This window comes from Acipenser ruthenus, chromosome 18 (genome assembly GCF_902713425.1).
Source record: "Acipenser ruthenus chromosome 18, fAciRut3.2 maternal haplotype, whole genome shotgun sequence".
Taxonomy (NCBI): Eukaryota; Metazoa; Chordata; class Actinopteri; order Acipenseriformes; family Acipenseridae; genus Acipenser; species Acipenser ruthenus.
Window position 1 is genome coordinate 1,314,892 of NC_081206.1, and position 143,214 is coordinate 1,458,105.

General features: G+C 44.3%; 9 protein-coding genes across 16 annotated transcripts in view; 4 read left to right on the forward strand and 5 right to left on the reverse strand.

Annotated features, from left to right (window-relative positions):
* The first annotated feature begins 718 nt into the window (after positions 1-718).
* On the forward strand, positions 719-8,930 carry LOC131698706 (protein-glutamine gamma-glutamyltransferase 2-like). The gene is made up of 13 exons (XM_058992156.1): positions 719-728; positions 3,191-3,430; positions 3,787-4,026; positions 4,249-4,367; positions 4,627-4,755; positions 5,074-5,251; positions 5,536-5,671; positions 5,903-6,006; positions 6,110-6,352; positions 6,710-7,015; positions 7,261-7,421; positions 7,956-8,089; positions 8,727-8,930. Exons 1-13 carry the CDS (start codon positions 719-721, stop codon positions 8,878-8,880), a joined length of 2,154 nt encoding a protein of 717 aa, XP_058848139.1. The 3' UTR covers positions 8,881-8,930.
* Positions 8,931-10,063: 1,133 nt separating this feature from the next.
* On the reverse strand, positions 10,064-17,785 carry LOC131698560 (cyclin-D1-binding protein 1 homolog). Its single transcript, XM_058990690.1, has 11 exons — positions 17,580-17,785; positions 16,392-16,451; positions 16,184-16,263; positions 15,974-16,055; positions 15,309-15,405; positions 14,999-15,072; positions 14,029-14,105; positions 12,502-12,755; positions 11,380-11,440; positions 11,148-11,194; positions 10,064-10,465 (listed from the first exon to the last, which is right to left on the reverse strand). Exons 1-11 carry the CDS (start codon positions 17,716-17,718, stop codon positions 10,357-10,359), a joined length of 1,080 nt encoding a protein of 359 aa, XP_058846673.1. The 5' UTR covers positions 17,719-17,785; the 3' UTR covers positions 10,064-10,356.
* A 2,945-nt stretch (positions 17,786-20,730) lies between these two features.
* Positions 20,731-26,510, forward strand: LOC131698561 (phosphoenolpyruvate carboxykinase, cytosolic [GTP]-like). The gene is made up of 10 exons (XM_058990691.1): positions 20,731-20,906; positions 21,119-21,394; positions 22,052-22,233; positions 22,816-23,019; positions 23,282-23,469; positions 23,726-23,888; positions 24,044-24,268; positions 24,387-24,518; positions 25,196-25,291; positions 25,506-26,510. Exons 2-10 carry the CDS (start codon positions 21,171-21,173, stop codon positions 25,958-25,960), a joined length of 1,869 nt encoding a protein of 622 aa, XP_058846674.1. The 5' UTR covers positions 20,731-20,906; positions 21,119-21,170; the 3' UTR covers positions 25,961-26,510.
* A 14,828-nt stretch (positions 26,511-41,338) lies between these two features.
* LOC117422411 (iroquois-class homeodomain protein IRX-1-like) lies at positions 41,339-42,908 on the forward strand. Its single transcript, XM_034037410.3, has 2 exons — positions 41,339-41,592; positions 41,839-42,908. Exons 1-2 carry the CDS (start codon positions 41,380-41,382, stop codon positions 42,652-42,654), a joined length of 1,029 nt encoding a protein of 342 aa, XP_033893301.3. The 5' UTR covers positions 41,339-41,379; the 3' UTR covers positions 42,655-42,908.
* A 1,210-nt stretch (positions 42,909-44,118) lies between these two features.
* Positions 44,119-46,385, reverse strand: LOC117422404 (iroquois-class homeodomain protein IRX-1-like). The gene is made up of 2 exons (XM_034037397.3): positions 45,442-46,385; positions 44,119-45,195 (listed from the first exon to the last, which is right to left on the reverse strand). The coding sequence occupies exons 1-2, from the start codon at positions 45,712-45,714 to the stop codon at positions 44,374-44,376; spliced, it is 1,095 nt and encodes a 364-aa protein (XP_033893288.3). The 5' UTR covers positions 45,715-46,385; the 3' UTR covers positions 44,119-44,373.
* An 8,615-nt stretch (positions 46,386-55,000) lies between these two features.
* LOC117962619 (ankyrin repeat domain-containing protein SOWAHC) lies at positions 55,001-73,032 on the reverse strand. Its single transcript, XM_058992157.1, has 13 exons — positions 72,743-73,032; positions 69,201-69,262; positions 68,539-68,871; positions 67,624-67,794; positions 65,273-65,329; positions 64,723-64,905; positions 64,188-64,199; positions 63,486-63,488; positions 61,530-61,592; positions 59,107-59,193; positions 58,118-58,187; positions 56,905-56,994; positions 55,001-56,309 (listed from the first exon to the last, which is right to left on the reverse strand). The coding sequence occupies exons 1-13, from the start codon at positions 72,864-72,866 to the stop codon at positions 56,134-56,136; spliced, it is 1,431 nt and encodes a 476-aa protein (XP_058848140.1). The 5' UTR covers positions 72,867-73,032; the 3' UTR covers positions 55,001-56,133.
* A 2,629-nt stretch (positions 73,033-75,661) lies between these two features.
* On the reverse strand, positions 75,662-93,118 carry LOC117432981 (zinc finger protein 335-like). 7 transcript variants are annotated; one of them, XM_058990694.1, is made up of 28 exons: positions 92,740-93,118; positions 90,058-90,253; positions 89,478-89,754; positions 89,261-89,338; positions 87,780-89,048; positions 87,427-87,567; positions 87,015-87,164; positions 86,332-86,605; positions 85,715-85,892; positions 84,886-84,998; positions 84,552-84,570; positions 83,773-83,889; positions 83,482-83,558; positions 83,230-83,390; positions 82,705-82,934; positions 82,471-82,570; positions 82,290-82,381; positions 81,808-82,076; positions 81,313-81,448; positions 80,814-81,014; positions 80,295-80,437; positions 79,657-79,796; positions 79,246-79,349; positions 79,014-79,100; positions 78,597-78,680; positions 78,080-78,145; positions 77,766-77,871; positions 75,662-77,196 (listed from the first exon to the last, which is right to left on the reverse strand). In XM_058990694.1, the coding sequence occupies exons 2-28, from the start codon at positions 90,247-90,249 to the stop codon at positions 77,072-77,074; spliced, it is 4,929 nt and encodes a 1,642-aa protein (XP_058846677.1). In that variant the 5' UTR covers positions 90,250-90,253; positions 92,740-93,118; the 3' UTR covers positions 75,662-77,071. The 7 variants fall into 7 exon arrangements, with proteins under 7 accessions (XP_058846677.1, XP_058846675.1, XP_058846679.1 ...); XM_058990692.1 differs by having other exon boundaries at positions 82,290-82,384; positions 90,058-90,250; positions 92,740-93,117; XM_058990696.1 differs by having other exon boundaries at positions 82,308-82,381; positions 92,740-93,117.
* A 1,500-nt stretch (positions 93,119-94,618) lies between these two features.
* LOC117394324 (matrix metalloproteinase-9-like) lies at positions 94,619-102,747 on the reverse strand. The gene is made up of 13 exons (XM_034906014.2): positions 102,535-102,747; positions 101,544-101,776; positions 100,708-100,856; positions 100,326-100,454; positions 99,907-100,080; positions 99,334-99,507; positions 98,449-98,622; positions 98,019-98,174; positions 97,479-97,701; positions 97,227-97,366; positions 96,617-96,767; positions 95,853-95,956; positions 94,619-95,373 (listed from the first exon to the last, which is right to left on the reverse strand). The coding sequence occupies exons 1-13, from the start codon at positions 102,667-102,669 to the stop codon at positions 95,252-95,254; spliced, it is 2,064 nt and encodes a 687-aa protein (XP_034761905.2). The 5' UTR covers positions 102,670-102,747; the 3' UTR covers positions 94,619-95,251.
* A 19,487-nt stretch (positions 102,748-122,234) lies between these two features.
* Positions 122,235-143,214, forward strand: part of LOC117423729 (solute carrier family 12 member 5-like) — a 99,719-nt gene continuing 78,739 nt past the window's right edge. The window contains exon 1 of one of the 2 annotated variants that reach the window (XM_058990697.1): positions 122,235-122,733. In XM_058990697.1, the coding sequence (XP_058846680.1) occupies positions 122,571-122,733 (163 nt within the window). In that variant the 5' untranslated portion in view covers positions 122,235-122,570. The remainder of the gene's footprint in view (positions 122,734-143,214) is intronic. The other variant, XM_058990698.1, reaches the window with a different exon arrangement.

Below are 143,214 nucleotides of genomic sequence, written 5' to 3' on the forward strand. Positions count from 1 at the left end.
TGTTATTCTTCTGTGCGTGACAAGCTGAAGATGGAAGCATTCAGAAGCAGACCTGTTTGTAATGTGGCAGAAATAAACTCAACAGACATAATGCACACGCTTCCATTAGGACCAGGCTGTGACACTAGTGTAGTGTACAGTAGTACTGTACAGCCAGATCCATTTTGCTTATTTCAGGGAAGTCGAACAGATCTGGATGAATGTTAGTGGATACTGGTGGAAAATTCAGCGGAGTCTCAGAATGCCTAGCTCCATGTTAAAAGTAAATTGTAGCAGAATGAACTTGTTTAAGATCAGAGTGTCACCCCTGTTCAGTAACCTCTGCTGCTGCCTGGACAGGGGCTTGTTTAATGGCTCCTACATGCCTGGGTCTTTCTTCCTCTGTTAATATAAACAGACTCCTTCTTGATCATTCAAAGAAATGAAATGACAAGTGCAAGAGATAAACGACACGCCTAAAAAAAAAAAAGACGGCATGAAAACGCATGTGCAAAATCCAGGGTTTTTTTTCTGACAGTTGCGAAAGCCCGAGATTCTTGGAATGACAGATTTTTTTTTTTCTTTTCCTTGATTAAAATTGATTTCACACCTAAAAGAGGACGGTCCTGTTCTGTATGGAATTCAATAAAAGGAGAGGGAGGCAGGCAGCAGAGCAGAACAGCTCTCAAGCACAAAACAGAAGCATCTCTGAGACAAACAACAGTTCAACAGATCAAAAATGACTTTTGGTGAGTAAAACAAAAATAACTACAACTCTAACAACCAAACTGCTCGTTTCAATACAGATGCAGAATGAATTACTGATCAACAGCTGAATCTACAAAAAAAAAAAAAAAATCCAATGGATACTTACATTTTATTTCATGGGTGCTTTGCCATATTTATAATATTAACAGATCTAATATTTATACAGATTATATAGTGTATTATACTGTATATATATATATATATATATATATATATATATATATATATATATATATATATATATATACACACACACACATACTGTGTATAATATACTAAATATTGTATATATTATCTAGCACTATATTATATATATATATATTGGACAGCACTATATATTATATAGTGCTGTCCAACAACACTACACTGTCCTATAATACATTCTACTGCAGTTTACAATATGAACATGTTTTTAAAGTACTACAGATGTGGGGTTATACGCGCTCTGCTGTCTTTTCAGCTCAGTCTCAGTGTTTGCATTGCAGATGTGGGGTTATACGCGCTCTGCTGTCTTTTCAGCTCAGTCTCAGTGTTTGCATTGCAGATGTGGGGTTATACGCGCTCTGCTGTCTTTTCAGCTCAGTCTCAGTGTTTGCATTGCAGATGTGGGGTTATACGCGCTCTGCTGTCTTTTCAGCTCAGTCTCAGTGTTTGCATTGCAGATGTGGGGTTATACGCGCTCTGCTGTCTTTTCAGCTCAGTCTCAGTGTTTGCATTGCAGATGTGGGGTTATACGCGCTCTGCTGTCTTTTCAGCTCAGTCTCAGTGTTTGCATTGCAGATGTGGGGTTATACGCGCTCTGCTGTCTTTTCAGCTCAGTCTCAGTGTTTGCATTGCAGATGTGGGGTTATACGCGCTCTGCTGTCTTTTCAGCTCAGTCTCAGTGTTTGCATTGCAGTTGCAGCATGGCAGGATTTAGATCAGAGCTCAGCATTCAAGCCCACGGCTCTGCTTTTGGCACAGAGTCATACTGTTGCACTCATGCCTGTCTTCCGCTGAGGATCCTCAGGTTCAAATGGAATAGAAACTGTTTCAGACTTCTTACACAAGCCTAGTAATTATAACACATTAAAGCAAATTGCTCAACTTCTTTGTAAAGTGCGCCTTGTGGGTTATTTGGAGAATTTACGGTATATAATATTTCAGAACTGTTGCAAGCCGTTTCGTATTTATACCTAATGTGTGACTAGTATCAGAGTGTCAGAAAAGGTACTTCTAAAAGATTATTATTGTTATTGTTGATTTTTTTGTGTTGTTCATGTTTTAACCTGCTGGGTGTAATCATTAAGGAAAGTGCTGGGATGTCCTGGGGCGCTGCCTGGAGCAGATGCAGTTTTTTTCTGAATATTTCTTGTGGCTAATCAGAGAGTTAGAAGGCAGCATACTTTCATGACATCAATCTGTTTAATTAATACAACCCTAATTAAAGTGAAAATAAAACAAACTTCCACTATACCTGCATCATGAGAACAGGTGAATACGCTGACATCTAGAAAACTTCCATAGCCAAAGAAACCCTCTATACTGTGTACTTCTTCTGGATCCTGAATAACAATATATACAATCTTTAAATGTATCAAGTGACCTGCAATGACAAGGCGAAGTTAGTCCAAGTAAATTAAAACATATACAAATGTAAATTGTAAAGTAGATTCATCTAGATTAATGTGTAAAACTGCAGTATGTTCCTGCACATATTAATATATGATTTCACATTTCAAATACAAATTTATTTAGAAAATCCTAATTGTGAAACGGTTCAATCACTCTTTTATTATTACTATTTATTTCCTTATCCAGGGTGACTTACAATTGTTACAAGATATCACGTTATAGATTATTTTACATTATACAGATATCACATTATTTTACATACAATTACCCATTTATACAGTTGGGTTTTTACTGGAGCAATCTAGGTAAAGTATCTTGCTCAAGGGTACAACAGCAGTGTCTCCCACTGGGGATTGAACCCACAACCCTCCGGTCACGAGTCCAGAGCCCTAACCAGTACTCCACACTGCTGCCCTACCCTTACCTTTCTATTTAAAAAAAAATGTTTTAATGCACTCCCAAAAACTTGACAGAATTCTAATTAATAATCATTTTGCGTCTTTCTATCAATTGACCTCTCTCCTTATTTCCACCTCCACACTGTTGCAGTCTGACCAGTGTAATCTGTGGCCCCTGCAACTCAAGCATGGTTTACTTAGCTTTTGAGATCAATCAGCTGTTATGAACCGGATGACCACAGACGGGCCGAATGGCCTCCTGTCGTTTGGGAATGTTGTTCTGTTCATTGTTCAGAGCTTCCAGTCCTTACTGACTCTGGAATAGTTGCCATTCTTTAATTAACTTTGAGTTTTCTCACGAGTATGTCAGGTTTTTTTTCCCCCACAATAATTGTGCAAATTGAACACTGCTCCTGTAACATGCTTCCAAGCCACGTTGACAATTTTGAGACCTGCAGCATCACAATGTTTTTTAAAACATTTTGTATTTATTACTCCAGCTGTGAGTAGCACTGATTTCCATTATGAGGCGAACAACAAGGCTCACCACACCAGCGAGATTACCGGACAGCGCCTGATACTGAGGAGAGGGCAGGCCTTTACCATCACTCTGAATTTACACAGGGGGTCCCAACCGGAAGTGGACAAGGTGCAGCTGATTGCAGAAACAGGTAGCTACTGAACTAATGAAACGTTGCTCTGCCTCTGATGACGACACTTTCTTTAGATCCCTAAGGGGCCAGATTGAGAAAGCAGCAGCAGCATGATGTACTGAGTATGTGCATTTTCAAAAGAAGCTTGTGTTGTTTTAATCAGAATCTGTTACCACAGTATGTTTACATGACTTTCTTTCAGGTAGTCTGTTCCGGTTTCACTTCCTTGAGTTTCAGCTCAGCAGAATCTAGAGTCCAAGCTTGTCACTGCTCTACCTTCTCATCCTGCCATGCTTTCTGAATCTACAGAGTCCAAGCTTGTCACTGCTCTACCTTCTCATCCTGCCATGCTTTCTTGTGTCTCCTTCGTTTAGGACCATCCCCGTCCGAGGCCTCTGGAACTAGAGCAGTGTTCAGAGTGTCCGGTCCTCCAGTCAAGAGCTCATGGAGCGCAGCTGTGCAGAACAGTTCCTCCTCCTCAGTGACACTGTCTGTCACCTCCCCTGCCAACGCCAGCATCGGCAAATACTCCTTAAAGATACAGACCGCCAAAGGAACTCCCCAGACCTCAGCGCTAGGAGAGTTCATCCTGCTCTTTAATCCGTGGTGTGCAGGTAAAACAAACTGTTTGTCTGTATATCACACAATCACAATCAATCTGTGTACTGGGTGGTGTTGCCTTCATTCTTAACTGCTGTGAATTGGGATTGTAGATGTTTTCAATTCCTTGCCAAGAGATACTATATGCTGTGTTTAAGGCACCTGCAAGTGCAGTTTTACACCCATTGCAAACAACTGTGTTTCCAGTCTGAAGGTAATCTGTGTCTGTATTGCAGATGACTCCGTGCACATGCAGAAAGACAATGAAAAGCAGGAGTACGTCATGAACGAACAGGGGCTTCTGTATAGAGGATGTGCAGAAAGTTTCTCACCCAGCGGATGGAATTTTGGACAGGTGTTGTGTGAACCAAACGAATGCTTCTGCTAACCTTCCTGGCATTAGTTTCAGTATTATCATCCCCTCTCCCTATATCCTTGCTCAGGGGAGGTCACATTTTACAAAATTATTTTGGGGACCTTGATGCTTTTATATTAATGACTTCCACAATTAATGATGCATGACTAAATGCAATGACAGTCCAAAATCACAATTTAAACAGTGGAAGTTACTGATTCATTTATTTTATTCAATTGTATTTATTTATTTACTTTAGTTTGAAGAAGACATTGTGGATATATGTCTGAAGCTATTAGACGTTAGCCCCAACTACAGCAAAAACCCAGGCCTGGACTGTTCAAGAAGGAGCGACCCGACCTACGTGGGCAGGGTAGTGAGTGCAATGGTAAGGATTGATAAGGAACGAGACATGAACGATGAATTATAGTTGGGTGGGGTTCGGGGCAGTTGGAGTTTGTTTACCTATGGTCATTTTTTATTTGGAAGGTCAACATACATTTGCAGGCCTGCTTTTGCACAGGCTTGTATTACAGAACTAGGCAGCTCTATGTATTTGTACTCTACTGCTTTTTTAAAATTATTCACAGCAGTGTCATTGCTCAGTGCACTAAAGGTTCATGCATTAAGTCTCAATAGATCATTGTCAAGAGACCAAATCAACTAAATAGAAATAAGAGTTTGACAAGTCTGTCCTCCCTGGCAGGTTAATTGCAATGATGATCGGGGGATTCTCCTGGGACGCTGGGCGAATGATTTCCCTGACGGGACTCCTCCATCCCGATGGACTGGGAGTGTTGAAATCCTCCGACAGTGGTCCCTAAACGGCTGCCGACCGGTCAAGTACGGGCAGTGCTGGGTCTACGCTGCAGTGATGTGCACAGGTAAGCACTACAACAGCACAGAGAACCCCACGCCTGCACAGGAAGCCCACACAAGCACTCAGTGCTGGATCTCTGTGACCGTGGCACACAGGAGTTCTAACGGGTCACCTGTCCTTCCCCCACCCCATCCCATTGTTTAACTCAATTGACATTCCAGTACAGTGATACATGCACTAAATGCATTACTTTCCTTAAACAGTATTGAATTGGATTATAGCACATTATATATGATTAACTTGTCTTTACTGCGCAGTGTTATTGAACTTTCCTTTCTTTCGTTTCAGTTATGAGGTGCCTGGGGATTCCGACACGCGTGATCACAAATTTTGACTCTGCTCATGACACAGATGGGAATTTGACTATTGATGAATACTATTCCGTCTCTGGCCAGGAGTTGAAATTATCCAGTGATAGCGTATGGTGAGCTGCTGCTTCTTCTCCTCCTTCAATTCAGTCAATAGTGCAATTCACCCAGACGGTATCTTGGGTTTTTATGAATGTAATGTAGATTCCCTCTGCAAAGTTGAACACAAAGAATTTCATCAACGATAGCACTCAACCCGTTGTATGACGTAGTAATATACCCACTCATTCTTTAGTTACCCACACTGTGCAAATGTTCCAATCCCAAACTCTGCCGTGTCTCTCCAGGAACTTCCATGTGTGGGTGGAGTCCTGGATGGCCCGTCCAGATTTACCTACCGGATACGACGGCTGGCAAGTACTGGACCCCACTCCCCAGGAGAAGAGTGAAGGTACCGTACCAACTGGAGTTTGAACAACACTCCCGACACAGAATCGGTTAGCACATCATGGACAGTTCTTCGGTTTCCATTAACGTGCTGTCTGCTTCTCCAGGTGTGTATTGTTGTGGTCCTGCCCCAGTCAAAGCCATCCTGGAGGGAGACACAGATATAAAGCACGACGTCCCCTTCGTGTTTGCGGAGGTCAATGCCGACAAGGTGAGATGGGTAGTCGGTTCCGATGGGTCAAAGCAAAAATCTTTGAGCAGCACCAGGCAGGTGGGGTCTAATATCAGCACCAAGGCTGTGGGCGCTAACGCACGCGAGGACGTCACACACCTCTACAAATACCCTGAAGGTACGTCACAGAGATAGCGGTTTACAGTCTTCATATGAAAGTTTGTCACTTGTTAAATACATGAGCTTTTACAGGACATTTCTGCTGATTCAGAATGGAATTTCCTGATCAGATTACCCAAACGTTCAGTTTGTTGATCAAAGATTGCATAACTGGTTTACCTTTATAAAAAAATAAATAAAAAAAAAACCCACACATGCAAGAAATAACGACTGGCCATCGATTATTAAGCAAGTAGTTAAGATGCAATGTTATTACTATCCTCTTTCCAAGAATGGAGAGGACAGGGGGTTGACTACAACATTTTGACTTTTCAGAATGTTTATTGGATGGTAAAAGCTATGATTTCTAATTAAGGTTCTAAAACAGAAAGAGATGCATTTGCCAGAGCGGTCCATAAAAGGAATGGGATTTCAGACATTACTCCTAATGGTCCTGATGCACCTAAACCACCAGCCTCTGGGGTCATTGAGCTGTCTATCAAGCTGCAAAAGACACCGGTGAATGGGGAAGACATCACCTTTTACCTGCACATCGTCAATAAGAATCAAAGCTCCAAGAACCTATCGATCACCACCATTGCCCAGGCCTTGCGACACAACGGACGTCCCGAAGATCCATGCTGGAAAAACACCCAGACCATAAAGATCGGAGCAAACGGAGGTAAAGCCAGAATGCTTTTCACTTTTCTTTTTTAATACAAAGAGTGCAGCAGCTATCCCCATGGTTGCAATCAGAACCAAAAACTCCCCTGTGCCTACCTTCAATTCTGTTCTGCATGGTTGTATTAAGTTGATTTTCTTTAGGAACCATAAACATTTGGTTATGGTCATTTCCATGGAAAGAGATACTTGCAGAAGACCAAGTGAATGTTATGTCAATTTTTCTGGAACCCTTTTTATTTACAGAGACAAAGGTCACTCTTCTGGTACCCTATTCGAAATATGGAGCGTCCATGCTCGAGAACGATATAGTCAAACTGACAGCCGTTGCGAACGAGGAGGGCAGCAATGAAATGCACATGACAGAGAAGGACGTCCTGGTTACAAACCCAACGCTCAGCATTGAGGTTAGTTTACATGCTTGCTGCTTTCCTGAAAGAGGAGCATTCAGTGTAGGGTATAATTCGTCTTGGTATTCATAATGATGACAGTGGCCATCATGACAAGTAACATAAACCAAAGAAACTGTTGAGATAATAGCGGGTTGTCCATCTCTATGGAGCAGGAGACACCCGATATTAGAGAACACCAGAGTGTGCAGATAACTGGGTTTGGCTTCATTGTTAGAACAAAGGAATCACAGTTCCTGATGCACAGCTTTCTCTTAATGAACAATCATTTAAATCCTAGCAAACTGACAATCCCTTCATGCTATTTCAGTCCAGCTGAAAATGCAGAGCTGGCCTTAAGTGTTTACTTCGTGGTTGAATCTGTAAGTTACATCAGCACTTAAAGTAGCATGTAGATCAATGTTTTTAACATCATTTAAAAACTGTTCAGTGACAGACATTAAGTGTTTTGTTTTTGTAAGCAATTTAATAAGTAGTGCCACAGGAAATATAAACTTGCTCGTGAATTCATTTTATTTTTTCTTCCATCAGGTAAAGGGAACGGCAGTACTGCATCAGGAGATTAAGGCTGAAATAACATTCACTAACACTTTATCCGAGACCTTGAGAAACTGCCTTTTGACACTGTCTGGGATTGGTCTGATCCGGACAAAATATGAAATTCCGTAAGTATACGACAGTAAAACTTATAATATCCAATCTGATTGAGACCAGGGGGTGTTCAGATGAAAAGAAACATTCGGGTATCAAATTCCATGACTTTCACAACCAAGAACTCTCTAAAGGACATAATTCAACCCCCTTTACCTGTAAATATATAACATGCAGTATTGAACTGCTCTTTAAATACCAGAGACTGCAAGCTGAATAGCACATTTTCTATGGCATCAAGGCTTTGCTTTAGTTACTAGGTAGCAACTTAAAATGCAACTCTGTATTAATGGTGGCTCTATCCTGACCCTCAGTCCTCTCGGCAGGTCGTTGTGTTGTCTCTGTATATGTAACACTCACACTGCTTTGCTCTGTATTAATGGTGGCTCTATCCTGACCCTCAGTCCTCTCGGCTGGTCGTTGTGTTGTCTCTGTATATGTAACACTCGCATTGCTTTGCTCTGTATTAATGGTGGCTCTATCCTGACCCTCAGTCCTCTCGGCTGGTCGTTGTGTTGTCTCTGTATATGTAACACTCGCATTGCTTTGCTCTGTATTAATGGTGGCTCTATCCTGACCCTCAGTCCTCTCGGCTGGTCGTTGTGTTGTCTCTGTATATGTAACACTCACACTGCTTTGCTCTGTTTTCAGTATCCGTACAGTGGGTCCGAATAACTTGGTGAGAGTGACCATCCCCCTCACACCCACCAAGCCTGGCTCGAGGATGCTAACCGCAGATTTCGACTGCAACCTCTTCAGGGACGTGAAAGCCTTCAAGACTGTGGAAGTGAAGCGTGCCTATTAACTTCACTCTGGAAACACGCTTAAGAAAAAATGAAAAAAATGTCCAAAACACTGAGAAAAAGAAAAAAAAAAAGTAGTGGGTAATATATAAACATTGGAAATAAATTAATGCAGCACTTGAGTTGCATAAAATATTTGTTATATGTTAATATTATGTTATACATTTTTGCTACTGCATTATGTTTTGTTTTTTTTAAGTTTAAAATATAATATATATTACATAAATATAATAATAATAATAATTTATGCATTCACTGTTTTCCTTAAAGTAAATATACTGCCATGTGAGCTTATTAGGAGGTATGGAACTGTATGTGTATAATGCAACATGGCTTCATAAACTTGTAAAAACTATACAAGATGTAAAAACTACTGACTATATATGTTAATATTGATGCAAATAAATACTGTGCTTGCAGAAACTATAAACTATCTGTTATCCTGCTTGCAGAAATGTCTGTGACACTAGACTATTTAACTTTGGTTAATTATACCTTTTGTTTTCATTACAACTAAACAATAAATAATTTTAACTTAAGTTTTTTGTTTTTGTTCAATACTTTGCATTTGGTCTTTGATAAGACCCGATCGGGGGATTGATCTTGAAACCATGTGGGCCAATTTGTTTTCAATATTGAAAAAGCACTGCACCCTTAAAAAGAGCTGTCCTAAATGATTCTGGTTTTGTTTGCGTTTGTTTTAAATCGTACTTTCTCAGCTGCCGTCAGGATGGCAGTCCCTGTGAACAAAGTCCTTACATCTCAGTGGAACAATCCTGAGTAAACAGCTGAGAAAACAATATCTTTCATCAGTGCTCTCACAGGTTAAACTGGTTTAGTTAACTTGATGGGCTTGTCAGACATGTTCATACACTGTAGGGCATTCACAGTGTTTATTCCTGGAAAGGATCTATCTGCTAAAAAATGGGCTCCAGTCTAGACAGTGTGGCTCTACCTTTGACCCGCAGGAAAGCAAAGCTTTCGCTCCTCCGCAGCACTAGAGGATTGTAGAGCACAGCTGTGGTCTTATGTGTTTTACTGCAAGCGATGCATCGGGCTAATTCACAAAACTGTCATGCCTCTCACCTCTGCTAAAACTGAAAACGCACACAAAAACAAATCACCAGCCCTTGAGGTTTGGGAACTCCTGCGGTCTCGTCTCCAGTATTACATTATTTCATCATCTTGGGTTTTTTTGTGTTTTATTTTCTATTATCCAACAGTAGATTATGAATCCGAACGGCACAAACACCTGCCGGTACACAGCAAGAACACTTTTGTTAACATTATATCAAAAAGGCAAAGTATGCTGTATAATATATATATATACATATTATCTTACTTATCTTAATAAACTGGTTGAGCGGTTTGGTAGTGGTGGCGAAGTCTATTTCCCATCTTGACTTGATTTTTTTTTTTTTTTTTAAACAAAGTCTCCTCTCTCTCATTTTTTTAGAGTAGTTCCACATATAATTTGTCTAAATAGAGTTCTGGGTTAAGTTCTTCACTTTCTGCATATTGTGTTGAACTGCCCCATCCAAAAACTGCACCCAGGCAAGCTCAGCCTCTGGACACACATGGCTTGACCTGTCAGGGAGATCAAACAGCTGCAGTTAAAGCACATCTCTCACACGTTTCTAGCTCCAGTACCTCTAATGGAACTCATTTCCTTTTACTAATTAAAAAAAATAACATGTATCTGAATTTGGTTTTGTATTAGCCAAGAAAAAATAAGACAGGATTCAAACAGGGATTGGAATAAAAAAAAAAAATATTGAGCAGGATATTTCCAAATAAAAAGCAAGTAAACAGCTGAGAAAACAATATCTTTCATCAGTGCTCTGACAGGTTCAAGAACAACAGAAAAAGGACATTTGCATGACTTCTTGTTTACATTTACAAGCAACATGTTTTTGAAAGGAAATAAAGAATGCTGCAGATCTAGTTAAACACTTGAGAGCATCTGACAGTTGTGATCAGTCAAAAGTGTTAAAGCACTTGAGGTATGTGCCCTGTTCTACATACACACCCAAGACAGCCAGACAAGCTGTTTATTTTCATTGTGAATAACTGAGCATTTAGCTGTTAATGTAAAACTATCAGTAGCAACTGAAGTTCCAGAGAAGTCAGTAAATTCCCAATTCTTATCACACGCAAAGGTGCAACGACACTGATACAGTAATCACACATTAACTTCGTGACACTATGCCAGCACACAGTATGCTCCCTAAAGTGACATCAAGCCGTGGTGCAATTCTACTACACTTACTTTGTTATTTCCAGGACTTTCTTTACAACAGATGCAAGTCTGGCAGCCTGTCAAGAAAAATCAGATGTAAGTTAATCCACTCAATCACCCTCACCTGTCCACTTTTCTTTTCTTCACATTATAACAAAAAGTAAATAAAGAGACATAATAAAATAGCAATAAACACATTATCGGATGCAAACCCTGGAATAATAATAATAATTGTTAAATAGGGACTTGTAAATAATCTTACATTTAGTCGGACTCCTGCATAGTTCATTGGTGGATACAGGCTCAGTGCAAGGTCATCCACACTGTGGAACAAGAAAACAAAACGGGTATTATCAGTAAAAATCTGTGTTTCTGTATACAGGTGCTTATTGAAGATGATCAGCATTTTAATGTACATCAGTGACTTTCATGCAAGCTTCTTTTTGAACGGGCAAAAATATTATAGCCAGTTTTTGCTACGTAAAACCAACATGCAAATCTGACTTCACTGCAGGGAACAGCAAAGCCATGTCTCATGTCAGCGCTTTCACATCCGGGTCATAACCTTTGACCTGATCAATCTAAAAACATACATTGGAGCTATCTTGCTTTAAACAACCCTAAGAACCGAGTTTGGTGTAAATCGGAGATGGTAGGGTGTGACCTGTTGGGTGATTTGTCACGGAATGACCCATCCTCCTACCTTTCTGGGAAGCACATAAGGAAATGTTGAAACGTATTGCCACGGTTTAATTCTTAAGTTACAGGTCAAGAAAATAAAAAAAGACTATTTTGAGAAGGTCAATGACTGAACTGCTTTTTAATACATAAAACCAACATACAAATCTAGTTCTGACTGCTGCGGGGGCACAGCGTAGCTTTTTGAAAAGGTCAAATGACTGAACTGCTTTTACCTTGCAAGTTCTTGGTTAAGAGACACAATTTATTTAACAGAAAAACAAAAGAGGATCATTCCTGCTCAAGCGCGGTGAGTTTCCTCTACTCCTGGTTAATGAGACATTTACCATGTGACGGAGAAAAGGGTTTCAGGGTGGGTGTTGTGTTATAAAAAAAACAGGCATGGAAATAAAACTCATTTCATAGCAGTTTGATCCATTCCTAGTTTTACTAGGAGTATAATAACACTCACCTGAGCTTGTGGCCCATACTGTGGCTAATCAAGCATGTATTAAAAGCTGGAATGGATGAAACTGCTATGCAACAGGTGTCTTATTTCTCTCCCTGTATTCTGTCGTATTACCTTCTCGTCGATTACCAGTTTCGGTTTATCGATTCGTTTTGCAGTTCAGTTTGCAGGTTAATTGTAACATGTGTAAGTATTATCAATATTATTATTTAATATTCTTGACTAGCCTGAACTCACTTGGGACTGATTTCCTTGGTGATGTCTGCTAGATCGTCCAGCTGAGCAATGCACTCCGGCGAGTCCACTTTCCCGTGAGCCTTCACAGCTCCGGAGAGCTTCTTCAAGCAGGCTTTTCCTGCCTTCATGAGGCCCTGGCATGGAGCCATCAGCTGCTTGTCTTCCTCAGACCAGTAAGTGTCCTGGTTTCCCCTAGAGTCCAGATCGTCGTCATCCAGGACATCGCTGAAGGGGTCCTGGCTGTCAGCCTGAGCCTTCAGGGAGACCCAGAAGACACTGTTAGTTACCTGGGCAACAGGTGTGTGTGTGTGGTGTCTAATTCTCACTCAGCTCACACTAAAAGCTGCAATGACTCAGCCTGCTATGCAAAGGGAGTTTTAGATGTCAAATTGCATTAGCAGAGCTAAACTTACAATAAATAAGAACTATGATGACAGAATACTTTTCTAAGGCGTCTGGATCAATTTCCAAATACAGTAATCAAATCATTTAACACACGTTTGCACGTGTATGGTGGCAGGGAGGACTTTAATCTTTCCCCTGCCAACCAAACAGCCATTCCCCTGTGCAGGGCTCCCTGCCCTGTTCCTATAATATATAAAATATAAAAAAAAGTTTATCTACGAAGTTAGGTGCTAGCCAAAAGGTTCTTAAATGTTTAAACAAGTGTCTCTGCATTTGCGTTAATTGTTCATCAGTGGTATAATTATCAAAAAGCTTACTATAGCAACTGCAAAGAACATGTTTGGCCGCACACCCAAAGCATTCTTCTTTATCCTTTTATCTCTTTAAATGTGAGCAGTTCATTAGCAGAAAGGTGAAACTCTCCATATTCCAAAACAAGAGTAGTTTTATTGTTTAAAAATCACCAGCATCACAACGCTTTTCGTACGGAATGTGTCTTCATTAGATTCAACAGCACATTACGTGTCGAAGCACGCAGTTACGCTGGTGGTTTTTTAACAATAAAACTGCTCTTGTTTTGGAATATGGTGTGTTTCACCTTTCTACACATATACACATGCTTCGACACGGAATGTGCTGTCGAATCTAATGAAGACACATGCTTTGCAAGGGCGTGAGCTGTTCTGAAAAGCTCTTTTAGCTTTAAAATCACAAAGGTTTATGGTGCATAGTAATTGTTCACGCTTTTGATATGCCTTGTTTGGCAGTCTTTGCCTTCATCAGTTTCATACAGTTATAATGATTACTTGATTTTTCACGAGCTTTAAAATCGACTCTATCTTAAAGGTAGATGACCCAGATCACAAATGTGCCACTATGGCTTTTGTCATACTGGACAAACCTTGTAGTACATCTTAAGCCCCTTTCACACTGGCACTTCTACCCGGGTCCAGACCCGGGTTCTGGCTACCTGGGTCACAATCCCGCGTAGCGTGAAACCATGTTTAATTTGCCTTGGGCAAGCGTTAGGTTCTAACCTTGATAGACAGATATAATATATTATATTATATTATAGATGTGTGTGTGTGTGTGTGTGTGTAAAATAATATTAATATGGGGTACCTGTTCCATCTCTTCGATTGCATCTTTTACAACTGCAGAATAGGAGGCCATCACAGACAGAACTGCAGCTTGGTTATCTGGGGAGACATTATGCCAAAAAATTAATTAATTAATTAATTACAAAAACTTTTGTGAACACTTGTGATTGGTTTTCACAGACCCTGATTATCACTGATCTTGGATAACCTTACCAAAGGTAATATTAGGTAGTCCAAAACTAGTGCTACTCTGTGAATTCCAAGTCTTAGATCTTTGGGGCTGCATTTTAAGTGTTCCTCAAGGCAGAGCAGTGTTGATGGTAAGAAGATCCTTAATAAGATGATCATCATCAGAGAATTATTATTATGGATGTGATTCTGTCACAGTGGTCACGGAACCTGTGAATTCTGACACTTGTTTCCAATAGGAAAGGAGCAGTTCATGTCTTTTGAACTGGTTTCAGTTCAAAATTAAAGTGGTTAGCAAACATCAAATAAAGGAGACTAGCAGAGCAATATCCCAAACAATTTCACGAAAGCAGAGGAAGCGGATTTAATGAGAAACAATCTTCAAATTAACCGAAGCCTTTTGTGCAGAAAATGTACCTCTGCACACACTTGATAATGCAAAGCCTAAAGGGAGGACGGTTTACAGTTCTGAAGAAGCATGAACCCTGATTTGCAGCTCTTGCAGTCAATCCCCTGCAGTGATTAACAGTACAGTACCTGTCAACAGTGTAAATGCACAAATACTAAACCATGACAGTATATTACATGAATAAATATATTTAAGTTCAAATCTTTGTCGTTGTAACCATTCTGTGAAATTGTCTATTTTTACAGTGAAATATAATACTGGGAAAAAAAAAAAATTCACCAGTATTTCTCAGCAATACCAGTGCCAGCATTGCAATTTTTTTTTTGTATAACATATTGCATGGGGGGGGGGGGGGGGCAACCAACCAAAATACAGAAACCGCTTTCATCCTTACCTTGAGGCAGTCTGTGAATATAATCACACGATGACCACACGCCACCTGTAGAAGTCAGCTGTTCTTGGGATAAACTAGGAAAACCAAAGAACTGATGAATTAGAGGGACACCTAAACACTTAAACATTCACAAGCCCCAAAACCCAGAGGAGCTTAGAAAACTATGGTGAATAATAAAGTGAGGGAACACAAACCGAACTGTAACTGCAACCGTAACTGAACAAAACAGCATTGTAACTGTAACTGTAATTGCAATTTGAGCAGTAATGGTAAGAGTACTTGTAATGGAGCCCCCAGGTGTGACGCATACCTCTGCAGAGGGGTGTTCAGGATCACTTCAATCAGCTGTGAAATTCCCTCCAGCACCTCTACGGTGGCATCCCGAGCTATTCTCCGCAGTGTTATCCCTGAAGCAAAGGAGACACAAGACAAGGGCTGAGAACACGAGGCACCCAGGTTCCAAACAGATTTACTCTTAACGCCTCTCATGCCACGGCACCCCAGCCCACTTCGCAACTAACATTTAAAAGATCTCTAATGAGCTTGTGGTTAAATCTGTTCCAGCTACGGAAAAGCAACTCAAACAGATGGGTCTTCAGTCTAGGTCTGAAAGATTTGATTGGGATGGCTTTTCTGACATCGATTGGGATTGAATCCCATAGCATCGAGAAGCCCTGGTCCCTATAGAAAGACCAGAACGCAAAATGTTTACTTCAGTATTATAGGATCGGACCAAACTCAACTCAGTTTGAAGGGAAAATCTAAATATCTGTAAAAATGTGTCAATTGTCAGAAACACATTTTCACAGAAACACACAAAAAAAAGTTTGAGGTCAACCAAGACATGTTATCTATTTTATAAGCAATTATGTAAATACTATACACAGTTTGTTACATAGCATTCTGAAATTAACTTGTAGAACATTTAGCCTATATAAACTCCAAGCTTTTACCATTTCATTCAGAAAGTCTTACCCTGACTTTTAGGCAGCCAGTAGTAAACTGTAGCCAGTGTCAGGACATTCTTCTCAATGCTGTCAGCTAACCTTTCACAATCCTAGAGAAAAAACAACCAAACACATGCATCTAATTAGTAAAGTCACCGGTCTGAAGCTGAGATATGTTATTATTTTTATATGCACTGTACCAGCTGCTGCGTTTCTTTTAAATAATAGAGGAACCTACTTGTGCTGAAGGCAAGGGTGGTTTGGAAAACACAAGACTCAGTTTAGTGGCTCCTTGTGAGGCTGCTTTAAATGCCTGGCCTGTAAATGATAAAGAGAATAATCAGACTGTATAGAGAGACAACTCATATTTGAAACAAAATTGAAAACGCTAAATAAATATCCCTGAGCAGACAATCTATACAAGTTAATATCACCAAGTACATTACCTAAAGTGTCCCAAAACTGCTGCAAGTTAAAATCTTCATTGCACTCCTTGGACTCTCCATCTGTAATTATAAGAACAAGGAAGATACAGACTTCACATGGGGCCAACTTTTACATTTTGTTATTATCATTTTTTTTTTAATCTTAAAAGGCTTTTTTAAACAAGTACTGTGATGTAAATTCCTTGAATTTGGCACAAAATACACACAGAACCAATGGATAATACTGTATACGCAGATTAAGATTATATATATATATATATATATATATTAATTTAACTAATAAAGTTTAAGGAAGACAAATCTGGCAGAATTTGGCTTTTGATGTTAAATGTAAGGTAACTGCCACTTTTTACTACATGAACTGTCATTGGTCTATTTTTTATGTATTTATTAATTCATTTTTTTAAGAATAAAAAAATCAGTAAATTACTGATTTTTTTATACTTTTATTCCTAAAAAAATAGAAAAAAAAAAAAAAAACCAATGACAGTTCATCCGGTAAAAAGCGGCGGTTACCTTACACTTAACTCCAAAAGCCAAATTCTGCCAGATTTGTTTTCCTTAAATTTTATTATATATATATATATCTCGCAAATCGTATTGATGATATCGACATGAAGGTTTAGGATGACAGAATGTTGTGTTTTTAAATATGTGCGTTTAAGTGTAACGTACCTGCTAGACAACATCAAAAAATGTGTCCTCTCTCTAGCCAGGCTGTTTCTTGAAAACGTACGACAGTTGCCATGAGGCACATTTTTTTATCTCCATGGAGTTCTTTATTTCGGACACCCTTATTACTTTTTTCGGTTTGTATGTTAACCTGCCAAATAAATACAATTTGCCACGGCTAACATTTAACTGTGACCACGCCATAACCAAAACAATGTGTTCTGTTCGTGCTAATATAACACAGACATGTCCCGTGAGTCCCAGCAGGTCTGCGAGGATGCATAAGACGCCAGCAGCACGGCTCGCAAATTAAAATTACATTTACATTCGCCCAGCATTCATTAAATACTACATGGCGACTAACCAATTGCCAATGCATTTACGGTGCTGTATTTTACTTAGCATGATGTGCAACCAGCCAGCGGCCTAATATAATAACACTTGCTTCTCCAGTTCACAAAACGACTTACACTTCCACTCGGCTGGCGACTGAAATAATTAATGATGGTGTCGTACCTCTCACCCGGTCCCGAACACACTGCACTGAGTTCCGCAGATTCCGCAGAGGGACGGTCACGTCCCCGGGATCCAGACTCGAATTGTCGGCACTCATGTTACCCGCTATCCCCAAACCGCTCAGCAGAACCGAATCCATCGCCCGGAACTCACGTCAGAGATAGGTTGCATGACGGAATTAATGCGGCACGGACACATTTACGCTGATTGACATCGGACGGTATTAAAGAGGACACTTTGAAGCTGCTAAGACGCCATGTTGGTGAAGGGAAGTAAAAATTCTCAATGTGATTCCGGGTGCTGTGAAAATCTCTAGTGGCCGGTTTCACAGAGCGAGATTAGCACGAATCCTGACTACCTACTGTTATTTTATGTAAATTCATCTCAGAGATTAGTACTAATCGGGATCTATGAAACCTGTCGTTGATGTTATCATGCACGTTTTTAAGGTCTGGTTAAGGCTACTTCAAGGTAGTTTTTAAACATGGAACTGTGTGCAAGACCGCTGCTGGATTCTGGAATTCTTGGATTGCAGAATTCCACCAGGAATTGAGAGCAGCACTTAATTTATTTATTTTTATTGAGATGCAGTACCTTTGAGTAAGCACTAGGTGGAGCCCAATGGAAGCGCGTCCATTGTACATGATGTAAACCCCAGTAGGTATTCAATTTATCAAAAACATCACAGCTGTGTAGCATCATTTATACCATGCATCCTAGAGACAAACTAATGTACTGATTAGTCGATTATTGATCAGCGTGGCTTTTATTTGCCAACATTGATTGCTCAAGGACTATATTTTCTATTACCAGCACATGGATGTTTTGTTGTACTTGAAGGCTTTCTGGCAATAAAGTTTGCATAATGCATACATGATATAGGTCAAGTGACTTGCTCAGGGTCACACACGGTGAGTCAGTGGTTGAGCTGGGATTGAACCTGGAACCTCCTGGTAACAAGCCCCTTTCTTTAACCACTGGATTAGCGATCCTCCTGTTCACTGTTAAAAAACACAGAGATTCTATAGAAACTATAGGCTGAACCAACACCAGAACCCAAATGACATGGACCAACAGCGTGTTAAATACAGGTCTATACCGAAACAAAAAGGTGAACATACATTGCTGTGGATCTCATCGAGCCGGTTTCCAATTACCGCAGCCAGCACATGAGATTCGTTTAGTTTCTGTGAGGGGTACTGTAGTAGATTATCAGTTATACGGTGCATGCAGTTTACTGCAGTAAACGCAATGCGTGTTTTTAAAGGTCGTTTTTTCTATCATAGTCTGGTCTTGTACTTTAGCGGCTGTTATATGTTGACTTCTATCAGCACCTCTGTTTCAATTGTTTACAACAGGTACATGAGCAATGAAACGTCAGTGCGTGCATACGTGCATCGAATGACACCTGCACTCCAGAACGCACGATGTTCCCGAGCCAAGGTCTAATTCTTTCACGAGACGTGCTTGGCCACATCCATTTGAACGTCACAGATAATTGACAATAACATGTGTATTTGGAATGCCTCGTTGAACCCATTAGACATTCTAAAACTGTCCGTCATCTATTTTTTATTTATTTTGTGAATAGAAGATACCTCCTGCAATAACATATTTGCTAAAATTGCAGACAGTGTGTTCTAGCACAGGGTTTAATTATCAGTTTACTGGAGGGCGGTTTAATCTGCAACAAAAGAGAACACTAGACGAAAGAAGTTATGCAACAATGTACAACCGCACCTGTACGTGTATTAATAACTAAGCTATTTAAAAACATGTCCAGTTTTAAACTAGAATGCATCTGCTGTGTGTTTTATTCGTACACAATTCACGCTTATGTCCACTTGTTTGTTCTAGGATTTGAAAGATAGGATTCGTGATTCTAAACATATTATCTGCATATTTAAGAGAGATCTCTTGCTTTTACTTCGATTTCAGCTTGCTTTACTACACTTTCCTATGCTTTAAACTTGAAAAGCTCACATCGTGGTATGTGAGACAATGTTAAATGTACGACTCAAGCACTGCATTGCTTGGAGGCATCGCTTCAATTGAAAGTTAACAGCGGCTCGAAGCATAATTCAGATTTGTAAACTTCTATTTAGAATATTGTATTGATGCATTGAGAGTTCTTTATCGAAGAATGGTTACTTGCGGCTTTCTCTGCCTTTCTACTGATCGTCTGAGTGAAAATACAAGCACGATATTGCCAAACCTTTCATTTTTATTTCAAGCGTCTAGGCTGCTTGTTCTCTATATGTTTTTTTTTTTGTCTGGTAGATTATACGTTGTGTCGAAGTTACTTTGCAGATATATTATTATTTATTTCTTAGCAGACGCCCTTATCCAAAGCGACTTACAATTGTTACAAGATATCATTTTTTTTTTTTTTTTTTTTTTTTTACATACAATTATATTATTTTTTACACATTATTTTTTACGTACAATTCCCCATTTATACAGTTGGGTTTTTACTGGAGCAATCGAGGTAAAGTACCTTGCTCAAGGGTACAGCAGCAGTGTCCCCCACCAGGGATTGAACCCACGACACTCCGGTCAAGAGTCCAGAGCCCCTAACCACTACTCCACACTGCTGCCCCGTATATTCAATCTCCTATTAGATACAGTAATTATGCAAAAAAAAACAACCCAATTAGATAAATTAGAATAAATATAATCATAACGTGAAAGAAAGAAAGAATATCGATGTCAAAGAGGGTGCAAGGACAGATTTCAAATTGCTGAAGATCGCAGAATCCAGAATCTTTGCTCACAACGCCTCCGCCAAACCCCCAACGCCACAAACCAATCAGAAAAGAGCAAGCTGATACTGACTCTTGGCAAGAGTTCGATTGTCAGGTGCGTAACGGACCGGCAACCTTTCGTCATGTCTTTGGAAAGCAAGTAACAGAGCAAATGTATTGCATCAGAAGAGTAAACTGGGCCAAAGTGCTGATAGATACGAGCGGCGCAACTGCTTCATACTGGGGTTTTCATTGTAAGTTAATGGACAGGCGTCATAAACAAGTTGTTGGTTGAGTAATTTTCGCGCAGAGGTTAATTATTAAGTGATGTTTTTTTGGTGGGGGCTGAGTTCATGTACAGCACACTGAACGACCCCCACACACCCCCTTTAGTTACAGCTGACATAGGACGGACATACCGGCTTCTCAGTATTTATAGAGGGACCTGACTTATTGGTAATCACACCAAGAACAGCCCAGTGAACTATTCAAAAGCCAGCAACATTTATCACAGAAAAAGTGCTGCTCCAGGAATAAGCCGAGGCTTCAGGATCAACTTAGAAAACAGGACAGAAAACGCAAAGTAAGTCTATATGAGTAAGCGAGAGAATGTGTATTATACGTGTGTTTACAGCACAGCTGTAACTGTTTTGCAACTGTCCGCTATGGTGCTGTATTTGTGTTGGGAGTTTTATTTAAAATGTCTCCTGCATTTTGCCAAGGAATGCACATGTATGCTGCTACAAAATAATTAGCAACGTGTGTTAAGACCGTGTCTCCCCTCTCTAATTGCAGGACGCTGAACTGTTTTACACAGAAGTCCGGCAGATCCTCGCATCCCCACATCATGGCTCCTCAGCTGCAACCCAATCCACTGTCCAGCATGCGAGTCCTGCAGGGAGACCTGGGCGCGCTGAGCCCCGCTCTGAGGGACTTCATCGAGCAGAGCGCCCGCCTGTGCCAGCCCGACAGCCTGCACATCTGCGATGGATCCGAGGAGGAGAGCAGGAGGGTACTAGCGCTGCTGGAGGAGCAAGGCATGATCAAGAAACTCACCCAGTACGAGAACTGGTAGGTGAACTGGTTTCCTCCAGGCTGTAGTATCTCAACAAGATCTCCGACCCAGCCGGGTGTGAAGCGTTAATCCAGTGGATAGTTTGCGCTTGTTTTCAGAAAGCCAGTCACTTTGCTAATGTTAGCGCTCCTCCTTACAACTCTTTTCAAAGACAGTTTTTTTGTTCTGGAAGGGCTCTATGCATGCTGTGTAGCTAACATCTAATTCATTAAACATATATTAAGAGTGCAGGTCACTGTAGAGTGTATTTTGCCATGATGTCCATTTTCAGTCAGGTTTGTTTGATTTTTTCTTCTAAAATCTTGCTCAGTACAATGCTGTTTCTTGTAAATATTGCTTGGTTGCAGTTATTAGGAATCTGTTGATGCATGCTGTACAGTATGTAACTATTTGCCAGAATCACAAAGTTTCGGCTCACGCTTTATTTAAAGGCTGATTTTTGAGGTGTTGAGAGTGTTTGTAAGCATTCTGTAAGGCAGGGCTATCCAACAGATTGAACTCCACTATATATATATATATATATATATATATATTCAAAAGATGCTTTAAAAGCAGTCTTTAAACAGAGCCCGGTCTGGTGACTAGGACCTAACATTGCAAATCCCTTCCACGTGCATCTCTCCTGATAGTAATGCTCTGCGTTCTGCTTTCAGCTGGCTGGCCCGCACAGACCCCCGGGATGTGGCTCGAGTGGAAAGCAAGACGGTGATCGTGACGGAGGAGCAGAGGGACACCGTGCCCACGCCCACCAGCGGCACCAGCCAGCTCGGACGCTGGATGTCGGAGGAGGAGTTCGAGAAAGCCAAGAATCTCCGATTCCCCGGCTGCATGAAAGGTATGGGAAGTGTGCATGGCTGTTTCCACCCTTGTAACAGTTTACCACGGTATTTCTGCACGGCATTTCTGCAGTATTACCATGCTTTAAGTTATATGCTTTCCCATACCTACCCATAGCTGTTCCTTACAGTGCTTGCCTATGCTTTACCACGCTTTCACTGTGCTTTATTACACTTTGCTATACTTTTACTATGAGACACTTTTATAAGGCAAAGCCATGGTATGCCAATGTGCAACTCAAGGAAGAAAGAAACACCAGTTCACTTTGCAAAGTTTACAGCAAACATCTTAAGATCGCTCAGGAGTATCTGAATTATAGAGCCCTATTCACAAAAATGTTAAAGTGTTTTTACACAAATATACCGCTATCCAGGATAAGAAAAACAATGAGCAGTGAGCAATGCCCTAGCAGCAGCCAGCCTACGAGCTAACAAACAGTGACCACTGAACAGGTTCCAACACAGGCGCTTGTAGAGGAATTCATCTTTACAATATGAACAGCCTTTAAGAGCGTCGCTCAGATGAAGTCAAACACGTTCTTCTGGTGGTCTGATGTGGTTTGTCTGCTGCATGTCCGCAGGGCGCACCATGTACGTCATCCCCTACAGCATGGGCCCCGTGGGGTCCCCCCTGTCGAAGATCGGGGTGCAGCTGACGGACTCCCCCTACGTGGTGGCCAGCATGCGCGTGATGACCAGGATGGGATCGGCTGTGCTGGAGACCCTAGGAAGCGAAGACTTCGTCAGGTGCCTCCACTCAGTGGGGTGCCCCCTGCCTCTCAAGAGTGAGTCAACCTCCAAGCGCTTGGCTGGGTTATACTGTGATGATAATTAAAATCCCCGATGACACAACTGTTCAGACGCAAGAAAAGTACCCTGCCATGTGCATCGTGAGCAGATGCATTACAATGCTATATCAATTCACATGGAACTACAGTACAATTCCCAACGCTGATTGTAAAGCGCTATCAGATATCATTTAATGCACACAAACAACAACTTTTTCATCTAACAGTTTTCATCTAATGATTTCTTCCCCTCCTGTAGAGTCGCTGGTGAATAACTGGCCCTGTAACCCCGAGCTCACCCTGGTGGCTCACATCCCAGACAAGCGGCAGATCATCTCCTTCGGCAGCGGCTACGGAGGCAACTCCCTGCTGGGCAAGAAGTGCTTTGCTCTGAGGATCGCCTCCCGCATCGCCAAGGAGGAGGGCTGGCTGGCCGAGCACATGCTGGTGAGGGTCACTGCCTGGCTTACTGTCTCAAACAGAAGCTGTGGGAGAACAGCAGGAGCTCAAATAGAAACGCGAGGGTTGTTGTTGCATGCATCAAAACTGCATCCTACTGTAAGTTTCAGGAGGGGCTTTGGAGATTTAACAGAAACCCCCACTACAGTTAAGGGGAGCTAGTTGACCATCTGGAAGCCTAGTGTGTAATGACGGAGCCACATCTTTAGAGATCATTAACAAGGGCTTTATCTCCCCTGACCAGATCCTGGGCATCACCAATCCTGAGGGCCGGAAGAAGTACATCGCTGCTGCGTTCCCGAGCGCCTGTGGAAAGACCAACCTGGCCATGATGAACCCCTCTCTGCCGGGCTGGAAAGTGGAATGCGTGGGAGATGACATTGCGTGGATGAAGTTCGATGAAGAAGGTAAGAGACCCATCTTGGGCTTTCATTTCAAAGCCTGGACATATATACACAGAGGCTTGTTCCGCAAATAAAGAATTCAACTGCTTTGCTTTAATAGAACCCTTGTTTTAAGCAGAGACAAGGGCTGGTTTTCACAGCAGGAACTGTTCCCATAGGTAACCTGAGAGCCATCAATCCAGAGAACGGCTTTTTCGGAGTGGCCCCTGGAACCTCAGTGAAGACCAACCCCAATGCCATGAAGACCATCATGAAGAATACCATCTTCACCAACGTGGCGGAGACCAGCGACGGCGGCGTGTGCTGGGAGGGCATCGACGAGCCTCTGCCCGAGGGAGTCTCTGTGACCTCCTGGAAGAACCAGCCCTGGAGCCCGGAGAGCGGTAAGGGAGAGCTGCTCGCTGCTTTAAGCACCCCAGATACTTTCACTGGACCTGTTTCTTCACTGCGTACCGTCCTGTTTATTAACTGCATTCCACCCTCCCTCTCTGAATGTTACAGAGGAGCCCTGTGCCCACCCCAACTCCCGCTTCTGCACCCCGGCCAGCCAGTGCCCGATTATCGACCCCGAGTGGGAATCTCCCGAGGGGGTACCCATCGAGGCCATCATCTTCGGAGGGCGCAGACCTCAAGGTAAAAAGCAATTGCAGTCCATTTATTTATTAACGTAGGTTTCAGGTTTCGACACCCAGTGTTATGTGGTTCTGGTTGTGCTGAAGGGGAAAGCTAGCCCCTTGTGCTGATTTTAAAACACACAGAGACAGTGATTGAATTGCACCAGCGTGTAGAGTCAGTACATTAAGAGGACCCTCGTGTGAATTGCACCAGCGTGTAGAGTCAGTACATTAAGAGGACCCTCGTGTGAATTGCACCAGCGTGTAGAGTCAGTACATTAAGAGGACCCTCGTGTGAATTGCACCAGCGTGTAGAGTCAGTACATTAAGAGGACCCTCGTGTGAATTGCAGCGTGTAGAGTCAGTACATTAAGAGGACCCTCGTGTGAATTGCACCAGCGTGTAGAGTCAGTACATTAAGAGGACCCTCGTGTGAATTGCACCAGCGTGTAGAGTCAGTACATTAAGAGGACCCTCGTGTGAATTGCACCAGCGTGTAGAGTCAGTACATTAAGAGGACCCTCGTGTGAATTGCACCAGCGTGTAGAGTCAGTACATTAAGAGGACCCTCGTGTGAATTGCACCAGCGTGTAGAGTCAGTACATTAAGAGGACCCTCGTGTGAATTGCACCAGCGTGTAGAGTCAGTACATTAAGAGGACCCTCGTGTGAATTGCACCTCTTCTCTGGGTTGCAGGCGTGCCTCTGGTTTACGAAGCCTTCGACTGGCAGCACGGCGTGTTCGTTGGCGCAGCGATGAGGTCAGAGGCCACGGCAGCAGCAGAGCACAAAGGTGAGACAAGGGAATGAACGGGACTAAAAGTGTAAGAGAAGCACTGGACCGCTTGAAAGAGCTTGAGCAGATCAACATTTATGGCTTGTCAACCCTTTTGATAAATATATCAATCTAAAATGTTTGGGGCAGCACTGAAACACAACGGTTTCAGATTTTCTCGAGTCCACGTTTCTAAGACTTTAAGACTCACCCAGTTATTGTTTGTTCGCAGGCAAGGCCATCATGCACGACCCCTTCGCCATGAGGCCATTCTTCGGCTACAACTTCGGCAAGTACCTGGCGCACTGGCTGAGCATGGAGCACCGGCCCCAGGCCAGGCTGCCCAAGGTCTTCCACATCAACTGGTTCCGTAAGGACGAGCAAGGCCGCTTCCTGTGGCCAGGCTTCGGGGAGAACGTGCGCGTCCTGGAGTGGATGTTCAAGCGCGTTGACGGCGAGGCCGGGGTCTTCCCCTCCGCCATCGGCTACCTGCCCACCGAGGGAGCCCTCAACGTCCAGGGGCTGGGCTCCATCAACCTTAAGGAGCTCTTCAGCATCTCCAGGGACTTCTGGGAGCAGGAGGCTCGCGAGATCCGGAGGTACTTCGAGGAGCAGGTCAACGACGACCTCCCCTTCGAAATCGAGGTCCAGCTTCGACACCTGGAACAGAGGATACAGCAGCTCTGAGGAGCCGTCAAACACAACAACTACCAAACCTCAGCCAACAAACAGGGCATGGCATAACCAGCAGAGCAAAAAGCAGCTGACAAAGGCATGCTGCACAACAGCCTGCGCAAGGCAGTGGAAACCAGTGTAGGCACTGATTGTATGCTTTGATGTGCTCTACAGTGTTTAGCGTATAGTGATTACGTATGCCCTGACCTTAATCAGTCTAGATTGCACAGTCAAGTGCATGCACAGTCAGGGATGTACTGAATCCATGTTTTGTTAGCCATTGTTGATTGTGTCTCAAGTTATTGTCGTACACGTTTTTAGGTGACAGCATAAAACGTTTCTATGTGTTCCAGGGGAACCATTTTTAAAGTAACATGTCAATGCAATCTTCGAATATGAATGTTACTGGAAGATTTTCTGTCTACTGATCTTTTTTGTGTTAACTGTCCTAGAAATGTGAATTTATTTTTTATATACTATTGTGTAATGCTTGTTTAAACTCTTTATATTTAAAAAAAAGCATCTAGAGGAAACTAAATAAAATATTTGTTTTATTTATAAATATTTGTGTTTGCATTTTTTTCTTTAAAAACTACAACAATTTATGACATACATGACCAGAAATAAGATTTAAGATATGTGCTGATGTTTAGCATTGCATTATTCTTGGACAGATTGGAAACTGTTTAAACTGAAATCCATATTGAGATGCATCCTCTCCAGTGCTTTATCATACACTGAAATACCACAAAGAACTATACAGAGAACAACACTGAACAATATACATCCGCACAGCAGCTTTCATGCAGACCGACTTCAGAACACAAGAAATGTTACGAACGAGAGGAGGCCGTTCGGCCCATCTACGCGTGTCCGGCTGATCTCAAAACTTGTCAAGTTGGATCTTAAAGGATCCCAGTGATTCTGCCTCAGTAACATGGCCAGGTGACCCATTCATTCCATCCCCTCACCACTCTCTGTGTGAAGAAGAGTCTCCTTCAGCAACATGACTATGTAACCCATTCCATCCCCTCACCACTCTCTGTGTGAAGAAGAGTCTCATTCAGCAACATGACTAGGTAACCCATTCCATCCCCTCACCACTCTCTGTGTGAAGAAGAGTCTCCTTCAACAACATGACTAGGTAACCCATTCCATCCCCTCACCACTCTCTGTGTGAAGAAGAGTCTCCTTCAGCAACATGACTATGTAACCCATTCCATCCCCTCACCACTCTCTGTGTGAAGAAGAGTCTCATTCAGCAACATGACTAGGTAACCCATTCCATCCCCTCACCACTCTCTGTGTGAAGAAGAGTCTCCTTCAACAACATGACTAGGTAACCCATTCCATCCCCTCACCACTCTCTGTGTGAAGAAGAGTCTCCTTCAACAACATGACTAGGTAACCCATTCCATCCCCTCACCACTCTCTGTGTGAAGAAGAGTCTCCTTCAACAACATGACTAGGTAACCCATTCCATCCCCTCACCACATTGGGGCTCCTACCCTCTATCCTAAGTCTATTCTCACTTCATTTCTAACTGTGTGTCCTCTGGTCCTGGTTTCTGTGCTGCACTTTGTCAATTTCTTTTAAGATTTGAAAGTCTTCAGTCTTTCAAATTCAGATCTATCAACCTATCTTCATAGGTCATTCCTTTGAAGCTTGGGGTTAGTCTGGTGCTTTAAATAATATAAAATTAGAAAATAATTGAACGTGCAATAAAACTACCATACAGAATACTATAGTATTATTAGTCACCAGGGATAAAACTAACCACTATTTAAAACAAGCGACGAATTGTGCTCCTCTGACATGTTGTGGAGCTCTGCTCTGCGAATGAAGCAGAACCTGAGGTTCGATATGGAAACACAACAGATTACTCTGGGGCAGGGACACATATCACCTTTAAAGCAATGCTCAGCTGTGCAGCATCAAGGGTTTGCGCTTGTGTGGGGAGCTCCTGCCACTGCATTAGATGCCTGAGCCTCAGTCCTCTGGTCTGTGTCCCGGGGCAAGCTGAATCGATAGGGGAGCCTTAAGGGTAATCTCGTGCCTGAAAAAAAAGCATCCTTCTGTCGAGTTCTTTTTAATAGGATGATTTCATAAATGCATATTTACAGAATAATTCAGCTGGTGCATTGAAGTCCGCTTGTCCACACAAAGTTCTCACTAGAAGCAGAATCAACGGCAACTACGTTATAAACAATGAAAGCAAAGCTTAGAGTTGCACAGGTCTGTGCTTCAGCTTGCACTTGTGTGTGATGCTGCCTGGCGAGATACAGCACAGGGTAATCCCATAGATAAGAGCCGGCTAGCAGTCGGTCAGGTCAGCGTGTGCAGATATCCATGTCATTTAAGGACAATGACTATTCGATGTGGGTGCCCAGGGAATAGCACTTCCAATGCAGCCGCACTGGTGTCACTTTGTTTTTCAAATTTTCAATCTCATAAATGTTAAAGCAAGCGTGTGCATGTCCCTGACAGTTAACCTTATCCGATAACACCACTGATACAACTGTGTTCCATGCTCAGCCGGGGCGGCCGGTACAGTATTTGCTACAGTTGTAAAGTCTAGCGCTGCACAACCATTCGTGAATTGCCTCACTTTAAGTGCTTTTAAACTCCAGGCACTTACCTTAACCTTGGCTATTGTCAGCACTATGAGGCATGAGGGCCAGTACTCGAGGTTATCACTGCAAGCATGTTGTGTAAGAGTCTGCGCAGTCTTTTGGAATGGTAGCTGCATAATCCAGTACTAACTGGATAGCTGTGCTAATTCAGGGACACGTTGATAAACCACTGCAAATTGTGTAAGAGACATATACCTGTATGCATCTTAAAAAACAAGTGCTATATATACATCAATGATGTTTCCCAGCCACTGCATCGCTCACATTTCTCTTAAAGTAGTGTTATGTTGTGAGGCTCTCATTATTGTAGGCAGAATAGATTAGTTCTGTTTTCCGCTTGGGTTTTTCCATTTGATTTCTTGTTTACTGCGGGTTACCTGCTGTGGTCGGTCATGGAACAACCCACAGGGCTTCTTGTTCGTGATAGACACGCGTGTCCTGGATCAGAAGATCAGGTGATGAAGTTAACGATGGGTTAAACTGCTTTATTAAGACTGACTGCAAAGTCCAGCTGGGATTGCTGGTTTAGGCTGAAACAGTAAGAGGTTACAGGGTAAAGAGGTGCAGTACACCCTGCAGTCACCCCCCTGCTTGTGTGTGCCAGTCTGCCCTGTGCAGACAGACAGTCAGCGTGGCAGAGAGAGTGTGACATCACTGCTGAGGAGCTGGGCAGACAAGAGCTCGCTGGTGAGAGGGACTACATAATAAACCATTATTAATACCATCTAGAAATAAAACATGAAATCCCAAACTAATTCCTATGTGGGAAACATATATGTGAGCTACAGGCTCTTTTCCCACAATTCTTTACAGATCGGACCAATACAAGTCCAGCTCTGTAGTCTAGCTTTTGTACAGTATTTGCAGGACTGGTTTGTTCTTTTACCAATACCAGTGAGATGTTACTGTCACTGGATCCCCTGCAGTATTTCTCAGCTCTTGTTTTCCTCTGGTCAGGGTGCTCCCTGATTCATTCTATCAGACTCAAATCTGTGGACAGCTCCTGGCAGCCGCTGGTCCTATCTATCTACATGCCCGCGTGTGTTTTAACATTACCTCACGGCGTTTTAACGTCACCTCAGACCTTCGCAATGTTCTCACACAGAACTGGACAGGAGCCAGGACAAGATAAATCAATAGCTTTTCAAACTGATAAAATACATTGAGAAAATAGTGCTGTGCGTCATGACTAATCCACCCCCTCCCTCCTCCTGTTCTGTTACAGATTACATAACCCAGCCCCCTCATAGCGGCCAGCGTCAGTTCTGTTATTGCTGCATGTGCTGCTGACTCCTGCACAGAGCCTGTTGAGGGAGCACACTGTCCAGGGGTCCTTCCCCTGTGCTGCCCAGGTCGTACAGTTCAGACTGGCACCCTGCTGGAGTACAATGCACAAGGCTTTTTAATAATTGAACTTGCATGGTTCACAAAAGGACAAGATCAACATTCATGTCTAATTGTTATTATAAAAGGTATCGGTGTTACACACACACTAGTTATGTTTGACCCAGCAGCCTCATAAGCAGTGAATCTTCATCATTAAGTCAAGAGTCAAGTATCTAAAACAGGAGAAGAGCTATTATTTCCATAACCCATAGCTCATCTGATTCAATTGATGTCATAACCCTTATAAAAGCACAGCAAAGTGAAGTGTAATAAAGCATAGTTAAGCATGGTAAAGACCAGAGAGGTATGGTAAAGCATATTAATAAACTACGGGAAACTTTTACTATGGGAAACTTTTACAAGGGACTGATGCCACTGATAACCGTGGAAGCATTGGCGACTGTAGATACGCTGAAATGGCCTCCGTCACATTGTTTTCATGTTTCAGAAATAAATGGTGGAGCATTCTCTATGTGAGACTTATTTCTGAGTCACTGAGACTTGAACTTTGGATGACAATGAAGCCCAAACCCCAGTGAGAGTGAGGGAATGATTAATGGGTAAAACCACAGGCAGGACGTGCTAGTGATGAGGCTCTGCCCCTCCACACTGCAACACAGGCATGTTTGTGTGTTCAGTGACCACCTGGCTGCACTCTCTTATCCTGGGGAAACAGTCTAGTTTTGCAGACTGCAACAGCGAACTCTGTGGGAAGAAAAAACAAGGTGTTTATGAACAGAGCTGGGTTGAATGTGAATGTAGAATAATATTGTATTAATCATTATGTGCAAATGCTGGACTGGAACAACAACACGTAATAAAGGGTTTTGTACGCAAGATTCCTGGAATAGGCAATATGAGCAGAGCTTTTACTCATGAGATCAAACCTGTGCTAATAAATGTGATATTCATTCGACTGTTCAGGGCTGCTGCTGTGATTTTCTTTCAGCTTCATCAATATCAATCTGTATTCAATCCATCAAAACACACTTTGAAAAAAACATGCTTTAAACAACTCCTGACTTCGGGGTCTTCAAAGTGAACAACAATACGTTTTCTTCATCAGATCAACACAATGGCATGGTCTGACCTTTACACTTAACCTATTGCTTCAGCTGTCCAAACCAGGCTCACTGCCGTCCACACTTCACTGCCGTCCACTCTGCTTTGGCTGTCCAAACCAGGCTCACTGCCGTCCACGCTGCTTCGGCTGTCAGTGGAAGTAAGCTCCTGTCTCTTTGTTTCATTGCTATTTCAGTAGTTTTGCATTGTGACAAAGAAAACACCATACGTCTCTTACACAGATGACTGCAATACTTTCATTTGAATATGAGTCATGTCCCATTTAAATGAGACACTGGATTTGCTTTGAGAGTGAATGTGGTTCACTGGAGAGTCCAAAGCAAGTGAAAAAAGAAACAGAGTCTAAAGTGAGGATTGGGATCTCTACACGCTGAGCTGCACTGACTCACTCCCTTCCACAGTGAAGCCTTGTGCCCCTGCCTGTTACCCCAGCATTGTAACACCCACACTGACTCACTCCCTTCCACGTGAAGCCTTGTGCCCCTGCCTGTTACCCCAGCATTGTAACACCCACACTGACTCACTCCCTTCCACAGTGAAGCCTTGTGCCCAAGCCTGTTACCCCAGCATTGTAACACCCACACTGACTCACTCCCTTCCACAGTGAAGCCTTGTGCCCCTGCCTGTTACCCCAGCATTGTAACACCCACACTGACTCACTCCCTTCCACAGTGAAGCCTTGTGCCCCTGCCTGTTACCCCAGCATTGTAACACCCACACTGACTCACTCCCTTCCACAGTGAAGCCTTGTGCCCCTGCCTGTTACCCCAGCATTGTAACACCCACACTGACTCACTCCCTTCCACAGTGAAGCCTTGTGCCCCTGCCTGTTACCCCAGCATTGTAACACCCACACTGACTCACTCCCTTCCACAGTGAAGCCTTGTGCCCCTGCCTGTTACCCCAGCATTGTAACACCCACACTGACTCACTCCCTTCCACAGTGAAGCCTTGTGCCCCTGCCTGTTACCCCAGCATTGTAACACCCACACTGACTCACTCCCTTCCACAGTGAAGCCTTGTGCCCCTGCCTGTTACCCCAACATTGTAACACCCACACTGACTCACTCCCTTCCACAGTGAAGCCTTGTGCCCCAGCATTGTAACACCCAGGCAATGCAAACCAGCGCTGCGCCGGTCTATTACCCCCCTCCTCTAAGGCACAGTGCTGGCTGTTTCTTTGTTATTTCAGTGGTTTGCCTGTGTGACTGGCCCTGCAGGTATTAACTCAACGCTGTTCCTCTTGCACAGGGTTGGCTGCTGCATGACGCTGCCATTTGCATGCCCCTCATGTTCCATTTAAACAAGGCTCTGGATTTGCCTGTCTGTCATTTTCACAAGCTGAGGAAACAGAAGAGCGTGGATTCATCAGGATCTGAACTTGAAACAGGTGAGAATTACATCTTAAATATCTCCACAGTTCACTTTTAAATGCATTCTTTGAAAAAAAGAAATGTCCCAGTGGAATTACCTCCCAAACAAACTTAGAATCTAATATCGGATCTATTGATAGATGGTTGTCAAAGAATTTGTAGCAATCAATCGTTTGTACAGTATTTGCTTGCTGTCTCTTTCAATAACTAAAAAGCAATATTTCTTTTAGAAAGTACAAAGTATACTACCATATATATATAATATAGTGTGCTGTATGGTCTTTGATAGTCCAGGTTTGTGTTTGGTGTATTGTGGTGTGGCATTATGTCACCTTTATATTTCATTTGCATGTTTTTTTTATTGTTCTTTAAACATCAGTATTCACGCATGCTGTATAAAAGCATCCTTGAAATTGTCTTTAAAAAGGACATTACCTAATGCACAGCGCAAAACGTTCAGATTTCATCTGACCCACAATCTCATGAACTTCCTTTCCGATGATCCAGATATTGAACCTGTATCTATCAGCTGGACAGTATTAGAAAAGCACAGATAAGGCAGAAGTATGGAAGAATGTAACACAGATACCAACGATCTTAGATTACAGCCACAGAATATTCACACACTTTAAACAAGTGTTTATCTTGTAAGCTTGGAGCCAGGTGTATTCATGCTTCGTCCATGACTAGAATGTGCCCTTAGCGTGCCTGGAACAGGTTTGTAAATGCTTTCAAACATGTTTAAAGTTTTTAAAGTTTTATAAAGAAACATAGTCATTTAACATCTAGTTTGGTTTCTAGAGTGGATGTTAGAAATAGGTTTCGATTTCTTTAGAGATAAAAGTACTGCAAACTTTGCATAGGGGCAAGTAACCCAATCCTTAGCTCTGACCACTTAGCCAGACCGGTTTCCAAATCACAAGTCCGAACTGCCTCCCTGTCCCTCAGCCCTAACCACTGAGACACACTGGGTCATGTTTTCAAATTGTGTATTCCAGTCTTGAATTAACTCCTGTTTGTTGAAAGAGGTAAAACGCATATTCATTTTCTACAATAACTAAAACCAAACAACAAAGTGATATTTTTCAAACTCTCTTAAACAATCTCAGTATTTTGTGTCTCATTTTGTAATGTTAACATGATTCATGCAAAAAAAAAAAAAAAAAAGGGAGTTAAATAAGACCCACTGCCGCCATCTGTCCCAGTCACTTATGTTAAATGATTAGGCCACACTGCCCCCTAGTGCCCAAGCTCTAGCAATTACTGCAACGCTGCATTTCCAGTATAAACCACAGGGGCGGCGCTGCTGGTCTGCCCTCAGTCACAGCTCACTCACTGCTCTCTGTGTTTCTGCTTGACAGCGAGAGATGGGGGCGATGGTCAGCAGGAAGAAAAAGGGAAAGAAGAAAAGCAGCAAAGTTTGGGGAATCATCACCCCTTCCAGAAAGACCAAGAAGATGGATAATGATAAAGACCGCGAGTGCAGCTCTGCTTCCTCCTCCTCCTCCTCCTCCTCCGATGATGATGATGATGATGATGACGCTTGCGATTGTGACTGTGTGACCAATGACTCCCAGCTGGGCTCCACCATTACAGGCTCCGGGTTCCCCTCGTGGGAGCCAGCTGACAAAGAGCCCTCGGACGTGGGAGGGACCCACGGCCAGCTCTCCTTCACACAGCAAGCTGGGTATTACGGACAGGGTTCATATGACACTGTGACCAGTTACTATGGAGGGGGGGAAAGCTGGGGAAGAGAGTCTAGCTATGAAGGGGGATCACATGACTGTGGAGGAGGGGGTTATGATGATTCGGGAGGGGGTGGGGAGTAGCCCCCACTCCCAGGTGCTACTGTGTACGAAGCCCTTCCCACCCACACTCACTGGATGATAGCAACAAAGCACAGCAGCTGAATGCTGGTCATTTCCATATATTTGCTTTTCAAATGATCTGAGTCATGAAGATAAATAGAATTATGCAAACACCTTGTTATATAATCACACCCAGACAGTCTTAACAGCTGTTGTTTTATACAGTACAGAATATTAAAGCTGAATGAGTGAAAAAAAGCTTCATCTTTTAAGTCTTCTGCATTAAGGGGTTGCTAAACTTTGCTTCAGAATACTAGATTTACTGGCTATTATCAATATATCATGACTATTCAATAACCACCAATTAGTGTAAACAGAGCAAAAATGAAGGTATGCCATTGAAAAGGTCTAAATGTGTTAAATAATTGCATTTCTGCAAGTCTACTTCAACATTGGTCAAAGTTCATTTTAGGAATTGCATTTAGGTACTTAATTGGATCCATTTACTTATTTAATTATTTACAAAATTGAATCATAGTATAAAGCATATGAATTATATAAATTAAGGTAAGTGAATAATTCTGTGCACTTCATATGAGGCTGTGGTCTCTGGAGAAAAGGGTAACACTTTCCACAATGGAACATTCTGTTGGTTTCATGATGCAACACTAGGTGGCAGTGTTGCACTGAGAGGGGCCGACATGCCCGCGCTACAAGCCCTTGATGCCTCAGCCTGAGGAGGTGTAATAGGTGCTGTAGACGCGGGTCTGGAGGTGTCATTGCATTCAGCACCACAAGGTGGAGCAGTGGAGCATTGCATCACTGCCAGTAACCGCTCTGGGTTTTTGGAAGTAAACTGAACAATAATTTAAACATTCTTCTTAAAGTTCTTTTTCCGACAGATGAACAGGAGATTTGATTTTCGTGGTTTGTTTTTAAATGCGATTTCTGAAATATTAAATGTAAGTGAGTTTAATAGCATAGTATTAACACATAACGTATTATTATTACTATCACTCCATTATTGCAGCATTCTCTTCTGGCCATTTCAATGTGATGTATTTGTAAATCTTTTTGCATGATATATATAAGTGCACAATTGTTTTAGAAAAGGGTTAGGGTTCAGTTTATATATTAAGTGTATTGTAAGTCTGCATAATAACATTGTAATTTACTAAATAACTACTACGATTAGAGACACCATGCAACGTGTTAACAGATATGTTTAGTTTAATATGACATTTAGAAATAGTAAAAGAGAAATCAATTCAATAAGACATGTCTCAACTAGAAGTATTTTTTCTGACTTCAGTTTAAGAAGACTTCTCGTCGAAAGGGGTGTCACTAAATTTCCTTGCAGTATTTCTAAATCCTACCCTACTGAGTGTTTAAAGAGAAGATGAACCTCCCATTTTAAACAACGCAGCGCTCCTCAGCTGACAGGCTTTTTCAGGGAGCATTTATTCCCAAATCAATATTTGCTTTCTCTGGTACCTCTAATTATACGAGTTAGTGAGGTGTGAAGAGATTGTCCCCAGTGTCATGTTTAAGTGGAGACACAGTGTTAGCAGCTATTTGCATGGAAGAAGGTTGATTTGGCACCAGGTGTTAATGAACATTTTTGGGGCGGGCGATGCATTCTGCAGGCTGGAAACATGCCTCACTCCTGCCCAGGCCTCCAGTCAGAATGAGGATTTTGTACACAGGAGTTTCTCAGGATCAGGGTCCTATGGTTGGGACTGGCACAGTGGGTGTTGTTTGGACACGGTGCATGCAGGAGTTTCTCAGGATCAGGGTTCTGTGGTTGGGACTGGCACAGTGGGTGTTGTTTGGACACGGTGCATGCAGGAGTTTCTCAGGATCAGGGTTCTGTGGTTGGGACTGGCACAGTGGGTGTTGTTTGGACACGGTGCATGCAGGAGTTTCTCAGGATCAGGGTTCTGTGGTTGGGACTGGCACAGTGGGTGTTGTTTGGACACGGTGCATGCAGGAGTTTCTCAGGATCAGGGTTCTGTGGTTGGGACTGGCACAGTGGGTGTTGTTTGGACACGGTGCATGCAGGAGTTTCTCAGGATCAGGGTTCTGTGGTTGGGACTGGCACAGTGGGTGTTGTTTGGACACGGTGCATGCAGGAGTTTCTCAGGATCAGGGTTCTGTGGTTGGGACTGGCACAGTGGGTGTTGTTTGGACACGGTGCATGCAGGAGTTTCTCAGGATCAGGGTTCTGTGGTTGGGACTGGCACAGTGGGTGTTGTTTGGACACGGTGCATGCAGGAGTTTCTCAGGATCAGGGTTCTGTGGTTGGGACTGGCACAGTGGGTGTTGTTTGGACACGGTGCATGCAGGAGTTTCTCAGGATCAGGGTTCTGTGGTTGGGACTGGCACAGTGGGTATTGTTTGGACACGGTGCATGCAGGAGTTTCTCAGGATCAGGGTCCTATGGTTGGGACTGGCACAGTGGGTGTTGTTTGGACACGGTGCATGCAGGAGTTTCTCAGGATCAGGGTTCTGTGGTTGGGACTGGCACAGTGGGTGTTGTTCGGACACGGTGCATGCAGGAGTTTCTCAGGATCAGGGTTCTGTGGTTGGGACTGGCATAGTGGGTGTTGTTTGGACACGGTGCATGTAGGAGTTTCTCAGGATCAGGGTTCTGTGGTTGGGACTGGCACAGTGGGTGTTGTTTGGACACGGTGCATGCAGGAGTTTCTCAGGATCAGGGTTCTGTGGTTGGGACTGGCACAGTGGGTGTTGTTTGGACACGGTGCATGCAGGAGTTTCTCAGGATCAGGGTTCTGTGGTTGGGACTGGCACAGTGGGTGTTGTTTGGACATGGTGCATGCAGGAGTTTCTCAGGATCAGGGTCCTGTGGTTGGGACTGGCACAGTGGGTATTGTTTGGACACGGCGCGTGCGGGAGGTTCTCAGGATCAGCTGGCCTGGCTCTCAGTTTTCTCAGCTGCTCTCCCCTCTGTGTTTGAAGCTCTCTGCTCTCCGTGTTTGCAGAGGGATTACACCTCATCTGTACCACCTGTACACCGCTGCCTAATCTCTCCCCTCTGTGTTTGAAGAATAGCCAGGCTGGGGAGCCCTGTGATTCAGGCTTCAGCCCTCAGATGGGATTTCTCATTATCCCAGGATTAAAAGGGGCAGGGCTTTCAATGTACATGGAAACCCGAGTGATTTGCAAGGGAGAGGCCCTTTTCATGTGCTGTGTGTTGAAATATCCACCCTGAGGAGCCCAAGCCTAATCCCCACTGCCTATATGTCGATGAAAGGACCCAGCAGGGCCAGGTTACCGTCACTTCAAAGTCAGCAGTCATACTGTATTAACAGGGGCGTGTGTAGGGTCATCCTGGGGAAGGGGGTTGGCATTTTCATAAACCTGATTTCAAACCGAGATATGCATCTAGAACGCGCAGGGTTCTGTGAACACGGCCCACAGCTATATGACTCGTGATGGTGCCATTTGTTCATTCGTTACTCTGTGATTTGGGTTTATAATTGCTACCCAAACATCCCTTGTTTTTGTAATGTACATTAAAATCAAGATGCATGGCAATGTTGGCAAAGTGATGTTTTTGATGCACCGCCTTGAATCAGGTCAAATAAACATGCGTGCAGAAAGGTGTGCCGGGTGACATTTCAACACAGGGCTAGATTCTCAAAGCCATCTACTCTGAATCGTCATTAGCGCAATGGTTTTTCTGATTTCAAATTCTAAAACAAGTTAAAAATGTTAACAAAACTAAGACTGTTAACAAACCCCTTGTTTAAAAGTGTCAGTTTGTTTATTACGGGCTTGGTGAACAAGCAGCCCATGTCAGTCAGACGAGCAGGATTTCAATCCCTCTAGCGGCACAAACAACTAATACCAGAGACTTCAAACTGAACTTGATAAGAGATACCTTCCTCTCCCCACAATCACACCCAGGAAAAAACTGACCCTCCACAAGACCATTAGCTGGGGTGAAAGGATGCATTACTGGTTACCCACGAGGGACAATGTGCAGTTTATCCCTGCTAATTTGAGAAGACTTCGCAGCTCCCCTTCAAGATATGCAAATCCCCTAATGGCTCTTATCATTGATAGAGCTGCTGCAGATAAGGTGAGAAACAAGAAGAACCATCCTCATGGTTTCTAAAAAAGCCCCCCCCTGCTCCCTGGTGCTGGGACAGGGCTAATCTCTTCAAAGCATCTTCTGCTGATAAACCATGCAAATGCAAAGCCACTGGATGTTAAAGATCTACCGCGTGACAATAGATCTAAATAAAGAGCGCTGGGATACAGAGCCCCCCTCTCCTCTGTATACAGTTTCCAGTCTCCCAGGCTAAAGAGGGCTAATCCCGTTGATCTCTCCAAATCTCTGATCTGTACTGTGCATCGTTCCCCACAGTGGACACATCAAGGCATGCTTATAGGGTTCAGGTAAAACATAAAGAATAATCAGCTAGAAACCCTTACACTAGTGCCTGCAAAAGCCCTAACATACAGAAAACAGTTAGTAGACCTAGTTTACTATATTAGGTCTATTACACTGGCTGCAATAGACCCAACAAAAAAAAGACAGTTCCTGCAATAGAGCTAACAGTTTGAAAGAATTGGCCGAACCAGATATATATTGAAAAAAGGGGTGACTGTAATAAAACTGCATAGTTAGATATAATACAATACTAAACTAAATGAAATAAGTGTAGTAAGGCATTGAGTTTCAGTTTCATTCTGTGGACACGATACCTCAAAGGTCCTACAGTTAAACCGTCTGTGTTTTTGTAATAACTTATTTCCATACATGTTGATGGCATAGCCCTCTTTGAATTCAAACATGTAGTATTACATCATTGGATTATTATTATTATTATTATTATTATTATTATTATTATTATTGATAGTAGTAGTATTAGTCGTAGTATCATGAGTGGTTCAATGCTCAGATTGTATATATTGCATCTACATAATTCTACACAATTATTGGTATTGCCTTTTTTCCTGTATCTTGATCAATAGCATGAGTCTGTGTAGAAATAAGCCGGTCGTCTTGTAGTACTTACTCTCTCCCCCTTCGTTTAATATGACTGGAGAGTGAGAGCACAGCGAATGATGATTTGGTTGTTAATCAGCGGTCTATTCGAGGACGAACCTGTAATGATTCTCGCTTTGAGAAGGAATGGGTCGTGCATCCCGCGTTTCCAGCACGTCGCTTCATTGAAGTCGCGCTACATTTTGGTTTTTAAGCAGCAGCACCGAAGCCGTGTGCAGGTTGGAGAGTTCGAGCACTCATTGAAATGAGCAGTGCCAGCTGACACTCAAGAGGCGCTTTGTTTTAGTCGCACTAATCAAATCAATTTGCTCGCACTGTATTAACTATGTAGAAGCACGAGAATCAACTCACAAACTGAATGGCAAGGCTGTCGCGGTCAATGCCGTTGTATAGACAGCGTTATGCATTTCAATAGACCGTCATCGATGCAAAACGATTGCCTTTAGATGCGGCGGGTGCGTTTGATTTACATGGGAAATGTGTCGGTCAATGGAAGCGATCATTACGCACACTGCGACTCAGAGTCACGCTATTTTAAACGATGTAGATGTGCTTTACATGTAACTTCAGGCCTGAATGTGTTTGATCACAATAAAACTGTATGGAAGATTCTGCCAGCCAGACTAATGATCTAGGATGCAGTTTAATGTCACGGTTTGCCACCCAAGGCATTAAGAGTAAGAAAGGCACCATAGCTTCTGTAGAGCGTTTCTAAACACAGAGGGGCACCGGGTACCAGGAAAAAAAAAATAAAAAACGATATTTAAAATTGGAATTAACATTTTAACAAGATCCGACAAACACAAATCAAACTGTCCCTCAGAGCTGCACGGCAGGGTATTGTATATCAGAAATCTGTGCAAAATACATTGAAATTAGACGGAGTTGTTTTTTAAAACCTCGTTTAAGAGCTGCCTAGACACCGTGAAAACAACGCGCCCCTTTTAAAAGGGACGGTAACCATTTACTCCTGACTATTCAAGCCCTGTTAGATGCCGTTGCCACGGGCCTCTCAGATGACAAACTGATCCAAGTGTTACTCAATCGTTTGCCAGGAGATTGCATAGCCTAATTACTGCATTTCCACGACTGTATATTTCACCACATTGCGCTGGCTCAAACATGCTTTCAGATGGAAATTGCTCGACAATGAACTGTATTGGCCACTCTAACGCGCTCAATTGCAATGACCATCGTATGCTATTATTCATTAAATAGAGGCAATGCGTTAGCAAAAAGGTGATTCACCCCACCCATGTCAAAAACAATTGCGCTGTAGCCTCTATACGAATGAACAGTTTCAAACGCAGCCTGTGTGCTCTTGCGGGACTACATGCTCAGAATGCAGATATGTAAAGGGAAGCGTCACTGCTGTGGACTATACAATAGTATACAAGTTGGACTTTTATGAAACCCTTAGTCATGTTCGATTTGAAACCCTGTAACATTGCATTCTGCATTAGCGGTGTCTCTCGCTGTAGCACTGATAGGAGCATTGCATTCTGCATTAGCGGTGTCTCTCGCTGTAGCACTGATAGGAGCATTGCATTCTGCATTAGCGGTGTCTCTCGCTGTAGCACTGATAGGAGCATTGCATTCTGCATTAGCGGTGTCTCTCGCTGTAGCACTGATAGGAGCATTGCATTCTGCATTAGCGGTGTCTCTCGCTGTAGCACTGATAGGCCTATTATAGATTTGTAATTACTACAAGGAATAATAATAATAATAATAATAATAATAATAATAATAATAATAATAATAATAATAATAATAATGTATTTATTTATTTGGCAGACGCCTTTATCCATAATATTTATTTAACTTATACATTTGCATATCAGATTAATACTATGTTAATTAAAAAATGGGTTGATTTGCAAAACTTTTAGCAATGTCTTGCCAATCACATTGTAAATGAATTTGCCTTAAGAAGTACAACTTACAAAAGTACAGTGTCTCTTTGAAGGTCTATCACTTTACAGGTAGCGCCTTTGGTCATGACGTGTCAATCTCAGTGGATAAACGCGCCTCTTCTGTCACAGCTCGCTATATGAAGGACGGCCCCGGCTCAGGCAGCGTCACTGGAATTTCGAGTCTCGAGTGTTCCAAGATGCCTGCGTCACAGATGGGATTTGGAGATTTCTTTATTGGGAAAAACATCAACATGCCGCATGGATATCAGACTATGGTTTTGGAGTGCCCACCTGGGGTCCCCCCTGTTCCTGGTCACCCTGCAGTAGCTGGAGCACCCCTGTCCTATCCTGGGATGCAGGGCTACAGTTTCATCCCCTATCTGCATCTGGGACACAACATGAGACAAATGGTACGTATGGTTTAATGCTTATAGTCTTTATCTGTATCCATATGCTTTAAAGTGTTTTGTGATATTTTATATTAGAGATGGAGGCTAGGTTTGTGTCATGCAGTTTTAAATTAAATTCTGGAGTTTAGTCGTTGCCCAATTACGCACTACCAACATTCCATATTTGCTTAATCAACTCCCTTTATCCATCCTCTTTCTGGAGTTATAATTGTTAAATAGTTAATTCAATATAAATGTTCCTTGCAGAGTCCCTATCAGCTGAAGTCAGCGTCTCCCTACCACCAGGCTCTCCTCGGCCAAGGTGCACCCTTCTACTCGCCCTACCGAGCCGTGGCAGCTGACGACCCGGGTAGGGCAGGCAAAGGGGCCGCCCGAGAGAGCACCGGAGCGCTCAAGGCCTGGCTCAGCGAGCACCTGAAGAACCCCTACCCGACCAAGGGCGAGAAGGTCATGCTGGCCATTGTCACCAAGATGAGCCTCACCCAGGTCTCCACCTGGTTCGCCAACGCCAGGAGGAGACTGAAGAAGGAAAACAAAGTGAGCTGGATGTGCAAGAACAAATCCGACGAGGAGAGCGAGAGCGAGGAAGAGGCTGGAGAGAAAAGCGAGCGTGCGGAGGAGGAGGAGGAGGAGGAGGAAGACATTGATTTACAGACTGTGGATGACAATGAGAAAGAAGGATCTGCGTCTGACGGTTCCGACCAGGAGTCCACCAGGACTCCAGACAGGCTCAGTCCAGTGACTCCAGGGGACGCGCTAAAGGAATCGGAAAGAAAGACTGAAAATAAGGGGGTCACACGCTTGGGTGATTATACTAAACCCCAACTAGGAGCTAAAGAGAACACACAGCCTCAGAAACCCCAAATATGGTCCTTGGTCGAGACAGCAACCTCGGGCACGGGGCACAGTGCAGTGCAGAAAAGACCCGTTCATCATATCAAGAGCCAGGACACTGGCGGCTTGTGGGCGGATTTGGCTGTCAGGAACGGACAGTATTTTCCTGTGTATTTGCCAGCACGTTACACCCAGAGACACGGTTTGTCTTGTGGTATACGAAAGTAAACTGCAACCATTCAAGGAAATGCGTTTTCTTGTAAAGTGCACTTCATTTTGGTATTTATAAAGCTTCTCCTAGGGTAATGTTATTTCATTGTAATTAGCAAGTATTTAAACCTCACAATGTGAATGCTTTGTTATATAAAAATGAAGTAAAGTTATCCTATTTCCATTCTGGCAGATACTTTTGCACATCCTGTAAATATCCACTGGGTTACAAATGTTAAAATTGTTTATTGTGTGCAATAAAATCCTATAAATGTAAACAAATTTAAATAAATGGCTGTGTCGTGTTGTATAACCTATACCATGAATTACAGAATTGTGGAGAAGCAGCGGGTTTTAAAAACTCTACAGTGTGGTGACACAGCGGTTTTGTCCAGGGATGCTCCTGCGGTTTTGTTAATGATACCCGATTATATGCAGAGTAATGCATTAGTTATAGTAGCTATAGCTATTCTGTTTTTAATAAACACACACACGCACACACACACGCAAAATACAAATCACTATCGGAAATGTATGGTAGGCTACTTACTGATATGATTATTATCGTACAGTTCAGCATACATCGTACGATATAAATCTGAGACACACAGGCTACACTAGAGAACATTTCTATTTATTTGTATTGCTACCGAATAGTTTCAACATCGATGTCATATTTCTAAAATGTCTTGAATCTCAATTCAGTTCATTACTGCATGTACCATTGTGAAGATCATTAGCGTGTAAGACTTGATTATTATTATTATTATTATTATTATTATTATTATTATTATGCAGAGTTTTTTGAATATGTCTTTTGATTTTGCAATATTTGCTGGTAAAATAAACTCGCTGCTGGCTGTGGTACTCTGTGCATGCGTAATGTAATATTTTAGAGCGATAGTCAGGTACGGCTTAGTCATTACTAAGGACTCATTAGTAATATGACGTGTAAATAACTTCTAAAACTCTTAACTTAAAGAAGACAAAGACAAGACGACAGTATGTGGGCTCTTTACTGTTCAATATTTTTATTTTAATGACAACAGTCGTAAAATACTAAAACATTCTCCGCGGCGTTTCCTGAAGACTGCTTATCGGAATATGCCGGCGTTTTGTATTGGTTTTTAAATCTGAATTACTTGTTATAAAGTTAAAAACATGTTCGCATTGTTTTTGCACATATCTGCAATGCACAGGAACGCTGTTTATTCAAACATTGTTATCAGTCACACAAGTAATTGCATACATAACTTCTAATGCTAACTTTTGATAAATTGTGCAGTTAGTAATAATTAACTAAACGGCATTTTATTATAGCACACTATTGTAAAAATGAAAAAAAAGATTATTTAGCTGTATTTATCTTAATTTGACCACTTTAATTCTTAATAAAACTAAACGAAAATTGTATATTGTATATTTTAAAAGTAAAAAAATAAAAAGTAACAGTTTGTGAATTGGTTCAGAATGCTGCACTACCGGCTGCTAACTGATACAGACAAAATCCACAAAACATTTTCTGTTTAGATTTCAAAGCATTTATTGCATAAATATTATACAATTAAGGTATTAAAAAAAAGATTTATTATTTACATCATGTACAAAAATACATAGTATATTTAAAAAAAGAAATGAGAAGCGAATGCAATGGCTTTTACAATGAGAATAGTCACTTTGAAACTGTAAATGAAGTGCACTTAGAGACGGATGCGGTCGTGTCCGACAGCTTCCATACTAACAGTTCATACCGCCGGGAAGGGTTTGTCTCTGGGTGTAATGTGCTGGCAAATACACAGGAAAATACTGTCCGTTCCTGACAGCCAAATCCGCCCACAAGCCGCCAGTGTCCTGGCTCTTGATATGATGAACGGGTCTTTTCTGCACTGCACTGTGCCCCGTGCCCGAGGTTGCTGTCTCGACCAAGGACCATATTTGGGGTTTCTGAGGCTGTGTGTTCTCTTTAGCTCCTAGTTGGGGTTTAGTATAATCACCCAAGCGTGTGACCCCCTTATTTTCAGTCTTTCTTTCCGATTCCTTTAGCGCGTCCCCTGGAGTCGCTGGACTGAGCCTGTCTGGAGTCCTGGTGGACTCCTGGTCGGAACCGTCAGACCCAGATCGTTCTTTCTCATTGTCATCCACAGTCTGTAAATCAATGTCTTCCTCCTCCTCCTCCTCCTCCTCCTCCGCACGCTCGCTTTTCTCTCCAGCCTCCTCTTCCTCGCTCTCGCTCTCCTCGTCGGATTTGTTCTTGCACACCCAGCTCACTTTGTTTTCCTTCTTCAGTCTCCTCCTGGCGTTGGCGAACCAGGTGGAGACCTGGGTGAGGCTCATCTTGGTGACAATGGCCAGCATGACCTTCTCGCCCTTGGTCGGGTAGGGGTTCTTCAGGTGCTCGCTGAGCCAGGCCTTGAGCGCTCCGGTGCTCTCTCGGGCGGCCGCTTTGCCTGCCCTACCCGGGTCGTCAGCTGCCACGGCTCGGTAGGGCGAGTAGAAGGGTGCACCTTGGCCGAGGAGAGCCTGGTGGTAGGGAGACGCTGACTTCAGCTGATAGGGACTCTGCAAGGAACATTTATATTGAATTAACTATTTAACAATTATAACTCCAGAAAGAGGATGGATAAAGGGAGTTGATTAAGCAAATATGGAATGTTGGTAGTGCGTAATTGGGCAACGATTAAACTCCAGAATTTAATTTAAAACTGCATGACACAAACCTAGCCTCCATCTCTAATATAAAATATCACAAAACACTTTAAAGTATATGGATACAGATAAAGACTATAAGCATTAAACCATACGTACCATTTGTCTCATGTTGTGTCCCAGATGCAGATAGGGGATGAAACTGTAGCCCTGCATCCCAGGATAGGACAGGGGTGCTCCAGCTACTGCAGGGTGACCAGGAACAGGGGGGACCCCAGGTGGGCACTCCAAAACCATAGTCTGATATCCATGCGGCATGTTGATGTTTTTCCCAATAAAGAAATCTCCAAATCCCATCTGTGACGCAGGCATCTTGGAACACTCGAGACTCGAAATTCCAGTGACGCTGCCTGAGCCGGGGCCGCCCTTCATATAGCGAGCTGTGGCGGGGGGCGTGCTTATCCACAGAGATTGACAGCTCGTTACTAAAGGCGCTGTAGCTCGTTAATCCATTCAAAGAGACACATAGGTCTACTTTTGTTTTAATCGAATCCATTACAGTACAATAAGATTTCATCTTTATATAAATTAATACGCCGGAATTTACAGGAGTTGTATCAAAGGGTTAAAAAAAACACTATTTGCATCTACAATAGACCTTGTTTTATGTGGCATTTGAAAAGTGTTTTGTCCTTTTTTTTGTTCACTAAAAAGTGAGTATTTGGCGTGTGTGAAGTCCATTCAAAGCAAGAGTTAAAATCCTGTGTGCTGGAGTGTCATTAAAGGCTAAATCAGATTCAAAGAAATTGTGTAAATTACTGTGCGTGGCTTTACAATACATACCTGCCCACTGTTAAGAGTTTCGATGGGACGTGTGTGTGTGTGTGTGTGTGTGTGTGTGTGTGTGTGTGTGTTTCATAGGTTTTACTAATTGTAGCCGTTGCTTGTTAAGCCATCTGAAATGTTTTATCATAAATCTGGCTCCAGTCCATATATGTGAAAGGCTAATGCGCATTTTTACCACAGAACACTCATACCCAATCGTTTTTTCTTCCCCGAATGGTTGTTTATTGTGTATAATATTAGGCTCCATACTTTTCATAGGCATTCTGATGATCTGCCATAACATATCACATTTTATACTGTAAAACCAAATATTGCTAATAAGCCCAAACATAAGTCATGTCTTTATTTGTAATTGTTTGGAAAAATGTTTCGGTCTTCCCAAAATGAATATTATAACATGCAAAGTATATAAATACTAAAACGCATTTAAAATTCATATTGTATCACACTCCTATCAAATTTCTGCGCCAAAATGAATTTTCACGAATTTTCAAGAGGTTATAGTAAACTGACAAACTGATTGGGTTTGCTTTTCACAAAGAAGGTCTGAAGCCGAAAACAGAGCTATGAAATGAGAGAGGACTGTTCTCGGTGGAGGAATGACTGGACCCCGGTATCACAGATGCGTTTATCAAGCTGGACAATTCCATCGAGGTGATCTGATCAATTCAGATACATGAAGAACGCCAGTCAAGGTAATCAGGAACAGTACAAACCATTTCAAATGAAGGGGTTATTTACAGACGCGGGTGCTAATCAAATTCAATTCATTATAATCCCCACTGATCCGTTTGTTCGTTGTTAAGATACTCTGTATTAATATCATGAGCGATTGTAATTGATGAGGTATTAGCCGAAACCTGTTCTGATCTGGGACTAAAGGTTTGAAGTTAAGGGTGAATGTTTGTAATAATACAGGAACACGCTGGGTCGCGCTATTAAATATAATACAGGAACACGCTGGGTCGCGCTATTAAATATAATACAGGAACACGCTGGATTGCGCTATTAAATATAATACAGGAACACGCTGGGTCGCGCTATTAAATATAATACAGGAACACGCTGGGTCGCGCTATTAAATATAATACAGGAACACGCTGGGTCGCGCTATTAAATATAATACAGGAACACGCTGGGTCGCGCTATTAAATATAATACAGGAACACGCTGGGTCGCGCTATTAAATATAATACAGGAACACGCTGGGTCGCGCTATTAAATATAATACAGGAACACGCTGGGCTGCACTGTTAAAACTGAACTTGGTGGTTTCAACACTTCTCTAAACAATGTGATGGATTGCACTTGTTTGAAACGAATCCTTCTTGAGCACACATTTCTTTTTGTAGACGTGCATTTAGCCTGACTGGCATGCTTCTTTTGTTGTGTTTTAATGAGTTGAGTTGTGTTATAACCCAATAGTATAAACTACGATGCTGTTCATTTCACCTGGTAGGGTTAAATATAACGTACTCTCCCAGTAAACCCGTGAACCGACCGGCTTCAGAGCAGCAATGCTGGCTGAGCGTTTTAAAGACCTGTCGCTTAAGCGTCCGCCTTCAGGTCAAGATTGTAATCATTTAATTACGAGCATGACTGTGACTTCAATTAACATTTTCAATTAACCAAACCGCAACCAAGCCCGCCCTGTAATCTCACTTTAAACGCTTGTATTGTGTTTCGTTTGAGTCTGTCACAGATCTCTCAATGCCTTGTGTATAATCATCAGAGAGACAGGAAAGTATTCCTGGGATCATCCACCACGAACACCGACTAGCGATTGTCTTTTTAAGTACATTCCAAGCAAAAAAACAACTTTGTTTAACGCCTTCGTTTCAAAGGTCTTTCTGCACAATACCGGTTTGCAAAAGTATATTTCGAGAAACGCGTCGTGCTATTTTCATCGAGATTAGAATTTCGCCATTAATAAATGTATACATTTTTTCTTGGTGTAAAAAAAAAAAAAAAATCTGGCTATTTTAACCGTTCTTAATATATATATATATATATATATATATATATATATATATATATATATATATATATTAGATTTATAACTCAATATATAAAGTTTGATAACTATAAAGTTTGATAACTCTATATATAAAATTTGGTAACTCTTTATATAAAGTTTGATAACTCTATATATAAAATTTGGTAACTCTTTATATAAAGTTTGATAACTCTATATATAAAATTTGGTAACTCTTTATATAAAGTTTGAGAATTCTATATATATAAAGTTGTTAATATTGATAACTCTCTATATACAGTTTGATAACTCTCTATATAGTTTGATAACTCTCTCTCTATATAAAGTTGTTTATATTGATAAGTCAATCTATAAAGTTTCCTGCAGCATTGGTTTGTTTAATTTTTAGACATGTCTCACAAAATACATGTTTGCTAAATATTGAAACGCTGTAATGCCAGCAGCTTGCTTGTATTGTTTATTTTAAGGATACGTTAATTTTAAAAAGTCGATGAATAACAAGTATTTGCCACTCACAAAAGAAAAAAAACATACATTTAGCATTAGCCGATAAAAAAAAATAACAGATGGACGGGGTGTATATGCTATTATTTACTATATTATTATACAAATACTGAATACCAAGCTAATATAGACAACACTGAATAACTCTCCCAATGTTTTATATAAACTTCACATAATGTAAGTTTGGGCAGGCTAATGGCGCGAGGCTGGATAAGGGAACCAGTCATCTTGTTCTCAGAAAACGCGACTTCATGTGTTTGTTATCAGTTCATTAAAGAGCTTACACCTTTTAATAAAGAATATGTGATCAATCACTTCGATTAGGTATTCACACAATTGAATTACCAGCGGCTTACTGTTAATGACTCATATAAATAAATACATTAATAATAATAATAATAATAATAATAATAATAATAATAATAATAATAATAATAATAATAATTGTACGGTTGAATTCCAGCGCACAGTATAATTTTCGGTGGAAAATATACAAATTAAGGACCCTGTATTTGCTTGTGATCATTTTATACTTTTGTTCACAATGTTAAAAAAAAGAAAAAAATACTGAACTGTAATACTGAGCAATTATATTAGGAGAACGCGTTTCTTTTCAGAATCTCATCAGGTTAACTGCTGCAATGTTGCATTTAAAAAGCTATGCTGTTGATTAGGGGTTTGAAGGTGTTAGAATGCGTTCCGTCTTATCCTGATAAGGCCATGTCTCTGCAGGCCCTGCTACAGCTATTGGTGAAACGGGCTTAGGCCAATGTGAATGATAATGTGTCAGTCGTTAATGACTTGATAATGGGCGCATTTGCGGTTTGCAAACCAATCCCATTATAAAATGTAACCCCCCCCCCCCCCCCCCCCCCCCCCCCCAGTATTTAAAAGTCACGAGTTCATGAATAGGAATACCGCGTGCTCTGTTTACACGCTGTAGCAGATGCGCGTCAACAGATTTGATCTTGTAGGTAAAACAAAGTTCACAATAGGTACCGATAACTTTATCAGCAAATTCATTCTTTAAACAGGATTAACCACACAGAGGCGGGGGTCTTCATTGCAAGGGTGTCCGAAGATCATTGAAAAATAACTTAAAGACACGCAACACAATAACGCGATTCTTTCTGATTTTTCCATGACATATTTGAGCTCAGAACAGGAGCTCTTTGAAGCTGCTCTATTGGAAATAATGTCATAATCCAGCTGCCTGCATTCAAATAATATTGAATAATAAACGGATTGTAGCACATTCATGAAGAGAATCAGTGGCAATGCTCTTCCAAATGATCTTATTATTATTATTATTATTATTTATCCTCTGTTTGTATCCTGGGACACTATCACCCTTCATGTAAATGTGCTTTATTTTGCCCTTATCTGCCCCCTATTTTACTGCATTTAATCCTGTACTTCAGAATACTGTAATCTGCCAAGTTTTTAACCTGTAGTACTGTGTATTTAATCACATCCTGATGTAACTATCACTATTTAATCATATCCTGATGTAACTATCACTATTATCTGCTGTATTATTGAATTGTGGTTTGTCAAACTTGTACTTTGCTTGAACAAAAGTTATTGTATTTCTTGCTCTTACTTGTATTGTAACGCTTGAAATGTTTTTGCTTACGATTGTAAGTCGCCCTGGATAAGGGCGTCTGCTAAGAAATAAATAATAATAATAATAATAATATTTCTTAGCAGACGCCCTTATCCAGGGCGACTTACAATTGTTACAAGATATCACATTATTTCACATTATACAGATATCACATTATTTTATATACAATTACCCATTTATATAGTTGGGTTTTTACTGGAGCAATCTAGGTAAAGTACCTTGCTCAAGGGTACAGCAGCAGTGTCCCCCACTGGGGATTGAACCCACAACCCTCCGGTCAAGAGTCCAGAGCCCTAACCACTACTCCACACTGCTGCCCTGATCTTAACACACACATTATAATACGTCCTGGCTTTAATCATGCTGTCTTACTTAGCAATCAGCAGACAGTGTTGCCAGTCGGTCTGTTGTCACGGTGCACAGGGGAACGCAGAGGGCCAGCCCCAGTGCTCCCAGTTTACTAACTAGGCAGGGCCGATTTGCTCAACTTGCGCGAAGGAGCTGACCCGAGGGGCTGGAGAGGTGTGCAGAGGGGAAGCGGGCGGTTGCAGAATGTTAATGATGAAACAAACAAGCCGAGATACCATCTGTACTGTGTTTAGATGGTTCGCTTTTGAGTCTTCCCTCGCCTTTAGCAAAACAGGGAACAATACAGGTGTGCGTCACCTGTCGCCCGCGGCATGTCGGAGCAGCGCGTTTGCGCTCACCATCACGCTGCTGGCTGCGGAGATACCTTGGTCTGGAATCACATGTTGTCTCAGCAGTTTACTCACACCAGCTGCACAGAGGTTTTGAAAACACTAGAAGCAGCACACACTGGTTGATTAAACCCGAAATATCTACCTACATTTGAGCCGTTTGCCACGTGTCCTGCTTACGTGTCAGTGATACGCAGACTGCCTGTCTGTATGCGCTATTTCTGGGGTACCTGGGGGAGTCAATTCATGCAGTGAGGGATTGAGCTGAGAACGATGACACGATAAAATGACACGAGGCCAATTCAATTGATTTGAAGTGGCGTCAAATCTAACATCACAACCACCTGAATAATTAAAAGAGGGTATGCAAACAACGCACATGTTCTAGAGCTGTCTGTATTAACACCACACCACACCATCAGTTTAGTGGTCTTGTTATCTCATGTTAGTTAGATGTAATAAACCTGCAGCTCTATCTGTGCCTTATCCTCAGAAGGATAGGCGGGGTAAGTTCCTGATTGCTGAGTTATCCTTTTAGGCAATTGCGAATGGTCTTAAGGAATCCACTGCTACTCCTCAATCACTAAGAAACGTGCTTGTCTGTGTACGGGTCGCTAGTAAACTGCTATGCCACACAATGAGGGTAGGAAACACACTGCTACTGATTATATAGATTATATATATATAATGTATGTAAAAGTCTGCCCTTATTTTGTGAGTGCATTTCTGCTGTGTATTTTCTTATACCCTGTGATTAATGTGACTCCAGGATTTCATTGATGCGAAGCCTCTGAAGGTGTTACTAAGGCTGGCCTCATCAATGTGGTTTCAAGAACAGCTTACAAACACAAATCCAATGTGGTGAATTGGAAAGATGCATTTGATTATGCAACACCTCCCCCCTGCTCTCAGCAGGGTGTGAAGATCCACAAGTTACAAACTCTAATCAAATGATGCAGGAAAACAGGATCTCACATGCCATCATGCAACCCCCATCCATCCATCCATCCACCCCTGTCATTGCCTTTATCAGCCTCACTCTATCACTCTGGAATCTCTTACAGATTAAAGCATGTCTTTGTTAATGGCTTCATAATTGTAACCTTTTAAAACAGCCCTGACAGGCAGTCCACTGCTGGGTGAGTGACAGGCCTCGTTCGTTACCTACCGACAAGCTGCCTGACAGCTGGAGCTAGCGAATGTGTCCCCCCCCCCCCCCCCCCCTTCCAAATGATGGGATGCGCTCCTTTGGGCTGGAGCCCCTCGTTAGGTGAGACAAAGCAGCCAGCGCCACTCCCATGTGAATGGGGCTGATTGATGGGGTTTGTACCGGGTGGCCTCTTTGAGTATGCAATTCATATTGGCAAAGCGCGTCCCCATGCATCTCCATGCCTAGTGATGTAGGCAGTTCCAGGGGGCTGGAAAATGGGCCGGTTGGAACTTTAAAAAAGCAAATTCTTTTCCCACTGCTTGCTGTTACTGTGTTCTCTGCTTTGTATTCTATTGTGTCCACTGTAACCAGGGCTGATGTCTCATCTGTAGCTGCCTGATTAGCTTGATTGCATAGAGATGCACTGAGGGAAAGGGCTTGGATAGGGTTACTTCATTATAAAAGGGTCTTTTTATGAGCATGATGGACTGCAAAGCGGTAACTGGAATTGAAGCCTCTAAGCCAGTGCTTCTCAACCCTGGTGCTGGGGACCCACTGGGTCTGCTGGTTTTCATTCCAACTGAACTCTCGATTACTGAACGAGACCCTTCACTGAACTGATCGTTTGCTTAATTAGACCTTTTAAATTGTTTTCAGTTTTTAAACACTTGCATGTTTCAAGTTAGCTATAACATTTTACAAGTAACTTGAACTCTGAAAAATAGTTCACTGTGGTCTTAGTTGCCAAGTTCTGAAATAAGTTTCAAACTCAATATCTGATTAATCAATCCCTGAGATTAAGCAATCGTAGAATTTGGTGTGATACACCATCCTTGTACATGCTGTTAGAGATCTAACGGTTCAACACTATCTTAATAAACTCTGCAAATCTCCAGCACTATCTTGTAATGTCCTGTAATAATCTTTCCACTCTATGATACTGCCCCTAATACAGATCACAATCCTTGTGTGGCAGGATGAACGCTTTCTGTAAAGAAAAGGTTTGTAAACTGTCATTTCAACTTAAAACACCCAAACTATGACTAGAGGTGGAATTTATTTCCAAAATTAAAATACAAAACAAATCAAAAGAGAAGTTTCTGCTCAACCAGCAATAATGTTCAAAAAAGGAAATCTTGGTCACAATCTGTACTGTTGCCATAGCTAATAATAATAATAAAAAACCACTGCCTCTAAAAGACAAGAGACGGATTTAAAGCCTCGACTGTCCCTCCCAGGGCTGGAAAGAAGAAAGACTATTGTGGGCTTATCCTGTCTATCAATCTAGAAAGGCTTTTTTAATTGTGTAAAAATGTTAAAAAGAAATCCTAAACATTTGTATTTCAATGAAATGCTTATTTGAAAATGTGCTGCGTGATAAGAGCTAGCATTTCAATGCTGTTGCTATCATGTTCCTCTGTTCAACACAGATGCATACTTTGCTTTTCAGTCTGTTTCCTGCTGCTGTAAATGAAATAACTTGCTGTACACTACCTGCAACACACTGTGAACTGTGACTTGTTCATGGCTGGGGTACTTCTCTGAGAAACAGAAACACAGAACCTGTGTTACAGTTTGCAAGGGGCCCTGCTCTGCTTTTCCTGGGAAACAAAGCAAAGCAGCTTCTAAAACAAGTTGGTGCAACCGTTTGTTCTTGTAAACAGAGCTCCGCGGTGAATACTTAATGCACTTGTAGAAATCTGCAACATGACATCTACATTTCAGATCATTGGGAAGACAAAAGGTAGAAGGAAGCCAGGGGCTGCCCTTACACAATGCAACACAGGAGTTGCGGAGCGGTGGGAGGTGCGGGCTTAATGGAAATGAGCAGCCACAGCAACAATGCAGACACTAATCTCTTCAAAAGGGAGAGAAGCTGTTACACAGCGGTTTGTGCTTTTCAAGCCCCCTTTTCATAGTGTGCTGCCATAGGCTCGCGCTCTCTACAGCAGGACCAGCCTGACCCGGTATCCTGCACCCCGCGCAACAGAAGGGAAAAGGGGGGCTGCAGGCCTCAAAGGCTGGGATTACAGTTAATGTGCCTCCCTGGGTTTATAATCTCTTCACAGGGGGCTTTGTTTGAGAGCTGGAGGGTGGTGAGATAAATATCTATTACAGAGCCTCCCTCTTACCCCGACCCCACCTTCCGATATCCAAACCCAAAACAAGTGCAACCCTTCTCAGCTAATCTGGAATTAGGAGCTAAAGCCGTACGGACAGCCACCGGCTCCCATATTTGCTCCATCTGTGCCCCTCAAAGTAAATTAGAGCGGACTTTGTAGATCAAAGGCACTTTGTAAAAATGAGATTACTGTAGTGAAAAGGAAAGAGGAGGAGAGGGTCGGGGTGATGCAGGTTTGATGGAGCAGAAGCCAGAAGAGCTGATCTCATTAGATCACCCCCCCCCCCCCGGTGTAAAAAAGTCCCGTTTTATGAATTAAAGTCTCCAGGGCTTCAGTTACAAGGCAGCGCTCCGGAAGCTTGTATGGATTCTTTCTGCCTTCCAATCAAGAAAGGAAAAGCTGACAAATCGAACCTTCATTTGGAAAGAATTTGTTCGCGTGAAACTAATAATTCTTTTTTCAAAAACTATGTAAAAATAGCAAACCATACATTACTAATAAATCATGATTCCCTGTCTTCAGTCCTTTTTAATCACATTCACAAACTACCTCCCAGTCCCTCAGCTCTAACCACTAGACCACACCACCTCCCAGTCCCTCAGCTCTAACCACTAGACCACACTGCCTCACAGTCTCTCAGCTCTAACCACCAGACCACACTGTTTGTGAACTGACCTGGCCCAGTAGAAAATTATTTCTGACAATTAAAGATGCTGAATATAATACATGTTCAATCAACTAGAATTAAAAAAATAAATAAAAAAAATCAATAAATATGTTTGCAAGTCTCCTCATTTATTTTTTTACCAATTGCAAAAATAGAGTAAACAGCAAATATATATTTTTGCATATACGGTATATATATATATATATAATTAAGACCATGAATTAAGAACATGTGATCTCTAAGCTTGATATTTGTTACTTTCTGAAAACTTCTGTACAACAAAGAACAAAAAAAACACACACACAGCACAATCAAATGACAAACAATTCTTTTGTAACATTGTAAGACTTGCAGTCCCAGCTCAACACTTCTGCAGTGCTGTTTACATGACACAATGCAGTTAGAACATCAAAACACTCTCGTGGAACGTTAAGAGTCCGGATTCCATTCTGGAATTCTTTCAGGCGGGCGGGTTTAACACCTCACTGCAGCCTCAAACACCATGGAAGAACGGGCTTGCCTTTAAACCCTTCATGAATGTCATACCCTTCGAGGAGGCTCCTGGAGGTACTCTGCAGAAGTGACATCGGCACTCAACCCAAACGAAACACCGAACGCTCTCTTGCAGTCTGAAGGGAGGGAGTCGGTCGCCCTGCATTCGCTCCAGCGTTTCAAACAGCATCAGCCAATTAATACAACTGTAAAAAATACAAATCTATACATACAGCTACACAAAAATGCAGGACCCCTACATCAACAAAATACTAGCCTTCAAATCTAGTCCTATGTGACACTACATTGAAATTAGCCCCAGTGCTCATATGGCAGTATTGCCGTACTTCATCTATTTACCTAGTTTTTAGTGCAGAAAATACACACTGCTGTGTGTGATTCCTCTAGAACTGTGGTAGCATTGATATGAAACATCTAAGACAATATGCACAGCAACTTGGTTTTTGGAGACAGCAAAATAAAAGCAAAAAAAGAAATAGAAGCGACACATTCACAGCCCCTTATCCAAATACAGGAAGAACTGCATATTTAAAAGGACTGTAGCGTCAGATACTTGAATCCCTTATGGAAAACGCTGTGCTATACTTTTGCAGAACAGATCCCAGCTTTTCATTTTAAAAGCAGCGGTTTCAAGGCTGGAGTAGCCATTCCTTCCATGGCACCCTTGGTCTTGTGCAGCTGCAGGGACTTGGGGAGGATCGGGAGGAGCCGGCTCTGCCTCCAGCTGTTACCGGGAGAACTTCCTGGGCCTGAACGCTGGTGGCATGAGCAGCTGGGACCCGCCCCCCTTCTCCTCCCCGCTCGCAAGGTCCTCTGCCGAGCCCCACCTCTTCTTCGAGCTCCCAGAGAAAAGCGTCGCCAGCTTCCTGTTCCTGCGCTCGTTCCCGTGACAGACCGGGAATTCTGGGACCGAAAGCAGAATGAAACCAGATGGCAGCGTTTATCTGAACGTGGGCTCACTGCAATGCTAATGTTACTGCAGAATACATCTCTCTAGAGGGAGCTGTATTGAAAAGATCAAGGGGAGGGTGTCAATACTACTCAATACTACTGGGCAAGAAACCACAGAAAACTAAATCGGTAGTGACTGGTGACGCATTCTACTGCACAGGAGTCAGCTTGCTGGAAATCATGTGACAGAGAGTATTAATGATATGGGTGGGATAAGGATCTCAAAAGGGCCCCCTCTACTGGCTGGAGTGCGAATGAAAAGCAAGGACAGCTCCACCCCTACCACCTCTTTGCCAGATCAAAGCCAGGTTTAACCTCAAGGTCTAATTACCCTGAGCTGTTGATACAGAATCTCATCGTGAGGGGCCTGCAGTGAGTTGCACCCGTTAAACCTGAAGCCTCCACTAAGGAAATGTGTAAAAGAAGTTTGTAAAGATTGACCCCATCACAAGTAAAATGACACGGTCAATTGAATGGCAGTGTTACATGGAGCTTCATACAGCGTTCTGTATTAAAACAATAGATAAAGATATGAAACTAAACTTACGTGGATCACTCCTGCCATCACTGGAATGCTGCATTTTGAGATACTGCAGAGCTAAGTGGCCACTGTAATCCCTCACATTCTGATTTGCACCTAGAATACGTGAACAGAAACAATAAATAAATCAGTGGAACTAACACTGGAGAGCAATACTGGAACGCAAGAGAAAGCAGGAACACCAGTGTGTTTCCACTCCACTGGATGTTGTGTGAAGCTCCCTGGATGTGGTCTATGGGGAAGCTCCCTGGATGTTGTGTGAAGCTCCTGGATGTTGTGTGAAGCTCCCTGGATGTTGTGTGAAGCTCCCTGGATGTTGTGTGAAGCTCCCTGGATGTTGTGTGAAGCTCCCTGGATGTTGTGTGAAGCTCCCTGGATGTGGTCTATGGGGAAGCTCCCTGGATGTTGTGTGAAGCTCCCTGGATGTTGTGTGAAGCTCCCTGGATGTGGTCTATGGGGAAGCTCCCTGGATGTTGTGTGAAGCTCCCTGGATGTTGTGTGAAGCTCCCTGGATGTTGTGTGAAGCTCCCTGGATGTTGTGTGAAGCTCCTGGATGTTGTGTGAAGCTCCCTGGATGTTGTGTGAAGCTCCCTGGATGTTGTGTGAAGCTCCCTGGATGTGGTCTATGGGGAAGCTCCCTGGATGTTGTGTGAAGCTCCTGGATGTTGTGTGAAGCTCCCTGGATGTTGTGTGAAGCTCCTGGATGTTGTGTGAAGCTCCCTGGATGTTGTGTGAAGCTCCCTGGATGTTGTGTGAAGCTCCCTGGATGTGGTCTATGGGGAAGCTCCCTGGATGTTGTGTGAAGCTCCTGGATGTTGTGTGAAGCTCCCTGGATGTTGTGTGAAGCTCCTGGATGTTGTGTGAAGCTCCCTGGATGTTGTGTGAAGCTCCCTGGATGTTGTGTGAAGCTCCCTGGATGTTGTGTGAAGCTCCCTGGATGTTGTGTGAAGCTCCCTGGATGTGGTCTATGGGGAAGCTCCCTGGATGTTGTGTGAAGCTCCCTGGATGTTGTGTGAAGCTCCTGGATGTTGTGTGAAGCTCCCTGGATGTTGTGTGAAGCTCCCTGGATGTTGTGTGAAGCTCCCTGGATGTTGTGTGAAGCTCCCTGGATGTTGTGTGAAGCTCCCTGGATGTTGTGTGAAGCTCCCTGGATGTTGTGTGAAGCTCCCTGGATGTTGTGTGAAGCTCCCTGGATGTGGTCTATGGGGAGGCTCCTCACCGTAGTTGATTAGAAGATCGATGATGTGCCTGTGGTCGTGCAGAGCTGCAATGTGCAGCGGGGTGTAACCCTAGGGGAGAACAGAAATGAAATGTGATGTCATCACACAGTGTACAGGAACACAGCCAGTGACCTTCTTTAATGACAGGGGCTGTAGGGTCATGTATAAAGCACTTCATTTCTCACTGTCTCTCACTACATATCAAGCCCTCGTCATTCAATATCAGGTGAGCCATGAGCACACGAGGGAGGTGTTAAGAGTAACATGCAATGACGCAGTGTGGACGTAGCTATTGACACTAGAATCATTTCTCATCAAACGAGAAACCAAACGGTGACTCTTCAAGGGATATTCTTAGCGCTAAGGACAATACCTGTTATCTGCATCCTATTTCAAAACAGGACTGAAGTAGAAATACATAACCACAGGAAACTTACATGCTGTTGGAATCCACCACGAGACACACATGCAAAAAAACACAAAAGAAGAAGAACATATTGTTATGCTTGTGTATGACAGTCATGTCATCTCTGCATGTGTTACTGAAGCACGGACCCCTAGAAACGCACTGGACAGGTTTGAGTAGACGACAGGCTGGTTCAGTTTGATGTTCTGATAAGCCGCCCCCCCCATTCATCTACTGCTTCTATACTGGGGGTTTCTATATGTATACAGATTCATAGACTCATGATAAACGTCACACATTATGATGTAATGATTCAACCCTTCATAAGAAACAACACTCTGAACATTCAGCACCAAACGCTAAAGTGACCCCTCTCTGAGCTGGTATTAGCACCCTGATACTCACTGCCCTGGTATTAACACCTTCACCCCTCTCTGAGCTGGTATTAGCACCCTGATACTCACTGCCCTGGTATTAACACCCTCACCCCTCTCTGAGCTGGTATTAGCACCTTGATACTCACTACCCTGGTATTAACACCCTCACCCCTCTCTGAGCTGGTATTAGAACCCTGATACTCACTGCCCTGGTATTGACATCCAGCCCTGCATCCACCAGCATGGTTGCCATGTCTTCTTTACCATGCTTGGCTGCCCAGTGCAACGCTGTCTTTTTAAAAAGGGGAAAGAAAAGGAAAAAAAAAGTGATTTCAGACTCCTAACTGCAACCAGATCAGCACATGTACGTTTCCCACCAATCAACACCATAAAGCATGACCACTTCCTTTTGCGCTTCCTACACAACCCAGACAGACCCAACTTTGCAACACTCTGCGCGGCCCCTCCAATACGTTCCGTTTGAAACCTTTCCCCTGGAAGCCTCAGTAACTGGATTCTCCTGTGCACCTGTACTGGCACAGAAAGGAATCTTTAAGCTGATGAAAAGCCCCCCCAGCTCCCTCGCCCTTTCCAATGCTGCAGCCTGTGCGCAGTGCGGTTCACCAGATGCTCTTTGTTGTTGCTGCAGTCAATCTAACCGCAGCGCTGCTCTGCGATTGGCTCACTGACAGCACTGGCCAGCTGTGCAAAAGGCTGAGTGACGTTTCCTGTGATTTAACGGGGCTAATTACAAAACAACAAACCGAGCGTGCCCACAGCAGGGCAGGGTGTGAACGGCTGTCAGAGGCCGCGTGATTGATGATGTTGGTGTGACCCTCAGATGCCTAACCCACCCAACTCATCAGCCCCAAAACCATCACTCCTGTCTCCCCGCCCAACGCTCAGAACACCCAGCGCAATTACCAAGCCTCATATTTACAACAAAAATGATGTCCAAAATTATACTAAGTGTTCCCTGTATAATTGCATGCGTGATTAGCGAGTTTCACCAATGTCTCTCTTTCTGTTTACAGACTTGTTGCAATTACTCTAGATTTGCTATCTAAGCAATGCTGAATGGCCCCCTCTGACTTTCTCCTTTGAAATCATTACTCGACATGGCTTTTCATGCACAGCTCTGACAGCACTGAACATGTGTCAGGATTAACAAGAAGATCAAGAAGATACAGTTAGGAGACTGTGTGTGTGTGTGTGTGTGTGTGTGTGTGTGTGTGTGTGTGTCTGTGTGTGTACGTGCATGTCTGTGTTCGTTTATCCTTTTAGGTAAATACATTACAAATTTGCCCTTCTCAAACAAAGTAACTGCTGAAAACATTCCCCAGAGTTTTACTGAATGACTTTTGTTCAGAAAAGCGTCTTTTTAAAAAGCTTCCCTTCTACTCTCACTCCACGGCAGGTTTCTTGGGCTAGCTGTGGGGACTTTCTAATGAAACATTCCTTTAGACGCTGCAATTGGATTTCAAGCAACAATGATATGTAGTAGTAAAAGATTTCCTTCGCTTGTTTAAAGATTTGAAAATAGTATTTTTGAATGGAGGGTCGTTCGTCTACTGTACACTTCTCTTTTCAACCGTTACACTGATAAACTGCGGGACCAGCTGTGCTGATAAAGCAACTGAGAGCGTAGCGTTTCCTTACTGATTGTAATAATGGAGAATCCCTGTGCCAAGCTCTCACAGCAAGGAGCCTGTGTGTCCGAGTGTCTCTGGAGGTATAGTCACAGGTTTGTATTTGTCATGCGTCTGTCTCGCAATACTGAATGATTGATTAACTGAATGATTGACTGATTGATTGATTGAATGATTGATTGATTGGAGTGACTGATCAGTACAATCAGGATGCTGCTCACTCAGACAAGTGCTGCTCAGACATTCTGTGAAAAACACTCCGCGTGCAACTAGAACAAAAAAGCACAAAGCCCCTATCGCATGGTTGTTTAAGTGGAAGTGCTCATCATTGAGTGATAGGATTCAGAACGAATGAGCTCAGGCATCAAAGCACACAGCTTTTAAGTTGCTCATGGTTCATCAATCAATCACGTGCAATGCACCAACGGGCCTCAAGAGTGCCCACTAGAGGCCATTGTGTTCCATCCCTGCGTTCCACATGGTTTACTCAGCACTCAATACTGGGTAGATAAGACACAGCACATGTAGACACATCCCAAGCCAAGCGACTTTAATGGGCATGTTCATTACAATGCTCAATAACTGTCGCGATACCTCACTAAATCTGTACCCCGAGACATAATAAAACAACCAAGTAAACAGTAACCCTACCCCCCTGGGAGCGCCCCAAGAGAAGGGCTCATCCTGACATCCCTAAACTGCAGCTGAATTACTAAGCGGACCGATTGTCTGATTGTTTAAGCACTTGTTACTGATATACCTGTGTGTGCTTTCTGGGTTATCTAACACAGTGCAGGTAGTAACACAATACCCTGGAAATAAACCCTGTTGAATATCCTGCTGCTTTATCACCTGCAACCTTGATGTGGAAAACACGTGCTGACAAAAAGCAGCACAGATAGGAGGAGTGCGAATCACGCTGGCCTCATCCTGATGTGTTAAGATGCTCAGTGTAAAGATTAAGAAGCAGCATACTTACAAACTGCAGCAGGGCCGGCAACACGTTTGAAGGGGGAAGTGGAACATGTAAAAAAAAACAGAAAGAAAGAAAATACAAAAGGAGTTAATTAACACACATTATACACACACACACACACACACACACACACACTGACACACACACACACACACACACACACCGACACAGACACATAGACACACACACACACACACACTGACACACACACACACCGACACACACACACTGACACACACACACACACACACTGACACACACACACACACACAGACACTGACACACACACTGACACACACACTGACACACACACACACACACACACACCGACACCGACACAGACACACACACAGTGTTACGAGAAACCTTTACAAATAAGACAACTGATTAAGACTTCTTATGAAAAGTATTACACGCCATGTCTACTGGACCCACAAGACAACATTACTGGAAGTACCATTTTGAATGCTAGAAGTGTTGTAAAAACACCAGGACTGGTGGCATACGTGCATTCTGTGTCACTTAACCTCCTACTTTCACAGGGACAGGCTATCAATAAGCCCCATCTGGTTGCCATTGGGTAGTCTCATTTTAACCCTTGAACTGTAATTTTAGCAGAAATTGTGTTGTTTTTCTCTGTAGAATAAAACACATGTAAAATATATATATATATATATATATATATATCTCATCATAGAAACGAGTGCAGCTCGTTTTGCTGCAATCTGCCTGCACTTAACACTGCCATCGTGGCAGTAAGCCTTGATCCCAACATAACCACAGAAGAGAGTTAGGGAATGAGAAGAGGCTGTCAAGGCGTGTCCCTTCCCAGCCACTCGTCTCTACAAAGTGGATCTAGTTTAATAAGACACGACTGGTTTTTAACACTCATGAGATTGCCCCTCACTTGAGCTGCCAATGCAAACAATCCAGTGTGCTGACAATGGCAACGTTAACCCCTGTGAACCCAGGCCATGGAAGAAACGCTGGCTTTACTTCAGCAGTAACAGGCACACAATATTGCAACGTACAGCAGCACAGGATTCCAGTGCATCACATCAAAGAGTGTGAAGCGCATTAAAACACCTTCAATCAATCCTGCCTCCTCCATTACTTTCAGATTATTTTAATGAGCCATTCGGGACTTTGTCGCGCTCCAGGAATCCTATAATCCCTTCCCCTTGAATGAAGGCCATGTATCTTGTCAGAGTGGAGACAGTGGGGTTTCTGGTGGTCCTCGGAAGGTGGTCTGAAGCATGGCTCAGTGGGGATTTAGGTTTGGGTCGACCAGCAGAATTAAAATCAGCCTCCGCTAAATCATTCAAAAGCAAGAAAGCATGTGGGCATCAGCTCAGTGTCAATCTCCCCCTTCGAAGAAGTCTTCTTCTGGACTTCAGTCTTCACGCAGGCAGCACGATCACTGGTTCATCTGCACTTTTGAATTTGCTTCCTGGACATGCTTTTTATTTGACTGATTTGGCCTCCCTTGGAGTCTCGTGATCGGAACTGCATTTGCAAGCTTTGGTTGCATCAGGTGATGAAAATGTACAGGCCAAGCTGTAGTGGTGATGAGAATAAGGCAGGCGAGCTATGCAACAATGCTAAAAGAAACTAGTAACAAACTTTGACAAAGTTTTTAATTACAAGTCCTGATCAATGTTCTACTCTTGGGAAAGACAACAAAAATGGTATCTATCTATCTATATAGGGCCTTATTATTGATATCAAACAACTGGAGGGTGCATATTTAAATTGTGGTTCTCAGTGGATTCTTGACAGGTTTTTGCAATCTTAATGTAAAAATCATCAGGAGATGTGCCACTTGGCATACAATCATCCAATAAACGCAGAAGCCAAAAATGTCATGATGTGTAATTGATGCACATGTAATTATCTAAAAAAGTCAAAATCCTGAGGCAATTAAAAGCACAGGCTCTTAATAACATTGAAGTAACTTACCCCCTGGGAGAGAAGATAGACGCACAGGCAGGAATAACAGCAGAGACCCCCAAAGAAAACAAAAGGAAGAATTAGACTGGTTATGTTACTGGCTCTGATCTGCAGAGCAGCGCACAGCCAAACCAGCTGCAGCTGATTGGACAGGTACGCTGTCCGGGACCAGCACGTCTCCCACATCTCGGGGCTCTGTCTGTACTGAGAGAGGAGCTCACCGCATGGACACCATCTGTAGCTCACACAAGGGGCTCGCTTACCATAGTAAAAGCATGGCAAAGCGTGGGAAAGCAGGGGCCTCTATGGGAAATGCATAGTATAGCCATGGGAAGAGAACGTCAAAATTACTGCGGGACATTTTTATAAGGGGGCTTTTTATTTTGTTTTTTTTGGCAGGATATAGAGCATAAGTACACAACACTATACAGAACAGAATACTAGAGGATGTTTAATTCACTGAGGTTTTCACATGAAGAAAGGAGTTGATGAAGTCACCACAACGCCCAAGCTTGGGTTATTACACACTGTCTGTTATTTACAATACCTGTACATGGATAGACTGAACACGCCATCCATGATCTAATGTGATGGGATTGGATACATAATAATAATAAACACCATACAATTAAACGATCCAATCACTAATCAGCCTGGCGAGCATCCATTCTATATGGAAAAAAGCATTACAAAGAAAAGTAATATACTTACAGATGTGAAGTCCTGAAGAGATAAAACAAAACAGAACAAAAAGAATTATTCCACCAACAGTCATTAACACAAAGTATAACTTCACTGAAAAACCATCATGCAAGCAGTGTGTGCATCAGGTAAAGACTGACACTCAGGGGCCCAATCTGGTGCGATGAGCCAGATGCACAGAACTAACTGTCTATTAGCGTTTCAGTTCTGTACTTTGTACTCTTCCCATTTTGTGCGATAGTTGTCCGCACCAAGTTTGATCACAATTTCATCACAAGGGTGATTCTCAAGAACCATCGCTGGTGATATTATTCCACCACTGTGGATAATAATTCATGCGTGAAGTGTTCTACGGGTTGATCTGCGACTCTTTAAAAAGGCAAACGGGAAACTAAAAAACGACCACCTGTCTCGTCTCCACCTTGTTTTACAGATTTATTTTCTCTATTTTGAAGTCAAGTCAACCCCCTCTTCAATGGGTTTTACCAAGCCTCTGGGAAATCTCTGCCACCAGACAGCATTTCTTATGTAGGAAGGCTTTTCATTTGTAACCCTCACCGATCACCTCGTCCTTCTTCCCCGAACCTTTGTTTACAGTCATGACAACAGTCTTTATTTGTGCTACCTTCTTATATACCAGGGTGGGGTCTTGCTGGAGGAGATGGTTGAGAACCGGGAGTCTCGCACAGGCTGCAGAGTGAATCCACTCCTTCTCCAGCGGGTCCAGCTAGGGAGAGAGAGAGAGAGAGAGAGAGAGAACAAGGTGTGCCTCTCCTCTGAGAAGAACGCACTGCTGCAGGCAGAGCACCTTACGAGTCTGTCAGATCAGAGCCACATTCAGCACAAACCACACTCCCGCCAGAACAGTTCAATACCCCGAACTCTACTTACAAGTGCATTCATTACTAATAAAGTTTATATTGTGAGACTTTCAGATGCCTTGTGAGTTTACGTGTGTGTGTGTGTATTCTGAGGGCGTGTGTGTGTGTGTGTGCATACTGAGGGCATGTGTGTGTGTATGGAAGTGAAAGTCTCTATATCATTGCACTGCATGCATGTGCACCCCTAATACAGAAAAGACAAGGAGTGCTTACAGCAATCGCAGAGGATCCCACACTCCCAGTGCCATCTTCATCCTGTTCAGACTCGGACTGAAAAACATGCCGATTAACGACAGAATGAGAACACAAAGCATTAGAAAAGGGGGCAATTTTTCCTTTACCTTATGAAAACAACTCAGACACAACCAAAAAAAACAACAACAAAAAACCTATATATATATATATATAAAACTTTGTAAGATAACATCTATACGCAGCTTGATTACCCAAATGTAATTCCAATAGTCTCAGTTTTTTACACTGCAGTCCATGTATGCACCAGGTAATGCAAGACTACAGCTTTGCTTCTACGGCCATTAACGTTTCAAACTTTTAAAAAAAGAAAGAAAGAAAAGTACTTCATTTAAAAAGTACACTTATTTGAAGAAACAAATCAAACCCAGCCATTTCCCATGCATGAAGTGCCTTTGTGCCCCGCAGGAGGTCTGTGCAAAGAGTCCCATCCCAGCCTGATCAGTTTAAAACGCTGCAATTACCAACACAAACCGTAATAGTTACACATTATGCCAAATTGCAGCCAATTGCGGAGAAATGATAATTGCCTGAAACGCTGAACAATTTGCTGGCCGCTAGTTCTGTTTCATTGAACTCAGATATCTTTTCTTTTTTTTTTTTTTTCCTGCATTGGTACGTCGTTCGTTAACGAGAGCCCAGCTTAAACACAAAGAGAAAGCAGCTATTAAAACTCTAACTGAAACCTGCTGACTGCAAATCCTTCCGCGATCGTGATCCACAGCTCATCACACTCAAACACAGGTCAGTTCACTTTAACCAGGGTTTAAGGACGGTCTTATACCCAAGTAATAAAAGACATGAAAGATTTATATAGCTAATTCAAAAGCAGACAAAACAGCCAATTCAAGTCTACAGAGACTCTAGACTAATATGATTTTTACAGCCACAAGGAATTCTGGAGGTCCTTCAAGGGCATCATTCGACTCGATTCAAACCGTTTTGGGTTAATGACGAGCAGATCCGGGAGGGAAGTGTGTGCATTTTTTGGGCTTTGAAAAAGCAAACGCTGGGAGAAAGCCAACCTTAAACACTGCAGTTTCTTCCCATGAGGTTATCTCAGGGAGGTGGGTTATGTTACTTCATGTTTAATAATATTTTGTTCTCCACGTTGCTGCAAATCCTAGAAAGGGATCCCCTGGGAGCCGATGCTGGAGCCCCTCTTTATTAAAAGGGGCTGGGCCTGTCATTTCAGTGCCGGAAGCTGCATTTCATAGCCTGACTCTGAGGCCTGGGGAGCTTCCAGCACAATGGGAATCTGCCCTGCTCTATCCCTCTGCTGTAAACACTGCCTCGCATGCACTAAATAATTACACACTTAGCTCACTCTTACTTATCACTGCCAGAAACGTCCGGGAAAATGAACTGTACTCAGCCAACTCAATTTATTAATAGCTGTAAGCTGCTTAACTTTCATCAGTCAGGGTTTTGCAGCATGCATTGTGGAAATACTTCCTGTCCGTCTGCACCTCAGACAGGCCTCTGTCACATTTCTTTGTTACTCTGTATAAATACATATATGCATATACTTTGCTTGTACACTTCTGTCTGCATGGAAATGCAGATCCTAAACCTGGCACTCTGATTGGCCAGTCTTCTGTTCATTCAAAAGCATTTCGAATGAGGATCGTCAAGGCACACACCGCCAACAGACACAGCTGTAAACATTAACCAGCCTCCTTCGCTGTGTCTTAAAGAGCATCAGGATAATAACACCCAGCTCATCGTCTTCACACCACAGTTACCCGCTGCTCTGCAGAGTTAACAGCATGAGCTCTGTGAACCAGAGACTGTCAATCTCTACCGTGGATGTCTTTTAAACATCTGGAAGACTCATTTTCAACTGGAACCCTTCAGTCCCTCACGCAAGCCTGCAAGGATGGTGTTTCTTGTACGCCATCTTGTGGTTTGTTGAGGTACTGCAGCGTCTAAGAAATGCTTAAACTCCATTCTGGTCTACATGTTACAAGTGCCTGAACTGAGCCATGCTACTCGTGGATAGGGATGGTAATACTTTAGAGTCTGAGTTTATAGGTCTAAGCAAGTGTTAAACCTTTACAATTTATCATAAACATTTAACCATTGTCAAGGATAAGCAGGTCAAACACAGAGACCAGCTGTAGTGTTGATACAGTAGGGGGAGTGCTGGTTTGTATTCAATATTTATTCTGAATCTGTTCCGTTCACGCATTGACGTTGCACACGTAGTCTCTTCCACACAGTGCTGCACAGCATCATAATAAAATGCTCAGCGAATCTACACTGGAAACGGGATTAAAGGGAACGCACCCTCCCCAGTTGTGGGCTCTTACCTTGGACACAGCGTCCGGCTCGTCCTCTTTGGGGCTCCGAGCTGGAGGGTCCGCTATCTGGGGGGAGCTGGCCCAGCCGCGTGCAGCCTGTCTGGGGCTCTCAGGCTGCTCCTGCTCTTGGGGACCCTCCTGGGGGCTCGGCTCCTCCCAGACCACGCTGGGGTTCAGATCCTTTTACAGCAGAAAAACACAAAACATGAAACAAGAAAACAGAAAACGTGAAACATCACGCCGTCAGGGAAATGGGTAGCAGACATCACTTCAGTGCTTCTCAACTGCACGCCAGCACACAGGGAAACCACCAGTGAAGTAACTGAACACGCAACGTCATAAAAGAGTTCTGGAATAGAAGAGCTGTGTGAAACGTGCCAGCACACATTTTCGAATTAAAATCGACAGGGCATAAGAGACCACTGGTCTATAGAAGATGGTGTTTATAAGCAGGCTTCAGCATTTCCAGTGTGACATGAATAGAAATCCCTGCCCATTCCCCCGTATGGAAGCAACTGTGCAGTTCTGAGCAGGAGTGTTTAAGAGCAAGACAGCGAGATGATGACTTGTGTGTGAAGTTTGAAGGAAGCAAGTCTCAAGGGAGTGTGAATTGAATATGTGGGCTTAACTGCTTGAGTGACAAAGTGTGAAAGTGCAATACAACCACAAACACATCACAACTATATGCTGCCACTGCGTTTCCTACAGTTAAGAGATGAGCCTGCTATTGAGATGCACCTTTAAAACCAAGTTTGGTTCTTATGCCACAAAGAAGAGATTTCACGCCACGATTAAACATCACCTCTGTCTATCTCGCATCTGACAGAGGATCCCTACCACCCTGTAACAATGTCCTTAAATTACAATCCTCCACCAGGATGCACTGGAACTTTGAAGGAAAATGTGCTCTGAAATCCCACAGACCTGTGTGGGAGGATCCGAGCACACCGTCACTGTAATTGCAGGACCTCCAGCCCAGGAACACACAGCTCTGTTCTGCGTCGCACTTTTCCCCTTGTCCGTCCTGTCAGGGCTGTTCGTTTTAAGGTCCTGTGTGGCTTCTGTAGGGGTTGAGGGTTCGAGGCTGGGCTGAACCTGGGTGCCGAGCCCAGTGGAAACCTCCCCTCCCTCCCACATCACCATCCCTCCCTGTCTCGGCACGCTGGCCCGCTCCCCATCGCTCCCAGGCTCCCTCTCTCTCTCTGGCAGCAGCTGCTGCTGCTTGTATTTCTTCTTCAGAGAAAGAAACTTCTCCCCCTGAAACAAACCAAAGATACATGATCAGCACAGTGAACAGGGTGCTTAATGCTCTGTCAAAAACATGCTGTGTGCTGTACGGAAATGACTGGATGGTCCAGAAGGATGTGGGTTAGATCCCCCAGTGGAGTCAAAATGCTGGTTCACGTGCCAAAGCAGTAACTAAACTGAAGACGTAGGAGAATTGGTCTTTTTGATGTTATAAAGATGCAACAGCAGAAAGAAACTCTGACAGTTTGTGAATAAAAATAAAGGGTGTAAAAGCATGTTATACTGCCCCCTACTGTTGAACCACTAAATTCAATACCAGCACCTTACATTATACTTACATTGTCGGTTTTCACCAGAGCAATTTTATCGATGATCTGTTTAAAGTCGTTTCTGTGTTTGGCTGTGGAGAGAAATTCAAAACCATATATAAACATACAGTTCAAAGGGCCCACGGACCCAGGCATAAACCAGGGATGGAAATAAGTCCCATTGCATAGCGGTTTGATCCTGGTTTTGCTTTGAGTTAAATAAGACACACTTGAGCTTTTTACCTTTTCACTGTGGCTAATCAAGCTCACAATAAACCCGGAATGGGTGAAACTGCTATGCAAATGGAGTCTTATTTCCATCCCTGATAAACATGCTCTTCCTGGTCCACACAAACTCCCAGCCAGTACGCAGTTTCTCTTGTAGAAATTTGAGAAGTAAAATCCCCTGCTGTTTCCCAGCAGCAGCCTCATCGGGAGGCACACAGCTCGGTGTAACACAAACAAAGCGCCTGGCAGCACGACAAGGAAACCAGCCCTCGCATCCACAGGAAGCGAACTCTCACAGACCCCTCAAGTCAAACTCTCTTTCCATTTCCTCTCTGGGACTCGCTGAGCCTTCACTGTAATTCAGATCTGCGTCCGCAGCTTCATCCTTACACAGTGGAAAAACACACTGCACAACTTGAACTAAGCAACTCAGTGTGGTGGCAATTCATGGGCTCTGCTACGTTTATAACATTCCCTTTAATAAAAACACGAGCAAAGCAGAGCGATGGTACACTAGAGGCTCTCGAGGACAAGCGGTCAGCAGAACGTGGGCATACGATGAAGATCTGTATTGAACCACACAGGTATATTAATAAAGCAGTGGATTTTTATGATATCTTTAACAGTCTCTTTGTAGCTCTAATTCAGATTATTTTATTACTCCAAAGACTCAAAGATTCATGCATTCCTCACCACCGCAAATTGAATAAAGAGAAAGTGCTTTTCTCCTGGACTTGATTCTGCAAGTAATCTGGAAGAGAGGTGTGTGTGTGTGTGTGTGTGTCTCTGTCTGTCCGTCTCTGTGTGTTGTGTGTGTGTCTCTCTCTCTCTCTCTGTCTGTCTGTCTGTCTCTGTGTGTTGTGTGTCTCTCTCTGTCTCTGTATGTTGTGTGTGTGTGTGTGTGTGTTTATCTGTGTGTGTCTGTCCGTCTCTGTGTGTTGTGTGTGTGTCTCTCTCTCTCTCTGTCTGTCTGTCTGTCTCTGTGTGTTGTGTGTCTCTCTCTGTCTCTGAATGTTGTGTGTGTGTGTGTCTGTCTCTCTGTGTCTGTCTGTGTGTGTGTGTGTGTGTGTGTCTCTCTCTCTGTGTCTGTGTGTGTGTGTGTGTGTGTGTGTGTGTGTCTCTCTCTCTGTCTCTGTGCTAATCTGTCCCCTGCAGGCCCAAACACAGATGTATAAAAAAAGGAAATGCTCAGGAAACTGGTCAGAGAAGATGAAAAAAGGCGCTCCACTTACTGCACTGTGCTCTCCAGAGAATACTGTGTGTTTAGAGACTTTTAAGCTTGTCGGTGTGCAAAGACCAGTTTTGTGTTTTTATTGATGTATTTTTAAATCATTTCGGTCACAGGAGATTGTTTTTTTAACAAGGGGATCTCTGTAGGAAAGGCATTCTGGAGACAGAGCTCTCTGATTAAACTACAGAACAGTGGCCGTCACGCTGATCCCCATAGTGACTGCTTTCCAAACAAGTCGGACAGCGCTACCCTTTGAACCCGCACCAGGACCCCTGAGTCAACCTGCCTACTGAAACCACACCCTCCCAGCCCGGCAGCGTTCTTTACAAGCACGTCCTTCCTGAGGTAATGCAGAGGAAAGCCCTGCTAGATGTGACTGGGGCTTCCTGTGGCCAGGTCACAGCTTCACATTCTGCAGCAAATGAGAATTTTATTTGAAACCTAATAAAAACAGCAGCCTGTTAGGCACAAAGTCCCTAGCAGAGGAATTCTGTATTCAACAGCAGAGCTGCAGTTTGTTAAGTGCCCAGAAGGTGGCTTAGAACGACACAGGTTGCACTTAAATGATGTACACCAAGTTGGGTATAGACAGGAAATGGATTGTCTAAATCACAGCAGTTCAAAACCCCCTAGTAGGAGAAAGATCAGCCCCACCCAGTAACAGACCAGGCTGCAAACCCATCTGCGGGTCTGTGATGTAAAGACAGATAATCACAGCAACTTTCCTGATCAAGGACGAAATCCAACAACCTCGTCACCCCTGCATGATCAGATCACTTTTCTTCAGCAGGAATCCCGTCTCCAGGAAGAAGGAATTCTCTGTTGCAGCTGCAGGTACACATTTGCACAGCTATAGAATTTTACACAAGGATGCAAAACTGTATCTCCATATCTCTGCACTTTTGCATTGGAGATTCGGTGCAGCGTACAGGGCTGAAAAACTTCACTGCTACAGTCAAAAGGTGGGAAAATCTTCTTGGTGCTTCTCGACAGCTCGGAAAGTTAAATTCAAGTTCCATTCAATGGGCGACTCTCACTAGTTAGACTTGAAACATCCTTTCACAAACGCCTATGCTGCAGTAAAGGTATTTGCTTGACTGCCAGGGGCCTGGTTGATATTAGCATGGCCCCTATTCTCTTTATCCCTCGCTTGATCATCACTCAGGTGACAGGATACAAACTCACAGTCCCTGAGCGGAGGGCACCCTTATAAAAACACTACATTTGCAGAGTATATCGTTTCCCCAGGCATTTTCCCATGCTTTTCGCATCTCCCACAGTTTTAACACATCTGTTAAAACTATGGGAGATTTAACACATTTGTTAATAGGCTTTACCGTACCCCTCTGGGCTTCACAATGCTTGCCTATGCTTTATTACACTAACTATTGCAAACCTTTGTAAATGCAGTCCCTCGGTCTCTGTTGTTAAAACACAAGGTTAAGCATACTGAAAGCATCAGGAACCGCACAAGCAGTTGTTAAATTTAGCTCTCAACACATTGCAAGTTTGTGGGTATCACCGAGCTGCAGCAATCGAGTCACTGCAGCTGCGTCTCGCTGTTCTCTCCTGATAATGCATTCTGCTTTACCGTTCCATTCCATTTAATCTGTAACTGAAGCTACCAGTTCCCAGCAGACACTGCGGGTTATCCAATAGCCTGATGTTCTGTACCGTTTGTCTGGACCGAGTATGTTGGATATACCGCACAGCGCACACCATATAGCTTCACTTTCGTTGCACAAGAAGCTTACTTGGTGTGCTGCACGAATACAAACCAGCAGAGAGCGTTTTTTTTTTATAAACACAAAACAGATGTTGTTTACGTTTACTGAAACTTGAGGTTTTTGTTTTTTTTAATTCCATACCTTTGCATTGTTTACCTGACCCGCTGTGTCCTTCTTAAAATACAACAGTATCCAGGACTCGCGAATTGACAGTTTGGAGTTTAGTTACCTGATGTTGAGAAAGCTGTCTCGTCTAAACTTTTTCATCATCACTACTAGCTAACTTTTCAGGCTTAATAAAAGTTGAACGTTAAAGCCCCGTGCTACAGTGCATTTAGCCACATGAACCGAATGACCTTTATGATTATGATTATTATTACACTCACCACGAAGTTTTTTGTCGCTATGATTAATGAAATGTTTGAAATCCTTCAGTAAATCCGAGTTCTTCACCCTGCCTCCAGCAGCCGAGATATACTCCAGCAATACCTCTTCCCTCAGTTCCTCCATCGTGCCTAGTTTGTTTTTTAAGGACTACTAATGGCAATATCAATAAAGCGATCTGTCAGCCGTTACTGCCTGGTCGTTATCGCTGATTAGCTGTATCAATTCACTCCGCCCAGAGCGCGCCTCCTTCTCTTTAAACCTCGACCCACACACTGACACTGCGCATGCTCTGACTGATAAACCACGCCGGCTGGATCTTAAAGGGGAAGGCGTGTTAATTTACAGGTATAGGACAACATTTTAGCATCACCCTATAGAATGAATAAAGTCGAATGAAACCTGCTGAATAATGCTACGTTGACATATTGAAATACATACCGCCTTGTAGCTTGCCATATACTTGACAGAAAACTGACAAAACTTGAAAAATGTGACATCTCAAAATCTAACATTAAATGCTGCACTACTATCACGGCTTCCGGTAGTCTGTCCTAATAGTTTTTCACTGTATGGGTGCAGTTTTCCACACGTATTTCCCACGGTTGCATTAGCCATGGTTTACCTTTCTTTTAATTGTTTTTTCCTACCTGTCTGGTCTTTACAATGCGTATCTACTGCATGCTTTCCAATGCTTTATTACTCTTCTCTGTGCTTTTACTCTGGGAGACTCTGCAGGGGTATACAGCAATGCTGATATCTGTGCTGTGCTGTATCAGCAGTTGGTCAACAGTGCCCGGTTTGATGCTTTTCTGCATACAATTGAATCGTTGCAGTTTGCATGGCACTCTTGTGCAAGCTGATGCAAGTGCGTGTCTGCAGAAGAATACAAATTCAACCGCCACCATTTTACAAACGAGAGGCGGAATAAAAGCATATTGAGCAAGGCCTGGTGCTGACGGTGTCGTCTTTCAGTGTGAAAGCCAGCCATTCCCAAGTCACGTGCTGATGAGAACATGCAGCTGTTGATTCTGATCCTTCCCATATGCCTCCTCCAGGGCAGTACTGTTTTCACAGCAATTGCCTGTAAACATGTTTTTTTTTTTTTTTTTTGTGGCTGTCCTAAATCCAATCACCTAACCTTAAAGAGGATCATTTTTGATTGATGAAAATGCCAGTGAAAGTGGTGTAAGCCGTGCGTAATGGACAGCCCCTGGTGCTTAGCAGGATTGTTTGTGCAGACAATGCTGTCTACCTGATTTCAAACTAAATACATAAACCCTGTCCCTTCAGCACATGGATTCCATGCTGTTTAATAAGTGAAAGTGCTCCTGCAAGCAGGATTTGGAAAGCGTGTTTGTGTTAATCCAAATTGTTCGGGATCTTTTTGACATCTGTTATGGAGAGAATGGTTAACCCTTTCTACCTCCAGAACTTCAATCTGAGTCCGATGAGCAAGCTTGTTTCAATAGCCCCATGGCAGCCAAGCAGACTGGTCTTCATTGTTCTGAATTGACACTGCAGCATGCTGTCAATCTCAGCCCCTCACAGGCGCTACTGGGCTCTGCTGTTTCCAAGCTGTGTGTCTAAATGCCACTTCAAAGGACACCTCACAAGCCGGGGAGCAACTTGCATTCTTTTCGTGTCTGGGTTCTGGAACAGGGCATCGTGTGTTCCACCCTTCCATACTGCAAATAGGGTGAATTATGTGCAGCATATGAAATGGAAAAGATAAGCACATTATATTGCATACAGTAGCTACTGTATATATGTCAATAATGAAAAATTCCTGAAAAAGTGCCAGCACCGCCCCGATAATCTACTATGGGTCAGGCAACCAGTGCTTATAGAAAATTTTGTTTTAATGTCTCTGAGTAGAGGACACACACACACACACAGTCTGTGTCTCAAAGCTCTGCTCTGCACAGTGCCTCCCAGCACAGATAATAGAATTAGGTATTGTAATTACTTTACCAGCAATACTAAAGCTGCATTTTTATAATTAAAGTCCAGAGTATCAGCGCTAAAGTATGATAAAAAATGTAAAAAACGCTGGGATTACAACATTAAATCTGCCGGGACAGCTGTGTGGATCAGATGCTGGCTCCGAACGGATTTACAGGCAAAGCCCAGAGCACTGCGCTCCTCTGTTCTGCAGATTAAGAGTTTGTGTGGAGTCAACATGCTGTAATCGAGAGATTAGCTGATGAACACACTTTCTAATTCACCCCGGCAGGAAAGAAAAGGACGTGTTTCTGTGGTTACAGGGCCATTGTCCCATACCAGTGCTCCTGCCCAATGTCATACAGATCCACATGTCACTCACAATCCTCTCCCAGCTTCCATCTGATTATCCAATACAGGCATCACTGATATTACCTTTACCTGCTGAAGTGACCCCGTTTTCATCTCAGGCCTTCTGTATGACACCAGTGATTACATGAACCGTCTCCAATATTTCCTGTCCATTCCAGGCACACAATCAAATACCTTTTTGGATGCACAGCTCACATTCAAACATGAGAATTCTGAGTTTGTATCTTTCTCTGTTCCATGTGAGATTGGGATGCAAACAGGAATTTTTAGTTTATATTTTTTATTTTTTTTTTTGTATAAAGAAAATAAGACAATCCAATGGGTCTGTAGTGTGCTATGGTTTTGACAAAAATATGAAACTACAGCGATCCACATCCCTGCACTTCCTAGAGGAGTTATGAAACAGCAGGTGTCCATAAGCCTTGGTAACTGGCATGCATACAAAACGTGTTTCATTGCTAAGCTTGTGAACTGAAACGGTAGGATTTCATGCTGGAATGTGTAGGATTTCAAACTGTGTTCAGGTTTATATAGGTGCTTACCCACCTTTAAAAAAAGTCACGCCAATCTTTATCGACCAGGAACAAAACACACCCACACAGACATCAGCATTAGGGATTTATTGAGAGCTGGCTCTGCGCTCCTGCTAAATCTAATTGAAACTATAATGAAGTGTATTTACACGGGGCAGCCTCATTCCTAGAGCACACATGCAATTCTTCCAGTTCCCCCGATATTGGGGTTATAAAGAACAGATATCACCCCAAGGTAGCACCCCCACTGTGGGATGCATGCTCCAAAAACAAAGCAAGAAGACATACTGATGAAAGCAACAACAGAAAATAAACTAGAAAGAGCAAAAGTGTTTAACATGAAATAAGCACTGAGCAGTATAGAGGGGCATTATCATGAAACCCCTCTGCTGCCAAAAAAGAAAAGAAAAAACATACATCTGATTGTCCACATCCTCACATACCTCCATTTATAGGACTTTTAAGACTACGTTTCCCATTTTATAGACTGACGGGAGACCACCTCTGTCCATTAATGTGCAAGAATTTCAAAGAGGCGCAGTTTACACACGGAATAGTCCAATTAGCTTCTTCCAACATGAGACGGACACAGGCAGTTTCAATGATTCATAGTTTTAAATGTTATATATATATATATACACACACACACACACACAAGACATTGTTTTAGATTCTTTAGATTCTACAGTCTCCAGAACCCACCCGCCTCTCTGCTTTTAAAACAAAGTGCAATAGAATTCACAGGCACACGAATTGAATGACCCATGACTTTACTTTTCACATCTGAAACCTCGCGTGTGCCAAAACACTGGCTGCTGCATCCTGTTACTGTAAACCAGAGACTTCCAGTAGACCCAGAAATAAGGTATCCCATCCTGTCTGTAAGGAAGTCCTGGATCAAACACGAGTCACTGTAGTACCTGGTACAGCAGCATCCCAAATACAAACGAGTCGCTGCATCGTTAGGGTCTGCAATTAAACTGCAATTACTTGTCTTGGTTAAATGAATGTTTACTGCAGTGAAGGTGGAGGGGATTTCCACATGGAGCCTGCATATTGCAGGACAAATACAGAACGCGTCCCTCCAAGAGACTGGGGAAGGATTCATTACCAGGGAACGCAAAAGAAAGTCTGTACAACATAGAAGTCACTTCTGGGTCTCAGAATACTTATCTCCTCTTGGGTCACATTTTTATTTATATACTTGCACCAAACTGGTAGATTATAATTAGGGCCTGACTAGATATTATACATGCTTTTGAAAGTAGTATTTCAAAATGTCCTATACAGTGAAATGCGCCGCTGTTTCAACCCAGGCTGACTGGTCGCTAGTCTCTACAGTTGTGTGTACAAAATGTGAAAGCTGGAACCAGGTTTGCCAGGCTTTAATGGTGCGGAGAAAGCAAATCTGTACTTTTCTGGACGGTGGTGGACGTTTAAAACCCAACAATGTCCCACAGTGCAGTTCTGTGCTGCTTCCCCCTACTCTTCAGTGATCGTGATGACGTCATACTGGATCCCCTGCTGTTGCATCTGCTCCAGCTGCTCGGGCGTGGCTTCTGTAGCATACACGGTCTGAGTCTGGGCCATGGCTGCATCGGCCACTGCTGGGAAAAGAGCAAGAGAGAGAGAGAGGGAGACAGAGAGACAGACAGACAGACAGAGAGAGAGAGAGAGAGTTAATATACGGGACCAGAAACCCCTACAAACCACCAGGAACTCTGTGGTAATTAATAAGGGGAAGGTCTTTGAGCATTGATAGACCTGGCATGCCACTTGTTCCCAGCTAGCCAGGAGGAAAATTATGTTGTGGAATTGGGCTTCTCAAGACACTATACAAACTTTGCAGCAGACCCAGAATTAACTTACACTCCAACAGAACAGCAAGGGTGGAGTCGAGGTTCATGTCATTTGCAAGACTGCAACAGTACATAAGTAACAAGAGCAGGCAGCACCACACAGACTAACAGTGAAAATCAGCATGAATGATTGGCAGGGTGTGTGATAAACTGTTGCAGTGCCTATCGTTTACAGCAGGGTCAGTGTGTACTCTGGTCATCACAGAAGGGAGTGCTGTGGTAAATTCCCTGGAGACAGGGATTCCTGAACAGAGACAGTGTGCTGTGCAGCGCTAGATTAAAAAAACAGCAGAGGGCGCTGGCGAGACATGGCTTACCAGTAACACTGGAATGTGCTGCAGCCTCTAGATCCTCATGGCTGACGATCTGTTCCCCCGAACTGATGGGTACGTACTGGATCTGCCCGTCGTGGCTCAACGCGATCTAAACAGGGGTCACAACTCAGTCTCGCAGTCTACATTTCTATAGCAGCTTTATGAATGTTGTTAAAGACAGGAAAAGATATTTCCGCGATTAATTAGTCCTGGATTAACCAGGGTTCAGCAGGACTGGGTGCATTTTGGTGCAGTTATTCTGTTTATTAAGTTTGCCCGAGCCTGCCCTGGGGTTGACACTCTGTATTCTCCCTTACCTGCTGCTCCTGTAGGAACTGGCCGTCTTGTTCGTACTGAATGTGAGCGATCTGTCCATCCTGCACCTGCAGTTCAACACAAGACACATATCTGAGAACAGAACAGGAGCGGCTATTTTAAAACCAGGAGGACAAACACCAACAGCCCGAGGTTTGTGCTGATCTGCGTTTGTCTGCCGGCCAGTATAATGTGTCTGCTTGTACAAGTGCAGTCTCTCCGTCAGTGCCACTGTATCAATGTGTAAAAGTCTGGAGGCGTGTGTGTCAATCTGTGTTTGTACTGTGTCTGTGTTAATCTGTATGTGTTATGTGTTTATGAAGTGTTTACCAAGAAAGTTTCCGATGTTGTTGTCATTGTATGTGTAAATGAGTGGTGTGGTGTGGTGCATGTGTGTGCACATGCATGCAAGTGTTTGTTTGTGCACATGTGTGTGCATGCATGTGTGTTTGCTAGCATGTTTATATATATATATATATATATATATATATATATACACACACACACACACACATATACCTGAATGTGGTTTCCTTCCGACACCACCACATATTCCTGAGGGATGATGTGCTGAATCCCGTCCTGTGAGATGATATACTGGACCTGCAGAAAGAGATTGGGTCAGTGGATAAGCTCTTCTAAATCACACTACAGCCCTGCGGCAGCGCAGTCTCTCTGCAGCCTTGTGCTGTGGGCTCAAGTCATGACAGGGGCTCGGATTAGATCACAAACCCTTACTACAGTATGTACAGCGATTCCACATTCATTTTCAACATATCTGAACAGGCTGACTGTTCCGAAATCAATCCCTACCTTGACAAACAGACATTGAAGTCTTCAGGGGACCACAAAAACATAACTGGCTCCTCTTTGTTATACGTTGCATATGAAGTTCCCTATCCCTGGTTTACCCCTTTACTGAACAGAGATGCCCACCTCGGTTACCTGGTTCTCAGCAGTCACCAGGTGCTGCACTGTCTGCCCATCCACCGTGGTTATCTGCTGGATGTACGTTGTTTCCTCCTACAAAAGAAACACATTCAGAAAACACATACGCTAAGGTACTGCAAGTATCTGGGGGTCTCACGTCCCTGAGAGACCCCTCTATTTAAACCTTGTAGGTAGGGCGCATTGTAAAGCCCCACCCTGCCTCTACAGCAGTGTGTACCTGGTCTGACAGAGTCTGCTCCTGGGCTACGATGATGTGGTCCTGCCCCAGAGCCTGCTGCAGTCTCTCCGGAGTGATCACTGTCTGGCTGGCCTGCAGAGCAGCTGGTGGGGGAGAGAGAGAGAGAGCGAGAGAGAGAGATGGAGAAAAAATCTGTAAAACCACCATGAGCCCTACCGATTACCACAGGAGTTCGAATAGAAGTTTAGTTTTTACTTGAACCCAATAGCATCAACTACACTCGGACACAGCTTCAGTAGTTTTCTTCTCATTAAGCACAGTTTAAAACACATAAATATGCTGAATTTTGACTGTATTCACTTCTGCCAAAGACTACAGATTGTCCAAACACTTAAAAAAAAAAAAAAAAAAAAAAGCCCTGCCCTGGAGGGGGCGGTTCCGATTCCTTACTCTGCAGCGTGGCCAGCGTCTCCTCGTCGCTGTTCAGGATGACAGCCTGCTGGGTCCCCCCGAGCCGGGCCTTGCGGGCGGGCGGCTCGTAGCTGTGCAGCCGCTCCATGTGGAACTTGAGGTGTCCGTTCCGGTTAAACCTGCGGGGAGACGCCGGAGATTTACCACGTGGGTTTGTGCTGGAGCTGTGTGATCACTGCGGTCCAGAGGTCCACAAAACCCAACCATGTGGCACCTTACAGTTCACTGGTGGGATGTTTAAAACATGTGTCAACAGTGACATCCAGTGGTAGAAAACAGTACATACTATCAACCCCATGACAAGAAACCTTTTGCTGTCATTTTAGATCAGCAGGGATGGAAATAAGACTCCCCTTGCATAGCAGTTTGATCCATTCCTGGTTTTACTGTGAGTTTAATAAGACAAACCTGAGCTTGTTTCCTATACACTGTGGCTAATCAAGCATGTATTAAAACCTGGAATGGGTGAAACTGCTATGCAGTAGGAGTCTTATTTCCATCCCTGATCAGTAATTTGAAGTTTTTTGGAAGCAGAAAAATAGTGTGTGTTTGTGAAGCAGGCCTATCAGGTGAAGAGGCTAGTAGAATGCAGAATGCAGGAGTTGGGAAGCACGCACCTCTGTCCACAGATCTCACAGGCGAAGGGCTTCTCGTTGGTGTGAGTCATCATGTGGCGTCGCAGGTCCTTCTTGTTCTTGGACGCGAAGCTGCAGTGGCCACACTTATGGGGTCGGAGGTCAGCGTGCTGGGTCGTGTGATTCTGGTGGAGACATTTATGTTTGTTAATTATTTTAAAAATATTTTTTAATCATTTACCAGGGATGTCCCATCACCATTAAATGTAGGGTTTGGAGAAACACTTCATCATCCAGAGTTATGGTTTGCATCCGTTCCAGCTCTGGTGAACAGGTGTCCAGTACTGCGAGTGACAGATGCGTTGAGAAGTCTAGAGAGGATAGAGCAGGAGTGCACACTTTCAGTCCTCACTGTCTAAAGCCCTCCTGGTTTTTGTTCCAACTGTACCCTAAATGACTCAATTGAAGCACTTCAGCTCCCTGCAACTCTTAACCAGTGAATTGCTTAGTGATCCCTATAAAAGCTGGAGGACTCTGGACCCCTGCTGCAGAAACACTAACCCGCACATCTGGCCAGGAGGAAGCAGCATAGCTACAGTCCGGGCACTTGAACATGTTGGGACCCACATGCGCTCTCTTGTGGCTCTCCATCTCCGCCCTGCCGTGGAAGGAGGCCATGCAGATCTTGCAGGAGAACTTCTTCGAGTTGAGCTGCTGACTGGAGGAGGTGGAAGGGGGGGAGGCGGGGGTCTCGCTGCTGAGCTGGGGAAAGAAAGCAGGGATACATGAGTCTTCTTACAGAAACCGTTACAGTGCAACACTGAGATAAACTGAATTGAATATCTAGATAAGATAAGCAATGCATGGATATACTGTATAGATAGCAAACCCATGTGTGCTGTAGGTCCCTTTCATAACTGTAACTGTAGCATAACTTGCAGTTCAAAAACAGATGCCCAAAACTGGGAGTAGGCTAAACATCCTCAACACTAAACCTCCCCCGTCACTCAATCCTCTCCAAGTGCTTCTCTTTAGCTCCCTGAGCCTCCCCATGCCTTACCTCAATTTGCTGGACAGTCCCTCCACCGAGGCTGGATGTCAGGTAGTACTTTCCCTTGTGCTCCTTCAGGGTACCAGTCAAAGCGCCACTGCTGACCACCACAGAATGAGAGCCCTCTGGGCTGGCATCCCCACTGCTGCAGACTCACAGAGAAAGGGCATTGTGAGAGTCAAGACAAGAGCAAGCCAGGGTCCCCTATAATATAATGGACTGGGTTGGGATGTCCCATAAGAATTTTATATATATGTATATGTAGTTTTGTTTTGTTTTGCTGGTCTGTGCTAGTTTAAGTCTTATCTAATGGAAGTTATCTTCTAAATGTGAATATCTGCACAGCACACCTCTAACGTCACCTCTGTGCTCTGTTTCAGCGTTCTTTTCTTAATTCTTTTTTATGGGAGTGAATTGGATTTAGCAGACTGCTGTCTAGTGAAAGTAGCCCCGTGGTTTTCAGAGCTGCCCAGCAGTCTCCTGGCCTGTGTGCGGAGTCCCTACCTGTACACGGTGGCAGTGCTGTGGATCTCCTCTCCCGGCTGCTCCACCACGCTCAGCTCCCCGCCTGGGTACGAGGTGATGTTGATCTGGGTGATCTCAGTACCCCCCTCCATGGCCCTGGGTTCAAAGGCCTCTTGCACCAGGGCCTCCCCGTGCTCCCTCACGTGGAACGTCACAACCTTCTGGGTCTGGGAGGAGAGGTGCTCAGCGGGGTCTGCCTCCCCCTCCTCCAGGTCCCCTGCCGTCCCGTCCGATTTCAGCACTGCTACCTGCAGGGGGGTATCGCAGCGGTTAGTGGAGCTCACGATAACAGCACTACATAGAGACGCACACACACACACACACAGAGGCTTACAGAGACACACACACACACACACACACACACACACACACACAGAGTAAATGACAATGGAGAACAATAAAGCTGGAATAACAAGGCAGGATCTCAAAGCAAACTTTATATATACAGCCACAGACTGTACCTGCAGCGAGTTACTGACCAGCTCTCTGGGATTGCTCATGTTCAGCAGCAGGTCCAGTGCATTCTGTGCTGCCAGTTCAGCCGATTCATCTCCTGCTGTGAGATTAATTGAAACATGAATGAGTTGTTTCAATCTATTGAAGTAACTCAGGCGACTTCAGTCCTCCCTGTCCATTCCTCACCTTGCTCGTATATGATGGTGGTGTTTCCCAGGGAATCTTGGGTTACGGTGGGATTCTCCGTGGACTGCACTGCTTGAAATGCCATCTGGGCTATTGAAACCTGCCAATCAACAACAAAGGGTGTTAGGAATCTGGAGCTTCACAAAACCTGAACCTTCTCAATTTAACTTAGAAAGCACAACGTCTCAACGACACAGAAAGCAACAGAGGCCCTTCTCCCTCCCTGTCTCTTACGATGGGTCCGTGGGTGCTGTCCTGCACAGCCTGGCTGTTCTCATGCTGCTGCTTGAGCTCCTCTATCTGCTGCAGGGTGAAGAAGGGGCGTCGGCGGCGAGGGGGCTCCTCGGGGTGACTCCTGGCCCACTCCTCAAAGCTCTCCGCATGGCGGCACTGCACATGCAGCCGCAGGTTCTTCTTGTGCTTCGTCACGAAGTGGCACAAATCACAGGAGAACGGCTTCTCACCTGGGAGGAGGGAGAGAGAGAGAGAGAGAGGGACAGAGCACGTCAGCTGGCACAAGCTGTAAGAACTACGAGCATGCAAACATAACAAAGAAAAAACACATCTGAACCTTTTCATTCATGGCGACCTCATATGGGGACGGATAAATAAAAACTCTTCTAGTTTATATGGGGACATATGGAAGACGCAAATGCATGTAAAGAAATTACATTTTCAAGAACAAAAGCACAGCCCTATTAAAAGGCAGATCCTGTGCATCCCCGTGCCCTGGCAGGCCCCAGGGGCTGAGCCCCTCACCTGTGTGCTTGATGGCCATGTGAGACACCAGGAAGTCCTCTTTGGTGGTGGAGTATTTACAGTAGTCGCATTTGAAGGGTTTGTCGCTGGTGTGTGAAAGCTGGTGGTTGAGTAGAAGCTTCTTATTGTCGCACGTGTACTCACAGAACTCACACTTGAACCTACAAGACAGAAAGCAAAACACATCAACACGAAACAACACTGACGAGGACACGCGCCGTTACATCGTAGGTGAATTGCGCCTGCTCTCACCTGCTGTTCCCGTAGCTCTGAATGTGAGTCAGGAGGTGCATTTTGAAGGTGTATCGTTTCTTAAAGGACTTCCCGCACTGCACAGCGAAGAGGAAACAGGAAGCATTAAGACATTTTACCAAAGCCTGGCCAAAACTGCCAATTCATAATGGATCAGTGGAGATTGTCTTTTTTAACCCAGCGCTATACTGTGCAGATTTACTGTGGTAATGCTTCTCTCAGGGAAGCACCACTGTGCTGGTGGATTTCAATACGAGTCTGCTGCCTTCAGTGTCCAGCCCCTGGACTGACCTTGTCACACATGTGCGGTTTCTCCAAGCTGTGCGTCTTCATGTGCTGTGTGAGCCGCTTCTGCATGGGGTAGACCCGGCTGCACACTGGGCAGGGGTACTGGGTGATCTTGGGAACCTGTTCAGAAGCAGAGGAAGGTCATTATCGCAACGTACTGCAGGAGCACTGTCATTGAAATTGATTCAATAAGCTCACTGCTTATATTTTTTGAGCCCCAGCCTCACCCTCTCCAGTTCATACACCTCTCTCTAGCTATAACCTCAGTTTGGGGGTGGTTTCTAAACGCACACATTTTGAATTGTAACTGCAATTTGCAAAACAAACCTTGTCGTCCTGTTACGCAGAACATCCAATTAGACCAGCAGGAAGTCATTGGAGGTTCAGTGTGTGTGTGTGTGTGTGTGTGTGGTCAACAGAATCCAAAATGGGAAAAAAAAAGGGACAGTCTGATTAGAGTCAGTTTATCTGCGGCTGGAAAGTTCACCCCTGGTCATATCTGGGGGAAGCCCACATCCTTATGAATAACTTTGACCACCACGGCCCCTTGTGTGCAGCCACTGTGCCATTTAGAGACAGATTTCATGCCTTCTACCAGCACAGAGAACGGCATGTGTTAAAAGGTAACCTCCTGAACCTATGCCATCTAGCACCAGCATGTTAGCAACATGTATGCACGAGAGCAGTCCAAGCTGGGCAGGCATAACAACACATTCACCTTTTACCAATCCACTGCCATCCTTACCATTTGTAAAACAGTAGTTCAAAAAGTGATCTCTTACCAGCTCAGTCTTCTTTTTCCTGCAAGAGAAAAGGGAAACAAAAATCACTTTGAATTGTTGTAGTACCACCTTTTCATAATTCACTTTCCTATCCTCCTCAGCGGTATCAAAACTCAATTTTATCTTTAACTGTGAGCTATAATGAATTCTAAGAACTATCCTCTATCCTCTGATACCTCACATATCCTCAGCTCTAAAGTCACACTGCCACCCAGTCCCTTAGTGTAAACCACTGGACCACAGTGCCTCCTTGTCTCACAGCTCGTAGGACTGGACCCCACTGCCTTCCAGTCCTGGGGATCTAACCAGCAAGCCAGCCAGCACAGCTCCTTACTTGTCCTTGCTGTGCACGGCAGAGTGACGGGTTACATCCTTCTTGTACACACTGGTGTAGTCACACTCGTCGCATTTGTATGGCTTTGTTCCCTCATGGTTGAACATGTGCTCCTGCAGCAAGAAGAGGAACGTGAAACACAGCGTTAAACTTCAGGGCACACCGTGTGCCAAAACCAGGATTTCAAAAAAGGGAACAGATCTGCCGAGATGCTATTGTAAAAGAAAATGATCCAGCGTTGTTGTAATCTACAGGCATTTGCAGTGGCTACACAAACACTTGCCCAGTAGATGGCAACACTGCATACAAGATTTGGAAGAGCCTCAACAATACTGCCCTGGGCTCAGTTGTGTCAGCAATGCGCAAGTTCAAACTTAGCTTAGCTAGAGCGTAACTCTTTACTAACTCTGCTTTTACATAACCCTAATATTACACGGGTTGCACCAAGCGACATAGTTACAAGATAAGACTTAGTTGTTACTTAAAATGTAGGCATACCTTTAGACAGGTGTAAAGCTGTTTGTGGCTTCTGTTTCCAAGATGGCACGACAAGCTTTATTGCGTGAACTTCTCTTTAGTAAAGTTTAGTAAAAGAGTCACGCTAGAACTAAGCTACGTTTGAACTTACGCATAGCTGCTTCAACCGGGCCCTGCCCCCTGTAAGCTTAAGGAAGCAAAGCAAGATAAATGCTGATACTTCAGCTTTTGCCTTCTCCAGAGAGAAAATACTTTAAAAGACGTTTAAATAAAAGGAGTGCTTCACAACTAAACATGTGCCAGACAGCAGATTGTAACCAGCATGCAAGCCCCAGCCCAGCCCCAGACCTGCCTTCAAGGAAGACCAGCGCTTGCACCGATAGCTGCACTGCAGGCACTTGAAGTGCTCCGGGTCGTTCCCCTCGTGAGAATCCAGGTGGAATCGCATGTCGACCTGCGTCAGGAAACGCGAGCCACAGATCCGGCAGTGATGTGGCCTCAGCAGGGGCTTGTGCGATCTGTAATAATATCTAGCATTCAAAACAAAAACAGAAAAAAAACAACAAGAGGCAGCATGTTAAAAGACAAACCCGTATTATACAGATAGGAAAGTAACATCCTGGAATGCTTCAGCAGCAAAACCTACATTTACTTCTGGAACGTGTCATATTACTTTGAATTTCATTCTGGGGTTGTAGTTATTATTCTGAAGATTATAATAAGAGACATCGTTATACACCATTTTTTTGTTAAAGGAAAATAAAACTATTAGTGTTTAAAAAAAGATCAGGAGGTTAATGCAAGAACTTCCTTTTTACAAACGCCAATGCAAACTGCCTGATAAAGAACGTGAGTGAGCACTGAAACAGTAGGGCTGCTTTATTTCAGTGCTGAAGAGGAGGGATTGCCTGAGGTGAGAGATGGAAAGCATCAGACCCAGTACACTGTGTATGTGGAGGAGCTGCTCACTTGCGGGTCGACATGTACTTCTTGTATTTCTTGCGTAAGAATCGCTTGGAGGGTCGGCCTCGCCTCCTCGGGAAGTAGCCTGTCTCCTCTGCACCTGTATTAGAGGAGGGATCCTTGTTCTCTGAATCCGATTGGCTGACACCTGGCTCGGCGCAGTTCTCATTGGATGTTGAGGTTGCCCCATTGCCCAACCCTGAGGAGCTGGCTGCCTCGGAACCCTGTAGCTCTGCACTTTGATTGGATACAGAGGGAATCAAGGGCTCCACCTCGCCTCCTGATGTATTAATGAACAAAACAGGACAATCATTTAAGATGCATGAATAATATATATATATATATGCATACAACTACCAGTAATAAATTTAATAATAATTTATTTCTTAGCAGACGCCCTTATCCAGGGCGACTTACAAGATATCACATTATTTTTACATACAATTACCCATTTAAACAGTTGGGTTTTTACTGGAGCAATCTAGGTAAAGTACCTTGCTCAAGGGTACAGCAGCAGTGTCCCCACCGGGGATTGAACCCATGACCCTCCTGTCAAGAGTCATACTGTACAGGGTTGGATTCTTTCATTGTGATATTTCACCTGTTAAGGGAGTCTAAAGGATTTCTCATAAAATCACACAACCAGGAAATACAGTAAATGTATTCACAAGAACAGCAAGGAGGCTCACCTTGGTTTAGGGGGCGCCTCTCGGTGGGGAACTTCCTGGGGCGCACCACCCTCCGACGAGGCCTCTCCAGGGAAGAGGTTGGGGCGCTACGCGGCAAACTGGGCTGCCGTCCGCGAGGCTCGTCCTCAGCTGGGTTATAGTCACTGTCGTCTGGGGAGAAGGAGGGATTGAGGGGGGATGGAGAGAGATAAGGGGGTTGTAAGTACACATTGAACAATAGTGTGCAGACTTTTAAGCAAAAGCTAAGGTCACTGGTGCTGGGATGGGTAACACAGGTTAATCACACCCTATGGCAGGAACGTTTATTTTCAAAGAGGTTCTGAACCCCAGCTTGCACTTCAGCTGCAGAGCTGGAGGTGTTGCCGATCCCCAGCGAGGGGCTGCAATGACCTGCAGTTGTCATGTCTTTTACCTTCAGGGTCGTCAATGGCACCGGCGTCTACAATATCATCCTCCTCCTCCTCGGCCTGCTCCCCCCCCTTCACTGCTTCCTCCTGGGTGGAGTCCTGACGTCTGGGGCGGCCGCGGCCTCGCTTCTTTGGTGGGGGGGCACCTGGGGAGGGGAGGGGGGTTGGTGGTGGACATTAGTCTCTCCTGCCCTCAATTAAATTCCCCATCAATCAAAACTTTGTATTTTTAATTTAAATTGTACAACCACTTAACACAATAGGCACAATGAAGACTTGCCAACACTGTGATAGCACATCTATGGACATACAATGAATAACGAATCCCAGCCCCTGGTGACTCTGCACCCACACGTACTGGTGTTTCTGAAGTGGCGCTCCCTCATGTGCTTGATGAGGGTGTCCTTGGAGATGCTCTTGTAGGGACACATCTTGCACTTGAACTGCTGCACCACCACCACCTCCATCATCTCCTCCAGCTCTGCCAGGTCCAGGTCCCCCAGGCGCTCTGACCTCTCTACCTCCCGGGACCCAGACTGCTCCTGGGAATGCTGGGGCTGGTCCGGACCGTCCCTACTGCACTCACTGTACTGGGAATTTTGAGGTTGATCCGGATCATTCCCACTGCACTCAATGTACTGGGAATTCTGAGGTTGATCCGGATCATTCCCACTGCACTCAATGTACTGGGAATTCTGAGGTTGATCCGGATCATTCCCACTGCACTCACTGTACTGGGAATTTTGAGGTTGATCTGGATCATTCCCACTGCACTCAATGTACTGGGAATTCTGAGGCTGATCCGGATCATTCCCACTGCACTCAATGTACTGGGAATTCTGAGGCTGATCCAGATCATTCCCACTGCACTCACTGTACTGGGAATTCTGAGGTTGATCCGGATCATTCCCACTGCACTCACTGTACTGGGAATTCTGAGGCTGATCCGGATCATTCCCACTGCATTCACTGTACTGGGAATTCTGAGGTTGATCTGGATCATTCCCTCTGCACTCAATGTACTGGGAATTCTGAGGCTGATCCGGATCATTCCCACTGCACTCAATGTACTGGGAATTCTGAGGTTGATCCAGATCATTCCCACTGCACTCACTGTACTGGGAATTCTGAGGTTGATCTGGATCATTCCCTCTGCACTCAATGTACTGGGAATTCTGAGGTTGATCCGGATCATTCCCACTGCACTCACTGTACTGGGAATGTTGGGGCTGGTCAGGATGATCTTCACTGCACTCCATATACAGGGAATTTTGTGGTTCATCCAGATTGTTCCCACTGCATTCAATGTACTGGGAATGCTGGGGCTGATCAGGGAGATCTCCACTGTACTCAAAGTACTGGGAATTCTGTGGTTGATCCGGATTATCCCCACTGTACTCAACGTATCGGGAATGCTGGGGCTCCTCGTGTTCAGGATAGCCGGAATGCCCGGGCTGGTCAGTTTGATCTGGATGCATCCCATCCTGATCCTGAAGGCTTGCTCGGTGATCGACCATTTCCGACTGGTCCAGACATGTGGAGGTGGAAGTGGGCCCCTCCGCCAAGGACTCCATGGCTATCCGGTTCGAGAAAGCAGAGGAGGACATCTGTGAGACCATGGGGGCACCTGGAGAGGAACAAAGAACCTGTCTTAATTAGCCTAGAGCCATCGTTTTCAAAACAAAGAACCTGTCTTAATTAGCTTAGAGCCATCATTTACAAACTTTAAACTGGAAAACAGTTACACCAAAGTAACGCCAAACTTATGGCAGGATAGCATTTTCAGATTTGACCCCCCGTACCCCTTGGCGCCCCCTCCCTGTTAGGGGCAGTACTGACCGTCATCAGGTCCCTGCAGGATGAGGTACTGGGTGGTCTCAGCCCCCCCATCTTCTGCACTCGTTACAGCAATGCAGCCTGCAGAACAGACAGCAGAGATAGAGAGTATTGGTTTAGCTCATTTTGCACAAAATAAGGACTTTCGCGGTTGGTAATATTGGTCCCAATGGACAGGCTAACATTGAGACAGACAGACAGATGGCAGGTCCGCTCGCACCGTTCATGATGTCAGGTCCGATGGTGGACTCGATGATCTTGTCGATGGCAGAGCCCAGGTCACTGGAGGTGGAGGCAGTGGAGTCAGACACCATCATGAGCCCCTCGGAGCCGACAGCGCTGGAGTGCACCAGGACCTGCGCAGACTCCGACACCAGCAGGGACTGCGTCACCGTGGAAACGCTGGACACGCTGGTGGACTGGGCGACGGAGGAGGAGTCTGGAAGGTGGACCACAGCCATGACGTCAGTGCTGGAGCTCATCTCCGGGATCACCTCCTGAAAACAGCACGTTTTCAAATAGATTAAAACAGTAACCTTTACAATAACTGAACCACTCTGATTTAATAAATAGTTTAAAAATGTTTAGGAGATATATATTTTTAATTTTCTTTTGTGAAAAAGGACTTGCTTTATGAATTTAGAAAGAGTGGTTTTATAGCCTAGGAAGGAAAGATTTTACAGCGTGTTGCTTCATCCTTCCAAAAAGAAGTACAGCTCGCAAAGAAGATGCAGTATAATGTGGAAACAATTTAAAAACAGACGTGAATAAAAACACATCTCAGAAAGCTGTGCACATACCACCAGGCCTTCGGAGCTCTGGCCCACGTGCGAGTCGGGCTCGGGTGCGAGCAGAGGCGTGGCGGCCGTGTCACTGCTGTCCGCTGACATGGCCTCGGACGTCTCCATTCCCATCCCGCTCTCAGAGGGCTCCTCGAGCCCCGAGGGACCCGCATCGCTGCTGCTCTCCACCTCATTGTCCTCCGAGTCCATCCTGCTGCCAGAGAGTAAGAGAACAGAGGCCAGTTTCACACAGCACTGCGAGCACTGAGCAAGCAATCTTATTTCTACCTGTTTCAAAAAACAGTATTTTAAGATAGGACGACACAGTAGAAATCCACTCAGCAAGTCACAGCTATGGCCAAAGGTTTTGCTCCACTCTGTCGAATTAATACATTTTGCTTCATAAAGTCAAATGAAACCTGCTGAATAATGTTACGTTAACATATTGAATTACAAACTGCTTTGTAGTTTTCCCACATACTTAACGAACAACTGACAAAAATTTAAAAATGTGACATTTCAAAATCACGAAATACTGTACTATTATAATGGCTTCCGGTAGACTTTTGCAATATCATTTTGTAGTTTCTTTGATTACATGATGTTAAATAAAATATCTAATTTCTTTTTTTCTTTTTTTTAATGTCTCAATCCTAAAATTCTAGGTGATGTCAAATCTTTGGCCATAGCTCTATATGATTAAAGGATACATGTATTATTCCTTCTTTTTATGGAGGTGAAGTGGATTTAGCAGACTGCTACCTAGAACTGTTATGTGAGACCAGCCTCAGGCCGTCTGTGGCAGGGGCGACCAACAGACACTGAGCAGCTGTTTCCAGTCTCACATTTCAGTGCTGGGCTTGAATCCACTGCACTGGATCTTCTGTTTACTTGGGGGGGGGTTCTCATCAATCCAGACAAGGCTTTGAGTTCCATGGATAGTCTGTGAAGAGCCAAACCCTGTTCTGCCTGCTTGTGTTTCTCTTAACCATGTCCATGGTTGAGAACTACAAAGCCCCACATAATTAAGAGAAATCACCCTTGTTTTCTGTTAGGCCACTCACACGGGAGGTTAGAAAGGTGGAGTTCATTGAGGAACAGGGGACATTTCTTTTCCACTGACTGCCTATATGAAGGATTGTTATTGGGAATAACAGCGTGTGAATTGTGGCTGTAGCTGTTACATCTCATTGAAGTTATAGTTATATAGCTAGTGCATCATGAACTGTGTATATTGTATCATCCAACAGACCCAAATATATCCTGCTCCCTCTGAGGACTAATTAGCAGCAGGGATACAGGGTTTGACTTGAGTCATCCTCGCAAGCAGTCACGAGTCACGCAGTGTGGGAATCGTAAAGGCTTTCTTCCCTACACTGCTCTCCATGCTTCTCGTTTTGTGAAAACTGTGTCTGCTTAACACGGAAAAGTGTTATCTAGCAGATGAGCGCCGTCAGCATCATTACAGATAGAAGCACGTGATATAGCATGCTTTTCTAGGTCGGATGGTGCCGTTTATTTTCTATTGCTGAATTTCCATGTGCATTTCATGTATTGAAGAATATGGCTTATTGGTCTTTGATGATACATTAATGAATTAATGCAACGGGTTTTTTTTTAATATAAAGCATATCACTAGTTTACGTATCCAATATAAAAATCTAAAACACGTGCTTTAAAATTGTAATTATTAATACGTGGGTACGTGTACTTATACGTTATAAATGTGAGCGTTAGCTGAATATGTAAGTAGAAAATATGAAAATAAAAAGTACTCAGTTGCTAATTCATATTATTAACAGTAAAAGTAATGTAACATTTTACTTTAAATCATTCTGCGTTCATACGGAGCCTATATAGTCGACTCATTATCCTGCGAGTACATCGTCCCAGCAGGAGTGAAATTTAAGGTTGTCACAAACTTGCCCCAGCTCTTGGAAAAACTTATCTGGTTTGCCAACTAAACAATCCACAGAGACCAGATACATCATTAAATGAATCTGTCACACCGGGCTTGTAAATTAACCAAGGTATCGCCTGCTGCGTACACCACAGTGTTCGGTGCGATAGAATAACATTAAGATCGAAAGGGACCGAAGCTGCTGCACAGGTCGCTGTACGGGCTGGCTTGTTATTTGTGTAACCTTCCTTGGAGAGAAATGCTCTTGCTTGGCCAGGTAAATAAACACGTCCTTGCCGTCCGAAATGTAACGCAGTCAGTGCAGTGCAGTGTGGAAACCGAAGCGTGTGACCCGCCGCTTCTCGTTGCACGGTCTGTGGATGTTGTTTATACACTGATCGTGTTGTGTAAACGGCTAGCTATCCTGGCTTTGCTAACGCAAATGTTGATATATAGGCCACTGCGTCAGACACCCGTACGAGCAGCTCATTCTCAAAGCGTGCCACTTGTATTTAATAACTCGTAAGTTTGCATAAACTGTAATATTGTTTTCACACGCCGTGCTTTCTCCATAGCCCTGCAACTCGATAAATCTGCCAGGACAAGGTGCCCTACCCACTGCCTGCCGCCATTTGCCCCCCCTGTCTTTTTCCACTCAGGCAGTCCGTGAGCGCCTATCTGCGGCTAAGGGACCCCGAGGGCCTCCTCAAAACGACCAGACCGCCCCGTCTCCTTCCCTGAACAAAATCAAAAAGTCGTGTTTTTATCAAGAAGACAAAACCGCGAACGGCGTTCCTTACTGTTTCTTAGATTCCGGACAGTCTTCCTTTTTTTCTCCAATCCCTCAAAGTCGAAAACAGTTCGACCTGGTAAACGCTCCGGCATTCTACACGGACGCCATCAGCTTCTCTCTTTCTTCCCGTAGGACGCCGGCCGGATCTCATTTCACTGCCTGGCATTTTGATGTGTGTGTGTGTTTAAATAAAAAACAACACGTTTAACAACGAGAAGACATGTCGCAGGCTTTTTAAAACGGAACGTACGTCTTATTTAAGTACAGTCCATTTAAATGTAAACGATTTAATAACCCGGGACTAGGTTTGTCGGCGGAAGGTTGTGGCGGTTTTCGCCGGGAAAGTCGTAAAGGGTTTTTTAAACGCGAAGTGGCTCGCGGAGGTAAAGACAGTGCACTGTGGGATAGGTAGTCCTCCGGACGGGCTGGTGGATCTGCAACAGTTCTACCAAGCTTGCAGGACACACCAGTATTCTGTATCAAAAGGAGCGAGCCATTCAGACATATTCTGCACAGGGACACATGCACAGGCTGTAATTTAATATACCACAAAACAATAACATTTTTATATAGAGCCCACCCTCCCCCTTCTACTGTGCTGAAATCATACTGTCATACCAAATATGCACGTTGACACAACTGTGTTGTGGACTGCTGGCGCTCAGTGCTAAATCTTCACATGATCAAAAAGAGCAGTACAATGTAGAGTACTGTTTGTGCTGTGCCCCTGCCTTGTCATGCTGTCTACAAACAAGTGCAAACAGTCCATGTGAAGGATACACAATGCTGTTCCACATGAATGGAAAGGTTATTGTGAACAATGCACTCACTGCTGACCAAAGACTGCTTTAACACCTCTAACCTGGACCCTTACACCTCTAACCCTAACCCTTACACCTCTAACCCGAACCCTTAACACCTCTAACCCAAACCCTTACACCTCTAACCCAAACCCTTACACCTCTAACCCGAACCCTTACACCTCTAACCCGAACCCTTACACCTCTAACCCGAACCCTTACACCTCTAACCCAAACCCTTAACACCTCTAACCCGAACCCTTAACACCTCTAACCCGAACCCTTACACCTCTAACCCAAACCCTTACACCTCTAACCCGAACCCTTACACCTCTAACCCGAACCCTTAACACCTCTAACCCAAACCCTTACACCTCTAACCCAAACCCTTACACCTCTAACCCGAACCCTTAACACCTCTAACCCAAACCCTTACACCTCTAACCCAAACCCTTACACCTCTAACCCAAACCCTTACACCTCTAACCCGAACCCTTACACCTCTAACCCGAACCCTTACACCTCTAACCCAAACCCTTAACACCTCTAACCCGAACCCTTAACACCTCTAACCCGAACCCTTACACCTCTAACCCAAACCCTTACACCTCTAACCCGAACCCTTACACCTCTAACCCGAACCCTTAACACCTCTAACCCAAACCCTTACACCTCTAACCCGAACCCTTACACCTCTAACCCAAACCCTTACACCTCTAACCCAAACCCTTACACCTCTAACCCGAACCCTTACACCTCTAACCCGAACCCTTACACCTCTAACCCGAACCCTTACACCTCTAACCCGAACCCTTACACCTCTAACCCAAACCCTTACACCTCTAACCCGAACCCTTACACCTCTAACCCAAACCCTTACACCTCTAACCCAAACCCTTACACCTCTAACCCTAACCCTTACACCTCTAACCCGAACCCTTACACCTCTAACCCAAACCTTTAACACCTCTAACCCTAACCCTTACACCTCTAACCCGAACCCTTAACCCTAGAGGATGGCAGTTTTTAAACTGATTGGGGAATTTTTGTTTTTCTTCTTAAAATTATCAAGACAAGAGACCTGCGTTTAGAAAGACAGTGTGTTTATTGAGTAAGCTGTCGTTGTACAAAATAGCAATCTTCTTGTATCATTCTTTACTTTTTTTCTTTAATAATTTAGATTCCACTTTCAGCAACACATCAAGGGTTGCTCGCTACACACTTATGGAACATTCTTAAATAGAAAAAAAAAATCTTACATTACAAAATATTAAAAAAATAATACAATTAAACCAATTATAATTAATAATAATAATAACAACACAAATTAAAATTACAAAAGGAAATCTGCTGATGTTTTTCTTTCTTTCCGTTTGCACCAGGCAGACAGATCTCTTCTGAACAAAAACAAAAAAAGATTTGGGCAGTATTGTGTGATGATTCATTTTTCACATTTGTGCTCTCTAACCTAAGAGACAATCCAGTGCTGTTTACAGACCCCTAATGTCTGTCCGGGCAGCTCAGTGCAGACCTTAGCAGTAAGTGTTATTAAGGAACACGGTTTTAAGTAGCTATTAAGGGAGGGGGTTTATATGAAATACAATAAAACACACACTGGTATACAAGGCATCTTCATTTGTGTGGAGGGTGCCTACAATAATAAATCATTCTCCCAGCACCGCAAAGGAGAGAGTCAGAGAAAGAGAGAGAGAGATGGGCTCAGTAGCGGCGTGAGGGATCCACACACTTCAGGATGTCGTACTTCACGTAGCCCACTCTGCTGACCTGGTGACGGGAGTTCATCTGCCAGTAGAAATGGTCCCGGCAAAAGTAGTAGCTTCCTGGAATAAAACAAACCCAGCATGGAGCGGTTAAAGATGATTCTGTTACAGTAGCCTGCAGACAGACAGCGGAGTCACACCTGCAGACAGACAGCAGAGTCACACCTGCAGCCAGACAGCAGAGTCACACCTGCAGCCAGACAGCAGAGTCACACCTGCAGACAGACAGCAGAGTCACACCTGCAGCCAGACAGCAGAGTCACACCTGCAGACAGACAGCAGAGTCACACCTGCAGCCAGACAGCAGAGTCACACCTGCAGCCAGACAGCAGAGTCACACCTGCAGACAGACAGCTGTTTTGTGTTCTGTGTGATATTAAAAGTTTAGCCAGTTGATGGGAGGCACTGTGCAAAAATCTAATTCCCGTACTGATACCTCAAAGTTATTACTGAAAGTGTTTACTATCCCCTGAACTAATACAACTTGACAAAGTCGGATGGATCAGATGTTCCTGTTTAGACCTCAGGTGAATCCTTACCTTTGTAAAGAAAGACGTCATGGGAGTCAACAGGCACACCACCAAAGACCTCATCAGTGTAGCGAGGATATCCCTTATCAATGGACTGAGCTTTCACGTCCATTCTAGAGAGAGATACAAAACTTTGTTAGGAGAAGCAAACAATGTGTCGCTGTCAAAGGAAGTGTGGTATCTGTCCATGATCATGATCTAGGGCAGCAGTGTGGAGTAGTAGGGCAGCAGTGTGGAGTAGTGGTTAGGGCTCTGGACTCTTGACCGTAGGGTCGTGGGTTCAGTCCCTGGTGGGGGGACACTGTTGCTGTACCCTTGAGCAAGGTACTTTACCTAGATTGCTCCAGTAAAAACCCAACTGTATAAATGGGTAATTGTATGTAAAAATAATGTGTAAAAAAAAATAATGTAATTGTATGTAAAAATAATGTGATATCTTGTAACAATTGTAAGTCGCCCTGGATAAGGGCGTCTGCTAAGAAATAAATAATAATAATAATGATCTTCTCCTGCTACTGCCCTGACAGAATTTTACACTAGGTGTCAGTGCAGTATCACAGGTGCTGCTGTCTCTCGCATCCTCACACGCGCTGCACCCCACTGTTCTTGTGAAAGAGCATCTCTCCAGCATTGTGTGTTGAAGAGCACTACGATAGGAAGGATTTCCTCCCGCCCCCTGTTGCTTTGTCATTGTACTGGCTTGACTATGACGCCCAGCCCCTCAGTGTTGGTGTTTAGGGTTTGATGGGTGGGTTGCAGAGCCCCAGTCTCACCTCCAGTAGTTCTCCCCATTGAAGAGCAGCACCTTGCCCTTTCCTCTCTGGATGGCTCCTACAATTTGATCCACGTCGCTGCCCAGACCAAGCTTCTCAAGACTGCGGGGGCCCAGCACGTTCTGACCATGGTACACCCAGAAACGCTTGCCTGTGGACCCAGGACAGCAAGAGCTATTATAACAACCTCAGACACTTTAGTCATGCGTTCTCTATACACTCAAACCTGCTTATAGCGACGACTCAGTGGTCTTTTAGAGTCATGATTAATAATAGGAGAAATACATGCAAGAGATACGACAGAACGGTCACTAGACAGTCCTTCAATGCAGGTTTAATTGTAGTAATAATCATGAAGCAGCATCCTGAGAACTGAACAGCACAGCAGTGTATTTACTGTCAAGCTAACTCTTTATGAATTGAGACACTGGGATTTTAAAGCAAGACGTTTACCAGCTCATGAGGCACTAGGAGTGTTCTGTCTACACTCCATGCTAATTCTACATGAAGAACTCAGTGACGTTCCTCTAGCTGACAAGAGAAGGCTCTCCTAAAGAGGCAGGACGCCTGTCCCCTTCTAGACGCAGAAGCTGCGAGGCGCTGGTGTTACCTGAGAAGAAGAAGATCTTCTTGGTGAGCAGGTCCTCAAAGGCGGTGTCGATGGTGGCAGGGAGAGCCGGCCATTTATCAGCAATGGGGAACGGGCCCTTGATCTCTCCATTCCTCTGCGCAGAGACCCTCCAGTATTGTCTAGAGAGACAGAACAACTGCGGTCAACAACTAATCGTAAAGTTCCAAGACACAATTTTTAAAAATGGCATGTTATGTATAAAATGGAGCACATAATGGTTTGGCTGCATACCCGTCCTTGAAGAGGTGGAGCTCGCCCTGGATCTCTGAAATAGCGTCGAACTGGTTCACCTCGCAGGCGTCCTGGGAGGGGTCAATGGGGCGGGAGGTGGTGACGGCAGTGTCTGGGGTCGTGACGGGGGTCTTGGGGGTTTCCGCACTGGGGGTGGGGGTGGGGGTTTTAGGGGATTCATCAGTAGGCTGGGGTGGAGTGGGGTCCGGTCCGGTTTTGGGACCTACAGTGGCAAAAAAAAAAAGGTTACAGAACATTAATAGATATTGAAACTGTATACTGGGATTATGCCTAACAAATACACTTAACCCTGAAATGTCCATTTGTGTATCACATGTGATCCAATGCTTAGCCAGCCCTCTATGTTATTATTATATGTTATAATTGTTCATATGCAGTACTTTATGTGTTGCTGGACAGGAACAACAGTGGAGATTATTACTTTCTCATAGTGTATGAGCTGCATCAGAATATTCTTATGATATAGCTGCAGCAGGTCAGCACTACGGCACTGGTGTGGCTATGAAGTCAGGAGCTCACCGTAGAGGTACTGGATCCCGGCGATGTCGTCCTGGTGCAGATGGAAGTCCTCCTCATAGCTGTACATGGGGTACATCAGAGCATCACGGATGTTGGAGTGATCCAGGCCTAGAGCGTGGCCGAATTCGTGGGCCGCCACAAGGAAGAGGCTGTAGCCTGGAAGAGGGAAGGCAGTGAGGGGCTGGGCCCATGCTCGAGGCTCATTGAGTGTTGAAATGTGTTATAATGTAGTAATCACATGGCCACTGCTGAATGGTGACTTGTGTTCCCCACACTGTCGCTGAGACTTAGCTACTAACACTGATTACTGGAAAAACAATTGCGAAATAGTTGCGAAACTGTACTACGAAATAATCATTGTTTAATATAAAACTATTTCTCTGAATAACCTTTTCATATTGAACCAGGGAAGATGTTTTTCTGTGCTCACCTCGGTCTGGGCAGAAGCCCCATTTCTGGTCCCTGTCGTAACTGCTGGTAGTGGCGCACCACAGCTTCCCGTCCCCACGGCCCTCGCTGGTGCAGGAATCGTATGTCTTCCCCAGGAACGTGAAAGGAAATTCACAAGGTTCCCCCTCTGAGTTTCCACCAATCACTGCTGTGTCTGCACAATAAAACAAGTCAACAGTGTTTGTTGTGTTTTGCAGAATATTGTGTCTTTGTATTTGTATTGTAAAGCGCTTTGAGATGCCTTGGGCATGATGAGGCACAATTGAAATGTAAGTTGCTGTAGTTTGAGATGCTTGGTCATGATGAGGCACAATTGACATGTAAGTTGCTGTAGTTTGAGATGCCTTGGGCATGATGAGGCACAATTGAAATGTAAGTTGCTGTAGTTTGAGATGCTTGGTCATGATGAGGCACAATTGACATGTAAGTTGCTGTAGTTTGAGATGCCTTGGGCATGATGAGGCACAATTGAAATGTAAGTTGCTGTAGTTTGAGATGCTTGGTCATGATGAGGCACAATTGAAATGTAAGTTGCTGTAGTTTGAGATGCTTGGTCATGATGAGGCACAATTGACATGTAAGTTGCTGTAGTTTGAGATGCCTTGGGCATGATGAGGCACAATTGAAATGTAAGTTGCTGTAGTTTGAGATGCTTGGTCATGATGAGGCACAATTGAAATGTAAGTTGCTGTAGTTTGAGATGCCTTGGTCATGATGAGGCACAATTGAAATGTAAGTTGCTGTAGTTTGAGATGCTTGGTCATGATGAGGCACAATTGAAATGTAAGTTGCTGTAGTTGTCGTTGTTCAAAGCTCTCTACGCCTGTTTCAGTATCTCTTGAGAAGGCAGTGTTTTGAGGCTCACCTCGGTTGGGACAGAAGCCGTACTTCTTGTCCTTGTCGAAGTTGCTGGTGGTGGCACACCAGCGGTAGCCGTCGCTGCGCCCCTCAGTCGTGCACTTGTTGTAGGTCTCGCCCAGGAACACGAAGGGGAACACGCACTCAGCTCCATCACTGTTCCCACTAAAGGTGTACAGCACTGTGGATAACAAGAGCTTCAATGAAACACACTTCTAAAGATAGCTACATCACTATGCTCTGTGCTCCACAGTCCCGCAGCCTGGAAAGATGTTTTCAACTATGCATTGGTCTGGCCTAATGAAGAGCTGAGGACCGGGAGGCAGTGTGGCACAGTGGTTAAAGCTCAGGACCGGGAGGCATTGTGGCACAGTGGTTAAAGCTGAGGACCGGGAGGCAGTGTGGCACAGTGGTTAAAGCTGAGGACCGGGAGGCAGTGTGGCACAGTGGTTAAAGCTGAGGACCAGGAGGCAGTGTGACACAGTGGTTAAAGCTTGGCAGTGATAAGGAGTGTCATATAGTGAAGGGCATAAAGGGGGCTGCTGCAGCAGAGGAGAAGACAGCCTGAAAGCACACTCACGTTCACTGGGGCAGAAGCCGTATTTCTTGTCGGTATCAAAGTTAGCCGTGGTGGAGCACCAGGGGAGGTTGTCAGAGCGACCCTCTGTGGTACAGCTGGAGTAGGACTTGCCCTCAAACAGGAAGGGGAAGTGACACATGGCGCCCTCAGCGTTGCCGTATCGCGTCTTCACAGCTAGACCACAAGGAGAAAGATGGGCAGCGGTGAGCATCAGGTCTCGCAAGACTGTTTCACCAACAGATCATACACTTAAGCTGCTACTAGAGTGCAACATGCTGACATAAATAACAGACGCATTGTCAGGAATTTACAACACATTCAAAATCCCATTTCTGTTTAGATCTGTCTTTGTGTGCAGTGTATTGACAGCCCTGTGTGTGCCGTGTGTCTTGGCACAGTCGTGGCATCGTGATTCTCACCGGGTCCGGTGCCCAGGGTCCAGAACTCGTCATCATCGAAGTGTGCATCTCCCTGGATGCCCTCGCCCGGGGGGTAGGCGTGTGCCAGCAGCCCGTCCTTCCCGTCAAACGGGTAGGGGTCTCCATGATCTGAAACACGAGGCGAACAGCACAGCGGGTTAGACAAATAACTGACCCTGCTCCAGCAAAGAGAGTCAAGGGCGCTGGCACGAGCAGTCCCACCGACTTGCATACACACAATGCTATACGAGTACAGAAAAATATCAAGCTAAAAATCTTTAACCTGCAGGAAATATTTAACAACAAGCCCAGTGGGGCAACTCCACAGTTTGAAATATCTGTTCCTTTTCCAGAGGGTAGTGGATGTGTCCAGAACACTCACCTAGCTTTCCGAAGGACACCATGATGTCGGCCGTGCCTGAGTAGAGGCGTGTAAAGGTCAGCGGGGTCACCTCACTCCACACCTTGAAGGCCCGAGCGAAGGCATCATCAATGACGGAGGGGTCCATGTCTGGGGAGTAGTTCAGGATCCTGTAATAATAACACAATAGCGGTCATGCAATGTGTTTGTATAACTACACACTGCCTACTTGAATCTAGCAGCTACAGTAGTCCCACAAAACACAACATATTACTTCATACAAAAGCGGTTCCTTGATATAAACATTACAAAATGAGTGGTTAGGTATGAGTGTCTTCATAAGCATCTCCAATGAATTCCAGGGATATCAGGAATCAGAGTGTGTTAAGTTCCTGCACGTTCAGGATCTGCGGATGCAGAGCTGAGGCCAGCGTGTACTTGAGAAGGATTTGTTTGCCTGCTTGATGGTTTTGTTTAAACACTAGAGGCTAATCTCTTTAAATCCACACAGAAAGTCCTGAGGCTCGTTATTGTATTAATTCAAGGGTTTCTGCCTTGTTGCAGTGTGACAGCCAGCTGGAAACTGACTGAGAGCCATGCTGACTGGAGCCAGAACTCAGACCAGGTAAAGCACAATCATATTTATGCTCTCAATCCTATGTATGTACTAATTTGGGACAGGCTATCCACTTGAACCAGACTTTGCAGTAAAGTTATAATGCAGTTTATACATTTATATTTATAATGCGTCCAATGTAATCTGCCTTGAAATGAATCAAAGTTTCTGTCTTAGCTATCCAGGCCTAGGGAAAGTCCTTCTTCCTTGTCTATCAGTGTAAGCCAGTCTCCCCTCTCACCTGTATGTGATGTCATTGTGGTCCCACTTGAGGTCTCCAGTGAAGGTCTGGTAGTTTTGGATGTCAGGGACTCCACAGCGTGGCTGTTTCATAGCGCTCAGTGTCTCTGTGTTCAGCTCCCCAGTCTCTGGCAGGCCCAGATGCCTCTGCATCCTCAGCAGTGCCTTGGACTTGGAGGCCAGGCGAGTGCTGCGCTCCTCCAGGTTGAGGTATCCGAAGCGCTCCAGGTAGCTCTGCAGGAAGAGAGCAAGAGGAGCAGTGAGAGATTCAGCAGGAACTGTGTTCAGTAGGCAACTGACTTCCACCCAGCCCAGAACTCTAACCACTGAGCTACTCAGCACCACTGTCTTTCACCCTGCCCAGCCCAGCACTCTAACCACTGAGCTCCTCAAACCCACTACCTTTCACCCTGCCCAGCCCAGCACTCTAACCACTGAGCTACTCAAACCCACTACCTTCCACCCTGCCCAGCCCAGCTCTCTAACCAATGAGCTACTCAAACCCACTACCTTCCACCCTGCCCAGCCCAGCACTCTAACCAATGAGCTACTCAAACCCACTACCTTCCACCCTGCCCAGCCCAGCTCTCTAACCAATGAGCTACTCAAACCCACTACCTTCCACCCTGCCCAGCCCAGCACTCTAACCACTGAGCTCCTCAAACCCACTACCTTTCACCCTGCCCAGCCCAGCACTCTAACCACTGAGCTCCTCAAACCCACTACCTTTCACCCTGCCCAGCCCAGCACTCTAACCACTGAGCTCCTCAAACCCACTACCTTCCACCCTGCCCAGCCCAGCACTCTAACCAATGAGCTACTCAAACCCACTACCTTCCACACTGCCCAGCCCAGCTCTCTAACCAATGAGCTACTCAAACCCACTACCTTCCACCCTGCCCAGCCCAGCACTCTATCCACTGAGCTCCTCAAACCCACTGGTGGCAAGTACTCATTGTAAGAACCAAACCTCTGTTTAAGGGTCTACTTACGTTGGCAAACTCCTGGTCAGTCATATTCTTGAGAATCTCTCCAGGGAAGGTTACAAAGACAGACTTGAGTGGAGCGCAGTAAGTGCCCAGGACACAGAGGCCCAGGGTGACAGCGGACAGAGTGTAGGCTCCCATCCCGGCTTCTCTTCAGTGAATTGTATCAGCCTCTGAGGTGTGCTGTTTCTCTAGCAGGTCTCTCTGACTGTTTGTCTTCTCTCTGAGATCCACTTCTTTATTTATAGCCTGTGTTGAGTCACCAGAGTCCCTCCCCATCCCACACCCTTCTCATGTCTCAATACCAAACAAGCTTTTGTCATTTATTTATTTTTTGGGGAAACTTTATTTTTAAACAACATTTTTTTGAACACCAGTAATGCATCTGAGCACCACTAGATGGCTCCCTGTGTAAATATGCTTGCTAACTAGTATTGTACAAACTGCTTGAGAAGAGAGCGTTGCTTTAGTTTCTGCTATGTTCTGGTCCATATATACGTATATGAAAGAAATCACAATGTTTAACTTGCTGTGAAAGTGTATTCATTTGGCACTGTTGGTCCTCAACCATTAGCAGCATCACTGAATATACTTGTTCTGGTGAAGATAAACTACAATTCAAAGTAATTATAATGATCTTAATCTGCATCTGAGAGGTCGTTACTGTGCAGCTCAGATATAGTCCCGCTGAAGTTAGCCTTTGTGTTGTGTGTGTATTGAGTTGAGTCATTTGCAGCGGCTCTTCTCTGTATGAGAGCCCTTTGGCATATATGCAGATTGATCTTTCATTAAACAATGCTTTCCCCATGCTAACACTGTGCATTTCCTGTGCTTTTCCACAGTAAACTATGTTTTCTTTTACCATGCTTGAACATAATTCCCACGGATTTTCATCACTCACCTGTGCTGTACCATGCTTTCACTGCGCTTTCCTTCACTTTGCTGTGCTGTTTACCGCTGTTTGCTTCCTGGGCTTAGACCTTTTGAAATGATGCAAGGTAAGAATAAGCTTTCATATCGCAGCCTACGAAACAGCGTGAGATTTGTGAATTAAAAGAACTGAAGCTTTGCGAGGAGCGAGGTGCTATGGAAACGGGAGGGGGTTTTCATTATGCTGTGGATGTTTATGGCCCCCAATAAAAACATATTTACAGTACACTATCAGTGATTGCCTAATTATGTTTTTGTGATTGGTAAAACAGAAGTAAATGGCACAACAGTGATGAAAGCCTTCTGCTTGTGACTCAATCAATGGGTACTGCAATACTTCATGCAATGTCACCTCCTGTGTATTCACTTCCAGTCACTTCCACTGGAGAAGTTCCAAGTGTGTTAACACGGGGGGGGGGGGGGGGGGGGCACTGAGCTGCAGGGGTTCGGACTCCAGTATCAGTGTATATCAGTCGTGTCACACCCACGTCTTGAAGGACAGGTATAGAAAGATGGGAGCTTGGAAACTATTACCCCACTTCTCCCTCCCAGTACACTCCTTGTGTGCCGACAGCTGAGCTCCACATTCCTGTTAGCAGCCCTCCCTTACCTCACAGGAAGTGGGGCAAAACATTGCGAGATCACACAGACAGTGACGATGATGATGATGATGCCACCACAGAGACGAGCAAGACTGGGATAAGAACATAGTAAACACAGACTTCCTTTTTCTTGAGGCAATCTCCTACATGTTGCGTGTGCGGTGACTGATTGCGATTTTGTAACCTGGGCTTGCAGGTAGTCAGCCTGGCATGTAAGGCAGGCTAATCAAACATTAAGAGCGAGGGTCGGCATGTGATTGTTCCAGCAATGACCAGCACTGGTGTACGCAGGTCAGAGCTGCAGGTTTGCAGCTGCTTCAGCAGACTGGCTGCTGTTTTGTCACCTGTCTGTAAGATGAGATGAGGTTAAAAGCTCTAAAAGCACAGCTCTTTTGCATTGTGGGTACAATGCTCTCTTGCAGTGTGCAGAGTCGCTGGTTCACGCCCAGCCTCCAGCCTGTTACACATGCCAGCATGATAGAAATGTGGTTCTCGAACTGGGGGTCTAAAGAGGCTGCCCTGGGGGGCCACAGAATATACTGAAACTCTCTTTTGTGAACCAACACATATATTTAAGACAGTGTTTAAAGAGTTAAAAGCGAAATGCAGGCCATGGGTACCTGTAACAGAATCGGAATGTAAACTTTAAGAATCTCAATTCTAAGAAGTACAGTTCTAAAAGCGAACACACAAGACAGGCTCACTAAGCTTCTGTAGAGCTGTAATACAGTACAATGTAAAAGATGATTACCAGTGAGCAGCATCAGAACTCATTGCATTGCGTTACCAGCAGCTGTCACCCATCTGTGCTGAGTTGTTATTGATTCACTGCTTTAATGTTGTCTCATTGGGAGCTCTTGCCAAATCCTGTAGATTTACAGCTAATGAAAATATTATTCTTTCCCTCTTGTTCAGAAAGGAGCCATAAAACTGTGATTTCCAAAAATGCAGCACAGGCATTGAGACTTGCAAAATACAGCACAGGCATTGAGACGTGCAAAACACAGCACAGGCATTGAGACGTGCAAAATACAGCACAGGCATTGAGACCTACAAAACACAGCACAGGCATTGAGACGTGCAAAACACAGCACAGGCATTGAGACGTGCAAAACACAGCAAAGGCATTGAAATATGCAAAATACAGGACAGGCATTGAGACCTACAAAACACAGCACAGGCATTGAGACGTGCAAAACACAGCACAGGCATTGAGACGTGCAAAACACAGCAAAGGCATTGAAATATGCAAAATACAGGACAGGCATTGAGACCTCTGCTCCAAAACATATGCAAAGAAAAAATGTTGAAATCCAAGGCAGTACGGGAAATGTTGAACAAATCTAGATGTCATTGCAGAACCAGAGGAGCGCGGCCCCACTTAACACCTAACAGATTGAACTTTGCATCATCAAGACCAACACCAGTCTTTAATTCATTACTACTCCTGTGTTGTCACAGTAAGTAGGGGTGCTCTGAGAAATCTAGCGTCACACGCACCCCTGTGCTGATACAACTGTTTAAATAATGCACCTGTCATTTTTCTTTTCATTGTTAGCATCCTGACAACTTTTTACACTTAAAACTTTAAAGTCTGTTTCAAAGCTCTTTTCAAAATGTTCGCTCTAGTGCTCTGGGGTTTGAGATCTGTCCTCTAAATCACTGCAGGAAGAGCGATTAAAAGAAAAAAACCATAACAAGAAGTGCTCTGGCTTTTCTGTTCCGTACCACATGGATCGTTATCGCTGTGTTACCTGTTTGACAATGTGGGAAATAATCCTTACACTGTCAGTGCACTAAAGCAGACATTTTGAAAAGAGCTTTGAAACAGACTTCAAAGTTATAAGTGTAAAAAGTTGTCAGGATGTTAACAATAAAAAGAAAAATTACAGGTACGTGAAAACGGGTTAACCACAATAAAATTTTAAAAAAATCAAAAGATCTTTCAGAAATACAAATATACATTAAAGCAATCTAAAATAGATAGTTGGTAACAGGAGGCTATCACAGTTTTTTGGATTTGATTGACTTTGTTTACTGTTAAACCATTGCTAAACTTTTCTAAGTGCTGGAAGATTAAAAGTTTTGCTCTTGAAGCTGGGAAGGAGCAGGGGAATCACACTGATGCAATAAGCATATCTGATGAGCTTGTAAAGTGGGCAATGAGCTGGGTCTGTGGTTGACAGTGGCAGATTTGAGATTATACTGTCTGCTCCCTAACAGCTACAAAACACTCCTTCAACCCATGCTTCCAGGAATCCATGCTTAGGCGTGTTTATATTTTTATATAAACCACCCCCTCCCCTAATACCAGGTAGCACATTCACACTTAGGCTGAAGAGTGGAAATAATATATTTTCCCATCATTTTTAGACATGCGATGGAAAACCCCACCAAATAAAAGATAATGATCACGCCCCCTTTTGCACTGCGTGTACTTGTTGTCATATAGGAGCCCTACATGGAATCATTGCTTCTGAACCTCCGATTAAACCCCGAGCCGAGTCTGTTGCTCTAGTTATTATCTTGAACCCGATCAGGTTAGTGGCACTGCATGGCACGTTTGGTTCAGAGATTGCAATATACTCAAAGGATGAGCCCATCTCTTTCACAGTGACATCCTGTTCACAGGACAGCTGTTGCATCACACATTAGAGATTCATTGCCGGTAACAATAACAAATAAAATCAGCATTAACACGTCTGAACTCCCCAGTGCAGAGCATTAGTTTAGTTTATTTAGTTTGTTCTGCCTTCCAGAGCCAGCACAGGTACATCTCGTCTCACAAAGAGAACCCTAAATCATTACATACCTAATTACTCAATGAAATCTGCAAAGAATACAGTAATAACATAGTTCCAAACTGCTTCAGAAAGCTTCTCCAGTTTCCCGTTTCTCACAGCAGTGTTTGAGTAACCCGGACTCAGCTGTTTTGAGTGGTCGTGCATTGCTATGATCACTGACCACACTTGCCCACAGCAAAAGAAATGGCAGGAAACAGCTTCAACCCCAACTTCTCTGCTGAGCTCAGAGCTTTGCTACCAAAACAAACCCTTCCCTCGCTGGAGTGAGAGCCTCTCAGGTCTGCAGCACTCTCCAGTTCTGTACCTTTCGTTTAGGAACATTTTGAAAAGCACAAATAAATGATGCATCTATAAAGTGTTCCTGTCTCATATTCTAAGACTTTGCTAATCACCTCGCAGCTTAACCACTTAACACTGGCAACGACCAGCTCCATTGCTTCTAATGTTAAGTTAGCAAGTGACAACTCTGGGTAAAATTACAGTTGGCCACTTATCCCCATGGCCATAAGAACACAAAATAAAACAATTAAAATGGCCTGCAGGTAAGTTTTCAAATCAAATAGCATTTGTTTCCCCTATATCAATACAAGCCGTATATATATATATATATATATATATATATATATATATATATATATATATATATATATATATATATATATATATATATTGTATAATTTGATTGAGAAGAGCTATCTGTACTTAACACACGCACATCCCCCAGAATCCACTCGACGGGACAGTCACCTAGGGATCTCATGTGACTCCATGTACACTAGGACAGTTTGGGACAGTTCAGGCTTTTCAACTCACAGCCCAGTGCATTCTGGGTAGTGCAGTTCTGCTGTGAAAGGTACCTGAGACAGGTAGAACGCACCTGAAATCCTATGGTAACCCTACAATGACCTGACCTGACTGACCTCCAGCTTGCTGCTTGCTGACTGTGGCTCTTACTGTTTGGTTTCACTGATTTCTTTTTTTTTTTTTTTTTTGTGCTGTTGTTTATGTTTCTATTCAGAGCTCATCACATTTGGTTCTTGCAGGAATGACATTTTCAGCTGCAGAAAACACACAAAACCTTGATGGTGGGAAAATCCAGCGCCGTTTCTGATGAGACAAGCAAAACACGAAAGATTAAATGAAAAAGAAACCTCCCTGACAGCAGCTTTGGAATCTGTTTTGTTCAGGTTTATTTTTGGTGCCTGTTCCAGAAGCACAGCCCAAGGACAAAAGTTCATTAATGAGCCCCGCTGCACCGCTCTACCATCCTGCCCCCGTTCCAGCATTGCATTTCTCTTTGTGTGGATGCAGCTGGACCGTCTCAGACAGGTCTAAGATGCAGGGTGAGCTGTATCTCCACTCCTCCAGCTCAGCTCAATCCAGGACATGAATAAAGTCCCAACCAGATCGTTTGTGCACAATATTCAATTTATTAAGGGAACAAAGCAACCACCGTCATCCTTTCCTCTTCAGCCCACACTCACCCCGCGCCTCTTATCTGAGCTCTCTCTGTATAGAATAACCTACCCGTCTGTCTGTCTGTATATATCCCCACCTCTCCCTCCACCTCTGTCTTTATCTATACCCCATAGTGGTCAGTGAGGTTTCATGTGTGCGGGTGTGATATTGCTGCAGTGTTCTGTACACCTGGGCTATAATAAGCAATTAAAAAACCCTCTGTGGTGAACACAGGAAACGTGCATAAACATATTTATACAATAGGAGGGAGTATACTTTTTGCTTGGAGAATATGAGGCTGGAGACGTCAGAAAGAGGTTCTTTTTGATGTTGGGGGCACATGGACCGCATGCTATCTGTCTCTCTATCTCTATCAATGCATACAAATACAGATGAGCTGTTGGAGTTGATGTGTAGTGTTACTTTTCTCAATTTCTCATTCATTACAGACTGGGGTGGGGGGGGGGGGGGGGGGGCGGCGGTGTATTTAGTTTTGAAAGATTCCTAAATATCATATCTTTTGCATGGATATTTTTATATGAACCCTTATACACGCCTCTTATCAATGTGCTGTCCTGTTCCCTTTGCCAGGATGGGATCAAAAACCATGAAGGTGACACAAGTAAGTATTCCTACAGATGTCAGGACCGTCCAGTCCCTGACCACATTCCGGCGCCTCCTTAAAACTCACCTCTTCAAACAGCACCTGTAGAACTCCTCTGTTTGTATCCTGGGACACTATCACCCTTCATGTAAATGTGCTTTATTTTGCTCTTATCTGCCCCCTATTTTACTGCATTTAATCCTGTACTTCAGAATACTGTAATCTGCCAAGTGTTTAACCTGTAGTACTTTGTATTTAATCACATCCTGATGTAACTATCACTATTTAATCATATCCTGATGTAACTATCACTATTACCTGCTGTATTATTGAATTGTGGTTTGTCACACTTGTACCTTGCTTGAACAAAAGTTATTGTATTCTTGCTCTTATTTTATTACTTGTATTGTAACACTTGAAATGTATTTGCTTACGATTGTAAGTCGCCCTGGATAAGGACATCTGCTAAGAAATAAATAATAATAATAATAATAATAATAATAATAATAATAATAATAATAATAATAATAAGTATTCTGAGAAAGCGAGATCAAGGCAAGCCGCTCATGAGGTTTCTCTGGAACCCTCCCCATCTGTTTGGACTGGCTGAGATAACTCTCAATACGCTGAAAATAGCTTAAGATTTGTGGTTCTGAACGGCCGTGTGTGTGTGGGGGGGACAGGACTCTGCTAATGACTGTGTGTTTGTGAACGTGTGTCTGCTCCTTTCACAGCACACTGGGCCCGGCTGAGAGAGATCGCTCTTCTACTCCATTCTCTCCACAGAAAACCCTTCTGTTTCCATGGAGACCAACCACATAGAACCTGCTTCAATCACTAAGGGGTCATCTTGACTTCTTGGAAACATTGGTCAACTAAAGTAATAGTGTGCAGTGAGCTATCCAGTTTGTTAAGAAACAGAGGTGGAGTGGATTACACACGTCCAGCCGGGCCATCGTCAGCATGCACATAACCCTTCAAACAGACGGCTTTAGTTTCAAAGCTGATGTTTCAATTCGGAGAGACCCTTCCCGGTTTTAAAAAGCATCCCGTTTATGGTGTGGTTGTGGTAAGCTAGAGGATATTATTTGTGTTTATATCAGGAAAACGAAATGTAAAGCTGGAGTTGGTTCTGCAGTAAAGAGTTTTTGGGGTGGGTACCTCTCTGACAAGCTGTCCTGTAACTATGTGGGAGCCATGGAGCTGTGCTGGGAGTGGTGTGACTGTGCTCTCTCAGTGAGTAACAACTCGGTCTGAACATGTGAAAATAACACAGCCATTAATAGCGCAGATCAATCCCACTGAAACTGTGTCCAAACGGCTGTTTGTCATGTAGGATTAGCAGAGGCGCAATAACACCTTGTGTAAGGTACATGCCCCGGGCCCAGCATTGCTCTAATGGGTGTTCAGGGTTCAGACACAATGCCTGTCACCCTACCTGAGAGGATTATTCATACAGCTCCCTGGGATTCCCCGCTGAGTCACCATGACGAGGGGCTACTACACTTGATACTGGTGCACGCGAACACACGCACACACACTCACACACACACCACACTCACACACACCACACCCCCACTATGCAATACTGTAGACCTACCGTACTGTAAACACTATTAAAGACATACTGTCGACACTGTCAATAGTTGTGCTGCGTATGGGTTAGAGCACAGGGCTGCAGTTATGAGACGTATGGGTTAGAGCACAGGGCTGCAGTTATGAGACGTATGGGTTAGAGCACAGGGCTGCAGTTATGAGACGTATGGGTTAGAGCACAGGGCTGCAGTTAAGACAGAAACAGGTCTGAGTGCTCGGCTGTGTGATCCACTTTTCTAATCCAGGGATAAAAATAGCTGCTTTAAATACAGCTTTTATTTTTTTTTAATAAAATATTTTATAAGCTCCTTGCGAGATCCCCTTTGACCCCAGTCTGGATTTCATTGCCTGCAATTAAGTGTGTTTTAACAACACGCCTGCTAGACTATTGCACCACACCTTTCTAATAAACTAAAAACCATTGTGCTGCCAACACGTGTACAAACAACTACTGCAGTGCACAAAACAAGCGTCTCCCTAACTTGAAGACCTGTGGAATCTATTGAATGGTGCTGCACTATCGTCTGCCAGGGCGTCCAGCCCCACTCTCTGCATCGTGTTATCAGTCGAGTGGATGGGGTCTCACCTACAAGCACACTGTTTGTTTATCCAATCGTGTGGCTTTGACAGCCTGGTGTTTACATCCGGCATGATCATTCGATTACTCACTCGATTCAGAAACATAGCCTCTGGCTAAGTGCTCAAAATAGGAAAACAATTTCTGAATGATTCGTCATATTTCATTCTGGATTAATGATTTATTTAAGGGTTATGATTCTGTTTATTTCACATGTCTGCCTGTCTAACTGCCTTCCTCTGTCTATCGATGAGACAATTACGAATCCAGTGAAGATCAACAAGGGATCACCATGGGTCCATCACAACAGTGATCTCCACCTCACTGATATACCCCTTCCACTGAGCATCACCCACTCACAAACAAGAGGCTGAACTGAAGGCTGGTGTGATCTCCACCTCACTGATATACCCCTTCCACTGCGCGTCACCCACTCACAAACAAGAGGCAGAACTGAAGGCTGGTGTGATCTCCACCTCACTGATATACCCCTTCCACTGCGCGTCACCCACTCACAAACAAGAGGCAGAACTGAAGGCTGGTGTGATCTCCACCTCACTGATATACCCCTTCCACTGAGCATCACCCACTCACAAACAAGAGGCAGAACTGAAGGCTGGTGTGATCTCCACCTCACTGATATACCCCTTCCACTGAGCATCACCCACTCACAAACAAGAGGCTGAACTGAAGGCTGGTGTGATCTCCACCTCACTGATATACCCCTTCCACTGTGCATCGTCCACTCACAAACAAGAGGCAGAACTGAAGGCTGGTGTGATCTCCACCTCACTGATATACCCCTTCCACTGAGCATCACCCACTCACAAACAAGAGGCTGAACTGAAGGCTGGTGTGATCTCCACCTCACTGATATACCCCTTCCACTGTGCATCGTCCACTCACAAACAAGAGGCAGAACTGAAGGCTGGTGTGATCTCCACCTCACTGATATACCCCTTCCACTGAGCATCACCCACTCACAAACAAGAGGCAGAACTGAAGGCTGGTGTGATCTCCACCTCACTGATATACCCCTTCCACTGAGCATCACCCACTCACAAACAAGAGGCAGAACTGAAGGCTGGTGTGATCTCCACCTCACTGATATACCCCTTCCACTGAGCATCACCCACTCACAAACAAGAGGCAGAACTGAAGGCTGGTGTGATCTCCACCTCACTGATATACCCCTTCCACTGAGCATCACCCACTCACAAACAAGAGGCAGAACTGAAGGCTGGTGTGATCTCCACCTCACTGATATACCCCTTCCACTGAGCATCACCCACTCACAAACAAGAGGCAGAACTGAAGGCTGGTGTGATCTCCACCTCACTGATATACCCCTTCCACTGAGCATCACCCACTCACAAACAAGAGGCAGAACTGAAGGCTGGTGTGATCTCCACCTCACTGATATACCCCTTCCACTGAGCATCACCCACTCACAAACAAGAGGCAGAACTGAAGGCTGGTGTGATCTCCACCTCACTGATATACCCCTTCCACTGTGCATCGTCCACTCACAAACAAGAGGCAGAACTGAAGGCTGGTGTGATCTCCACCTCACTGATATACCCCTTCCACTGCGCATCGTCCACTCACAAACAAGAGGCAGAACTGAAGGCTGGTGTGATCTCCACCTCACTGATATACCCCTTCCACTGTGCATCGTCCACTCACAAACAAGAGGCAGAACTGAAGGCTGGTGTGATCTCCACCTCACTGATATACCCCTTCCACTGTGCATCGTCCACTCACAAACAAGAGGCAGAACTGAAGGCTGGTGTGATCTCCACCTCACTGATATACCCCTTCCACTGAGCATCACCCACTCACAAACAAGAGGCAGAACTGAAGGCTGGTGTGATCTCCACCTCACTGATATACCCCTTCCACTGAGCATCACCCACTCACAAACAAGAGGCAGAACTGAAGGCTGGTGTGATCTCCACCTCACTGATATACCCCTTCCACTGAGCATCACCCACTCACAAACAAGAGGCAGAACTGAAGGCTGGTGTGATCTCCACCTCACTGATATACCCCTTCCACTGAGCATCACCCACTCACAAACAAGAGGCAGAACTGAAGGCTGGTGTGATCTCCACCTCACTGATATACCCCTTCCACTGAGCATCACCCACTCACAAACAAGAGGCAGAACTGAAGGCTGGTGTGATCTCCACCTCACTGATATACCCCTTCCACTGAGCATCACCCACTCACAAACAAGAGGCAGAACTGAAGGCTGGTGTGATCTCCACCTCACTGATATACCCCTTCCACTGAGCATCACCCACTCACAAACAAGAGGCAGAACTGAAGGCTGGTGTGATCTCCACCTCACTGATATACCCCTTCCACTGAGCATCACCCACTCACAAACAAGAGGCAGAACTGAAGGCTGGTGTGATCTCCACCTCACTGATATACCCCTTCCACTGAGCATCACCCACTCACAAACAAGAGGCAGAACTGAAGGCTGGTGTGATCTCCACCTCACTGATATACCCCTTCCACTGAGCATCACCCACTCACAAACAAGAGGCAGAACTGAAGGCTGGTGTGATCTCCACCTCACTGATATACCCCTTCCACTGAGCATCACCCACTCACAAACAAGAGGCAGAACTGAAGGCTGGTGTGATCTCCACCTCACTGATATACCCCTTCCACTGAGCATCACCCACTCACAAACAAGAGGCAGAACTGAAGGCTGGTGTGATCTCCACCTCACTGATATACCCCTTCCACTGCGCATCGTCCACTCACAAACAAGAGGCTGAACTCAAACACAGCACCTCTTAATGCCTACAAACGAGACTCGATGTGTTCGATGCTGCCCGGGCTCCGCAGTGGAAACACAGCCAGGCTCGGCTTGGTGCTACAGAGGGAAAGAGGTAATACTCAGGCACTGAAGAACAGAGAAGCAGGGCCAGGGCGGTACTCACAGATATATTTCACACCTCACTTCCTCTACTGGTGTTTAAGTCGTTCTGTCTCACATTGATCGGAAGAGTAAAATCCTAGACACAGTGTTTGAGGATCGCCTCAGATTTCTGATTCTTTTAAAGCATAATTTCCACCGTTTATTAATGAAACACTGACACATGATTTGTGAGCTCGTAGTTGTCGTTTTGTTAAGGACTCTGCATTGGCAGACGCCCGCTGCATTGAGATCAGCAAAAGAGACACGCAGTCTTACTGTGCCAAGCCCAAACTGACCCAGCTCTCATTAAAAAGGGATTACTGGATGTGAATTTTTATTTGTTTATACATATATATATTTTTTTTTAAAAGCACAGCTACGATGTGCAGACTGCTGGATTTATCGCACCCTGTTTTTGATTACTGTCGCGGGAAATGAAGTGAGGAGTGCAGCCCAGGCTGGAAAAGAGCCCGTCCTAACCATGCATGTGGAATGATATTGTAAACATCTGGGCTGTGCTCACATGTTAGAACTGTGAGGATACAGACTCACCTGACTTCTCAGCACTGCTGCATACACCCACACCCACACACATCTATAGATAGATAGATAGATAGACAGATAGATACACACACACATACAGTACAATGATGTATACTTAAAGCAACGTCTACAAAATAGTGTGAGTTTGCATTGTAATGACCAGCATTTCTATTCCATCTTGTTTTTACACTGTGATGTTTGAGAAAAGAAATGACTGGCTGTGCGACTGACTGAAATGCACCCAAAACAGTGACTGATGAACCCTTTGTTTGTGGCATGCTTTCAGCTGATCCGTGTCTCCCTGTCTGCTTCGGGAATGCTGACACAGCCTCCTCTTGTGTGGATTGTGTCCCTGCATTTCCCAACAGTGTCACCCCCACTGTGCTGTCTGTGCAGCCCACAGTGACAGGAGCCTGGGCTCAAACTGCTTCATGTTTCATATATATATATATAAATAAATCGAGTTGATGTGCTTGTGCTGAAGGGACTGGCTGTTTCAGCCTTGCAGTGTGGGGCGCGTCAGTGAATGAGACACAGCGGGTCCAGACTGTTACTATCCCTAATTACAAGGCCCTGGCTTCTCTGAGAGGGAGCTCACAGTACTGCTCTAGCACACAGTCAGAGGAGCAATGAAAGAAATCCCCGGACTGCATCATCTACACGAAATCAAACCAGGCAGGCTGAGCGAGTCATTGCACCACAGCCTCGTCACTGCTGGAGACACCAGCATGCACAGTGTGGCACCAGACTCACCAACAGCACGTCTGTCCCGGTTTCCATCTGCGTCTTTCGTTTCTTGTTTGTTTGTTGGTTAGTTGGTTGGTTGGTTACATTTTGTGGCGCCGTCCTGTGACAAGCAGCGAGTCACCCACCTCTGATCAGACACACAACCAGATCCACAAGAGCAATCACAGTGTCTGTAAACACACGACGACAAATATGCAAGAGGCCCTGCAGGCTCTCATTCAGATTTAAAACACAGCCTGCTTTGCTGTTGGGCATCGGCAGCTAGCTACAGTTAAAACAACAGCGGGATTCAATCTGACTGAGACATGGAACAAAAAACTGCTCCCCACCTTTCCCTAACCTTGGTCAAGGTTTGCTTTATTAACTTGTTAAAAGGAGTCTCGGCACAGCTTCATCCCAAGCAAGGCTAGGAACAGGTTTGCAATGGAGTCCCTCAGCCCCAAGCATTAGAACACTGAGCCGGAGCTCAGAGCCTTAGAACACTGAGCCGGAGTTCAGAGCCTTAGAACACTGAGCCGGAGTTCAGAGCCTAGAACACTGAGCCGGAGTTCAGAGCCTAGAACACTGAGCCGGATTTCAGAGCCTTAGAACACTGAGCTGGAGTTCAGAGCCTTAGAACACTGAGCCGGAGTTCAGAGCCTTAGAACACTGAGCCGGAGTTCAGAGCCTAGAACACTGAGCCGGAGTTCAGAGCCCCAGGAATCCGGAATGTTGGAGTCGGAATGCAATCAGGACTGCGTCATTTCAGAGCTAGTCTTTTAGATAGGAGCCTTGTTTAGTGGAAACACAAGAACAGTAATAATTATTGTGAATCCCACTGGAGGCTGAGGCTTACTCTACATTAACTAGCATACATGATGTAGTCCACACTGTTACACTGTTTATATCACTCGAAAGCTGACACACAGTGGCACTTGGGGAAGTTCATTCTATAAACAGCACAAATGTGGAACAATATTTCTGGGGGAATTTAATTAACATGACGAAATTGAATCAGGCTCTAATTTTCCTTTTGACTCAAACAATATCACTTTAACCACAGTATTTCTGTTTTGTTCAGCTCTCAGAAGCTTACTCCTTGAATTTGTTTTTAAAAGCAGTGAAACTGGAGTGATTTGGGGTTGGTAAAGACAGGGCTGAAGAGATGAACGCGGTATAACCAGTCTCTGCAGAGAGGCGTTCGAGAGAGCTTAGGTTAGCTTGTGGTCACGCAAATGAAAACGAAATGTCAGATTACCAGAAATGGGCAGTAAATCTTTGCAATAAAGCAATTGTGGGGACAAGAACCCATCTGACACCCATTGAGAGACCACGCAAGCCCCCCACAGGAACAGACCGCCACCCAGCTCTGGCAGCCTGAACGGACGAGCCGTCTGGAGAGAGGAGCTCAGCCACCCACTGCTGTGACTGTGAGGGGTGCAGAAATATAATAAACATGTCAAGAGGGTTGTTTAAATGCTTTGGACCAGTTTTTTTATACCATGTATTATGGACTGTTGACTGTCTAAAACAGTTGTTCTTGGCGTGCCCTGACAAACCTCTTCTGTCTGGGAGCGTTTCTGGTCCTGCCAGTATCTAAGAAAGTGTTGCTCCCGGTCCACTGATAAACACTGTGAATCTCCAGTCTGATTACACTGAAATGAATGAATAGGGAGCTGGGCACAGGGTTCGGATCACACACTATGCCATACACTCTGCATCTCTTATGAATATGTCATGTTTCTGCTTCTAAATTAGTTGCAAGTGAATTGTTATCAGGCTCTTTTTGTTTGTTTTGCTGGTAAATAAACCAATCCATATTTGGCCGGCACATATATCATTATTCAGCCAAGGTGGTAGATTTCAATACCCAGTGAGGGCGATCCTTGATGCGCTTGGTTTGTACTGGTCTCCGCGCCTCTGATGTCTGTGTTTCATCAATATCTCAGCAGTCAGGACATGTGCAGGATTTTGATTTGTCTATTTATTTAGTGACATCACTTCCTGGCGGTGACCCATTCAACTGGAAGAGCTGTGGGGCCCCGGTCAATACCTGAGCCCCCTGCTCGACCCTCTCTTAAACACAAACGGGAACAAAAAAGGTGAAAAAAAGTGGAAATTCCTGGTTCCAGAATGAGTAACAGCTGGTAGCTTGAGGTTAGTGACTCAGCCCTCAGCCCCACAGTCCCCTGGGAGCGCAGAGTGTGTGTGTGGGGGCGGGGGGAGGGGGCTGCACCGTCATACCTGCAGGGCCTCGGCTGGAAAGGATCCAGACCACATCCCTGATAACGTCAGCCTCTCAGTGCCCCCTGTACACACTCGCTTCCTGGATCTAACCCTGTTCCACTGCACTCTGTGTGCTTGCTGGGGAGAAACACATACATCTCTTTGTTTCGCATGAAACTCTTTAGTGCTGGTGGGAGGGGAGGGAAAGTACAGAGCTGACCAGTCCTGTTTTTTTTTTTTACAGGGTCCATTTAGGAAGCTGCCTGTAAAATGGTAAGATTCAAAGTGGTCTCTTAAAGGATCTCAATGTTTCAGCATCTGCAACATAACTAGGTAACCCATTCCATCCCCTCACCACTCTCTGTGTGAAGAAGAGTCTCCTTCAACAACATGACTATGTAACCCATTCCATCCCCTCCCCACTCTCTGTGTGAAGAAGAGTCTCCTTCAGCAACATGACTAGGTAACCCATTCCATCCCCTCCCCACTCTCTGTGTGAAGAAGAGTCTCCTTCAACAACATGACTATGTAACCCATTCCATCCCCTCCCCACTCTCTGTGTGAAGAAGAGTCTCCTTCAGCAACATGACTTGGTAACCCATTCCATCCCCTCACCACTCTCTGTGTGAAGAAGAGTCTCCTTCAACAACATGACTAGGTAACCCATTCCATCCCCTCACCACCCTCTGTGTGAAGAAGAGTCTCCTTCAACAACATGACTATGTAACCCATTCCATCCCCTCACCACTCTCTGCATGAAGAAGAGTCTCCTTCAACAACATGACTAGGTAACCCATTCCATCCCCTCACCACTCTCTGCATGAAGAAGAGTCTCCTTTAACAACATGACTAGGTAACCCATTCCATCCCCTCACCACTCTCTGCATGAAGAAGAGTCTCCTTCGGCAACATGACTAGGTAACCCATTCCATCCCCTCACCACTCTCTGTGTGAAGAAGAGTCTCCTTCAGCAACATGACTAGGTATCCCATTCCATCCCCTCCCCACTCTCTGTGTGCCAGCAGTGTGTCTGCTGGTCCTGGTTTCTGTAAGCATTATTTAAGGTTAACTTTATCAGCTGTCCTCCAGTGGAGTCAGGGGGTGGTCAGCTTGTGAGAATGACTGATGCTCAGCACTCCCCTGACTTCCTCACTCCTCACAATATCCCATGTGCTGTGCGCTCCCCTGTCCCGTATGAAACACAGCACAGGCTTCCCTACACGCTGTACTGGCCCTTATCATTTGCACTTCAGCTTGTATTACTGCTGCAGTAAGTGTGAAACGCTTGTGAAAGTAAAGAGTCCACGCTGCTCAGCAGCTGTTACAGTCCCTCCACATGTGTAATCACAGTGGTGTTCACAGCGCGATGTTACTAGATATGGAAACCGTGTTCCCATGCTATCCCCAGTGCTATAATCTGCACTCTATCCTGGTTTGCCATGTTTAATATGCTTTACCGTGCCTTGCCATGCTTTCACTGTGCTTTATTACACTTTGCTGTAGGGGAAACGTTTAGAAGAGTGTGCGATGCTTATGAGATCGAGCTGCGTTTCTTTTTGTGTTATTTAAACAAGTCCCAGCCCTGGAGTAAGTGAGCTCTGCGGGCACGTGGGCTGTTCACACAGCCTCAGTCCTTGAGCACCAGAAACGGTGCAACACTCCTTTCAGTGCCTTTGTTTGTATGACGGAAGTACCAAGCGTTAGTGCTGATGTCATACTCCAGACCCCAAAAACACAAACCATGTTTAAATCTTTGTTAAACTCACAGCATCAGCAAATGGTTGTTTTCTTGCAATGCAATGCAGGACCGAGACCAAAACTTAAAAAAAAAAAAATCACATCCTTAGATTCTAGTAATAAGAAACAGCACCCACATCTACAAACCAGCATGCCCTGTCTGCACCACTAACAGCACAGCAGAACAACGTGCGCTAGTGACACCCAGTGGCCATTCCAGACAATGCTCATCATTATTCTGCCACTGCTACACCCTGACCCAAGAATACTGACGCCCTACCGTCCCATTAACACACCTTGTATTCATACACAGAGAGGGACAGACAGAGAGAGGGACAGACAGACAGAGGGACAGACAGAGAGAGAGAGACAGACAGAGAGGGACAGACACAGAGAGGGACAGACAGAGAGGGACAGACAGAGAGAGGGACAGAGAGAGAGAGACAGACAAAGAGGGACAGACACAGAGAGGGACAGACAGAGAGAGAGACAGACAGAGGGACAGACAGAGAGAGAGACACAGAGAGGGACAGACAGAGAGAGAGACACACAGAGAGAGAGAGACACACAGAGAGCGAGACACAGAGAGGGACAGACAGAGAGAGAGACAGACAGAGGGACAGACAGAGGGACAGACAGAGAGGGACAGAGAGAGAGAGACAGACAAAGAGGGACAGACACAGAGAGGGACAGACACAGAGAGGGACAGACAGAGAGAAGGCCAGACAGAGAGAGAGACAGACACAGAGAGGGACAGACAGAGAGAGGGACAGACACAGATAGGGACCTATCTATCTGTCTGTCTATCTATCTATCCATTAGTACACCATCACAACCTTTCCAACCAATCAGATCCCTCCATTGCCGTAGGATATGTCATGATACACTGCAGCTTTTGATTTCTGTAATGTACGGAATGGAACTAGTTTAAGTTGGATAAAAACCATTCCATCACTACAGAAAGCATGGAAACTACAGAGAAGTAGTAGACAAAAATACAAAAATAAACTTAAAAAATCTCGATTAATTCACGTATCTGAAAATAAAAAGCAAAAGGAGCTAAACAGAGCCTGCTTGAAGGTATTTAGCTTTAGTTCCGGTGCAAACACAGAGACGATTCGTTAGTCAGGGCGGTGATCGGAGGAGAACATTCCTAATTCTAAAACAAGCGACTCAGCAGGACTCGTCCTCTATCAGAAACCTGTCTGCCAAACTGCCAGCTAACACAAGTTCACTTACAAAGATAATTCCATTAGAACATCCGAAGAAGAGGCTGTGTTTTGGAAAGGTTTGCCTCGAGTGTATATTATTTAGCTGGCAGGTTTGTGCACTAAGGAAGCGAGTAAACTCTAACATTATTACACTGCTCTTTGCAGAAACTCAATCCCTGGTTCAAGACCCGCTCCTCCGCACAGCTCCCTTTGCTCAATACAGTAATAGGATTTGGGGCGGCGCCGATTCCTCCTGTATTGAACGCAGCCTCCCGGAGTCCGAGGACTCAATAGCACTCAGGATATCCACAACCCAATCTTTGTGGGCCTGTCAAATACTATCTGTCAATCAACACTGAATTACTCTTAATAGACTGCAGGAAGATAGATTGATGGGAATGTGATACTGAAACAGACAAATTAGTTATATCAGTTATAGTTATACAATCATTGCAAGTGTGGCTTACAATTGAAGGGGGTCGAAAATGCATTTGAATCCTTAGTCACACGTGTTCAGATTTTTAATCTCCTTTTTACAGTACATGACTACAAAAAAAAAAAAAATTCAACGCAATATAACATAAGATACAATGTTCAAAGCAAGAGAGGAACTCTGAAGAGACAGGATATTTTCCGTGCAACTTGCGCCATCTAGTGTGGGGAAAGTCAAACAGCACCTGAATATTGTCAGCCGCTTGTGCAAGCAAGGAACCCGAGACGGACGCATGAATAAATGAGTGATTGCATGAATGACTAAACGATGTGTTTTTGTGAAAAGCCAGCCGGTGGAAAATGATTTGGAAGAGGGGTCCAGGAGCTTGATGAAGGTTCTGGCCTGGGCGGGGGTGCAGAGTGATTGTCACGAGCCTCGGCTCCAGACAGTCTCCGAGGCAGCAGCACTCAGTGCCGGGTACACCTTGCTTCACGCAGGTCGAGGTCGGGTCAGGTCTTTAGACAGGGGCACATTACAGCATGCACACGCGTGCAGTGTGTGTGTGGGATGCACGGTATCGCACACTGTTAATATATCCCTTCCGTCCTGTGTGCACACGCGTGCAATGTGATGTTTCCTATCTTTGTATCTATTTTATAATGCACACCGATCGATAGGGTTTCTTTCAGAGTACTGGCACGGTAATTTCTAGAACAAACGGTTTTTACATTTCTAAAAATAAAATAAAAAGTCCTGTCCCAAGGGGATGTAGCATTGCTGAACAATATTATCAGAGATCGACTCCACGACAGGTCCGAGCAGCTGTCTGGCCACGCTGACCTTGAGCAGCAGCGTGTATGACACTGCACCCTGTACTACAGTTTTTATAATATATATGGTTTTAAAAAAGAATAATTCAACGGTGTAGCTCCTTTTAATCAGAAGTGGGTGAAAATCAGCGTGTATCTAATATAAAAACACAGGTTTATAACAATCACATTCAAGAAGGAAGGCAACCGAGCATTTGACTGTAAACTGACTTAAACCAGCATGACCAGTTAGAACCAGTACCATATTTAACCAGGTGTTTATTATTATTATTATTATTATTATTATTATTATTATTATTATTATTATTATTAGTAGTAGTAGTAGTAGTATTAAGGTGTCTGTAAGTAAATACATAATAATAATAATAATAATAATAATAATAATAATAATAATAATAATAATAATAATAATAATAATGTGTTTTTTTAGGCTTGTTTGTTTTTTGAAGTGCCGATCTTTACTCGAATAATCAGCTGTCCATCAACAGTAATCAAATTTGAGCCCCTCTGATCTGTAGAAACCCCGCACTTCAAACGTGAGGAGGTGTGGGCGTGCGTTAGGACCCAGGAGAAAGCCTCGGCATAGACACAGGTTGATGGGCTTGCTTGTTCTTCTGAGTCCCGGCTCTACTACTGCTGGAGAAGAGAGTGCGGTAGAGAGAGATCGAGAGCGAGAGAAGACAGACTGACCGACAGACAGACAGAGCTGACGTTTAAAACGTTACCGTTACATCCTCGCCGGAGCTCCGTGCTCGCCTGTCCTCCCCGTTAATTCCATCATCAGCGCAGACTGTACAAGGCGCGTCGAGCCGTCTGCACCCCTCTCAAAGATGAGCCAGAGGTTTACTGTCACGGCGTTTGCAGGCAAGAATCAGGAGGCGTGGGGTCTTGGAGGAAAGAAAGGGGAAATAAATCAGTTATTTGAGTGTGATGAACCGACAGCGGGGTCTCCAGACAAATGCACCAGCGGCACAGCCCAGGAACCGGGCAAAGGTAAGCTACTACACAGTGCTGTACTGCTGTGCAAAAAATCATTATCAGTCCAGCACATTGGTATAATGAGCACCTGTAAGCATGCCTTGAATAAAGAATGAAATAACAACTGAACAATAATAATAATAATAATAATAATAATAATAATAATAACAACAATAATAATAATAATAATAATAATAATAATATGATGATGATGATGATGATGATGATGATGATGTTGATGATGATTATAGTAATAATGAAATTGATTGATTTTCAGAACACCTGATCATAATAATGCCCTGCTCTTTAGTTACAAGCGAGTCTTGTGACTTGCTGTGAAAATATATTACGTCGTCTAAATACATTTAGCTAAATAAACTTTACTGGAGCTGCCCACAGTCCCTATGGTAAGCAAGTAGAAGCGGGTTCCTTATCACTGCTGGGTGCTGAAGACTAGCCCTGAAACCTGTTGAGCCCTTATTATTATTATTATCCCAGGTGGAATTTTACTGGTGGAGTTTCTACCTGAAACTGGACATTAGTATTGAATGTTGTTAGTTGTTATGAAGCACGTTTAAAATAGATAGTAGGAACTGGGTGGGTGAAATGACTAAACCTGGGGGTGACGCTGTTAAATAAGTGTGATTGAAGCAGGTTATTGGAGTAAAATTGGAGCATGACATTACTGCAGGAGAGCATGTGCAACACAGGACGTTCCCAGCCGCACATGATTACACAGAAAGGTTAAAGGCTGCTCTCCTTATTGATGAATAAAAGAAGACTTCAAGGTGACCTTTTAGAGGTTTGTAAAGCCATGACTGTGTAGAGCAAGGCACACGGACCATAATGCTAGCCGTTATGACATCACCACACAACCACGTAGCCTGTGTTAATAAAGAGAATGCTAGCCGTTATGACATCACCACACACCACGTAGCCTGTGTTAATAAAGAGAATGCTAGCCGTTATGACATCACCACACAACCACGTAGCCTGTGTTAATAAAGAGAATGCTAGCCGTTATGACATCACCACACAACCACGAAGCCTGTGTTAATAAAGAGAATGCTAGCCGTTATGACATCACCACACAACCACGAAGCCTGTGTTAATAAAGAGAATGCTAGCCGTTATGACATCACCACACACCACGTAGCCTGTGTTAATAAAGAGAATGCTAGCCGTTATGACATCACCACACAACCACGTAGCCTGTGTTAATAAAGAGAATGCTAGCCGTTATGACATCACCACACAACCACGAAGCCTGTGTTAATAAAGAGAATGCTAGCCGTTATGACATCACCACACAACCACAAAGCCTGTGTTAATAAAGAGAATGCTAGCCGTTATGACATCACCACACAACCACGAAGCCTGTGTTAATAAAGAGAATTCTAGCCGTTATGACATCACCACACAACCACGTAACCTGTGTTAATAAAGAGAATGCTAGCCGTTATGACATCACCACACAACCACGAAGCCTGTGTTAATAAAGAGAATTCTAGCCGTTATGACATCACCACACAACCACGTAGCCTGTGTTAATAAAGAGAATGCTAGCCGTTATGACATCACCACACAACCACGAAGCCTGTGTTAATAAAGAGAATGCTAGCCGTTATGACATCACCACACAACCACGAAGCCTGTGTTAATAAAGAGAATTCTAGCCGTTATGACATCACCACACAACCACGTAGCCTGTGTTAATAAAGAGAATGCTAGCCGTTATGACATCACCACACAACCACGTAGCCTGTGTTAATAAAGAGAATGCTAGCCGTTTTGACATCACCACACAACCACGTAGCCTGTGTTAATAAAGAGAATGCTAGCCGTTATGACATCACCACACAACCACGAAGCCTGTGTTAATAAAGAGAATGCTAGCCGTTATGACATCACCACACAACCACGAAGCCTGTGTTAATAAAGAGAATGCTAGCCGTTATGACATCACCACACAACCACGAAGCCTGTGTTAATAAAGAGAATGCTAGCCGTTATGACATCACCACACAACCACGTAGCCTGTGTTAATAAAGAGAATGCTAGCCGTTATGACATCACCACACAACCACGTAGCCTGTGTTAATAAAGAGAATGCTAGCCGTTATGACATCACCACACAACCACGTAGCCTGTGTTAATAAAGAGAATGCTAGCCGTTATGACATCACCACACAACCACGAAGCCTGTGTTAATAAAGAGAATGCTAGCCATTATGACATCACCACACAACCACGTAGCCTGTGTTAATAAAGAGAATGCTAGCCGTTATGACATCACCACACAACCACGTAGCCTGTGTTAATAAAGAGAATGCTAGCCGTTATGACATCACCACACAACCACGAAGCCTGTGTTAATAAAGAGAATGCTAGCCGTTATGACATCACCACACAACCACGTAGCCTGTGTTAATAAAGAGAATGCTTCAAAATGGTTTGATCCCAATCTAAACATGAAAGCATCTTCATATGTGTTGTTTTCTTTCTATTCCCGCTGCTTTTAACTGCACTGAGTGTAAACAAGAGCTTCTCAATCTCAGCAGGTCCTCCCAGGGTCAATACTTTAAAACCAACTAGCAAGCGTATGAACAAAGCGATCAATGCAGTGATGGATCAGTTTAATGGGGTCTGCTGGAAACACAGCAGGAAGGGTTCAGATATCCAGACTGAGACCCCTGGAATTGTAAAGGGGTGTGCTGGAAACACAGCAGGAAGGGTTCAGATATCCAGACTGAGTCCCCTGGAATTGTAAAGGGGTGTGCTGGAAACACAGCAGGAAGGGTTCAGATATCCGGACTGAGACCCCTGGAATTGTAAAGGGGTGTGCTGGAAACACAGCAGGAAGGGTTCAGATATCCGGACTGAGACCCCTGGAATTGTAAAGGGGTGTGCTGGAAACACAGCAGGAAGGGTTCAGATATCCGGACTGAGACCCCTGGAATTGTAAAGGGGTGTGCTGGAAACACAGCAGGAAGGGTTCAGATATCCGGACTGAGACCCCTGGAATTGTAAAGGGGTGTGCTGGAAACACAGCAGGAAGGGTTCAGATATCCAGACTGAGTCCCCTGGAATTGTAAAGGGGTGTGCTGGAAACATAGCAGGAAGGGTTCAGATATCCAGACTCAGGGTTCAGGGTTGTATCTTTCCTTGAGAGCTCTTCTCATGGTCTTGGTTCTGGTAGAAGCACAGCTGCCATCGATCAGCTCTCCTCCTCCATGCTGTCATGTATTGATTCATTCCTCTGCCAGCGACCCCAGGTGCACCAGTGCATGAAGACCTGTGCCACCCTGTAGAAATGTATCTATTGTAAATATGAAATACCATGTCAGCATCAGAAACGCAGCACCCAATGCATCCCATTTCATTTAGTTCCACGCTGCTGCCTGCTTTCTGAACTGACATATTTATTAGCTGTGTCAAAAGCACACTGCTTGGGCAAGAGTTTCCTGTGTTGATAATGTCCTGTTTTGAGATCGGCATGGAAACAAACAGTCTCCCTTGTGTGATTAACACACACACACACACTGAGACATACACACACACACACACTGAGACATACACACACACACACTGAGACATACACACACACACTGAGACATACACACACACACACACACTGAGACATACACACACACACTGAGCCATACACACACACACTGAGACATACACACACACACACTGAGACATACACACACACACACTGAGACATACACACACACACACTGAGCCATACACACACACACACACTGAGACATACACACACACACACTGAGACATACACACACACACACTGAGACATACACACACACACACACTGAGACATACACACACACACACTGAGACATACACACACACACACTGAGACATACACACACACACACACTGAGACATACACACACACACACACTGAGACATACACACACACACACTGAGACATACACACACACACACTGAGACATACACACACACACTGAGACATACACACACACACACACACTGAGACATACACACACACACACTGAGACATACACACACACACACTGAGCCATACACACACACACACACTGAGACATACACACACACACACACTGAGACATACACACACACACACTGAGACATACACACACACACACTGAGACACACACACACACACACACTGAGACATACACACACACACACTGAGACACACACACACACACACTGAGACATACACACACACACACTGAGACATACACACACACACACTGAGACATACACACACACACACCGAGACATACACACACACACACTGAGACACACACACACACACACTGAGCCATACACACACACACTGAGACATACACACACACACACTGAGACATACACACACACACACTGAGACATACACACACACACTGAGACATACACACACACACACACTGAGACATACACACACACACTGAGACATACACACACACACACACTGAGACATACACACACACACACCGAGACATACACACACACACACCGAGACATACACACACACACACACTGAGACGTACACACACACACACACACTGAGACATACACACACACACACCGAGACATACACACACACACACTGAGACATACACACACACACACACTGAGACATACACACACACACTGAGACATACACACACACACACACTGAGACATACACACACACACACCGAGACATACACACACACACACCGAGACATACACACACACACACCGAGACATACACACACACACACACTGAGACGTACACACACACACACACACACTGAGCCATACACACACACACACACACAGACACACAGCCAGAAGCACACACACACACACGCACACACACACAATAATTCAATAATCAGGCTTGTCTTTGTTGTAAAACAAGAACTGGTGTCTAAGACACATCAAAACAGGCGTGTTTAATATACTAAGAATAATGCTACTTTCCCATGTGCTGTTAGACAGGCGGGGGTCACTGTGTGCTGAGTTGAAATCCCAATCAAAGATGCCAAAAAAATGCCATTATGCAAGTAAATGTAGTACAATGTAGTACAATAATATGATTAACAGTGATTAACAGTGATTAACAGTGATTAACAGTAATTAACAGTAATTAACAGTGATTAACAGTGATTAACAGTGGGAAGAAGAAGCTCTCCCGGTACCCCAGGCCATGGCAGGCTTCCTCCATTCCCCCAGCTAGCCAGCGTTTAACATCCAGCACCTCATCTGAATCAGTGTGCCTGCAGTCCACTGCTCTGTCTGTGCTAATCTCAGTTCATCTGAATGCTATTTCAGAGCTGTGCTCTTTGAGATTCCAGACAGCTAGAAAGGCAGTCCTGCGTGACTCCGGAGATCCTTCAGCAGCCGTTAGCGTTTGAGCATGTTACACTTTTCATTCATGTCATAATCCCAGAACTCCTCCTCAGTCAGGGGGGGAGGGGCAGTATTACAGAATCAGGATTTCTGATTCCCCTGCAAGTTGTGCTGGCGAGCGCGTGTGTCGTAGCTGCGTCTGCATTCCCGGATTCTCGCTTCCCGAATCTGTGTCCATCCTCTGCTGCTGTTGCTGTTTCTGAATATATCAGACAGAGCTTTTTTTTTTTCACTTGCCCTTTTAAGAACCGTCACGCAAAAGCGATACGCTTCAGCCTTTTGAAATGTTTTCATACACCATTTTCTTGGACTAGTTACAAAGCATGGAACATAATGATCTAAGCAGCAGACACGGCCATGAAGGCTCATCCAGATCACACCTAGACACCCAGTATCTAACAGGGGAGAAATGAACCATAGGAAATGTGGTGCACTCCAAGCCAAACTCCCTTAGCAGCCCACTAAACCCCTTACTGTGATTGTTCTGTGACAGGAACTCTCAACAGGTCCAGACGGGTTGTCGGAAGCCGTCTTTGTGCTCTGATTTGTTGAGTCGTTAGTGGCTGTCTAGTCCCAACTCTGTGCTCCTGGACTGTTGTTGGACTTACTGTGAAGGTGAGAATGTCTTGTCTTTCTGTATGATGTCAGAGAAGGGAGAGCGCCCCCTGCTGTGACCACCAGCACCTCTTTATAGCCCTGATTGTCATAAGAGGCACAGAGTGCAACATTTGCATCCAACGCTGGCTGTGAAGGGGCAACGTATTGTTCTCGATCAGCCGGTCTGGATTGATTAGCGAAACGAGATAGCCGGTCGTAGGATGCAGCTGCAGCTAAATGCTCCTCTACATCCGATAGTATTGACCTTGCATGGCAGGGAGAGAGAGAGAGAGAGAGAGAGAGAGAGAGAGAGAGAGAGAGAGAGAGAGAGAGTTCAAAATGAAAAGCCACTCGTGATGGAAGTTGCTTCGTTCTTGCTCAATCAACTTCAAGATCAGGAGTTTTATTCCAGGATGGTGTGGTGGTTAGGGTGGAGGGACTGGGAGGCAGTGTGGTCTGGTGGTTAGAGTGGAGGGACTGGGTGGCAGTGTGGTCTGGTGGTTAGAGCGGAGGGACTGGGAGGCAGTGTGGTCTGGTGGTTAGAGCGGAGGGACTGGGAGGCAGTGTAGTCTGGTGGTTAGAGCGGAGGGACTGGGAGGCAGTGTGGTCTGGTGGTTAGAGTGGAGGGACTGGGAATTGGCTGACCTGGATCATGGCTGATTTGTTTTTTAAACTGTGGCCCTGATGCACATGCCAAGCAGCTCTCTCTGGAATTCAGGAAAGGGTGCTTCCTCCAGTCCAGGGCAGGCTTGAGGCATGGAGACTGAACTGCGCCCATTGAGGCATACTTGTGGGACAATGTGGGGAAGCTGAGATTCCCACTAGCCATGCTCTGAGGATGAATGGAGAGGACAATGTTCACCTTGATCAAAGGCAAGCACTCATAAAACAAAAAAAAAAGAGAGAAACCACGTTCCATAGAGACAGTCACGAGAATCGAGCTGTATCTCAGTAGTTTCCTGTTAATTGAGGTGCATATTGTGCGAGGATGTGCGTGGGAGAGAGATGGAGTCACCCTTCTATTCTCAGAAAGCCCGTGCTTCAACGCATTACTCAAATGGAAGGGCACAAGAACAAAAGAAAGCCTGTAATTTCACCGACAAGCTCTTGAATCACCAGTAAAACTGTTTGAAATTCACGACTCGCTGGTACGCTGGCAGAGAGGCATCTGGCTAGTGCGAAGGCAAGCTAACAAGGATGCATCTGATCACAGCAGCTGTTTCACAGACTGTAAATGACGTGTCACTTACTGTATGTACCAAGGCTGAGTTTAAAACCCCAAAGAGCCTGGGCTCTCGTGAGTGGAAAATGCATTGATCAGGCTTACCTGCTAATTATAGCAAATACCTGCACGATTCTTTATTCCTCAACAATAGGAAGTCATTCTGTAAGTTCACAGGTCTCCCCAGTGGAGCCCACTCAGAAGTATCCTGCTCATGCATGCTGACTATTGATATTGTTTGCATATTGTATGCTAATGCTATCAGTGACAGCGGTGAGGAGAAGGGGGGCTGGCGCAGTCGCTCTCTCTGCTTTGCCTCCCTGTCTGCAGAGCGCTCTCACTCTGTCTCTCAGTGACTCTGTCAGTGAGCGTGGAGGTGGAGGTGAGGAGAAGGGGGGCTGGCGCAGTCGCTCTCTCTGCTTTGCCTCCCTGTCTGCACAGCGCTCTCACTCTGTCTCTCAGTGACTCTGTCAGTGAGCGTGGAGGTGGAGGTGAGGAGAAGGGGGGCTGGCGCAGTCGCTCTCTCTGCTTTGCCTCCCTGTCTGCACAGCGCTCTCACTCTGTCTCTCAGTGACTCTGTCAGTGAGCGTGGAGGTGGAGGTGAGGAGAAGGGGGGCTGGCGCAGTCGCTCTCTCTGCTTTGCCTCCCTGTCTGCACAGCGCTCTCACTCTGTCTCTCAGTGACTCTGTCAGTGAGCGTGGAGGTGGAGGTGAGGAGAAGGGGGGCTGGCGCAGTCGCTCTCTCTGCTTTGCCTCCCTGTCTGCACAGCGCTCTCACTCTGTCTCTCAGTGACTCTGTCAGTGAGCGTGGAGGTGGAGGTGAGGAGAAGGGGGGCTGGCGCAGTCGCTCTCTCTGCTTTGCCTCCCTGTCTGCACAGCGCTCTCACTCTGTCTCTCAGTGACTCTGTCAGTGAGCGTGGAGGTGGAGGTGAGGAGAAGGGGGGCTGGCGCAGTCGCTCTCTCTGCTTTGCCTCCCTGTCTGCAGAGCGCTCTCACTCTGTCTCTACGTGACTCTGTCAGTGAGCGTGGAGGTGAGGAGAAGGGGGATTGGATCCCTCCCTGTCTAGAGAACCTCACAGAGCTGCATCACCATGGAAACCCCTGGCTCAGTGATGGCTAGGCGATGAGAGTGTGAAGATGCACAAGTACACAGCAATTACATTGCAGTGTGGCTGCAGTCTAGTCACTCCAGGACTGTGCTTAACCCAGGAGCCTCCTGTCCAAACTCTTCCTTATAGGGCACACATTTCAGAGGGAGATGGGGGTTTGTGAACATCACTGAAGGATTTAAGATCCATCGTCATACCTCTTATTAGCACTAGCAATATCATCGCTGCTCCCTTTTTCTTTCTGTTAAAGATATGTTCTTTCTTTATAATTCAGTTTGGACTACGCAGGGAATTTCAAAGACCAGGCTATATATGAAAAGTTGCTGCTGCCTGGTCCTTAATAACGGCTGGTTTGGTTGTGGAAGCACCTGCCAGCCGAGCGCTTTTTGAATATGCTATCTTGCCTATCATGACTAGCAACACTGTTATACTGTATATTACAGAACACACCTCACAGGTGATTCTTAACAGATACATTTTGGGACTGCAGTCTCATCAGCAGACAGCGGTCCCCAGTGCATTCCTGTTTCAGAACCATCTGCCATTTACATAACAAGTGAATCAGTCAAAACAGTGCGCAGGTGTTTCACATATCCCACTCCCTGTGCATTTCTTTAGAGATGGTCTCAGTGAAGTCTGATGGAGTGTGGCTCCCTCTAGTGCCTGTCTTTTGTATTGCAAATACCAACGCAGCATCAAGCCAACTTCCTTGCACCCCCCACGTCTTGTTAATTGCAGTGCAGAAATGCAGTCTGGAGCGGAGCCCCTTTGGTCATTGTTGTAAAGAGACAGTGGGCCTCAGTTCTAACCCACTGAGGATCACTCTGTCCTCAGATTGCCTGATTCTTCTCACCGTGGAGTGCCAAAGGATGGCTCATTAAAAAGTGGCCTCCCAGAACGGTCCTTTGTTTTTTAGTACATACTGGAGTGAGATCACCAGCACATCTAAACCGTGTTTGTTCTCGTAAAGACTCGAAATGCATTCAAAGGCCAATCTGATTATTTGTGGTGTTATTTTTCACTTATTTACCTTTCTTTCCCTTAAAAAAAAAGTGTACCATCATAAACGCATAGCAAAGTGCAGTAAAGCACAGTTAACGCACGGTAAAGCGCAGTGAACGCACGGTAAAGCGCAGTGAACGCACGGTAAAGAAATGCGAGCTGGTGAATTCCAGAGGCATTATCTGAATGCATCCACAGACTCCACCGTGGTTTCTGCTTTGAAAGAAAAATCACAGCGCAATTATTCTTCAGGCCACAAGATGGCGCATGACATCCAAGGAAAGAGTGAAGTCATTTGAAAACGTACTTGAATTATGCTGACTGATAAACACAGCTGTTAATCTTTGCAGTCTCGTAGAAACATGTTCTTATTGATGTACAGTATAGGGGCTGTGGTGTTTGCGGTCCCAGAGAGGAAACACTGTGAACACAGCAGCACAGCTAATTACCTGCGTGGCAAACTGACTAGAGGCGCACCAAGGGATCGCTTTCCCTAGATGGCAAAGCATTAGGGCTGCAACAGTCGCAGTTACAACGTACAGCACGGACGAGCGCCACGTGCTACGCAAAACCTCACGTTACAAATACATGTGCATTCAGATCATCTGCAAGACGACATGTTAATGCTGGCCCTAGTGCAACAAATACAGGTGCATTCAGATCTCTGCAAGACGATATGTTAATGCTGGCCCTAATTGCAACAAATACAGGTGCATTCAGATCTCTGCAAGACGATATGTTAATGCTGGCCCTAGTGCAACAAATACAGGTGCATTCAGATCCTCTGCAAGACGATATGTTAATGCTGGCCCTAATTGCAACAAATACAGGTGCATTCAGATCTCTGCAAGACGATATGTTAATGCTGGCACTAGTGCAACAAATACAGGTGCATTCAGATCCTCTGCAAGACGATATGTTAATGCTGGCCCTAATTGCAACAAATACAGGTGCATTCAGATCTCTGCAAGACGATATGTTAATGCTGGCACTAGTGCAACAAATACAGGTGCATTCAGATCTCTGCAAGACGATATGTTAATGCTGGCCCTAATTGCAACAAATACAGGTGCATTCAGATCATCTGCAAGACGATATGTTAATGCTGGCCCTAACTGCAATAAATACAGGTGCATTCAGATCTCTGCAAGACGATATGTTAATGCTGGCCCTAGTGCAATAAATACAGGTGCATTCAGATCTCTGCAAGACGATATGTTAATGCTGGCCCTAGTGCAACAAATACAGGTGCATTCAGATCTCTGCAAGACGATATGTTAATGCTGGCCCTAATTGCAACAAATACAGGTGCATTCAGATCTCTGCAAGACGATATGTTAATGCTGGCCCTAGTGCAACAAATACAGGTGCATTCAGATCATCTGCAAGACGACATGTTAATGCTGGCCCTAGTGCAACAAATACAGGTGCATTCAGATCTCTGCAAGACGACATGTTAATGCTGGCCCTAGTGCAACAAATACAGGTGCATTCAGATCATCTGCAAGACGATATGTTAATGCTGACCCTAATTGCAGAGTGTATATCCATGCAGCTATGGGACAGTGCTTTCTGAAGGGATGATTAGTTGAGGGAGTAATCTGAAGTCAATGAAGCCCGTCAGCATTAAAATATAGAACTCAATAGCGACGATACATAGACTGAGCTGGCACGCTCCTGTATTGTATTTTTAGAACATGCCTTTCCCCCTTCAGCATAACCAACTGAACTTTATCAAGTCGACATAATCAGTAAAATTTTTGGATTCTAAAGAAATTCCTAAATATATTTACAAAATATAGCGATACAATATACACCTGTACCGTTAGTCTTTTAATTTTTTAACGCCATTTTTTGCGCATCTTTTGGCGAACTGAGTTAATTAATAACAATAATTAAAAACAGCTGTCTTTCGTTGTGTGTGACGTCATTGAATCATTTGTCAGAATCGATGGAATGTTTCTGGTGCAGCCGCGCGCGCGCATGCCACAGGAGAAGGGAACAGGCTGCCTTTGAGTCCCAGTGGATCACACATCAGTCACTAGAATACTGTATCTGGAAACAGGGAAAGGAACGGGGCTATTATGAGCTGCTGGAGAAGTGGCGTTTTTATTAGATTTTTTTTCCCCTCGATGACGACGCTGTTTGTCGCGCTGTAGCAGCTTGTGTTTAATTATTTTTTAACTGAACAATATGCAATATGCAATAGAACGCTAGGAGGGGGGGGGGTCTGTTCAATTGAGCCAGAATAGACTGTCTGTATTGCAAGTGCCTCTGATTGAGAGAGGGCCAGGACTCCGTGTCAGTGTTGTGTCGTCTTCTTCTGAGTAGGGCACTGCTAGTATACATATCATTAATGCAACAGTAAGATTAGTTTGGTTCTGTTTTGTATGAAGAGTGTGAATCAATGAATGCATTAGACCCAGTACATCAACAGTGCTGTTTTGGAGCTGTGAATTAGATGCGGTATTTTCCGCTGGCCTTGCTCTCTGATTAATGCAGCACACAGAGAGAGGCTGCTTTGCTCTGCACATTTGCATTTTTATAGGTATCTGAAATCAGAAAGAATGAGCCAGTGGCGGCGGCGCTCAAGGAGGATGCTTCAGGTCACTGTTTTCTGCCTCTGATTTATGGCAGATGCAAGCTGAGGGCAGGGGTGGCAATGCTTTGAAACACAGTAACACAAACACAGATCTGCTTCATCAAGGGACTGCGAGTGTGGAGGAATGCTCTGCAATTCATGACTGGATGCATTTCATTTGAAACTGGATTAACATCTCGATAGAACAGACGCTCCCCAGTCATGAAATGCGCTGGTCAGAAGCCACTGGGTATCTTACTGATAATGGGCCTGTATACTGAGTACAGGCACGTATTAAACGAAGCTTTCCAATAGGGCAGTACAGGGTTGGGGTGGAGTACAGAGAAACTAGGGAAGAAAGGAAATATATGACACCATTTTTTTTCTGTCCTTGCACCAGTGAAACATTTTTTTCCTGCAAGTTCTTATGTTACAAAACTAGTTAATAAAAGGGCATCATTTTTTTTTTTTTTTTGATAATTTGGCACACATTATATAGGAGGTATCTGAATTACAAATACATTTCTGGTTGTGGGCTTATATGGAGGCAAAACAAGTTGGCAAAATAGCAATCACAGTGACTGCAGTCCCCTACCTCTACCAGCAGGGGTCGCTATAACTCAGCAAGGATGGTTGGCAGCACAACAAGAACAACACAAATCTAAATAAGAGAGCATGTCATCTTCCCTCATTGAACGCACCAGTGAAGCTGCCTGTCTGTTATCAGTATTTGTGGCTTATTGATTTTTTTATTTTTATTTATCCAGCCCTGTGATATTAAAGGTTGCTCTTTTTGGTGCAGCAGTCCTGCTGATGACCATGGTGTTGCTAAACGTCCGAAGCAGTATATTATTACTTTACAGAGCCGTTGCCTGTCCAGAGGAGCTGTTTGAAGGTGCTTCTTGCCTCTTGTTCTTTGGGGGACGAGGGTAGAATAAGGGCTCAGGATTCAAGCAGGTTAGCGTGATGACAGACTGGATCATTTCGTGTCGCTATTTTTAAATGAACCTCAGAAACTGTCCTGTCAGAAATCCTGTTGAAAGTCAACGACGTGTGGTGGATGACAGTGGATGTGTAGAACTCTCACCATGGAGACGACCCCGTGGTGACCTGATGTGTGTGGATTCTGTTCTGGCCTCCCAGGAAGTGTGACGTAACAAAAAGAGCCGTCAGGATCCGCGTGCGACGGCTGCTTTGCAGATTCTAACACTGGTGAGGCACGTTAATACAGGAATTACAAGACCTTTCATTGGTGTTTTCTGCACATCATCAGTGATACCATTGCCGTTAAAAAGCACTGCTGCCTTCAATAATGGTGACTTCTTGTAGGGACGTGTTTGGTTTTAACAGCTGTGAATGTTTGATTTCAGATTCAATCCTGTGGAATTATTGCATGTTTTAAACATAGGCAGCGTTTGGAGCTGTGTTTGCAGGTTCGTTCACACAATGTCAGAAGGTATTAAACCTCCTACTTGGAGGTCTCTACCTCCTTCTCTCTTAATCCTCTCTGTCTGTTAGAGCTGCTCTAGTCAGTCACTCCTGGTGCAAAGACATACATTGAATAAACTTGTAAGAAGTTGAGAAGTGAGCTGTCTCTCTCTCGCTCTCTTGCTGCAGCTGGTGTGTTTGATGTAGTGTGCTGCTCATTGAGGGATTTGTTCAAGCAGCAACAGGAGGGACAGCAGTGAAGCAGCTCTCTCTCTCTCTCTTCCTCTCTCCCTCTCTCTCTTCTGGTTTGGTGCATTGCAGTACCTCCACCACCCAGCTGAAGGGAGTCCTCAGCTAACCAGGAAAAAGCAGCACATCGCTGCGGCTTCACAACAGCTTTCCATCCCACATGCCTGAGCCCCAGATACCATGACACCCTTGCAACTTCCCTGTGTGCTGCGATCTCTCTTAGTAACATGTTATTTAATGAATGAACTGGTGATTACCTGGTAATGATGGTGGTTAAGACAGTGACAGGGTTAGATGAACTACCAGCCCTCGATGGAAAGGGAAGTATGACTGCCAGGCAAACTGAGAAGACCTCCCCCAGATGTGCTTTCCATTGTAAGGAACCCGTCTTTCTGTATGCGTTTAAAACAGCTTCAAGAATCTGGAGCGTGGAATAAATGACATCACTCTGCTAAACCCCACCCCTTGACCTCCAGCTGACTTGAACCAGGAAGTAGTTCTCGGTTCCATTCCGTTGCCCTGCCAACAGAGAAACGAAAACTAGTTTCCGAAGAGCACAACAATGCCCCTGGACTGACCCGCCGGTGATAAAGCTGCTGCTGTTTATAAGCTGAAAGCATCCCCAGCTAGAGATGAAAGTGTGCTTTTGAAACATGCAGCAGAATGTATGATTTGTGTGTGCGAGTTCAATCCTCCTCCTCCTCCTCCTCCTCCTCCACAGCAGATGGGCTGATTCAGTGGCTCGGGAGGAGAGAGACGCTGAGGAGCACGTAATCTCTGCAGGCCCTTGGCTGTCCTCATCAAACACAGCAACGCAATCATACAGACAGTCTGCCATGTGGTGGAAAGGGCTAAGTGGATCATCTCCTGAAGCTGCTGTTGGGTCAATTGAAAAGCCAAGACTATAGAGTGTGTGATGCTGTACGTCCACCAGGCTGGCGGAAGTATCTATGGGTGGTTAATGTAAACGTTGTAATTGATTGCTGGTGCGGTACACTGTGTGCGCAGGGCTCATGGATTATTGTAACTCTCTGTGACGCTCCAGTGTGTTTCCTAGCAATCTAAATCTACATGAAGAAAAGCATGTAACAGGCGGTGGTGTCACCATTGCAGTTTAACTGCCTCTGTGCATATTGGGTCTTTTTTTTTTTTTACAATATTCTTGTTTTGTTTTATTAAACGTTTTTTGGTGCTGATGGTGGTCCTGATTAAAAGTGTAAAGTACCCAAACCTTTTCATGCCCGCTTATCTCTTAACTGCTGTATCCTCCAAATGGTGGCGGAATTGTCTGCCTTTACATTTGTGTGGCAGTGCTGGTGATAACGAGTTCTCTCATAGTTTACAAGACGAAATAGACTGCAACATCATGAAGAACTTCCAACAGATCTCAGGGCTATAATGTGTAGTTTCTATGTGATTAATTTAAGGAGATCAGATTTATAGTTGAAAGGGTACCTGTCTAAATCTTGTGTGCTTCCATGTGATTCTATATATCTTCTTTAATACGATACTAAAGTAGATGTTGTATCTGTCTTTGGTTAAGGGATGTAAAACAAAGCTCTTTGTCTCTAAAGCCATACAAATTGTACAAATGAGTTCATTACTACAGATTATTCTCTGCTGTGACTTTCTTAATGAAGGCATTAGAACAAATTGTCAATTTCTTCACAGCCATTCTGGTGAAACGATGAATATGCTTTTTAATTTATTTATTTATTTATTTATTTTAGTGCCACGAGTCTTGTGAATTTATTCCCCTGGTCAGGGAGCGGAGAGGGCGAGCTCAGTGGAATTAAAATTGATTTTGGCTCAAAACGGAAGGAGGCTGCTGTAATAGATAATGGCAGCGATGAGAAACTCATATCAAGGATCATTTTCAACACTCGGGCTGTAATTGAAAACCCTGCTTGCCGTGTCCTGCTTTGATTGAGCTTATTACTGTGACGAGGAGCGGCGAGCGCAGGCAGGCAGCAGCTTCATCTGCGCTTTGTTCCACGATGTTCTGGTGAGGCAGATTCTCCCCTTTCAGAATGGCATGCAGACGGTTAAATACCTGGCCAAGCTAACCACCTGTGGAGAGTTCGAATCACACAGCCAGTCAGTAAACCTCCTCTTGAAGGTGCAGGACCAGTGGCCGTCACTAGACAGACCCAGCCTGATGCAGCGGGGAGTCTTTTCATTATTAAGACACTTCCAGCTGCAGGAGGTTCACGCCACCCCAGCTGAGATTAAATTAAAGCGAGATTAGTACTAATTTAAGATTGCTTACAGCTAGCTTTATTTCTGATTTCCAGATCGTTGTGCCAGACAAATTGAGTCTGTGGCGTGTTTATTGAATTCTGGGTTAGTGTAGTGCTTATCTCATTGTGCTGTTATTATGGAAGCCTGCAATTAACCATGCAAGATCCATTGCTGCTGCACCCCAGGGGCAAAATATCACCATAGTGCCAGCAGGACAGAAGCAAAACCAATGTATCGGGAAGCAAAAATACATAGTTTGTGTTTGCCAGAATTCATTAATAACATCAATTATCAAAAAGATATCAGAAAAAACCCAGAATGATCCTTCCTGCCACCTTATCTTACTGTACTTACCGACCTCTGAAATCATGAAACCTGTTGTGCTGTATGGAAGAGGGTTCATAAAGTGGTGGGGTCCAGTTTCTCAGCAGTATATATATATATATATATATATAGTTTACATGCACTAACATTTGTCTCTTTAAATATGTCTGTAGTGAGACAGCCGCACAGTGAAGTTTCTGCAGGTCTTTCCTGTTTTACAGTATTCCCCCTGTGTGGGTTCTTTGTAGCCTCAGCTTGCTATGCGTGTTTGATTACCTTTCACCTGCCATTGAAGCATTGCCATTTGTAACAAGTACATGATCAGTCCGATGCTAATAGACCGTGTCTGTGTATCACCTGTATTCCATCTTTCACCCTCTCTGTTCTCACTCAGATTGAAGCTACGATACACCCAGGCCATTACCAGAAATTCTGCATCTAGCGATCTGTCTATCTATCAACCCATCTATCTATCTATCTATCTATCTATCTATCTATCTATCTATCTATCTATCTATCTATCTGTCTGTGTCTATCCATCCATCTATCCATCTGTCAATTTTTACATTCAGCCTGTGTTTAAGAATGCCTATCATACAAGAACTTGTCAGCTGCCCAATCAGTTTTCTAGGTTTTCTGGACAATTTTCTTAATTGGGTTTTGCTATAAAAAAGCAAGTATGTGTTGCAGTAGAGTGGAGTACCTCATTAGGAAAAAAAAAACAAAAAAAAACTCCCTTGGCCGAGAGATTGGCAGATCTGCCGATGCTGTTCTAGAGGACCGCCGTTGCCAGGGCAACCAGCAGCAGTCGTGATTGGTTTTCGGAGCGGCGAGAGGAATTACTGCGGAGGATTTGATGCTCTGCACACATCTGAGGTCATCTAATAATGCTGGCTTCTCGGGGAGCGTGGGGAACAACATAGAGAAATACAGTCAGAAATAGGGTTTCCTATTCACTGCATTGCAATAGTGGACACAAAAACAAACAGCACTGCCCCCCTCGACCCGCATGGTAAATCCATTGAGCCAGTCAGTGCCTCTGTGTGCTGACAATCACTAAGAGGATGAGAAAGGGAATGGAATCAGGCTTCAGCAAGGATTCATGAGACCACCGCCCAGTCAAACACATATATTCAGGGACGGAAATAAGACTCAAAGTAGTTTCACCCGTTCCAGGCTTTACTGTGATCTTGATTAGCCACAGTGTGTAGGTAACGAGCTCAGGTGTGTCTTATGGATCAAACTGCTATGCAATGGGAGTCTTCTTTCCACCCCTGAATATATTATACTATATCAATTGCAAGAAAAAAAAAACCAACTCGTATGTGAATAATGTTTTATAAAATGACGGCGCGCAGTATGCAGGAATGAACACATGATGGGAAGGAAGTATCTATTGATGAAACAAGCCACACTTCTCAATGCATGTTTTTCTTATGTGACCCATATTCCTGATACCAAGGGGGACTGGGCTCTGCTATTTCTGACAGCACTGCAGCATAGAGCAAGATGGTGTGGTAGCCATGGTTACAGAACACAAAGGCCATGCTTTCTGGGGTCAAAGGGCACTGAATTAAAACGAAGGGGGTCTCAGAACTCACTGGCTAGAACCCCAGAGATAAAAAGACAGTTCATGACTTCCAGCTCCAGGATTCAGTAATACCTCTAAAGAGCCTGCTGTTTTCATTCAGTCAAGTGCTACACATCTTCATAATGTGTAGCATGTAGAGAATACTGTCATTACCACAAGCTCCCCTGCGTCCCTGTTCTGCTGGCAGGCTATCTGTGAACACCGTATGCAATGTTCTCTGGAATAATGGAAAGCCGGGCTGATTTGAAAGGAATACAGTTCTATTTTTAGAATCGGATCTATGTTGAAATAAAAACCAGGACTGGATTACTAGGGGGAAAGACATGGGTCCAGATTCTCAAAGCTATTCACAACATATTTATTTCTGAATTTTAAAAAGGGGAGTAAGGAATGATTAAAGACTGCTTTTACAAGCCCTTAAATTAGACGTCTTGAGTTGTCAGTTTCTGGTAACATTTCAAAGCCCAATAATTCAGCAGAACGTTTTCATCCGTTTAAAGAACGGTTGTTTGTTCACCACAGAGACCTGGATGTTTTCTGGAGACGTACCTTTGGACTCTAAATGTTAGCAGGTGTGCATTTGTTGCCTGTTATTTGAAGAACTGCGTTTTTAAAATGTAGCTTTTCAAGGGAATAGAGCAGATTGGGTTCCCGGGCTGGCGGGATTAATACACACAGCACTTGGAGTTTTTGACTAAATGCTTTCTGATCCAGTGAAGGGATTAGGACCCTGGCCTGAGAGGATTGTAGTGGTAAAACGGATTACTGTGTTTGACAAAATTTGAAATGCATTTCTAATAAATAAACCAGCTGGAGACTGAAGCAGTCTCTTATACTGTGTGACAGAGGCATGACATGCTGCACTATGTAAAAAGTCAAATCAATTAGTTCATCAATACAGCACAACAGTCCTACTATAAAACAGTAAGAGGCTAAACTAGTAAAGCACAGAAGAGAACTGAGAATTCACCTCTCAATGTCGAGACCCATTCAAGCACAAGTGCTTCACAAGAGCATGTTTTAAACCAGAAATCCCTCATGTGCAGTGGAGAGGAAGGACAGAGCTCACTGTATCCCTCATGTGCAGTGGAGAGGAAGGACAAAGCTCACTGTATCCCTCATGTGCAGTGGAGAGGAAGGACAGAGCTCACTGTATCCACCCTCATGTGCAGTGGAGAGGAAGGACAGAGCTCACTGTATCCCTCATGTGCAGTGGAGAGGAAGGACAGAGCTCACTGTATCCCTCCTCGTGCAGTGGAGAGGAAGGACAGAGCTCACTGTATCCCCCCTCATGCAGTGGAGAGGAAGGACAGAGCTCACTGTATCCCTCCTCGTGCAGTGGAGAGGAAGGACAAAGCTCACTGTATCTCTCATGTGCAGTGGAGAGGAAGGACAGAGCTCACTGTATGCCTCATGTGCAGATTGGTTTAAAGCTGCATTCGCTGGGTATCGGTGCCTCAGTGGATTATCAGTTGAATTCACTTGTAGCTCGCTGGATCTGGTCGCTGTTTGGAAATGCCAGTCTGAAATGAGTTTTCCTCGATGTGCAGCTTATCGTTGTTCGTTTTTCTATTCATTTCAGGAATATGTTGCTCAGGATGCAGTGTTTTCTCCAGGGATCTGATTAGTGAGTTTGTTTATGAGATTAGCTAGTCTGTGGAGGGTAAAACTTTTAATTAAAAAAGAAAACACAACTAAACATGGCCCAGCTTGTGTCTACATCAGGACAAAATAAACTGCACTGCCAGAAAAAGAACTTAATAAAAAAAATAATAAAGAAACTGCACCCAGCCCCCGAGAGAGCAGGACTGAACTGGGAAGAGTGGAGCCAGGAGTAATTCACTGTCCATGGGGGCTGAACACTGCGATGCATGGGAGATGAAAGAAAGAAAGAAAGAAAGATGGGAAGTGATTGAAAATGAGAGCAGGCATTACATAGAGAATAATGTGAAGGTCTAGTGCTGTGTGTGAGGATGCGGCTATCGCTCCATCTGGAGGAGCAGCCCATCCTGCTTGTGAGCCCCTGGCAGTGTGGGGGGGATCAGAGACCGGGCTTCAGAGGGTGGGATTGATCGGGGATCCCCGTGACACCCCTTACAGACCTTCCCAGAATAAAACCGTCGATAAACACAGGGAAGAAGCAGCCCTTTGTTTTGTGTCTCATGCTGAAAGCGTTTAGCTCTCTTTATCTGCCTGTTTAGGGTTGCGGCTGTAGCTGTTTGAATCTGTCAGCTTCATTAGGGCTCAGGCACAGAAACCGAAATAGATCCATCAAAGTAAGAGGCCGATACATATTGCTTCTATCACTGTGAGAACCTGTGGCAAGACAGCACAATTCACGTAGCAGTTTTCACTAGTAACCTATTCAAAAGACTTCCAAGTACAGCATGCACACTCCCAGCTAAAACATGCCATAAAAAAGCATTCTCAACTATCCTCCCCAATCAAAGTGTCATCAAAGTGACATGGCTGAAGGAGCTGTGAAGTCACTTGGCTGCTTTACCCATCTGATGTGGCACTGCACTTTGTGTTCCATCCTGTTCCCTGGCCTTTTCCACCCCATTATTGCGCCACTTATGCCTCATCATTACGGCATCCTGACATGCTTATTTACTGATGCATTCAGTTTGCTATTCCTGTGCTTGCGAGCTCACGTCAGAGCAGTACAGCGATGCACTATGGGCTGTCTCTGATCTCTCTGCAGGAGTCAGGACATGTGCACTGAGGAGGAAGCGAGTGTGATGGCA

Coding starts and splice junctions, on each gene's coding strand:
- LOC131698561 (XM_058990691.1), top strand. CDS start 21,171: ATGGCTCCTCAGCTGCAACCCAATCCACTGTCCAGCATGCGAGTCCTG. Junction 23,020..23,281: donor GTGCCCCCTGCCTCTCAAGA/GTGAGTCAACCT, acceptor CCCCTCCTGTAG/AGTCGCTGGTGAATAACTGG. Junction 23,470..23,725: donor GGCTGGCCGAGCACATGCTG/GTGAGGGTCACT, acceptor TCCCCTGACCAG/ATCCTGGGCATCACCAATCC.
- LOC131698706 (XM_058992156.1), top strand. Junction 6,007..6,109: donor TCCCCAGGAGAAGAGTGAAG/GTACCGTACCAA, acceptor CTGCTTCTCCAG/GTGTGTATTGTTGTGGTCCT. Junction 7,016..7,260: donor AAAGATCGGAGCAAACGGAG/GTAAAGCCAGAA, acceptor TTTTATTTACAG/AGACAAAGGTCACTCTTCTG.
- LOC117422411 (XM_034037410.3), top strand. CDS start 41,380: ATGCCTGCGTCACAGATGGGATTTGGAGATTTCTTTATTGGGAAAAAC. Junction 41,593..41,838: donor GACACAACATGAGACAAATG/GTACGTATGGTT, acceptor TGTTCCTTGCAG/AGTCCCTATCAGCTGAAGTC.
- LOC117962619 (XM_058992157.1), bottom strand. CDS start 72,866: ATGGAGGAACTGAGGGAAGAGGTATTGCTGGAGTATATCTCGGCTGCT. Junction 65,330..67,623: donor AGCCGGACGCTGTGTCCAAG/GTAAGAGCCCAC, acceptor CATGTTTTTCAG/TCCGAGTCTGAACAGGATGA. Junction 58,188..59,106: donor TGGATGTCAATACCAGGGCA/GTGAGTATCAGG, acceptor GTTCTCCCCTAG/GGTTACACCCCGCTGCACAT.
- LOC131698560 (XM_058990690.1), bottom strand. CDS start 17,718: ATGGATTCGGTTCTGCTGAGCGGTTTGGGGATAGCGGGTAACATGAGT. Junction 16,056..16,183: donor CACCCTTGCCTTCAGCACAA/GTAGGTTCCTCT, acceptor TTTTTTCTCTAG/GATTGTGAAAGGTTAGCTGA. Junction 10,466..11,147: donor AAAGTCCTGGAAATAACAAA/GTAAGTGTAGTA, acceptor TCTCCCTGACAG/GTCAAGCCATGTGTGTCCAG.
- LOC117394324 (XM_034906014.2), bottom strand. CDS start 102,669: ATGGGAGCCTACACTCTGTCCGCTGTCACCCTGGGCCTCTGTGTCCTG. Junction 100,081..100,325: donor GACCCTGGGCACCGGACCCG/GTGAGAATCACG, acceptor CTTGTGGTCTAG/CTGTGAAGACGCGATACGGC. Junction 98,623..99,333: donor CGGCTTCTGTCCCAACCGAG/GTGAGCCTCAAA, acceptor TTTATTGTGCAG/ACACAGCAGTGATTGGTGGA.
- LOC117432981 (XM_058990692.1), bottom strand. CDS start 90,249: ATGGACTCGGAGGACAATGAGGTGGAGAGCAGCAGCGATGCGGGTCCC. Junction 82,385..82,470: donor CACCATCATATACGAGCAAG/GTGAGGAATGGA, acceptor TTAATCTCACAG/CAGGAGATGAATCGGCTGAA. Junction 82,077..82,289: donor TGGTCAGTAACTCGCTGCAG/GTACAGTCTGTG, acceptor ACCCCCCTGCAG/GTAGCAGTGCTGAAATCGGA.
- LOC117422404 (XM_034037397.3), bottom strand. CDS start 45,714: ATGAAGGGCGGCCCCGGCTCAGGCAGCGTCACTGGAATTTCGAGTCTC. Junction 45,196..45,441: donor GACACAACATGAGACAAATG/GTACGTATGGTT, acceptor TGTTCCTTGCAG/AGTCCCTATCAGCTGAAGTC.